This window comes from Felis catus, chromosome B3, assembly GCF_018350175.1.
Source record: "Felis catus isolate Fca126 chromosome B3, F.catus_Fca126_mat1.0, whole genome shotgun sequence".
Classification (NCBI taxonomy): Eukaryota; Metazoa; Chordata; class Mammalia; order Carnivora; family Felidae; genus Felis; species Felis catus.
The window spans coordinates 35,446,753-35,587,442 of record NC_058373.1 but is presented as its reverse complement, the minus strand read 5'-3'; the positions used below and the strand labels follow the sequence as shown (position 1 = coordinate 35,587,442).

The 140,690-nt window shown below is 54.9% G+C and overlaps 1 protein-coding gene and 3 long non-coding RNA genes across 14 annotated transcripts; 1 reads left to right on the top strand and 3 right to left on the bottom strand.

Annotated features, from left to right (window-relative positions):
- Positions 1–1,059: 1,059 nt before the first annotated feature.
- On the bottom strand, positions 1,060–2,691 carry LOC123386330. The gene is made up of 3 exons (XR_006600114.1): positions 1,724–2,691; positions 1,318–1,439; positions 1,060–1,203 (listed from the first exon to the last, which is right to left on the bottom strand). It is a non-coding gene; the product is annotated as an uncharacterized LOC123386330 (long non-coding RNA).
- Positions 2,692–21,641: 18,950 nt separating this feature from the next.
- On the top strand, positions 21,642–23,073 carry LOC109500599. 2 transcript variants are annotated; one of them, XR_006600113.1, is made up of 2 exons: positions 21,642–22,262; positions 22,387–23,073. It is a non-coding gene; the product is annotated as an uncharacterized LOC109500599 (long non-coding RNA). The 2 variants fall into 2 exon arrangements; XR_002743338.2 differs by having other exon boundaries at positions 22,329–23,073.
- Positions 23,074–52,994: 29,921 nt separating this feature from the next.
- On the bottom strand, positions 52,995–57,773 carry LOC109500598. Its single transcript, XR_006599033.1, has 2 exons — positions 56,308–57,773; positions 52,995–53,815 (listed from the first exon to the last, which is right to left on the bottom strand). It is a non-coding gene; the product is annotated as an uncharacterized LOC109500598 (long non-coding RNA).
- Positions 57,774–85,699: 27,926 nt separating this feature from the next.
- TLE3 (TLE family member 3, transcriptional corepressor) lies at positions 85,700–134,666 on the bottom strand. Of its 10 annotated transcripts, none has more exons than XM_023255107.2 (20): positions 133,534–134,666; positions 132,847–132,947; positions 132,258–132,321; positions 131,310–131,354; positions 112,794–112,856; positions 110,899–111,003; positions 102,459–102,663; positions 100,864–100,880; positions 97,108–97,227; positions 96,187–96,237; positions 95,372–95,524; positions 94,857–94,998; positions 94,111–94,310; positions 93,322–93,398; positions 92,469–92,718; positions 91,911–92,158; positions 90,969–91,116; positions 89,818–89,968; positions 88,876–88,952; positions 85,700–87,771 (listed from the first exon to the last, which is right to left on the bottom strand). In XM_023255107.2, the coding sequence occupies exons 1-20, from the start codon at positions 133,555–133,557 to the stop codon at positions 87,664–87,666; spliced, it is 2,349 nt and encodes a 782-aa protein (XP_023110875.1). In that variant the 5' UTR covers positions 133,558–134,666; the 3' UTR covers positions 85,700–87,663. The 10 variants fall into 10 exon arrangements, with proteins under 10 accessions (XP_023110875.1, XP_023110877.1, XP_044915030.1 ...); XM_023255109.2 differs by having other exon boundaries at positions 94,126–94,310; XM_045059095.1 differs by having other exon boundaries at positions 94,866–94,998; positions 133,534–134,665.
- Between the last annotated feature and the right edge of the window lie 6,024 nt (positions 134,667–140,690).

Here is a 140,690-nt window from a genome sequence, read left to right as displayed (position 1 = left end):
GTGGATTAAAAAGGCAAGTTGCAGGGGCGCCTGGGTGGCTCAGTCGGTTAAGCGTCCGACTTCGGCTCAGGTCATGATCTCACGGTTGGTGGGTTCGAGCCCCGCGTCGGGCTCTGTGCTGACAGCTCAGAGCCTGGAGCCTGCTTCGGATTCTGTGTCTCCCTCTTTCTCTGTCCCTCCCCTGCTTGCACTGTCTCTCTCTCTCTCTCTCTCTCTCTCTGTCAAAATTAAATAAAACATAAAACTGAAAGAGTACACGCCAACTGATAAGAGGGGTGGCTTCTGGAGAGCTCTAGGTCCTAAGGGTTCCAGTGAGAACTACTGTTTTTTTCACTCACTTCTGGCCGGACTGCAGCTGTGAATTTCCCAGCCCCCTTCTGACCGTGACGTCTTAGGATCCTAAGCGCGGGATGTTTGATTTTACGCTGTTACCCCGTACCACCCATCCTTCCTGAGAGACTCCCGAGACATCTTGGTGAACCAAACTGATCTCCGCCCACCCCCCCAGCCTCCCCCTCCCCAGGCTAATGCTCCAGGCCATTCCTTTTCCACCCCCCCTGTTAAATGCCACCTTCCCTTTCCCCATCCCCCTCTCTGTTGATCAGGAGCCTGGAAAGTATGCGTTGGGCTAATACCCGTGATGGGTAATGACTGATGTCCCGGCTGATGCCCCACGCCACGCGTCCTCAGGATAGCCGGGCGTGGGTAGACCTGGGTGCGTATGGTGACTATTCCAGGAAATAGAGACCGCCCTGAAGACATCAGGGTAAGTGAAACAAGTCAGACACGAAAGGCCACAAGTTGTATGGTGCCACTTACATGAGGTGCCTGGATTAGTCTAAGACAGACACAGAAGGGAGAACAGTGGTTGCCAGAAATGGGAGGAGGAGGGAGTGGGGTATGACGGGTCAGTGGTAGGGTTTCAGTCTGGGAAGGTGAAAGTGTTCTCCAGATGGATCCAAAATAATGTGAGCTATTTTTTTTTAATGTTTATTCATTTTTGAGGTGGTGGGGGGAGAGTTTGTGAGCAGGGGAGGGGCAGAGAGGGAGGGAGAGAGAACCCCAAGTAGGCTCTAAACTCATCGCAGAGCCTGACTCGGGTCTCGAACGCACGAGCTGTGAGATCGTGACCTGAATCGAAATCGGCAACTCGACCAGCTGAGCCACCCAGGCGCGAGTTATTTAATACCACCGAACTGTGCCCTAAAAAATGGTTAAAATGGTAAGTCTTGTGTATATTTTACCACAATTAAAAAAAAATCAGTCTAAAGGAAAAAGGACAGAAGGGGAAGGAAGAAGGGAAGGAGGGCTGCACACCTGTGACACACGGGGCTCTGGTGGTTGAGGGGCTTCCCGTGCCCTCTGGAAAATACTCGAAACGCTTCCCCTTCTGTCGTGGAACGCTTGGTGCTGTAAACTTGCTTCCAAGCCACATGGACCTACAAAGAAGTGATGACTCACGGGGCTTTGAATTTCTATTAGGTGGAAATGTTACCTTTCAAACCCAGATATGAAGCCACCAATTCTTGCTGAAGAACAGAAAAGAGAAAAAGAAGACGGTGGGGTCACAGAGCCCCAGGACAGAGAACACTTCGAGGGACATTTCAAGGGGGCCGGGGGTCAGGTCAACGAGGGCCGAATAAATAGGAGCCGTGGGTTTAGAGATCGGGAGGCCAGAAGTGACCTTTCCAGGAAGGGCATCCCGTGTGGCAGGGGCACAAACCTGCTTACGATGGGTTACAATCGTCCCTGGTGGCGCACACCCACACACCGCGTACACGCGCCCCGAAGACCGTGGGATGATCCGCATGGCACCCTGTTCACTGAACAAAGCGGTTACAGAATTACATACATAGTACGATTTTAATTGCGTTAAAATCGAAACAACAACAAAAGACTAGAGGAAACCTATCCAAACAGGACCCATTGTGTTTGGGGCCTCCTTTGTCCTATTTTTCTATTTATACATCTGATTTCATGAACACGTGTTACTTTTACAATAGCCGATGAAAAACCCACACCTCCGTGGAGCCGCGTCACAGTGGTGGGGACCAGACCATAAAGAAATAAACAGCATGTCGGCTGAGGTGACCTGGAAGAAAAATAAAGCAGGGTGAGGGGGCCAGGGGGTGCCAGGCCGAGGGGATTATTTAGTAGAGGGTGCTCAGGGAAGTGGCAGAGAGCAGGGACCTGAAGAAATTGAGGGGCAAGCCTTGTAGATGCGTGGGCAAAAGCGGAAATGTGGCAACGCTGGGGATAATTTGTGCACGAGGATATTCAATGCGACATTAGTTACAACAGTGAGAAATTAGGAACAACTTAAATGCCGAGTAAGAGGGCAAAACGTGGCACATCCAAGTCACGGGTTGCCATGCTGCGCTTTGAGAACGTCAACTGCGACCGACAGACGCCACGCCCACTTCCCACGTTAGTAGGACCGATGTGACGATGACGTCAGGGGGCAGGGCCAGTGACCTGGGAGAGGGGCAGGTCCCACATAGCAGGAAAGCGGTTTCACTACACAATCTCATTATCTGTGTTGAAGGAACAATCCTCCTTCTAGAAACCCATCCTAGGATGATGGTGACGATGATTTTTAAGTAAGCTCTACACCCAATGTGAGGCTCGACTCCCGACCCCAAGATCGAGAGTTGTACGCTCTTCCGACTGAGCCAGTTGGGAGTCCCGGTCCTGGGATAATTTTTATTTTATTTTATTTTATTTTATTTTATTTTATTTTATTTTTTAATGTTTTTATTTATTTTTGAGACAGAGAGAGAGCATGAGCAAGGGAGGGGCAGAGAGAGAGGGAGACACAGAATCTGAAGCAGGCTCTAGGCTCTGAGCTGTCAGCACAGAGCCTGACGTGGGGCTCGAACTCACAAACTGTGAGATCATGACCTGAGTCAAAGTCAGACAGCAACCGACTGAGCCACCCAGATGCCCCCCTAATTTTTAAATCGTCAAAGCAAGCCACGCTGTTACTTACGACAACGAAAAACTAGAAACGGTCCAAGCATCCAACATTGAGTTAATGGTTAGGTAAAATACAGTACATCCAGATGAAGTTTGATGAGGCCATTAAAAGTATGTTTTGAACAGTTTTTTTAATACTGTAGGAAAAATGCTTGTGATAATAATGTTAGCAAAAAAAAAAAAAAAAAGGAAGTCAATACTCAAATTGTATACAGCACAATGTCATGTAGGAAAAGAAAAAATATCCTGGGGCGCCTGGGTGGCTCAGTCGGTTGAGCGTCTGACTTTAGCTCAGGTCACGATCTCGCGGTCCTCGAGTTCGAGCCCCGCGTCGGGCTCTGGGCTGATGGCTCAGAGCCTGGAGCCTGCTTCCGATTCTGTGTTTCCCTCTCTCTCTGCCCCTCCCCCGTTCATGCTGTGTCTCTCTCTGTCTGAAAAATAAATGAACGTTAAAAAAAATTAAAAAAAAAATATTCTTCCGTAAATATGAAATAAAGAAATAAAGGTGTTCAAAATGTCATTCATGGCTGCCTCTAGGTGAGAATATGGTTGTTGTTAACTGGTTTTTTTTTTTCAACTTCTTTCCTCTTTCTTGAACTTTAAAAGTTTGCTACAAAGAGCACGTATTATTTTGATAGCTATAAAAATCATAAAACTTTAAAACCTTAAAAATCACTTTCTGGAGAGAAGCCAGAATAAACACACGTGGAAAAGTGGGGATAATAATTGCAGGATATTTTTTTTTTCCATAAAATGGGCTCTCAAGGAAATTTCTTTTCGTAATTGAATAGTGTAAGGGGGGCTTGGTCCTCAGGGTGAAATTATGATTTATTTATTTATTTTTAGCTGTTGTTTTCTGTTTGTGTTTTTAGCGATGGGAGAGATTGGACCTGACTGAGGAAAGCACCAGCAGAAATAAAGCAGCGAAAATTCAGGACCCGGGCACTGTGGGCAAACAGGAGGGCAGGTTAATGAGGCCTAGTAGGCCCTTTTCAACTCAGAGTTAAAAAAAAAAAAAAAATTTATGTTTATTTATTTTTTGAGAGAGAGAGAGAGAAAGAGACAGAGCATGAGCAGGGGAGGGGCAGAGAGAGAGGGAGACACAGAATCCGAAGCAGGCTGCAGGTTCCGAGCTGTCAGCACAGAGCCCGACGCGGGGCTAGAACTCACGGACTGTGACATCATGACCCGAGCCGAAGCTGGATGCCCAACCGACTGAGCCACCCAGGCGCCCCCCCCCCCCGTTTTTAAATGTTATTTATTTTTTTAAATGTCAACTCACGGTTAAAATGTCTCAGCTGATAGAGCGGTGTCACCCTGGACGCTGAGAGGAGGGACGCACCCCCAGGTGGGGGGAATGTCCTGACAGACATAGATGGGGGCTGTTTCTACCCCATCACTGAATCAAAACAGCTCTGAGTCAGCGGGAAAGTCAGTAGGGCATTCGGCTCACCCCAGCGACCCTGTCTGTGTGTCTGTCACCCAGCCACCAGGTCCGTGCGTCTATCTCAGGGCACTGGGCTGCACTGACCTGAGGATTGTCCCCCCCACCCCACCTCACTCCTCCTAGTTAGAAATGTGACTCTCAGGACGGATGGTACCCTTGGCACGGTGGGGTGAGAAGGTAGCGGGAAGGGGGTGGGGAGGTTTGGGCAAGGCAGGTCACAGAAGGCACCCCATCGCCACAACCCTTTGGCCCAGGAGACCCTAAAAACCGACTGGTGAATGGATAACGAAGCGTCCAAGCCAAGGGACGCTCCTCACTGGGTTTAAAGGACCAAATTCCTGGTATGAGCAACTTAGAGGAACCTCGAAGACATTATGTATAGGGACAGACACCGTTCTCCACAGGTGACGTCCTGCATGACTCCATTTCTGTAACATTCCCAAAGAGACAAAGTTATGGGGAAGGAGAAGAGGTTGGGGCGGGGGTGAGGGGTGGGTGACCGTATGAAGACTCTTTTCGTGGGGGGACAGAACTGACCGATAGCGGTCACGAGACTCAGGCCAGCGGTTGCCAGGAGCCAGGATCAGCAGGAGGGAATCTGGGGGCAGTGACAGAAATATTTTGTATTTCGACTGCAGTGGCGGTTACGTGGCTTAGGCATGTGCCAAAGTTCCTGGAGGTAGACACCAGAGAATTCATTGGACTGAACGCAGGTTAAAAGGCAAATAAATAAAGATGTAAAACTTCAATTAAAAAAAAAAAAATCTTTAACGGGGCCGGAGGTGCACACTTGTACTCCCAAGATGGAGATCTTAGCCGTTCCTTGGAAAATACACCTTGAAGAAGAAAGCCGAGCAAATGGAGTAAAGTCAATAATCAGACTCAAAACAGAAGGAACCCTTTGTCTTTCACGGTGTTAGAGCAATACCGAATGACCAAAGACTTATCACAGGGGCACTTTTTGAAATTTCAAAGATTAAAATATGCCTTAGGAGCATATTTCAGAAGAGCATATTTCCAGAAGGAAATGGAAAAATGGAACCTTTTTTTTTTTTTTTTAAGAATCTTGAGGGGAGAAAGTGAAACCCAGAATTCTCTACCCAACCGATTTGTTTTTCATCTGAGAGGTCAAGATACAGACACTTCCAGATATGGAAGCCTCAGAAAATCTATCACCCACATGTCTCTCCCAGAAAAAAAATATTTCGAGGCATGCTTGGTCATCTTGGAGACGAACCAAAATGGAGAATTCAGGAAAAAGAAATGTAATAGTACAAAAGGATTAGGGACACACATTAAAATCAATTCAAATATAATTAAGCAACTTAGTGCAAAAGGAAGAAACAATTCTTCACAGAGGATATATATATATATGTATTTATATATATTTATGTATTTATATATATTTATATATTTATATTTATTTATATATATTATTTATATATATTTATACTTATTATTAATATATTTATATATTTATATATTATTTATATATTTATACATATTATTAATATATATTTATATATTTATATTTATTTATATATTATTTATATATTTATACATATTATCAATATATATTTATATATTTATATTTATTTATATATATTATTTATATATATTTATACATATTATTAATATATATATTTATTTATATATTATTTATATATTTATACATATTATCAATATATATTTATATATTTATATTTATTTATATATATTATTTATATATTTATAAATATTATTAATATATATATTTATTTATATATTTATACATATTAATATATATTTATATACTTATATTTATTTATATATATTATTTATATATTTATAAATATTATTAATATATATTTATATTTATTTATATATTATTTATATATTTATACATATTAATATATATATTATTTATATATATAATATTTTTCTAAATATATAAATATAAAGATTTATAATATTAATATTTATAATATACAAATATTTATGAATATATATTTATATATAAATATATATTTCTAAATATATATATTTTTAAATAACTGAAAAAAATGATCATTAAGCGCTGATGAAATTAACACGACTAAAAGGTAGATGTAGATGTAAAACTTCTAGGTACAGTACAAGCCACTGCACTTGACAGCCTGTTAGGAGAACAGTTCTGCATGATTTACTAGGGTTGACATCAGGAACATGGGAGTCACTTCATATGGAGGGTGGGCATTTCAATGTCAAATTTTTAAAAAGTCTACTTAATGTTTGCTAACAATTATTCAATGGCTTTAAACATACTCTTAATTAATTAATTTATTTATTTATTTTTATTTTATTTTTGGGACAGAGAGAGACAGAGCATGAACGGGGGAGGGGTAGAGAGAGAGGGAGACACAGAATCGGAAACAGGCTCCAGGCTCTGAGCCATCAGCCCAGAGCCTGACGCGGGGCTCGAACTCACGGACCGAGAGATCGTGACCTGGCTGAAGTTGGACGCTTAACCGACTGCGCCACCCAGGCACCCCAACATACTCTTAATTTAAAATCTCTGAGGAGATTAAGAATAGAAAGACATTGGGTGGCCTGGGCAGGTTAGTCAGTTAGGGGTCCCACTTCAGCTCGGGTCATGATCTTGTGGTTCATGAGTTCAAGCCCTGCATCAGGCTCTGTGCTGACAGCTCAGAGTCTGGAGCCTGCCTCAGATTCTGTGTCTCCCTCTCTCTCTGCCCCTCCCCTGCCAGCACTCTGTGTCTCTCTCTCTCTCTCTCAAAAATAAATAAACATTAAAATATATATATATAAAGAATAGAAAGACATTTTTCTAACATGGTAAAGAATATCTCAGGGGCACCTGGGTGGCTCGGCTGAGTGTCCAACTTTGGCTCAGGTCATGATCTCATGGTTCATGAGTTCAAGCCCCACATCAGGCTCATTGCTGTCAATAGAGAGCCCACCTCAGATCCTCTGTCCCCCTCTCTGTCTGCATCTCCCCAGCTCCTGCTCTTTCTCTAAAAGGTGAAATAAACATTAAAAAAAACAACAACAGAATCTCTCTCTCTCTCAAACCGACAGCCAAACTATTCAGATCGGCTCTGAGATATGACGTGGATGATGTTTAAGGATCCAATGCTAAGTGAAATAAGCCAGTTCCCAAGAGACAACACTGCCTGACTCCACTTCTCTGAGCTACCCTGAGTCGTCACGTTCGTACAGACAGAAATCAGAAGGGTGGTTGCCAGGGTTACTGTAGGGTATTTTTTTTTAAATTTTTTTTTAAAGTTTTTAAATTTATTTTGATAGAAAGTGCAAGTGGGGGAGAGGCAGAGAGAGAGAGAGAGAGAGAGAATATCCCAAGTAGGCTCCGCACTGTCAGTGCAAGCCTGACATGGGGGCTTGGATTCACGAATGGATGCATAGCCAACTGAGCCACCGGGGCGACCCATGAGAGTTACTGTTTACTAGTTGTGGAATATTTTATAAGATAAACAGAGTTTATCTGGAAATGGATGCTGGTGATGATTGTACCACATGATGAATGTATTTAATGCTACTGAAGTATACACTTGAAAGTAGTTAAGACGGGGGTGGAGGGGGTGGGGGGGCACCTGGGTGGCTCAGTCCGTTAAGCATCCGACTTGATCTCGGCTCAGGTCATGATCTCGGGGATCGTAGGAACGCATCAGGCTCTGCACTGACAGCGTGGAACCTGCTTGGGAGTCTCTCTCTCTCTCTCTCTCTCTCTCTCTCTCTCTCTCTCGCTCTCTCTGCCCCTCCCCCCATTTATACGCTCCCTCAAAAAAAAAAACTCTAAAAAAAAAGGAGTTAAGATGGTCGATTTTATGCTATAGGTATTTTAACACAATAAAAATACCTAAAGACTGGAAGGGAGTAAACAAAAATAATAATGGGTCGCAAGCGACTATGAGTATAATTAATTTCCTTTATCGAACTATTCATGATAATATGTGTCTTTTATGATTTAAAACCAAGTGGAAAACCCAGCCCCCCAAAATCAGCTCTAAGAGTAGTAATCACAACTACCTCCGAATTGGCTCCTGCTAGGAGCCGGTTACTGGACAGGTGCCACAGAGGTGGCACAGAGGTGTCATCTAATGTTCCAGCCACTCCACAGAGGCGGTGCATTTGACACGTGACAAACTGGGTCTTTCGAGGACCATGTGAAGACATTCGTAAATCTTTTCAAAAAGACAAACGTAAGGGGAAGATGTATTTAGCTCCTAGGAGGGCATGTAATTGAGCTTTTATTCTGTGCCCATGTGTTCTGGGTGGGGCAGGCCTTCCAGGTGAAGAGAGCGACATCACAGAGGCAGAGCAGGGGTGCGGGAGGGGGCCTCACAGAGCAGCTGAGACCTGGGTCAGCCTGGGAGGAAGGGTAAGCCAGGGGTGCCGTGGAGGCGGGTTGGGGGGGGGGGTCCCCGCAGCAAAGCAGCGGTACCTCCCACGTCCACACACGTGAAAGCAGAAGTCCCCGGACGGTCCCTCTGCAAAGACTTGTGACACTAGGGACCCTCCTTCACGGACAGTACTCTGCAGACGTTTAAGAGAACACAGCCACAAATGTCGACTTAAGTCGAACCATGGGAAATTGCCACTGTCCTTTACAAGGCCGTCACCCGTCAGCAAGTTCATCTGGTTAAGCGAACGTACAGTGTGGTCTTCCCTTCTTGTCGTGAAGAAGGAGAAAGCAAGGGCGCCTGTTCCCGTGCCGGGGTGGGGAGGGATCGGGTGGGCCCGAGAGGCGGGCGCTTATATTTTCGCTTCAACGAGACACTTCTATATGGCTGGCTCAAATTCATCACAATTAGCATGGTGATTGCTGTTTTTCTTAATAAAGGAAAATTAATTAAGTATGGAGGTTGACTTAAGGGTACGTTAGCCCTCCCGGCTGACCTGGTGCTGATCTAGGCTCTGTACGCAATGTACGTCCTCAGTCACTTATTTCTTCTTTTGTGAAATTGAGGGGTTGGAGTGGTTCAGCGAGCGCCCCGAACCTGGACGCACATGAAAATCTCCTAGGGGCCTTCGCGAAACGAAACAAAACCAACAAAGAAGTCAGTAGGCCTGGGAAGCTGCACGTTGACCAGTCCCTCCCCAGATGGCTCACATGATCAGTCACAGATCTGGGGACCCCGGACCCGAAGAATGCATGGTTTTGTTTCTAGCGGTGACATCGCTTTATTCCGCTCGCTTGGTGTTTCCGTCTTCCCCTCTTCAACGGAATCCGGCCCCAACCCGGTAAGACCTCCAACTTCGTATCGCAACACTATCTTAAAGAACCCTCTGGCACCCAACCCCTTCAGCAAAGGACCAGAGCCAGATCAGGAGAAAAAGACTGTTTTTGCTGTCCAAATGCTTCGCATGGATGCAGCATTTGGTTTTCCTTGGATTATTATTTTTTCCATGAATATAAACCGTTTTGCATGTTGGAATGCTTCTGCAAACAGAGCAGTTTGTCTTTGTGTTTGCTCATTTAAAAACAAATATTTGCCTGTCAAGCAAATACTGTCTCTTAGGATGTGCTATTAATAGGATAATTAGGCAGCCGGTAATGAAAAGGATTGCTGGTAATTATGGCAAGATTTGTTTTGGCATTTGAAGGCAGCGATGGAGGCTGGAGTGCTAAAATCTACCTTAGAGTTAATTAGTACAATTAGAACACACCTGAAAAAATAGCCCGGCTAATGAACACTTCACTCTGCTTTTAAAGTGACAGCACCCGGTGGCTCCCCGGGCTGCTTGGGCACCCCCTGCCCCGGCGTCTCTGGTGGGACGGAGGCCGGCGGACATGACCGAGACCTTGAGTTTGCCTGGCCTCAGTTTTCGAAAGAGCTCATTGTCTCTGGTCTCCTTGTCGACCCCGCCCGTCCCCGTCCCACGTTCCGTCTGAAAGCCAGCTCACCTGTCATCTACTCCTTTGACTTTCATGACAACCCGTTGGTTAGGTTAGGTTGAGCTTGCTTGGTCTGGTTTTGCCGTTTTCAGAGAAGGACACTGAGGACCAGCGATGCCCGGGGGTTGCCCAAAGCCGTAGCTGAGGTCAGCGGTTAGAGGTGAGGTCAGAGGTCACAACCTGAGCCTCAGAGGAATGGGAGAAGGCTTCGGAGAAAAGCGGCTGTCTGATTCCTGCAGCGTCCCCCGCGTGTCACCACACGCTGAACTTGGCCGAGTCACCATTGGAAGCCTGTGCTTCAGGACCCTCCAGCCCGCGACACTGGTGAACCTCCCTGCTAGCAAGTTACTGGTGTGAAATAACATCATTCAGCTTAGGAAATAGTCTCGGACATATCCTTTCCCCTCTTCCCTGGGGGTCTTCTGCCTGTGACAGAAGTTCCCTCCGCCAGCAGGCAGGCGTGTGCGCGTGGCGGCGGTGGCCAGTGGCGGTGTGGCCGCCTGGGCGCCGGCGGGCCGTGCATGGGAATTTGAGTAGACACACAGACACACGCACACGCACATGCACACACAGACACACACACACGCACACGCACACGCCCACACACACCTGGGGTGTGCTCGAGCAGCCGAGAGGGAGCAAAAAAGGCTGTCAGTCAATCTAAGGAGGGCTTTGCCCTTTACGGCAAATGATTCAGCCTCTTGAAAGGCTTAGTCTCCTCCAAATAAACGGGAACGAAGTCAGTATCCGCGTGGAGGTCTGTCATCGAGGGTACAGCGAGGCAAAGGACACAGCCCACCCGGCCCATCACCATCACCATAATTATCACCACTGTCGATGGGCTGTAAAATGGGGCGCCTGGGTGGCTCAGTGGGTGAAGCGGCCAACTTCGGCTCAGTTCATGATCTCACAGTCTGTGGGTTCGAGCCCGGCATCGGGTTCTGTGCGGACAGCTCAGAGCCTGCTTCAGATCCTGTGTCTCCTTCTCTCTCTCTGCCCCTCCCCACTCACGCTCTCTCTCTCTCTCTCTCTCAAAAATGAATAAACACTAAAAAAAATTTTTTTTTTTAAATGGGCTTTCTCGCGGACCCTATATGTGAATGGTCCAACCCGTGAGTTGTCTCGTTCAGGCCTTTGGGGCCGTTTGGTGGGACAGCAAGGAGAGGAGGATAGAAACTCCAAGAACACCACACCTTTCCCGGATTCATCAACTCTGTTCCCTACGCAGGCCAAATCCTAAACCCCAGCATCCTGCCAGAACAGGATAGAGGCTCAGGCCTGGCATCTGGGGCTGTCTCAGTCTGCACTTCACCTTCTACAACCTTTGCCCTCAGTGGCAAACAATAGCAGGCAGCGATTACACCCGGCTTTCAAACGCAGCACTTAATATTCACAGAAACCCCTCGAGGCAGATCTCATCTTTTTAAGAAGGAGGAAATCGGGGCTCGGAGAGGTTAGGCAACATGTTCTAGGCCACAGAGCCTGTCAAGTCAACATTGACCTTGAACCGACTGGCCCCATGCCGGGCTCTTTCCACCTCACACGGAGTGGTGCCTCGCCCATCGTCCAAAGTCTCCTGTCGAGGACCTGAGGATTTGGGGCTGCTATGGGCACGTTCCTGGCCTCTCAACCACCCCGTGGCCATTAGCGTTCGAAACCACAGGAATGGGACGGGCATTTTGTAAACGGAGCTCAAAGAAGAAAACCCCTCCCGTAAACACTGAAATCGATGTCCCTTGCAGGAGCTGGATTTGCACTGATTAATTAGAAAATTGCATTTATATAACCCTTTAATCTGTATTTATGTGTTGCTCAGGGTGCGGTGAGCTGGGTGCGGAATTACATCCAGATTAGCTTTGATCCGTAAGCAGCCTGGATTGGAGCTTTCTATGCTACAAGGGGAGGATCAAAAGGATTTGGGACTGGGACCCCCAGCTGAGGGCTCTAGCCCCCTCTCCTACCTTCGACCCAATGAGTCTGGGGCCTTCCAGAGCTGCTCAGTAAAGCTTGCGTGGCCTCCTTGGTCAGGCCAAGCAGTGAGATTACCCGATGAGCTAATTTCAAGCCGAGCTGGCCCTTGGTTTCCTAAATAAAATTGCTTTTATTTCGTCTCAACACGTGTTCAGCAAGCTTAGAGATCCATCAACCTTCGGAGCTTAATACAAGCTTTGCCAAAAGCAGCCCGTGTCCTCCCCAGAGCGGGGGAAGGGAAGCAGCAGGGGACAGCCCTAAACTCCCGCGTGTTAGAAAGACCTTTAGTAGATGAAGGGTATTGACGTAGGGAATCTTAATAATTTGTGATGTTTTGAGGGAGTTATTAAAGTATTTCGGCTTTGGTTGTCATGTTTTTTTTTTTGTTTCTTTTTCTTCTTAAAGTTGGATCCACAGATGGGCCTGGCTCGGGGGAGATGTGGCTGTGAGGGTCATGGGAGGCTGGGGGACTGTGGCTGTTGGTGTAGAACTCACCGATGTCCCGTCTAGGCTGCCAACCGGGGCGGGTGAAGGGAGTCACGTTGGGCTCCATGGTGTCGTGGGGAGGGACACAACACGGCTGGAGTTGGATTCCAGGGCCAGGAGCCTCCCACTGTCCCCACTGCTGCCGGGAAGTTCAATGCCCTTCCTCTAGTGTGGCCAAAAGTTGTCGACCTTGGCCAGTCTGCTGTCCTACCCGGGCCTGCCCTTCATCAGTTACAAACGGAGGGAATAGACCAAATGACTGATGAGCCTTATTCTAGCTCAACTATTTTGATTTCCCAAGCATCTCCGTGGATCTCAGAGCCAATCAGAGCAGCAAGTCCTGAAACTCTCTAATACTCCAGAGCGTTGTGGTTTCAACGTGCACAGGTTCTGCAGTCAGTCTGGCGGGGAGAGACGCATTCTGGTTCTACCACTTTTGAGCCCTACAGCCTCGAGCAAGCTCCTTAACCTTTCTTTGCTTTGTTTTCTTCCCCGCAACATTGCAGGGGTGATCCCAAGCACCTTCATCACAGAGCTGAAGCGAGAAGTAGATGAACAAATACGTGTGAAGCTGCCGGAACAGTACCTGGGCCCAGCGGGCCCTCGATAATGGTGGTCACGATCGTGATAATGGTGGTCGTGATCGTGATAATGGTGGTCGTGACCGTCATCACCCTCCCTGTTGCAAACCACAGCACCCTCCTCCCCACCACCCCCGCCCCCACCCACCTGCACTCATATAAGCCTGAGAACACACCCTCCGGACAGCTCCTGGGTTGCTCTTGAACTTGACTGTGCTGCATGGGGCCATGTTTCTTGCAGGACCTGCCAGGCTCTCACCAAGTAGCTGTCGAATGAATAGGCAAGCCACCTTGGCCCGTGAGCAGCACAGGCCTTCTTCCTTCACTCCCTGTCGTCGGATCCTTCTCGAAGATGAAAAGACTAAAGCTTCTCTGCACAGCCAGCATTCTGGATCACACTCGCACTCTCTCACGCCTTGGGTAGTTTACCAAGAAAGTGCACATTTCTGCTTCCCCAGGGACCCAATGGCACCTCCAAATTGGAGAACCACCCGGACTGTCATGGAGGCAGAGAGGGTTTTCTGGGTGGATGTGAGTGGGGCCGCGCTGTGGGAATATGTATATATATTGGGAAATGGGGCAGCTCTATCTCCTTCTTGACGATGAGCGAAACTCATTCGTGTATTAAAGGCCCTGAGAAGTCCTACAGCACGAAGACAAAATTGTTCAGCTTCACCGTATGCAGGGATTTCCAAGAGTTTCTGCCAAGAGTCCTCTTTCCGTGTGATTCCCCTCACTGGCCTCCCACAGGATTCGATGGCAGCTTCTGATCCTTCCTGGTTCCAGCAGACTGTGCTTCCTCCCCCAGGAAACGATCGATAAACATGCAAGATGCAGCCGTCCCAAGAAGTGGTTCAGTGTCCTCATTTCTTGGCCCAAGGGAGAAAGCGGGAAGAGGAAACCAGAACCATGTGGCCAGCCTCGCGCACTGTCGTAAAAGGAGCCCCGGGACCCCTGACCCAGGGCAGCAGGGAGAGGGGTGAGACGGAGTTCATGAAGAGCCAGGAAGCCCAGCATGAGTTGCCCACCATAAATAGATAAATCAGGGGGCCACCCCGCCAAGCAGGTTGTATTACGTTATTTGAGCAAGGCTGCTAGACATCTGGACGTTTCTGTTCGCCCCCAGCCCTCCTGTCGCCATAAATTTAAGCTAATCCTGTGGGGCCCCGGATCACAAGAATAATCCTCACATCTGTGTGGGCTTTTCAGCTTTTGAAAGCTCGTTCACAGAATTATCTCATTAGTTTCCCTCAGGGCCTGTGGGAGGGACTCGGGGATGATCATCTCATTTGGCAGAGAAGAGGCTGAAGCCCAGAGAAGGAAAGTGACTTTCTCAAGGTCACACAGCAAGGCAGGGGAAAAGTAAGACTATTGTGCAGGTCTCCTGATTCCCAGCCCAGATCTCCCATGACCACAGTGCGGCCTTACAAAGAACACCCGGAGACATGGACGTCTCCCCCATGCTTGCCACAGTCATGTGGTCAGTCCCCCTGCCACCACATGAGAATGGAATGTAGGTAGGAAGCCACGGCTTAAAGATCGTGGGCTTCAGAGTCAGACACCCAAGTTCAAACCCTGGCCCCGGCTTCTTGGTCATCAAACCTCAAACAGTGTGGTCGAGTTCTCTGGGTCCATTTCTCACCCCCAAAGTGAGGAAGAAAACCCGGCAGTGGAAGCTATCTGTTCAACTACTCTCTATCACTCTCTTCTTCTGATAATGACCCCCCCCCCAACTTTTGCGACCCATCTCTCCCCCAACTCCAACCATGCGGCTCTAGAAGAAGTTTCCCATCACAGCATTCCCTCCTGCCTGGCTACAGGAGTAGACATCCAACCCAGACCAAGCCAACAGAGGCCACCCCTGAGATGATTCTCAAAGTGAAATAAAGGAAGACCCCCTTCTTCCCTGGGGGTAAAGATGAGAAGATGTGACCCCAGCCTCCTGGAGAGAGCTGGCCTGTGGGCCTGAAGCTGGTGTGCAGAGGAGAGCAGAGCAGAGATGGGGAGAGAGCCCTGCGAATATCCAAGGCCCGGATGCTCCTGCCCTTCCCCTGGGTCACGTGAGCCTGTGAATCACCTGGAAGTGCCTCCATCTAGCCCCTAGGACCCCGACTGTCCCGAATGTGTGAAAACCAGGAATGAGGGGCCCTACCAGCACAAATGCCAGGAAAACAGGCAGTGATCTAGGAGACCCCCGAACAGCACTCCATATAATGAACAAAGGACCTGAGTCCCCTCAGTTTTCTGAGACTCCTAGGAATTCAGAGCTTAAAGGAATTTAAAGACCGGAGTCCTGATCTCTCATTTTGACATCAGGGTGAGAGGAAATTCACCGCATGTGCCTGGATGTTGAATTCCCACCGAGTGAGAAAGTCATAGGGCACAAGGCATCCAGAATTCAGGACCCCCGGCCTGCTGCTCTTTGGGCTGCAACCCTTGCTTGCACACTGAGAGACTAAGAGGGGAAAAAGAGAGTGGATGCACCTGGATTCTTTGCTTTTCTCAGAAGTGGTTATGAGGCTCAAGCCAGATTAGACAATATGTGGCTAGGGAAGGATTTATCAAAGTCTCAGCACTGTCTAAAAAAGCAAGAGATTACTACGATGAAATTACAGACTCAAGATTCCCTGGACACAGCCTGACGCCTCCCAGGGAATTAATGGTAAGCCAGACTGTGTATGAAGGGTGAGGGAGGCAATTAGAACTGAGCCCAAATCATCTCCCAGTGAGTCTTGGCCAGGTAGCCGTTAACTCAGTCTCCTGCCTCCCCTGCCTTCGACCCCCTCAGCCACCCAGTTACCTGAACTTCGGGAGTCTTGTCGACCTATCAACAGTCCGGGTTTGTCTGTGATTGAGAGTTTCCCTGAATTAATAGCTGCCTGACAAGACTCACGAGCACCTGCCTCATTGCCATGGTTTTTTTTTTTATACTTTGGTCTCCCCCTGTACCCTGAGCCACTGTCTCTCACAGGAGGGGCCATCATTTGCACAGCTAGCCTCAAATACACCCACATCCTGTGCCTCTGTCCGTGGTCCTGAAATATTTTTTTGGTGCACTTAGGACCAGGCTATTTCTCCTAAGCCTGGGACGCTTGCTGGTTCATCCAGGTATTCACTCAATATCTTCATCAGTTAGCTTTGACTGTCCAAGAAGCCATCCCCAAACATAAAGCATCGAAATTTAAAAAAAAAACCAACATTTTTTTCTCACAAATCTGTGGGTTACTTAGACCATCTTGGTTCGGGCCATCTTGGTGATCTGTGGTCAGCCAGCGGTTTGGCTGAAGTTGGATGAGCAAGGATGATCTCGCTCATATGTCTGATTGACAAGCTGTTGGCTGGGGCATCTCGGTTACCTCCTGTGCAGTCTCTCCAGCATGTTAGCCCAAGCTTATTTGTATGGTGAACTCGGTGCTCCAAGCCCACAAGAGAAGACAGGATCCAATGCTCAAGTTGTTTACATGTCTCTGCCACATTGCTAATGTTCTATTGTCCAGGGCCAATCACCTAGACAAGGTCTGAGTCACTGTGGGAGAAGAGTCCCCAGAGGGAACACATGAAGTCCAATGACTGTGGCTGGTTTTCAAAACCAATCTGCACTCCTTGCACCCTCAAAACACCACGAGGCCACAAGCAACGGGCTGACCTTCTGGCGAAGCCACCGAGAGACAAGTTTGTCCCAGAGCTGTTTTAAGCTGAGAATCACTTGGCCTCTGCTGAAATCACTTTCATAATTGTATCACGAACAATTAAAAGTCTCTTTTGAGCCTTCCCTGTAACATTCAAGGCCACACCTCCAGTTCTTGTTGCATCAGAAAAGAACTATTTTTTCACTTCTAAATGAACAAAAACATCTTCTGAATTGCAAGCCTTTTTAACAATACCCAGCAATAATTTCTTTCAGTTGTGCACGGCTAGGCAGTAATCTTAGGAATCTTGGATGAATGCGGAGGAAATTTGAAGTAAGGTAGAATCCTCTGGTCCCCAACTCCCCAGAAGGGAGGAGGCTTTAGAGAGCACCTGCTAGGGGACAGAGCCTTACATAAATTCTCATCTGGTCCTCCCAACAGTCCCTCCTTGAGAGTGCCCATGGAGAAAAACAACACTGATGTTGGAGAGATTCGGTGTCTGGGCCAAAGTCACAGAGGTGGCAAGTTGCACGGTGAGATTTCAAAACCAGAAGTTCTGACCTCAACATGCATTCTTTGCGACACAGTCATTAATGACCTCAGGGCTGCAGCGTTTAGAGTCACGGTCTAGGGGCACAGGCTCTTTGATCCCAGCTCTGCCTCCAGCTCCGATGTGACACTGAGACAGACACTCACCTGTCCCCTTTGAGCCGCTGTTGTCTCATGTGCAATATGAACATGGAAATACCTGTGCCTCCTAATCCGGGCTCAGGCAGGGCAAATTAAAATAGCCTTGGGCTGCTTCCCTATACCTTGAAGAGCAAGTCTTCTAGAGTGATCCTGGCAGCACCTTTCAAATGTTAAATGTGTGCCCTCGATCTCGCATTTCTACTTCAAAGAATCTGTGTTAAAGAGCTATGTCTATGTGTGATTTGGGGTGTATGCACAAAGATGTTTATTTCGACACTGTTTACAATAGCAAAAAAAAAAAAAAAAAGCCCAGAAATGATGTAAATGCCAAAACGAATTACATTTATCCATTTTGTGAAAAAACTGTTGGTCATTTTACTTACTTATTTGTTTATTTATTGATTGAAGATCTAATTGGCTTTGTTAAGTGATTCATGAATCAGGCAACATCCATCTAGCAAGTAGAGATGCTTCCTATTCATCTTTTTTAAAGGCAGAGAAAGACTTATGGATGAGGATATGTGTCCAAGATATATTATTTTATTTTATTTTTAAAAAAAATTTTTTTTCAACGTTTATTTATTTTTGGGACAGAGAGAGACAAAGCATGAACGGGGGAGGGGCAGAGAGAGAGGGAGACACAGAATCGGAAACAGGCTCCAGGCTCTGAGCCATCAGCCCAGAGCTTGACGCGGGGCTCGAACTCACGGACCGCGAGATCGTGACCTGGGTGAAGTCGGACGCTTAACCGACTGCACCACCCAGGCGCCCCCAAGATATATTATTTTAAAGAGTATAGTAGATCTATAACCAGAAAAACCACTAAAACATTCTTTAAATGAAAAGAATACATTTTAGCTTGGTAAATAAATTTATATATGCTTGTTTAGGTTCAACAAGAGAGAAGGAAGACTGAAAGAAACCCAACAGATGGTTAACAACTTCTGCCTCTGGCAATGTATTAGTTTTTTGGGTTGCTGACTTGGTTTTCCTTTCCATAGTTCTATATTGTTGAAACATGTGCACCACAAATATTTATTATATTTTTAATGTAAAGAAAAAGCATGGGATGCCTGGATGGCTCAGTTGATTGACTGACTCTTGATTTTGGCTCAGGCTATGATCCCGGGGTCATGGGATTGAGCCCTGAGTCAGGCTCCGAGTGCCCCTCTACCCCACTAGTTCTCTCTCTCTCTCTCTCTCTCTCTCAATAAAAAGAAAAGAGAGAGAGAGAGAGAGAGAGAGAGAGAAAGGAAGGAAGGAAAGAAAAGAAAGAAGGAAGGAAGGAAGAAAGGAAAGAAAGGAAGGAAGAAAGAAAGAGGAAGGAAGGAAGGAAGGAAGGAAGAAAAGAAAAGAAAAGAAAAGAAAAGAAAAGAAAAGAAAGGGAAGGAAGAAAGAAGGAAAGAAAGAGGGAGGGAGGAAGGAAGGCAAGGGAAGAAAGAAAAGAAAGAAAGAAAGAAAGAAAGAAAGAAAGAAAGAAAAGAAAGAAAAAAGGGAGAAGGAAGGAAGGAAGGAAGAAAGAAAGAAAGAAAGAAAGAAAGAAAGAAAGAAAAGAAAGAAGGAAAGAAAGAAGAAAGGAAGGAAGGAAGAAAGAGGAAGGAAGGAAGAAAGAAAGAAAAGAAAAGAAAGGGAAGGAAGGAAGGAAGAAAGAGGGAGGGAGGAAGGAAGGAAAGGGAAGAAAGAAAGAAAGAAAGAAAGAAAGAAAGAAAGAAAGAAAGAAGAAAGAAAGAAAGGAAAGAAAGAAAGAAAGAAAGAAAAAGAAAGAAAAGAAAGAAAAAGAAAGAAAGAAAGAAAGAAAGAGAGAAAGAAGGAAGAAAGAAAGAAAGGAAAGAAAGAAAGAAAGAAAGAAAGAAAGAAAGAAAGAAAGAAAAGAAAGAAAAAGAAAGAAAGAAAGAAAGAAAGAAAGAAAGAAAGAGAACAAGCACAAATCCAGGGCTGGAAGAAATTTTGAAGAGGACCCTGACCCACAGAGAGAAGCTTGCCATGGTCACCTAGCCAACCATTGGTAGAGTCAGGCCGAGCCCCTGGCCTCTCGATGCCCAGCCCAGGCTGGTTTCACTCATCAGAACAAGACCTTCAGAAAGCATGTAAGCCACATAAACCTGTCATACAAGGGGAAAATCCTGGTCAGAGTGCAGTGAATGGCATCCAGCCTTGGCTCAGCCACCTACCTACTGGGCAAAGTCACTTAACTTCTCTGAGCCCTATTTTCAGCATTTGTAATATGAGACTGATTATGTCCACCTCCCAGGGCTGTTCTAAGCCTCAAATAAGACAGGCAGCAGGTCCTGGCAGCAAAAGCATGAACTTGAACCCTAAACAGATCTGTGTTCAATTATTCAGTCCCCTTCTCTGAACACTGGAACTCGCAAAACCCACCTTACTGGGTTGTTGGCAAGCTAAAGTGACAAAATTCATGTCAACCACTTGGCACGGTCTAGGGACTCAATACGGAAGCCATCATCATGATGGAAAAGCTCTGTGAGGACTGATGGGCTTGGCAAGGCTCGCGCCAAGCATCGAGGTCTTGTGATTCCTGGGTTGCCTTCCCTCCTGCCTCCCTCGTCCCATCTTCCCTCCTCCTTGAGGCAGGATGCAAGTTCTCTGGTGCCCCAGGGCTCCGGCTCAGTGGGGAGCCACCCTCTGACACAGCGGCTCCCTTGGCCAAGGGCAGAAGGCAGCTCTACATTTATGGGCCTTGCCGAGGCACAGCATCACTCCTGGGGAGAGAAGGGCACGCTTGGAGTCTGGAACCAGACAGGGACAGATTCAAATCCTGAATCGGCCCCTTCCAGGTTTTAGGACCTTCGGACTGCATTCTGCAAGCAATAGGGAGCCACGGCAAGCTGTTAAGAGAGTGGCCCGATTTGAGAGAAAAGTGGCTTCTTTTCTCCATACGTGAACGCTTGTCTCTGTTCCCAGACGCAGGAATGAAGAAGACATAACCCTTCCCTGTGCCTTTTAGGACGGAGGGAATCTAGGTCGTGTCTTCCGTAGCCAGTGCAGGACGGGCTAAGGGGGAGCAAGGGACGGGACATTTAGCGGCAGAATATTGCAGCATCCGAGGGTAGCTTGGGTTGGGGGACTGGCCAGGGGCTTGGGGCGAGGGAGAGGCCTTCCCAACCCCCTCACTGGGCTTGGGGAAACCCCCCCCCCAGGGGCCCGGGTCAGGCCTCTGCTCAGCACCACGCCTCTGGCAATTCTCCCTCATCCCCCCTGGTCCCTGACTTGGCTCTCCTCCCTCGGACTCACTTGACGTACAACACGGATTGCACCGAACTATATGCCAGTCTGGCCCGGAATTGCTGCCGGGTGCCCCCACCCGGTGACCTGCCAGCAACTGGGTAGAGAAGGAGGACGCCGGGGCTCTGTGACTGACTCCGGGCGTGGGAGGGGCACGACTCTGCATTCAGCTGGAGCCTGTTTTGCATCCTAAGCACAAGGGTGGTCCTCCCCGGCCACGACAGAGCCACCACGAACTGCCCCCTTCACCCCTCTCCTAGGAGGTGTCCGTGGCCTCAGCCCCATGTGTGTCCCCGAGGAGCAGCCTCACGCCCCTCCCCCTCCACCCCCCCCCCCCCCGGTCTACCGCTCGAGCTTCTGACTCGCCACCGGGAAAACACGACATGAACACGAGAAGCCACAGTGAGTCAGTGGATGTGTGGTTCTGACGGCGAGGTGGCGAAGAGTCAGAGAAGGGAAAACCCCGAACGGTCCAGCTTGCAGGAGCCGTGGGGCTCTGTCTCTCGCCAAGAGCCTGGCCCCGGGGCCACAGGCCAGGGGCCGGCCTGATTTTGACTTCCCACGTTGGGTCTTTATTTTTTTTTAATTTTTTTTTTAACGTTTATTTATTTTTGAGACAGAGAGAGACAGAGCATGAACGGGGGAGGGGCAGAGAGAGAGGGAGACACAGAATCGGAAGCAGGCTCCAGGCTCTGAGCCATCAGCCCAGAGCCCGACGCGGGGCTCGAACTCACGGACCGCGAGATCGTGACCTGAGCTGAAGTCGGACGCTTAACCGACTGAGCCACCCAGGCGCCCCCCCCCCACTTTGGGTCTTTAAATGAAGGCACGAAGGGCACGGCCGTGAGGAGAGGCACAGCGGTAGGCCCGCCGAGGCTCTAGGCTGAGACAACAGAAGCTCTCGGCGCATCAAGCAAAGGTAAAGGACACGTGTATTCAGGAGGAAAAAAAAAGAAATAGCGATTCTCTGGCACTTTCTTCTTCTAGCAAGCCTTCGCTTCTAAGTCGGGATGTGGGTCTCTGCATTTTACTTCCAGCGTCTGCAAGAGGCTTTGGTGCTTTGTTTCTGTTGGCGTGCTACCTGCCCCCCCCCCCTTCCTGCCCGGAAGGTAAGGGCTGGGAAGCTGCAGGGACCCTTTGTAGTCAAAGTGGGGGTCCGGGCCAGCCGCACCGGCGTCTCCTGGGAGCTCGTTAGCAAAGCAGTCTCAGACCCCACCCCCGACCCACGGCATTAGACTCGGCCTTTTTCGTTCGTTCCGCAGGTGTTTCCGGTACACGTTGGATAAGTCACACCCCGAGGCGGGTGTGCTCCGGCCACCAGCAGGCACCAACACTGATCGCAGGTAACGCGGGGTTGGGGGGGGTGGTCACTTACGATTTTTATAGCTAACTGGAATGTCCATTTATAGCGAATGATGCATGGCTTACCGAAATGGCCGAGTGACATCCACTGCTGTGTCTCAACAGTGAGTCGACTTCAGGGAAACGTCCAGTGTACGTGGATAGTAAGGCGTGCTCCGATACGATGATGCCTCCCAGGAGGGAATGAGGTGACTGTTCCCAGGAGGGCCGATCCGGCCCGGCCCTCAAGGCGGGTGGTGGCGAGGACACAGCCGCACACAGAGAGAGGGGACTTTGCCAAGGTCACGCAGGGGAACTGTGGCGGAGGCAAGACTGGAGCCCAAGGCTGTAGCCACAGGTCACTGGGGTGCCCCTTCCCCCTTTAAGCCAACTGCCCAGCGGCAGACCCGAGCCCAAAGCGGGAGCTCTGGCCACAGTGGCCTCGGGAACTGGGGCATTTGCAGGTGACATTAGGCAAATCAGCGGCGTAAATGGCTGTTACTGAAAATGAAGGTATCATGTGGCCTGGGGAGGCCAAGGGTGAGTCATTTCAAGATGAGCTGTCTCCCTCCACCCAGGGACCACGGGGCACCCAGTTCTTCCCTCATGAATAAACACTTTAAGCTGTTCTGCGTAGGCTGAGAAGCCCAATGTGTTCTCAGTGTCGTCTGGTGAAGTTTTGCAAGTAGGAAACCCGAGCAAGTGGGGAAGGAGTTGGTCACTGATCTTCAGCCTGGCTTGCGGAAGTCGGCTCAGATTTCTGGGATAAGGACATTCAGCTGTGTCACCAAATAAAAACAAAACAAAACAAAACACCCCTGCAGAATATTTTAAGGTTTTCTCAGCCCTTTCTGAACGACTTGCGATTCAGGATCGTCGGTAACTGTCCGATTTTGCACCTTTCCTACGGTACGGAATAAAGGGGCAAAATTTGCCATCAGGTCTCCTGTCCCCTCTCCTTGTTCCCAGCTCCTTATCCTGACATGCAGTCCTGTCATCAGTATGGCCTTAATCTAGCTTTCTGTCCCACACCGCGTTTTAGCCCAAATATACCATGAATCACACGTGGCCCAACCACAGCCGCCTTCTGCAATTTCCCCCACCCTGCATTCTGCAAAAGCCCGGCCCCTCTGTCTAGAACTTCCTCTCGCCTCATTGAAATCCTTCTTCTGCGAGTTGCAGTTTTCAAGCGCCCTTTCCTCCAGGAAGCCTCTTTGGATTGTCCCCAAGCCCTATTGGGAACTCTCGCAGCCCTCTGTCGCGACCTTGTTACGGCGTTTAGAACAAGCCTCGAATCTCCAGGGTTGTGGTTGAGTTTCCCTTACCTCTGCGTTCCCGGCTTCCTTGCCTGACTCCCAGAGATCCTTCCTGAAGTAAAGGACCCGGACAAGTCCTAGGTTTGATTCCCAGCTCACTGGCAGGACTAGTTAGGGTATGACACCGGGCCGGTTACCTAACCTGATGACTCAGCTGTAAAATGGGAAAATGAATCACTTCTTCGCAGGGAAAGCATAAAAATTAGATGAGGTGGCAGGTACAGAGTGTGTAACTTACAGCTTGGCACCTGCTGGTGGCAAGTAAGTCATAGCTAACATTAGTACCGTGGGTAATAATAAAACTTAATGCTATTTGGAGCGAAAGGCAGATTCTGGGCCCCCGGCACGTCCTGCCCACTTCCCACTGGCCCTCCTGCCTGGCTGTGCCTCCCTCACATTCCGGCCCCCAGACCTGCTCCAAACCCTCCCCCTCTCCTTCACCCATGTCTTCAGTAAAGACCACAGGCACCTAAGGGGTCTGCAGTCTTAGCTGCGCTAGGAGACAATGATCCGGTCCCCCCACCCCCACCCCCCCTGTGAAGGAACCAAGGCCCCAAGGCTGCAGCTCTCAGACCCGGAAGGTTCTGCGGTTTCCAGAGTGTCGTTTCCTCCCCCAGACCTGGCACAGATTTGGACGCCGAAACGCCGCTGAACTTCTCCTTCTCTGTTTTCGCAAAACAGTGGCCCTCTCTGAGTCTGCATCGTCCCTGACGAATGTACTCATACGAGAGAAGTATAACTTCCGGGGCTCTCCTCTCTGAGCTGGGAGGAGACCACGGGGCAAGAAAACATTCCCCGGACACACGGAGGGACAGAACATGGAGCAGGCCGGCCAAGCCTGCCCGGGAGCAGCCGGGGAGAAGCGAGAGGACAGCTCAGGGGACGGCCACAGGAGTAAAATAGGAAGTAGGATTTTACAAGGGCTTGCGACGAACGCTGAGAGCGCCCCTATGAGGGAGGCTCTCTTTTCATCCTTACATCACTGTGGGGATCAAGGCAACAGACACTGGCTCCATTTTTTCTTAAGTTATTTATTTGGAGAGAGAGAGAGAGAGAGAGAGTATGTGCATGAGCAGGGGAGAGGCAGGGAGAGGGCGAGAGAGATCCCCAAGCAGGGCTCGATCCCACGAACCACGGGATCACGACCTGAGCCGAAATCAAGAGTCAGACGCTTAACTGACTGAGCCACCCAGGTGCCCCGACACCGGCTCCATCAAAAAAAAATTTTTTTAGGGGCGCCTGGGTGGCGCAGTCGGTTAAGCGTCCGACTTCAGCCAGGTCACGATCTCGCGGTCCGTGGGTTCGAGCCCCGTGTCGGGCTCTGGGCTGATGGCTCGGAGCCTGGAGCCTGTTTCCGATTCTGTGTCTCCCTCTCTCTCTGCCCCTCCCCCGTTCATGCTCTGTCTCTCTCTGTCTCAAAAATAAATAAACGTTAAAAAAAAATTAAAAAAAAATTTTTTTAATGTTTCTTTATTTTGAGAGGTGGGGAGGGGCGGAGAGAGAGGGAGAGAGAGAACCCCAAGCAGGCTCAACGCTCAGCGCGGAGCCCAAAGCGGGGCTTGTGAGATCAAGACCCGTGCCGAAATCAAGAGCCAGACGCCCAACCGAATGAGCCACCCGGGTGCCCCTGTTTCCATTTTAAACATCACACAGCTCCATTTGGTCTAAAAGAAAAAAAAAAACCTACTCAGATGCTCACTTGAAGGAGGGACAGAGGTGTGGGGCTTGGAGGACAGGGATGTCTGCCCAAGCCCAGCTTGCAATGGTCACTCCTTTGAGTTAAAGCACTGAGTGAGAATTCAAGGAGTTAAGAGGAAGAGGGAGAACGCGCTGTTCTAGCTCCTTCCCGGGACGGGCCATGGTCAGATACATGGCCCGCCCTTCCCTAGCAGATCTCCGGGGCCACCGGGTTAAGTCCAGCTGAGAAAAGGCAGGATCTGGCTCAGAGGTGTGGACACCACACAAGAAAAACCCGTAGAATACGCCCGAAGTCACATGCTATCATTTTCAAGTCTGAGACTCGCTGGCCCGGGGAAAAGCCCAGACTGCCTACCGGAGGATGAGAGAGCCACCAGCGGGGCCCGATCTCCCCCGTCACCAAGGATGAGGCCATCCTCGATCGGCCAGCAGCCAGCCGACCCCCCACACACGAGAACCCAGCCAAGAACAGCGGGGTCTCCCTGTGGCTGACCCCATACCTGAACGTAGTTATTGCGTGCCTCCGAGGTTTTCTGGTTGTTTCTAGCACAGCATTACTGGGGCAATAGACAACCGATGCGGCGTATTCGTTCTCATCTGATACTTGGCCGAGAAGAACTAAGTGCCGTCCCCTGACAGCTCCCCCACCCCAAGTGTGGATCTCTAAGAAAGCTTAGGTGGAAAGTCCTTGGAAGAAACAAGCGATTTGTTGGCTTCTCGCTTCTGAACCGAGGCTAAAACGTTTTGTCTTCGTTCAGAGACAGCACGTGACCGAAATCGTCAATTACTGCACTCGTTAAACATTCTTTTCTTTTTCTTTTTATTTTAACGCTTATTTATTACTGAGAAACAGGGAGAGACAGAGCATGAGCACGGCAGGGGCAGAGAGAAGGGGAGACAGAATCTGAAGCAGCCTCCAGCTCCGAGCTGTCCGCGTAGAGCCTGACGCAGGGCTCGAACTCGTCAACTGCGAGATCATGACCCGAGCCGAAGTGGGACGCTCAACCGACCGAGCCACCCAGGCGCCCCTAAACATTCTTAAAACAAACCAGTTGGACATCCTGAGCCTCTCTGCCTCCTCTCAGAAACCTCACGAAAATGACAGACAGGGGTGTAACAGGATAAACACCAAAAAGGGGGTTGGGGAGGATGATAGAGAAGACAGCAAATCGGGTTTCGAGACGATTTTAGAAGGTAAGAGACACGGGGCGCCTGGGTGGCGCAGTCGGTTAAGCGTCCGACTTCAGCCAGGTCACGATCTCGAGGTCCGGGAGTTCGAGCCCCGCGTCGGGCTCTGGGCTGATGGCTCCGAGCCTGGAGCCTGTTTCCGATTCTGTGTCTCCCTCTCTCTCTGCCCCTCCCCCGTTCATGCTCTGTCTCTCTCTGTCCCAAAAATAAATAAACGTTGAAAAAAAAAATTTAAAAAAAAAAAAGAAGGTAAGAGACAGATACACCCCTGATAAAGAGCTCCAGAAAGTAGGTCTCCTTGGGAAAAATAAAATAAAACTGAACTTCTGTCTGACGTTTTACCCATATTTGGAGGAGTTTTGCAATTCTCTTGGAGAATTCAGAGGTAAATTCGTAATAGGGATATAGAATACCGAACGAACAGCCAAGAAGGAGAAATTATTACCTGCAGAAAAAGATAAAGCAAAAGAAATGAAATGTATTCGTAATTCACGACGTCCGCGGGGCAGCTGTGAGCAATATTCAAATTGTCGTAACAGTGTAAACACTGAGTATGGATACATCACCAACATTTGTGACAGAGCTATACGTGGAGGGTAGAGGGGGGAGAAATTGTGAGTGTGCGTGTGTAAGAAAGCTAAATGCTATCCCGCGAAGCCAGGAGATGATGTTTACAACGGGGAGAGAAATCAGAAAATAGGTGTATAATCACGGTATTCAAAAATATGAAAACTGTGGAGAACACGATCGTCTCAAGAATGCAGGACTGGGGTCGGGGTGAAGTAGGACAGGGGACTGCTTTCTTCGGCCAGCAGCCTCGTCAGCCTTTTGAACGCTAGACATGGGTATGGTAAATTCAGTGTTAGAAAATCACTTGAGGGCCACTTGGAGTAGAATTACAGAACGTACTAAATATTCAGCGATCACACATTTTTAGTCACCTACCAAAACATAAAGCTGGTGCATCCCCGGCCTCCCCAGCACCCTGCCTGGCTGCTGAGGAAAACAGGTCTACTAACTGTCCATGACCTTGCAAAACACGTAGGCACAGAACGTCAAAGGGGCGTGGAGGGAGAAAGCGTGGCAGATGAGACGATGCTAACTCTGGGGGTCTTCTTTTGCTCCACTGCTCCTTTAGCAACAGAGGACTGGAAATCTTTCTAGCTGTGTCCTTAACCTGTGTCGTACGGGCGTCACGGCTGGCTGTCATGACTGTATCAGCATCGGCAGGCCAACCAGCTCTTTGTCTCAAAGAACCATTCAAAAGTGGAGCGCGAGTGTGCGCCGGGTACCGAGGCACCCAGGCTGGGCCTCCAAGCTCAGGGGATATTTAGCAAGAAGCCCAGGAAAAGATAGGTGGGCACCCTGCTTGGTGACAGGCTGGACTCACGGACCCCAGGGGCGCCCTCCCTGTGGACGGGAGGGACGCCACACAGCACACAGAGCAGCCCCAACCTCTACCATCCCCGGAAGCCTCGGCAAGACCCCCGGGGTGAGGCAGCAGCTGCTGACCATCGGCCCTGACCCGGAACCGTGGTGGGTCAGGTTCAACATCCCAAAGCAGTCTTCGGGTTCCGTTTCAAAATCAGACATCGTCCGATCGATCCCTGCTGGGGAGCTATCAGGCCGGCTGCTTCCTGAGGTCAGCCAAGAGGAGGGAAGAAATTCATTGGCTGGGTCTGATTGTGGCTAACTGAAATCAAAGACAGAGGGGGCACTTTCTTCCAGGGAGAGAAACTGTTCGCTGGGGACGGCTGCCGAGGGCAGGCAGAAGGTAACGGGAAGGAGGCGGAGACGTGGAAATCCTCAAAGCTATCCTTCCGCACCGCACAGATGGGGAAACCAAGGCACAGAGGGCGGAAATGATTTGCCCAAGGTCACTTCGTAGTTGAGGGAAGGCTCTGACGTATAGTGACAACACCTAGCATTTATGGAGTGCTTATGGTCATACAAAGACTTTAATATATATATACTTATATAATATATAATATACATTTATATGATATATAATATATATTTATATGATATATAATATATAATATATATTTATATGATATATATTTATATGCTATATAATATATATTATATGCTATATAATATATATTTATATGCTATATAATATATATTTATATGCTATATAATATATATTTATATGCTATATAATATATATTGTATGCCATATAATATATATTATATGGTATATAATATATAATATATATTTATTTATATTTATTTATATTATATATATTTATATATATATTTATAGATTATATATATATATACACACATGTATATATATATATTCCCCCAAAACTGTGAGGTAAGGATCCTTGTACATTATGCGAGGGTCTCCATTTTACAGATGAAGAAACTGAGGCTCAGAGGCTTAATTAACTAGTGCAATATCCTAAACACCTAGACTGCGGGGCAACTGAGACTCCAACACCGTCTGCTTATTGCAATCCAATTCCTAAGGCGCGGATCTTGGCGCTGGACTTCACTACCTCTTGGAACTAGAATCAAGCGTCCCTTGTTTCAAGCCACAGCCTAGCCTGTTGCCTCGCAAGGCACATTTGTGCGTGTTCGTGCCAGTGCCCTCCCTCTGGGGGCCTATCGGTTTCTCCCTTCACCTCCGTCTCTCTGTCTCTGTCTGTGTTTCCCTAACTCCACGAGTGTCTGTTTCCATCACTGCCTCTCCCTGTGTCTCTTTCTCACTGTTTCTCTGTGTGCCCGACACTGTCCAGCTTTGTTCTGTGTATGCGTATCTCTGGGTGGTTGTGTGTATCTGCCTGTCTCTATCTCCCTCCGAATAACTGAGAAACAGAATTCTGCTGTGGATGGATGGGTGGAAGAATGGACAGATGGACAGATGGACAGATGGACGGATGGACGGAAGGAAGGGCGGGGGGCTCCCTCCGTCCCACAGACAGCAGACGTGGCAACGAGCAAGCACATCCCATCCCGGCCCAGGCATCCCGGGCGGCCAAGTCTCACTGGGCCATTGATCTGTCTCACCCTCTAATGCCCTCCCTCCCCAAGGCCTGGGCATCCCATTTCCGTCTTAACCCGAAGCTGCTTCCCCAGGGCTTGGTGGCTTCCATCCAGTTTTATTGTTGATACAGATCTTTATCTGCCTTGGGCTTATAACTGACATTTAAATTACTCTGCAAACAATGAATCAATATTTATGGATTCTTGGACCGGCGCATTTGCCAACCCTGGCGTCCTGCGTTTCTCCCAGGCCAAAAGGGGACGTGAGTCAAGGTCAAGGCTTTATCTCATTAGAAATGGGGGAACTGGGTCTGCCTCTAAGCAAAGGTCTCGAATTAGAGTAGAGCTGGGTGCTCCGAGACTATCTAACTAGACCAAGGCAGCTCCCCGTGGGAAATTCAATTCACTTCACAAACAGTGGGCATTTCCCGTGTGTGCAGAGCACCGCATTAAGCCTGCATGAGAGACAAGGACAATGAAATCAAGCCCCCACCCTTTAGGGGTCCCTACACCGGGAGGGGAACAGAGGCACACACAGGTAACGACAAACAGATCGCATCAAGGGTTGCAAGAGAGGTCCAAACCCAGTCCGTGGGGAGACAAAGAAAGGAAACCGTTATTCTAGTAAGTAGGGCTTCTTGGAGGGCTCCCTGGAGGAGGCAGGGCATTCCAGGAGAGGAAAACAGCCGGGGTCAGGCAGACCCAGAGGTACAGAACAGGTTTCAGGGCTTCTGGAAGAGCTCTGTGGGAAAGTGCCATGGGAAGGTAAACTGAGGCCCGACCCTGAAGAACTCTGGACGAGAAACTGAGGCTTGAGGCTTCCCTCCTGCGGGCCAGAACCATGCGGGGGGTGGGGGGGGTCTTTGAGACGGGGAGGCACCCCAAAAGGCCTGCGTTCTTTCTCTGGAAGCCCCTGAGGCACTCTATGGTGAGCCCCACCAGCCCTGAGCCTCTCTCCCCAGGATGGCTGGGCAGAGTGTTTCTCCGTCTGTAAGCATGCAGCCCTCACCCACCTTGAGGAAAACAGCGAACATGAGACGGATGCTTCTGGGCCCTCTTTGGCGCCCTGAGTTATGGGCCTGGCCTTAATCGCAGAGGCCAGACCGTTTATCACCCTGGTGAATTTAAGCTCTGGTTCCGGGAAAAAGGACAAGCAATCTCTTGTCCCTGCAGCAGCACAGACATACGTTCCCAGGCAACGATTTATTTGCCCAGCTGCCCTTGCCGGCTGTCCTGCAGAGACCCTCAAAGCTGAAATTTCCCCTGTGGCATCTATCCCAGCGCAGGGCATGGTCTGGGTGTCTCCGGGGACGGGGGCTGCTGAGCTCCGGGAGTCTGGGGAGGTGGCCGTGGGATCTGAAGGAGCCGCGAGGCACTTGTCGGGGTCAGCAGGGCTGCTCTCCGTTAGGCCCAGCGGGCACCGTTCCCCAGGCCCGAGAAGCACTGGGAGATCCGTGAGAATGTTGAGAATCCATTTATTTATTTACTTATATGTTTATTGATTTTTGAGAGACAGAGCGTGAGCAGGGGAGGGACAGAGAGAGGGAGAGAGGGAGACACAGAATCCGAAGCAGGCTCCAGGCTCCGAGCTGTCAGCACGGAGCCCGACGCGGGGCTCGAACCCACGAAGTGCGAGATCGTGACCTGGGCCGAAGTCGGACGCCCAACCGACTGAGCCACCCAAGCGCCCAATAGGTTTTTTAAATGAAGAAATGGGGCCCAGGAGGGCAAAAGGCCCGCGGCCCACGGAAGTCCTAATATGACCCCGCTGCCCACACCTAGGCACCTAGTTTCAATTTTCTCTCAGTGGGAATGGAAAGAGCCGGGCTGAGCTGGCCTCAGATCCCACATCACTCAGTGGCTCTACTCCCCCGTCTGTGCCTCGCTTTCCTCCTCTGTGAAATGGGCTGATGATCCGTACCTCACAGGTGGGCTGAGAAGGCTAGAGATGGGTACAGGATCTAGCGGGGAAACACCCGTGCCCGCAATTCGTGCCTACTTGCTCAAGTTCGGTTTATGTCTCATCCTCCCTGGGAAGTTGTCCTGACCACGCTAAGCCTCCGTGTGGCCTCCTCCTGCATGTCTGGGGCTGTTGGTGGCCAGGAGGCCCCAGGAACCTCAGCGAGGCTGGATCCGGGCCACAGTCAGCAGGTGCTAGGTCTGGGGAGGCTGTCCATGTCAACAGCAGCTGTCACTGCCTTGAAAGCAGGAACCACATCTTACACAGTCCGTTTCTGCAGCGTTAGGCACAGAGCCGTACCCAGGAGGCATTCTGTGGCCATTAGTTGGTTGGGGATCTCTAAAATTGAGGGTTGAGGGTCCTTGTAGTTCTCTCTCACGCTTTAAACTCCTCATGGCCGCACCCCTGGGCTTGTCCGACTTGCTAAACCTGCCTTGCCCCAGTCTCCCTCCTCCTCCTGGCTCTGGCCACATGCAAACCTCAGGACCCTTGCACCTGCTGTCTGCTCCTCTGGAAATGCCCTTCGGCCCACAGTCTGCAAGGCACCCCGTTCTTCAGGTGTCACTTAGGCCTTACTGCCACAGAGACGCCTCCCCAGAGTGGATCTTTCCATTATTTCTTTTAGCTCTGAACCTGACCGATTTCTTCATGGTCCTCAACACAAGTTTATCGCCCCTCTGTCTCAACACACGTAAGTTCCTTGGCCAACGTAAATCATTACCGTTTTACAGAATCCCTAACACAGGGACAGACTCTGAAAAATATTTGTCAAATGAATAAATTACTGAATGAATAAATCCACTATCTTACTAAGAATATCTCGTTCGTCTATTCTGAGCAGGCGCTGAGAGACCATCAGAGATCGGTGCCCAACCCACCCCGTGTCTTAGCCGGATGCCTCCCGCAGCCAGGGCGGTGACCCTGTCAGTGGTGCCCCAGGGCAGAGCTTCCCTTTGGGAGGGGACTCAAAGGACCCCGACCCCTCCCACTAGGGGGACACAAGATATTTTGAGGGTCTACCGTGGGCCCTCCGCGCACGGAAGACAACACTGGGATTTTCACCAAACGCCTGCCGATTATCATATGCTTGTTTGAAGGAATTTGATTTCACCCATTCAGCCACCAAATATTTATTTAGTAAGCTCCTCCAAGGGGGCAGACGCTGTGCTCAGGTGGAATGTTCAATGATGAACAAAACCAGCCACTGTCTGTTGGTGGCGAGTTAAAGAATATGGACAGCAGGTAAATCGGAAAAAAAAAAAAGTGGGGGGAGCAAGGCCCATCCAGAATATAAGATCTAGAAGGATTCTTGGATGTACAAGTACGTTGCTCGGAATGACGTGAGGGCCTATGACCTTTCTCTGAGTTACTGCTGCGCCCCCAGACCCGACCACCGGAGGACTGAAGGGCAGGGGTGGGAGAGGGGAGGCGCCCAGGCAGGGGTTAGGGGCCGGTGGGAGGAGCCGCGTGCCCCACGGAAGGAGGACGGCTCTCTGCGCAGGGGTTACAACCTCAGAAGGGAGGGTCCTCCCACCTGGCCAAGTGCCCTCTGGCCCTGGGTGCTTGATATCCCCGCCCCAGCACCCCTGACCTCGGGCCCGCGTCGACCGGGCAGAGCACTGCGACAGGTGCCTTGCGGCCTTGTCTGGGCCCCTCGGCCACCCGCACCTCCCGCCCCGACGGACTGCAGGCTGGTGTGTGTGTGTGTGTGTGTGAACGCGCGTGAGCGTGGGTGCAGGTGCATACGTCCACGTGCGAACGTGTGTGAGTAGAAGCGTGAGTGCGTGCGAATACACGCGGGTGGCTGTGTCTGCGCGCGACCGTGTGCGGATGCGTGTGCGCGTGGGCCGGCCGAGTGTGAGTGCGCGCAGCTGGGCCCCTCCCGCCCTCTCCCTCCTCTCTGGAAGGAAGCTGCAGGGAAGGGGCCAGATGGTCTCCTCTGACCTGCTATTTATCATCCCGGCAAAAGCTTATTCAGTTTAATGCTCTTCGGCAATTCATTTAAGGGCTCTGTTTGTTTCTGCTGATGAGGACTGTTAATTTGCACAGCGGTCTCATTAGGCCTAAACCACCAATTAATTCCTTTTGTTCTCATTAAATGGCTGATTCCTAAACATTTCTCGGACAACAATGGGCCTCCCGAGCAGAGCCGCCACCGCGGGGGGTGGCCCGGAGCAGGTACTGACGGACGGGGGCTCTCCTGGTCCCCGTCCCTGGCACAGCCAGGGAGCTCTGTAAACCTTTGGGGCCTGCCAGCCACGGCCAGGCCCTGGACCGCAGCCTGGGAGGGTCAGGTGCCCAGCGGGGACCGTCCCCTGGCTCCCCGGGAGCCCCTTGAGTAGGCTAGTAGGAGTTGGACAGGTCCCCCCGGGGAGCCATGACCGCCTGGCAGGGGCTCTGAGCCAAGACCTTTTGTCTGCTGGAGACGCCCGGCTTATGCCCTGGAGTCTGGGGGCACAGAAGCAGGTGGGGTAGGAGGGTGGTCCTGAGGCAGCGCGGAGCCATCCGCCAGAGACCCCGCGGGCTGAGCAAGCTCACCCCCCACCCGCTCCGGGGGCCCGTTCCCCCCTCGGAGCAGAGGGCATTGCCCCACCAGCAGGATGTTTATTTCCAAACCACAGAGCCATTTTTTTGTTCAAGTGCAGGCTCGCGCAGGTGCCCAATGTATACGGTGGGTAAAAGCGGGGGTGCTCTCGTCGGAGCCCTCCCCTTTGCAAGGCTCCCCCCCTCCGCCCCCCCATCCTCTCCCTGCCAAAGACGGGCGCTCAGAGCTTCTCCCTGAATACCCTGAAGGGTTGCTAGTGTGGAAGCTTCTGGACCAGCCGCCGTTCCCTGTGAGTCCAAGGGCTGCGTTTTTAACGGGCTTCCACCGCCTGGTCCCCCCTCGGTTTCTGCTCAGCGGTTGCCCACGCCGCCCTGCTAAGAGGAAGGCAGATAATAGGAAGTGGGAGTGAATGACATCATGCACGGCCAGAGCCGTGGAAAATTCCAGGGAGGTACAGCTGGATCTGCACCGGAGTCGGAATCCGCACCCCACCGCTTCCCAGCTATCGCTCGACCTCCAGGTTTGCTCATCTGTAAAATGGGGGCAACAGAAGTACCTCCCTCCGAGCGACGGGTGGCGGATTGAGGATGAAATCAGTCCATAGCCAAGGGCTTGGCAGACTTCCTGGGATGTCGTCATTGGTCTAATAGATGTTAGAGAACAGATACTCCCAACTCCTGTTAACTGGACGCTGACCTGCCTCGCTTTCTTTTCCAGCCTTACACCACCCTCACCCACCCCCGACACACACACACACACACACACACACACACACACCTCCTCCCGCCCTCGGATCCGGATCCCCATCCCCTGGGCTTCTCCATGTCAGCTCGTGGGGCCTGAACCGCCCTCCCCCCCACATGCAGTTACCAGACTTAGCAGATACAAAGATGAGATAGTGAGAGTTGAACTTCAGATACACAGCGGAGGGATGTGCCAAACACAAGAATGGTTACGTTAAGCCTAAAATTATTTGTTACTTACTTAGCCAAGATTAAAATTCAACGGGGCAGCTCTATGTTTAGTCTGGCGGCCCTACCCCCAACCCATGTCCAGTGAACTACTACTCATCCACCCTCAAATCGGGCATCGCCTCCTCCGGGAAGACTTCCCTGATGGTCTGTTAGTGCAGCTCTCCCTTGCTCATGCTCTGTCGGTTTTGGTTCCTTGTGCCGGGATGACCCCTACCCGGCTCGGATCACCGCTTTGTACGGGGCTTTGTAATGGGTAACCCACATGCCCATCCCTCCCACTGGGTGTTGAGCCCCTTGGGGTGGTGAGGAAGGTGGTAAGTGCACCCTTGTCCGAACCTGTTCACCGCTGTCGCCCGTATTCGGCGTGCTCTGTACGTGGACAGGGCACTTCTTCCTGTCCCCACCACAAGTCCAGGGGTGGCAACCAGGGCCCGGCAGAGATTACTAGTTGCCAGCCAACATGTTCATTCTCATTCTTCCTTAGCAGCAAAGCTCTGTCTGGGGCAGCCGTGCGCCCGCCCAGCTTAAAGACATTTCCCAGACTCCCTTGCAGCTAGGCAAGGCCCTGTGATTAAGTGACGGCCAAAATGAGTGTGGTGGGGGAATTCCAGGAGGGCTGGGGGGAGTGGGGAGGTGGCTCTGTCCTTCCCCTCCCCTCCTTCCTGCTGCTTGGAATGCAGATGTGCTGACTGGAGCTCCAGCAGCCATCTTGGGCTATGAAGTAAACTTAGGGTGGAACAAAAAGATAAAAGGCGCCTGGCCTGGATTCCTTTATGGAGTCCCCATTCCAGCCCTTTACGGTACACCATCAAGGCCTGTGAAATTTTGCCCCCCTTGTAAGCTGACGAGGTAGCCCGTCCCAGTTTCATGGATGCCAGCAGAAGACACTAGACTCCCAGGCCAGATAAAAGGGACCGTATCACCCACGACACAGCGGGCAGGGCGAGCTGCGTGTCCAGGCCTGTTTGCGTTAGGTCCGCTCGTCCCCGAGTCCCAGGGGGCCCCGTGGAGCCGTCCACGTAGACGCTGCAGATGCAGTGGGTTTGTGTCCCAGCTGCGGAACCTCAAGCTTTAAAACGGGGCTGCCGGTGGACCGGCCCAACCTTTGGCTCGTTGTCTTTACTACCCCGGAGAGCAAAGAGATCTCCCCTTTGACACGCAGAAGAGTGCCGTGTCTGTCTTCCAAGCCCATTCGCTATAAAACCCGCTTGCAAACGTGGTCTGGAACCAAAGCCGCCCGCGGCCCTGCGTGTAGGAGCTCAAAGCCGCAGGAGGCCTGCGGGACAGGGTCCCGCCTATGCCTGCAAAGGTCTCTTGGGTGAGCGATGACTCCCGTGCGTTGAAGCCACCACTGGTCAGCTGCTCGGTGTAGCCGGAGCAGATTTTAAACGATGCAACGAGAAAGCTTGTTCTGTGTTCCTCGAATCTAAGTGTGCGTCCTCCGCCCAAGGGAGCCCTCAGAGGAAAAGCCCCAGCGCCCAAGCCTTGGCCTCGAAACCAGAGCGCCTGTCTTGAACAAGTCGACGACGACAAAAAAGACGGCGTTCCTTACGTAAAGATTAATTTCTCCCTTCGCATTTAATCATCAAAGACCTAGAACCACCACGGCGGATCTCAGAGCGGCAGCCTAGACAGGACTGTGGTCCAGCGACGTTTCTGTCAGTGTGGATAAACTGCCCCCCGGGTGAATCCGCGCCTGGCGGGGAGAAATGGTAGAAACTTGGCCTGAGCCGCCAGAGCCCTTCCCAGGCGCCGCTGGATGTGAGACGGGGACGGAAAGGAGGGGTGGGAGTTATGACAGTCAGGACGCTCAGTCTTGTGTCGGGAAAACCAGTTCGGGAGAGGAACGCTGACACGGGATGGAAGAACACGAGGGTTGCGTCGTTGGTGACCGTGGTCAGAGGTCTGGGAGCCAGTGCCCTCGGGTGCTCTCCCAAGGTCAGTCCCGTAAGTCCGCGAAGCCCCTCTGCGGCCAGACTGGTTTGGAGTGGGTTACTGCCAGGAAGGACGACCTTCCCGGTGGGGTCTGGGGACTTCAGACGTCGGGGGCAGGGGGGGGGAAGGCGAAGATGCACACAACCAGCCCACCTGTGTGGGTGATCTGTGCACGACTCCGTGGAGATCACAGCAGTAGAGATTGTGCCTCGGGCCACTCGGTCGAGAGGGGACCAGAAGGCTCCCGGCCCGTCTCCACGCCACCGTGTAGACTGTACCCGGGGAGTGAACCGGGAAGGGAGGCCCCGGCTGACCCCTGTCACCCGCTGGCGGGGAGCCCCATCAAAGCCCGCCCCAGGAAAGCAGGTGCTGCCGGCTGTCTCCGCACGATCCGAGTTCATTTCCATATGTTCGTTTCGTCTTCTCTGCAGGATAATCGTTCTTCTGGGGCGCAGGGCGTGGGAGGGCAGGAGCCGCGCACTCCTGTTTATTAACTCGCTAAACGCCCGCTTTTAATGAAAACCCACACCACACGCTGGCTCGCACAGGGATAATATTCAGCACGACTGTTTGCCTGCCTTCTGCCATCAATGCCAGTCTGATTTAAACCTGCTTTTCTTGCTCGTCTGGGGATGCCCGTTCTGGAAGCATCTAGCAATAACCTAGTTCCTACAGCTCCCAATCCTTTTTTTTTTCTTTCTTCCTTCCTTCCTTCTTTCCTTTTCTTTCTTTCTTTCTTTCTTTCTTTCTTTCTTTCTTTCTTCCTTTCTTCCTTTCTTCCTTTCTTCCTTTCTTCCCTTCCTTTCTTCCTTCCTCTTCTTCCTTCCTTCCTTCCTTCCTTCCTTCCTTCCTTCCTTTCCTTCCTTCCTTCCTTCCTTCCTTCCTTCCTTCCTTCCTCCTCTTCTTTCTTTCTTTCTTTCTTTCTTTCTTTCTTTCTTTCTTTCCTTCAGTTTGGGAGCCCCTCCTCGGCGTAAGAGGACACATAGGATGGTCCCTTTGTATCCTTTACTCTTCAACCAGCGCCATCCCAACAGTGTGTCTGCTTTATCATCATCCAGCCATTATCGTGGCCTCTCTGGGCCGGGCTCAGTGCTAAATCCTTCACGTACATCACCTCCTCTCATCTGACCCCATCCTCCCAATAAACCTGAGAGAGGTACGATCAGCCCTTTCCAGAGGGGAAAGTGGAGGTTCGGGCAGGGACGCAGAGTGCCCGGCTCAAGGTGGCGCAGCTGGCGTCCCTGCCTCACCGTTAATGCCACCCGCGCCTCCCAGCGGTTTGCCATCCACCTACTTTCCATTATTCAGCTGCTCCCCCCGCTGACTGCGGCTCGTGGGGCAGGAGCATGGCTGTTCTGTATCGCAAGATCCAGCCTTACACGAGGACCCTGCCAGTGGCCACTCCCTTCCAAGGATTCGATCCACAGGAAGACGGATTCTGTTCCGGCCCCACATCTGAGCTTCGGCTGCTCCCATGGGCGGAGATGTGTCCATCGGTCCTCCGGGCTGAGGCATACGGTCCCGAAACACCCCCCTCTCGATCGTACGTACGCTCCGTGTCTCAGCTATCTCTTGCTGCCAGACAAACAGTCCCAAAGCTTGGTGGAGCCAAACCGCCCCCGTTCTGTGGGTCAGCGAATTTGGGCTGGGCTTTTCTGGGGGTGCTTCTGCCGCTTTCGCCTGGGGTCACTCACCCAGCTGTACTCCCCCGGCGGCTGTCTGGGGCAGTATGATTTAAGATGACCTTGACCTGGGGGCCGGCTCTCATCGGTGCCTGGGGCTCCAAACCAGTGACGGCGGAAGCTGCAGGACCTCCGGGCGCCTAGGCTCAGAAACCCCACAATATCTCTTCCATTGGGTTGGAAATTTGGTTGGTCAGAGCAAGCCACGGTGCTGGAGAAACAGACGCCACTCCTCGGTGGTGTGAAAGGGCCTACCCACCGAGATGGGAGGACTGTGTGGCCATTGGTCTTTGCAGCCGGCCACCTGAGAAGATCTAGGGCCCCTAAAGGAGGTTTTCTCAGCCTCGGTACTCCCGACGCGTCGGGGAAGGTAATTCGGAGGATTCTTTGCTCTGGGGGCCGTCCTGTGCATCGTGCAGAATTCAGCAGCATCTCTGGCCTTGCCCACTAGATGCCAAGAGCACCCCCTCCACCCGGCAGCCAGCAGTGAGAACCAAAAATGCCTTCAGGCATTGCCTGATGTCTCCTTGGGGGCGATGTCCCTGTTCGAGGACTGCCACTCTACGCCAAAGGTGCCACAGAAGTAATGCCCTTAGCCCCTCTCAGCGGGCCCCCTTGGGTCCTGTGATGTGCGCTCCTCGGAGCTGACCAGTCAGGAGAGATGGGGCTTAATGGTGGGAAGCCCCGAGGTGCAATGTGGAAACGCACCCCCTTTCTTTGTCAGTGCCGCTTGGCCGGGGCGCTCACACCCTGGTCAGGGCCGGCAGGACACCGTCTCGGTCCCACCGGCCTGTGGCAGGGGAGGGAGCCCTGTGCAGGGGGTGTGCCTCTGGCTGTGTTCTTGGCCCCCCCCCCCGCGTGCTCCTCAAGAGCTGTGGCCTTTCACCGGACGCCCCCTGCCCCACCAGCTCGTTTGGCAAGGCCCGGGGAGTCCAGCTGCATGGACTGGCCGTCACCGTGACCGAGCTCCTGTTGGCCCTCTCCCCAGCTGGGCTGGGCCCATCCTAAGTAGGCTGAGCACTGGAACCAGAGACCTGCTGCCAGCCTAGCCGTGAGCGACACCGGTGCCTGAGGTCCCCGCAAGCTGATCACCCGGCAAATGCGGCCAACTCCGCCTTCAAAGGGTCCGCTCGCCCCCCTCCGCCTGGTACCGGCCAGTGCATGCCTCGCCTACGCGGTCCTCCCTCTGGGCCCCCTGTTCCACCTTTGCTTCTGCCGTCTGGGCTCCACTCAGCAGCTGCGTGGTCTTGCTAAAGCACAAGCGTGATCGTGGCACGTTCCCATTCAAACCTTTCGTGGTTCTTGTGTTCCCAAAGGCAAAACCCAGGTGTTCACAGTGCACGGTCTATAAGGCCTTGGAGGATCTGACCCCTGTTGCTCCTTGACCTTAACTCTTACGTCCTCCCCCTTGCTCACTCTTCTCTGGCCATATTTTTCCTCGCCGTTCTTCAGACACGCTCCTGCCCCAGGCCCTTTGCACCTGCTCCCTTGTCTACAATTCTCTTCTTCTACATATCCACAGGCTCCCTCTTCATAGCGTTAGGTCTTTTCTCAAAGTCAGCCTTTCAAAGGAGCTTTCTCTGATCATTCTTTCTCTTTTTTTTTTTTAATTTTTTTTTCAATGTTTTTTATTTATTTTTGGGACAGAGAGAGACAGAGCATGAACGGGGGAGGGGCAGAGAGAGAGGGAGACACAGAATCGGAAACAGGCTCCAGGCTCCGAGCCATCAGCCCAGAGCCTGACGCGGGGCTCGAACTCACGGACTGCGAGATCGTGACCTGGCTGAAGTCGGACGCTTAACCGACTGCGCCAACCAGGCGCCCCTGATCATTCTTTCAAAAGAGTCAGTGACACCCCATCACTCACATTTCCTTCCTCTGCCCTATTCTCCATAGCACTTACCACCGTCTCGCATGTGATCTGTCCTTTATCTGGTTGTTGTCTGTCTCCCACATTAGAACGGAGCTCCACAGGGGCGGGGATTTTGTTTCTTTACTCACTGCTGTAACCCCAGTGCCTAGAACAGTGCTGAGTGCACAGAAGGGGCTCAAAATGAATTTGCTAAGTGATTGATTGAATGATTAAATGTATAAATAAATCCCCGTAGGACAGGAAGCCTGCAGGATCTGGAACCAGCCTGAGTTTTTCAAGCCCCCTGTGCATGCTGTTTGGGTGACCTAGAGGACCCCCTTTCAGCCTCAGCTATCTTGCCCCAGCCCCAGCCAGGTAGGTTCTTCCAGAATCCAGCTTCCTTCTCCTTCCCTGCCTCCCCATGTCTCCCAGCCTCACCCCTGCCCTCTGCTAGGAGCCCAGCAGAGAAGGCTGTGAGGCTGTGTGGCTGGGAGATCTGTTCAGTTCTACCTGCCCTGAGACAGCCGGCCCCACTGGGGTTCCGTCTTGGCCAAAGGGGAGGCTGGTCCTGACCCCAACGCCCCGAGCGACATGTTACACGTGCAAACACACGCACGTGCACACACATCCAGCATCCGTCCCTCCTCCCTCTCTGGGGTCTCCGGCTCCTTCTGTGGCATGAGCAGCTGCTCAGGGCACCAGCCGCCGGATCCTGGGCGCAAGGATGCAGCACAGGACGCCTCCCTCTCTCAGCCCTTTCTGGAGCGTGACTCTCCCCCATTTTCTAGGCCAGGAAACACCCAGAAGGAGTCTTTTGCTTTTTGACCTTAAGCTCCTCTGCCCTATTTGCAAATGTCCACACAGGCATTTATTTGCTTTTATAATTAAAAAGAAAACCAGTTAAATATTACAGATAAAACAAACGACGGTGGGGTAAAAGAGGCAGCCTGGTTTTTTTAAGTGGAAGAAGAAGAGACAGACAGACAGACAGACAGAGAAAGGAAAGAAGGGAGGGAAGGGGGGGGCCAGTCTCTTGAGAGAGAAGGGTGCCCCGCCTTGAACACTGACCCCACGTGAATACCAGAAAAGGGTTCCTTCTGCTGAAGCCTCTCTGGTGGCCCGAACTGATGTCACAGACCCCAGAATACGTATTAAGGTCACGTGTTCTCCAAGCTCCCTCCACGCCACCAGACCCCCAAAGGCGAACCCCCCAATCTCCACTCAGCTACCCCTTCTCCGTCCTCCTGGATAGGGAGGCTTCTTGTAGGGGAGAAGGGGGGGAGGGGTTCCCTTAATGCATCAGCAAAACCCCTGAAGGGGGAGGGCCAGGCAAGAGGCGAAAAGAAGGCTGGGGGGAGAGGGAGGCTCGGGGACTCCAGGGACAGCTAGGGCTGAAGCCAGGGCAGTGGGCGAGAGAGAAGACGGGGTTTAATAAGTGTTGCTGCGGACTCTGTATTTGAATCTCTTTTAACGTCCTTCGAGATACTTGAGTAAAGAGTGGCTTTCTTTTTTTTAATTACTGAGAATTGTTGAACTTCTCCTCCTAAAGGTCACACTCACCGAGGCTCCTAAGGACCACCCAGGTATTTAAATAGCACCTTCCGCTTGACAGAGGCTTGGCATGCATCCTCTCACAGCCACAACAAACCTGGGAAGCTGGCAATGTCCTCACAATTTTCAGGTCCAGAAACTCAGCCTCAGAGCAGGGCACCCAGAATCTGAAAGAGTGAGGGAAGGAGAGGTGACGCCGGGCTGCGACCCCCGGTCCTGTGTGCCTCCCGTGACCCGCACCGCCTCCCTCTCCCCAGCAGCGGTCCTTGGTTGTGGGCACAGCTGAGAGTCGGCAGAAAGGCACTTTCCCTGGTGTCTCTCCCCAGAGATTCAGATCCAGTAGGTCCGGGGCAGGGCCCCGGGCAACAGGATTTTTATCAGGCGCAAATCTGCTGTTGGGTTCGAGCAAAAAGAACAAAGTTGGAGGCATCGTGCTTCCTGATTCACAATTATACTCTGAAGTTCTGGTAGTCAAAGCAATGTGGTACCTGCATATACACATAGAGCTCAGGGGAACTGAATAGAGAGCCCAGAAGTAAGATGACACGTATGCGATCAAGTTTTCAGCAAAGGCACCAAGAATACTCAACGGAGAAAGAATAGTCTCTCTGGTAAATGGCGTTGGGCACCCTGGATAGCCATATGCAAAAGAATGAAGTTGGTCCTTTATTTTACATCCTGCACAAAAATCAAATCAGCGTAGATTAAAGGCTTAAACATCAGATCCGAAAGCATAACATTTCTAGAAGGAAACACAGGGAAAAGCTCCCGACGCTGGTCCTGCTGATGATTTTTTGGATTGGACACCAACAGCACAGGCCAAAGCAAAAATAAACGAGCGAGGCTACATCCGATTGAGAAGGTTGCAAAGGGCAACGCGACCTACTTATCGGGAGAGAATATTTGTGAACTGTATATCTGGAAGGGGTGAATATCCACAAATATAAGGAACTCATACAATACCATAGCAAAAAAAACAAAAACAAAAACAAAAACAAAAATAAAAAGTTCAACTTGCAAATGGGCAAAGGATCTGAGTAGCCATGTTTCCAGAGAAGACATCCAGATGCCCTACACGTACATGGAAAGATGCTCAACATCACTCATAGTCAGGAATAAGCAAATCAAAACCCGCAATGAGGTGTCACCTCACACCTGTCAGACTAGCCATTATTAAAGTCAAAAGAAAAGCGTTGGCCACAATGTGGAGACAAAGGAATCCTGCGCTCCGGTGGGGGGCGTGCAAATTGATGCAACCCCCAAAATAGTATGGGGGTCCCTCAAACTACCAAAAAGAGAATTGTCATATGACCCAGCAATGCCGTTCCGGGGTATACATCCAGGGGAAACAAAATCCCTGTCGACAAGAGGGATCTGCACCCCCTGAATTCACTACAGCATTATTCAGTCGCCAAGAGATGGAAACGGTCTAAGTGTCCATCGACAGATGACTGGATAAAGACCAATGGGCTATCATTCAGCCTGACCCAAGAAGGAAATCTAGCCATTTGCCACAACACGGACGGATCTGGGGGGACGTCCTGCTAAGTGAAAGAAACCAGACACCAGAAAGACAAAGGTCAAGTGACCTCACTTCCATTTGGAATCTTTAAAAAAAAAGAACAAGAGAGAAGGAAAAGGAAAATTGAGCTCATCCGAAGGCAGAAGAGAAAGTCAATAATAGCGTAGACTCGAAATTTGCTAGGAGAGTAGATCTCAAGAGTTTTCAACACACAGATGATAACCGTGTGAGGTGAGGGCTACGTCAATTAGCTTGATTGTGGCAACAAGTTCACAACGGGCGCATATATCAAAACGGCACATCGTACACCCCAAATACATATCATTGTTATTTGTCAATCATACGGCAGTCAAGGTCGGGGGCGGGGCGGGGGCGGGGATTGAATGTTGGTTGGCCCCTAGACCAAACTTTAAGAAATACTGAGACAGGTGGTGAAGGTCATGCGACTCTATAGCAGGCTGGGTCGCTCCCCTGAGCAGGGGGGTGGCTTTACCCCGGGAAGGGGCAGTAAGGACCCCTCCAGAGGCAGGCAGCTGTGATCTGAGGATCTGTGCCCACCACACTGCCCATCCGTGGAGCTCAGGGTAATGGGTGGCTCCCAGGACACTTGGACCATCTGAACAAGGGGCCTGGATCTGTGGTCCGAGGGAAGATACAGACCTCTGGGGTCTCAGTCATGCTGGGAACAAGCAGCGACTGCCTTATGGGCCTGGGGACCGGCCCCTCCTTCCCCTAAAGGAACAGCCAAGTTCTAGTGGACGTAGTGTCTGTGCTTGTGTCTCTAGAGGCCATTAGCAACCATCAGAGGGTCTGTGCATGGTCCCACCGTCCAGTTTTACAGTCATGGTTTCCTCTCGGCTCTTGCCAAGCGTGTAATAAAATTCCTCTTGCCAATCCCCTCTGCTGCATCTTCCAAGCACTTGCCACAAATGTGTGTAACTCGCGCGCTCAGTCGCTGTGTTGAAAGTACGGGTTTGCTCACTCACAGTTTATTCCCACCTCCTCCCCCGAGGGGTGCTCCTGGAGAGCTAGGGTCCCACGCCGATTGAGGTCCTGCCGGTCGACGGACTCACCTGAAACTCGAATTCGGAACTGAGCCAAGAGGGGAGAGAGACGAGCCTGAGGCTTCCATCTTGTCGTAGAGGCCCCCGTGTTCTAGAACACGCAGCCGGGGTGGCGGCTGCCATGGGAGCCAAATGGGCCTGGCTCTTGGGAGACACTCCTGAGAGCTCAGCCCAGTGCCCGTTTCTGCAGACCTCCTGGAAGTCCTGAAGGCCACCCTGGAATGGAGTTTGAAACAGTGCTTGATTTCATCTCCCTCCCAGGGCGTCCTTCGGGGCCCCAGTCACCTCCCAACAAAGCAAACCCAGCCAGGGTGCCGATTCGTTCTATTGATTTGCAATTGCAGGAATCAATTAAGAAAAAATATTACCACCCTTGCTGATCCCTGCCATCAAATCATCGCTCCGCTTGCAAGGTTCTGAGTGCTCCGGCCCTTCCCTGGGCTTCAGAACTACGCTGTCTCCCTCTGCAGCCATTGGACTCCGAGACCTCCGAGGCTGGAGGGAGGAGACAGGGCCGGGGGAGGCGCGGGGGTCCTCTCTGGAGTACCCCACTGGGTCCCGGGGAGTGATGGTTCAAGCCCAACTCACTAGCTCATCCTCTCGCCTGCCAAGACAAGGTCTCAGCCCTCGATGAAGTCCCCAAGTGTTTCTGGGCATCCTCAGCGAGCCCGTCACATGTGCCATGAGCAAGGCATACAACCACCCGCCACGCACACATCAGATCCACTCGGGGCCCCTGACGTAAGGTGTTCTCCCCGTGGGCAGGGCCAGGGGGCAAATAGCACACACAGCCCGGAAGTGTGGCAAGAGATGGGAGCTAAGGACTCCGGGGTGACCCCCTTCGAATGGAGGTGGGACCCAGCAGATGAACGCTCCAGCCCTCTGCGTCCAGGGCAGAATATTCTGAGAGCCTCCCTGACGGTGCTCGGACCCCTCACTGAGTCCCTCCATAACCCTGCCCTGCACACGGCTCCCTCCTGTCTCCTCCCACTCTTGATTCTGGGGTCACCTCGCAAGTAAGCCACCTGCACTCAACTCTGGGTGCCGGGCTCTGCTCCCTAGGGCACCAGAACTAAGACCACCACCCTGGCCCTGGGCCCTGGAGCAGTGCCATCAGACTGCATATTCAGAGAGAGGAGGTCTGCTCCGACAGAGGGCTCCCAACACAGAATAGCTGGGGCACCCGGGGCGCTCAGACTTTAGCCCAGGGGGCCCCAGACTTGAGTCCACGGAAACTGGGCTAAGAGAAAACATTTGGAATACCTACTTCCTTCCAAAAGCGAAGCCTTGGCCGTTGGCTGGGTCAGGCTCCTATGTCCTCAGGGTGAGGCTCTTCCAGGAGGCCCGACCCACCTATAAACGCATTTCTCATTTGCCCATCACCGGCAGGGCTGGACTGTAATGGTTGACACAAGTGAGGTTTAAATTGGGCTCCTTGAAAGGATGCCACCAAAGCTTAGACCTGGTCAGACCTTTCCCGCGTTCAAAGAAGTTCTGCCCGCGGAGGGGCCACGGGGATACTTTTGGCTGCACGTAACAGAAGTCCCCGCGCAGACTGACTAGAGCAGCAATGACAATGCGAGCAGGTCGGGGCAGGGCGGGGCTGAGCAGCCCCGGGTTTGGTTAACTGGGCTACTCCGTGATGCCATCCGGGACGAGGTCCCCGCGGTTCTCCTCTCCGCCGTCCCCGGGGGGTGGTCTCTGGTCCCCAGGCACGTCCCTTCGCGCTTTCAAGAGGACCGCCACAGCTCCGGGCTCGAAGCGGCATCGTGTGCATGGCTCAGAGGCCCCAGCGCATTCTCGGGGCGTCCAGAGAGGCAGGAAGCAAGAAGTTCCGTCTTCGTGTGGCTTCCTATGAGCTAGGGATGGCTCTTCCAGAAGCTGGCCTCTCGTGGCCTCCCCTTACCCACCGTTGGCAGGTGGGCTTGGAGAAAGTACTCTTTACTCCCCGGCCTGGAGGGGGACCACGCTGCCCTGTACGATTCGATGCCCCAGTTTGGGCTCTGCCAGGAAAGAAGGAAAGAAAGGACAGGTGACAGATAGGCAAACAGCGGGATCAGCCTCCGTCCTCAAAGTGCCCAGGGAGGCAGGATGGGTGGCCTGCTGAGCCAAAAGTTGCTCAGAGAAGCCAGGGGCAGCCCAGGGGCAGCTCCTATCTCTGACTGGATCTCCTGCTGTCTCTCTCTCTCCCTCCTGACGGCATCCAGCCCTTCTGTTGATATAAAGGGGGGGGGGCTGGGCAGGAAGCATGGACCCCCAGGGACAAGGACCCTCAAGGACTCCACCACCCAGGGACAGGACTCCCACAGCAGGGGTGGTTATACAAGATACGAGCATGCCCCAGACATCGCTGGCAGGCAGGAGACGATTTCTGAGGAATCCAGGAAATGACTCCTGTTTTAACCGAACTCCTCGTGCCCACCTCGCCTCCCCCGCCATCCGCGACCCGGGCATCCATGGCCCTCTCACCTTGGCTCCTTGCCCTGCCTGCCTTCCCTGGGACTCCTTGTCTGCTCTGGCTGCAGTGAACAGGGCAGGGCAAACTGTCCCCCGGTACCTTAACATCCTACCAAGCGGTCATTAACAGAGTCACCATCAATTTCTCCAGAACGATTGCAGCTGCACAGGGAGCTTAATGGAATCACACGGTCATTTTTCATTGGGGGGGGAAAAAAAAGGATGGGAGGGGGATGGGAAGTAAAAGGAAAGGGAGAACGCTCTCTACCAGCACAGGGCTGCTCCGGGCACCCTCTCCCGTGGCCGTGGCCACCAGCCGGGGATGGCGGCACACGGGACGCTAGCTGGTTCATCACCCGGCAGAACAGAGACCGAAGCTTATTAGACAAATGAAGCACGATGGGCATTTCATTTCAACAGCGGCATCGGGAGGAAGGGGGAGGCAGGGAGGGTCCTGCAGCAACCACCGGGTGAGACTCTGGACTCTGGGCGAGGGCAGGGGCCCGGGGCCTCCCGCGCTGAGAAGGGGGAGGCAGGGAGGCATACACAGCAGGAACTGCGGGCTCAGCCCGCGGCCCTTTGAATGATACCTGTGCTACCTCGGATGTGTCCCGAGGATCTAAAGCAGACTGAGGACAGCACACGCCATCCCCCAGACGACCCCCCTCGAGGAGCTATTTTCCTCCCAGGAGGGAGCCCTGCCTTGCTGGGGTGCCCTTCCCTTCGGGAGACAGGCAGCTGGGGCCGCGGCCCCTCTCTGGGGCCAGCCGGGGTCCCCTACCTGCCGTCTGGTGGAAAGATCTGCAGAGAGGAGCCCTCAGTGGTGGCTGAGAAGGCCTGTCCTGGGCACCGGGGGCTCCTCGTAGACGGCTGGAGGAACCCGCTTCCCAAGGGCTCAGGAGAGGCTGGCAGGAAGTCCCCCCCCCGCCCCGGGGAGCAAAGCTGGTCAGTTCCAGCTGTCCTTGAGACCCAGAAGGGGGCCCAACCCGCTGCCAAGTTCAGTGGCTGCCTGAGGTAGAGTTATTCCCCTCATCGCGCAGGTGATGAGACCAAGGCTAGACAAGTCACGGCACTTGCTCGGGGTCCCTCCGTAAGTGAGGTTGGGCAGAGCCCCAAATGCGCCCAAGTCGGCCCAACTCGACGTTGAGGGCAAGATGGCAGGCCACCCTAGCAGGCTCCCAGGGGGGCGGTGCTCACTGGGCTCATGTTGCCTTCCGGTCTCCTTTGGGAGCTGCTTGTCCCTCCGAGAGGCGACTGCCAGGTTTTCCACTCCGCGCACTCGTTCAATCGCCAGGCGGTGACTAGCTGAGCCCTGAGGGCCTGGCTGTGAGCACTTAGAGCTGAGGCAGGCCCTCGGGGGGCTCCAGCTCCCGGCAGCCTAGGAGGGGACCAGCCGCGCCCCCGAGGGGACCGGCAATCAGAGGCCAGGACCGGAGTGTCAGCTCTGCCGCTTACCAACCACGGCATCCAGGACGCCTCCCCAAGCCTCAGTTTCTCTATCCGTACAATGGGAATAAAACACATCCCCTGTTTAGGATTACTGCAAGAATGAAAAAAGAGCTGAGGTCCACGATCGCCTAGTCAAGTTCCTTGTGTTTTAGGATTCAGAAGAATTCGGGGGGATCTTCGAAACAGAAGAAGCCGAAAAGCCCATTTATTTTGTTATCTAGCTCTCCAGCACGATCTGGGACAGGGCCCTGGAATCAAACGCATTAAGATTTCTGCCGGAAAACTAATGCATATTCACCGTCCATAGGGTAAATAAAGACTAAAAATAGTAGCCAAATGAATTTTAATTTTTTTTTTAATTTTTTTTAACGTTTATTTATTTTTGGGACAGAGAGAGACAGAGCATGAACGGGGGAGGGGCAGAGAGAGAGGGAGACACAGAATCGGAAGCAGGCTCCAGGCTCCGAGCCATCAACCCAGAGCCCGACACGGGGCTCGAACTCACGGACCGCGAGATGGTGACCTGAGCCGAAGTCGGACGCTTAACCGACTGAGCCACCCAGGCGCCCCTAAATGAATTTTTAAAAAGCTTTTGATGCTCAGAGTGTTTGGGGGGGGGGTGTCTCAGGATTGTGGGTAAAAGATGTAGATAGTAATGAAAGTTACCATTTACTCAGCGCTTCCTGATTTACATGCATTAGCTCCTGGAACCCTCACAGCCGCTCCGCGAGCACAGGGACCATCGTCATATCTGTTTTGAAGTCAACGCCGGGAGACCAGAGAGGCTGATTCATTTGCCCACAAGCACCCAGTTGCTAAACAGACCTAGGCAGCCAGGCTTCAACATCTGTGTCTCTGGGGAGGTTAGAAAAAAGCACGGTGGTGGGGCCGCTGGCCCAGTCTCAGCACCTTAACCGATCTTCGTGATGGGACAGGCAGGCACAGAGAGGAGAAGTGACATCCGGGGTGTCCTGCCACGTTCCCGGACTCCTGATCCAGTGTGCGTCCGACACCCACTCTCTCTCTCTGATCCCACCCCTCCGGCCTCCCCCACCGCCCTAGCCCCTGCCCCAAACGTGCTCCCCCACGTTGAGGAGTTAGGGAAACATTCACATCACTTGGCCGCCTTTCTGCCTCTTTTTCCCCCCTGTGTGACCTGACCCCCGCCCCCATCTCCCAAGACCCCCGTCACCCGCCTGCTCTTCCCTGAGGGAGCAAAGAGGCCTTCCGGGGGCAGTGGCCGCGAGGGAATGTCCCTGGGACCCAGCAGCGTAACTTCCACTTGACTCTAAGTATACAGACTGAGTTACGGGAGGCCCCAGAGCGCCGGACCTGGAGTAAGACAGGTCTGGATTTCAACTCCAGCTCCTCCTCCCCAAGCCTGGCAGTGATCTCAACCCCCTGAGGCCTAGACAGCATAGCGGGAATTCAGTTGGGGGTTGGGGTGCATTTGCAAGTTAAGGAGGTTAGCTGGAGCCCTTCTGACGAGCTTTTAGCCCCGGGAGACTTCTTGCCAGCCTCTCTCCGGAGCCCTTGGGAAGCAGGCTCCCCCGGCCACCCACGAGGACCCCCTGGTGCCCAGAACAGGCCTTCTCAGCCACTGAGGGCTCCTCTCTGCGGATCTTTCCACCAGACGGCGGGTAGAGGACCCCGGCTGGCCCCAGAGCAGGGCCGCGGCCCCAGCTGCCTGTGTCCCGAAGGGAAGGGCACCCCAGCAAGGCAGGGCTCCCTCCTGGGAGGAAATGGCTCCCCGAGAAGGTTTCCCTGGGGGACGGTATGTGTCACTCAGCACGCGCTGTCCCCTCTGGTTTAGTTCTTATCACCCGGGACACGCACTCACCGCACAGCAGCCCTGAGAGCTGTGACCCCACGGCCTCGTGGGCAAATCTCCAACTTCTGCTGCTCAGAAAGCCGTGAGGCTGGGCCTGGGGACCTCCCGGCACCCTCTCCGATGGGACTGGGGGAGGGGGGCTCAGGCTGCCAGTGGGGACCCCTGGTCCCGGCGTTCCATCTGGGGGGAGGGAAACGGTTCTCTCCGGCGGGACGACTTATGGCGCACAGTACAGTTGTGTGAGTCGGGAACCCGAGTGTGAATCCGGTTCCACCTCCTACGAGCCCCGCCTCATAAGCTCGCTCACCTCGCTGAACCTCTGTTTCCCGCTCTGTGAAATGGGGATGAGAATTTCTCTTGGGGCCAAGGGCTGTCGTTAAACAAGATCATCGAGGGGCGCCTGGGTGGCGCAGTCGGTTAAGCGGCCGACTTCAGCCAGGTCATGATCTCGCGGTCCGTGAGTTCGAGCCCCGCGTCAGGCTCTGGGCTGATGGCTCAGAGCCTGGAGCCTGTTTCCGATTCTGTGTCTCCCTCTCTCTCTGCCCCTCCCCTGTTCATGCTCTGTCTCTCTCTGTCCCAAAAATAAATAAAAACGTTGGAAAAAAAAAAAAAAAACACAAGATCATCGATTCTACAGCAGAGGTTTCCTGAGCCCCTGCTCTGTGTCAGTCGCGTCACTGAGTGCTTTGGGGGGAGCCCTGAGCGGACAGACTGGGGCTGGCCGCACAGAGCTTGTGGTACCGCGGGTGAGTGGACAGTCAGGGAGACTGTAAAAGAAAATCCGATTAAGAGGTTTTGGCTTAGCAAGCAATAGCTCTCAAGATCTACCTTTGGAGGTGGCTGTGCTTAGCTAACGTGAATTTGTGATAGCATTGCTATTCACCCGCGTTTCTTATTCACCGATGGGTTAATAAGAGACTTAAGTGAGATTTTATAAATAAGTAATATAGTCATATATAGATAAATATATTTTAATTTTTTTCTTAATTTATTTTTGAGAGCGCGTGCACGAGTGGGGGAGGAACAGAGGGAGAGGGAGAGAGGAAATCCCAAGCAGGCTCCAAGCTGTCAGCACAGAGCCTGATGCGGGGCTCGAACCCACGAACCGTGGGACCATGACCTGAGCCGAAGTTGGGCACTTCACCAACTGCGCCACCTCGGCGCTCCATAAATATATATGTATATTTATAGTTATATTTATATATGTATATTTATAATATGCATATATATGTATATTTATAATATGTATATATAAATATATGTATATTTATAATATGTATATATAAAAATATATTTATAATATGTATATATAAATGTACATGTATAAATATAGTTATATTTATATATGTATATTTATAATATGCATATATATGTATATTTATAATATGTATATATAAATACATGTGTATTTATAATATGTATATATATACATATACATGTATATTTATAATACGTATTATATGTATAATACGTATTATAAATATACATGTATATGTATATGTATACATATATGTATATATGTATACATATACATATACATACACATATAATACGTATTATATATTATATGTATAATACGTATTATAAATATACATGTATATTTATATGTATATATAAATATAAGTATAAATATATATTTACACATATATTTATATATTTACACATATAAATATATATTTAGATAAATATATAAATATAATATATTTACATAAATATTAAATATGAGTATTTATGTAAATGTATAATATATGTAATATTATAATAATATAATATATAAATTTATATTTATATATACGCATCATTTCAATCAACCCTCAGAAAGATCATAGGTACTAGGTATTTTCTCCATTTCTCGGGTAAGGTAACGTGACTTGCCCAAGATCACACAGCACCAAAAGGGTGAAATGGAGACTCCAGCCGAAGTCAGTGTGCCCGAGGGCCCGTGTTCTCATCTGAAAGGACACGGCCTCTTCTTAGCTCAGAGGCCATGCGTGGTGTGTGTTAAAGGGCTCTCTACAAATTACAATGCTCTGGACACATGTAAGGGGTCATTGCAGCTCTGTTTCCTGCTTTGCACCTGGTCCCTTGAACACCAGACCCTTGAGTCGAGGGTGGGAGCCAGGATAAGCCACATGGAGGTGTCAGAGGAGGAATTAGCCTCCCTTGACAAGTGGGGGACACACGACATGTCGAGGCGGCATCCTGGCTGATGCTTTCTGGGGGTTTCTGGGAGCTGCTCAGCCCCAGAAGGGAACCATCCCTGGAGAGCTCCGATGGTCCACCGCATCGCCTTTGGCTAGTCGTTGTCCCCGTCATTGGAGAGCTCGTCCCACCCCAGAGGATTCCCTAAACCCTGGATCGTCCCATCTGGGAGGAGACGTAAGCTGTAGTGACGGACACACCTGGCTCTGAATCCCCACGCAGCATTTCCCCGCTGTGTGACCCCCGGCACGTCATCTAACCTCTCGGAGCCTTGGTTTCCTTGTCCGTCGAGTGGGGGCAAGCTCCTGTCTGCAAGGTTGTTGTCAGGATTAAAATAATGAAGACAATGAAGGGTGGTGCCTGATATAGAGCCCACACTCGGTAGATGGTGGGAGATGAAAAAAAAAAAAAAAAAGTGGCTCGGGTGGGTGGGTGTCACCGGATAGAAACAGCACCTGTCATTGTCTGTCTGCTGTGCATACCCGAAAGGGGCAGGGATGACACTGAATCCGGCCAATTAGGAGATCTCCTATAAAAATTTAATTCTTCAATAAAGCAGCGCAAAATGAAACAGGTGAAGGATTTTTAAACTGTAAATTAATGATCTATGGTTATGGCCATCATAATAATAATAATAGCTGTCAATTACGGACTATGGAAGGCCGAGTCTGGGCCAGGAGCTCCACGCACGTGGGGGCCAGCTTGCACCTTCTGATTAGGGACCCTATGCGTTTGCAGGCCAGGGGACCGGGGTTCGGTGAGGTCAGTGGCTCGCCCGCCCTGCCACAGACGCTGGGGAAAATGTCAAAGGGATGCGCGAAGCCACAGTTTCTCACGCCTGTGTCCTCTCTCCACGGTCTGGGCACATTCAAATACTCCTTAGAATATAGAGCAAAACGACCCAAGAGCGAGCGCTATCCCTCATTCCGTCGACCTATCTGGTCTTGCCCCTCTGGACCTCTGTTTCCTCACCCCGGCTCTGCTCCCGAGCCGGGAAAGCCTGGAGGGCCGAGCACTCCCTCAGGCCCCTCCCTGCAGCCCCCGGAGGTCCGTGCGAGCCCCCCCATTTCTCTCTGTGTAGACAGAAACAGTTCAGTCTTCACATCTCTTCTCCTTCAGAGCTTTCCCGTCCTCAGAGAAGAGACCTGCCCTCAGGGAGCCCTGTGGAATCTTCTCCAGTCCCCTATCGTCCTCACGACTCCTCTTCAGGGTCAGAAACCGACCCGATGCTACAGTTTCGGGGGAACCTGGGCTAGCAGGTTCTGTCTCTGACGTGGTACAAATTGCTGTGTGGCCTCCGGAGAGTTACTCAACCTCTCTGTGCTTCTGCTTTCTCATCTGTAGAATGAGATTGATAATAATAGCGCCTGCCCTCTAGGACATTTGCGGGATTAACAAATGCCAAGTACGTAGAACAGTGCCTGGCACCTCGCAGGTGCTCGGCCACAACTATCTTCCGGGCCCTAACTGTTCACGGTCACCGGTAGCCGTAACGATTTCCTCCCAATAATAAAGATGAAGGGGCAGAGGTCCCCGTTGCAAAGCCAGGCACGGCACTCAGCTCTTTACCCACATCAGCTCTTATATGTGCCAGGCACGGGGAACGGCCCGCTGCAAATGCTCAATAAACGTCAGGGCCTCTGTGCACCCAAGGCACTTCCTCACTCACGGCACTTTTATGACTTATGACACTTTCCCCACCCCCCACCCCGCCCCAACCTTGTTTTAACCATAATTCGATTAGAAGCAAATGACACTTGGGCCGCCCGGGTGGCTCAGTCGGTTAAGCACCTGACTCCTGATGTCTGCTCAGGTCGTGTTCTCATGTTCATGAGATCGAGCCCCGAGTTGGGCTCCGCGCTGTCGGCACTGAGCCGGCTTGGGATTCTCTCACTCTCCGCCTCTCCTCTCTCTCTCTCTCTCTCTTTCTCAAAATAAATAAATAAACGTAAAAAAGGAAGCAAGTGACATTTTGACTGCCCACAACAATGTGTTTCTTTTTTTTTTTTTTTTAATTTTTTTTTTCAACATTTATTTATTTTGGGGACAGAGAGAGACAGAGCATGAACGGGGGAGGGGCAGAGAGAGAGGGAGACACAGAATCGGAATCAGGCTCCGGGCTCCGAGCCATCAGCCCAGAGCCCGACGCGGGGCTCGAACTCACGGACCGCGAGATCGTGACCTGAGCCGAAGTCGGACGCCCAACCGACGGCGCCACCCAGGCGCCCCAACAATGTGTTTGTTGAAGACAACAAAACTTGCTTTCCTCCTCCATATATTTCTAACCGGACAGGATCCTTCCACAAGTCACCCAGTGATCTCCCGGGCTGGCCTCTCTCTGTGGATCCCCATTCTCCTAAACCCTGCCGCTCACAGGTCCCGTGTCCAGCCAGCCCCCGGGTCCTGTTGATTTCCCTTCCAATGTCCCTCATTCCCAGGCCTGGTTCTCGGTTCCTGCCCAGGCTTCCGCTCCCTCCCGGACTGTGCGACAAGCCCCCTAAGCCTTCCGTCTCCCAACCAACCTCCCGTAAGCAGTCCCCTCTCCGGGGATCAGGTCCCTGTGCAGAAACCATGGGAGGCTTCTCTCCCTGCCCCCGTCACCCCCCCCCCCCAATCTGGGCCCTCCAAAGCATTCCTTCTGACACAATCTCGCCCTGGGCGGGTTTCCTTGCTTTCCCAGCCCAGCTGAGAACTCTTGGCGGTGGGCCTGCGTTCCAGGTGCCGTGTGAACCTTCCAGCTCCCCTGACATCTACCTCAGCTCTGTTTTTAGTTTGAGAAATATTTTTGGACCTGATTTGCCAGTCTGAGTAACACTAGGTGTGGTACAAAATGTCAGCAGCTAATTACTTTTAACCATTATTAATAGGTTGGCGCTAATTATCCCTTGCGCTAGGCAAGATTTTGCGAAAGACCGGCAGAGAGGGAGGAGTGAAGGGCTGTGCCCAGGCCACAGGGTGAGCAGGCTGTCGGGATGGTGCTGGGACCCCAGGAGCTGGGTACCAGCAGGGGGAACGAGGGGCAGCCTCTGGGCTGAGGGCTGAGACGGGGCCGGGGCGGTCAGGGTGGCGGGGGGGGGGGGGGGGGGGGGGTTCCGCCTCAGTAGGCGGAGCTGCTATCTGGTCTCTCTCCTCCCCCTCTCCCAGAATGCAATCTACCGAAACCTCTTATCGAAAGTATTCTGGAGGTGATAAAAGTGTCACCAAAGATTTGCTCATTTTCTAAACTGTCATTAAAAAAAATTTATGGGCAGGGGGAAATATAGGCAGGGGAGGAGGGCGGGTGGGCAGGGAGAGAGGGAGGATGATTTAAAATCAGTCCCTTCATAAATTAAAGACATTTGCTCACGAGAGGGGGCTCGGAGAGGGAAACGGCTAGAAGGTCGTCGCGTTCTCCACGCCAGGCCGCCGGTCTTCCCAGCCGGTCACACACTCTGTGGCCTTTTCACCCCCACCTACGCTTGTTGTCAACCCCTCCTAGCTCACCTGCACAGCCAAACCCTTCCTCCACCTTCTCCAACCCCTCCTCCCCCCCCACCCCTCCCCTCCCCCGCCCCCCGCCGGCTCCCGCAGCCCCACTGTCCGCACTTGAGCTAGAACTCAAACGTCCATGGAAGGTGAGGGGGCTGGGGCTCGACCCACTGGACCGTAAGGTGCCTGAAGACAGGAGGCCTGCCTCTAACCGTCGCTCGATTCTGAACCCTCATGGTGTCTCCTTGGGGTGGGGCGGGGTGGTGATACAGCACCCAAGAAGGGGAACATAACGCCCGAGAAGGTCAAGCCCTCATTATACACACTGGGAGCCCGAGGCTCCGAGAGGGGAGACGACTCACCCAAGGCCACGCAGGGGAGCCACCAGAACTCACGTCTCCCGCTTCCAGCTCAGGGGTCCGGCAGACCGTTCAGGAGCTCCGACTCAGGTGATGGCCCCCCCTGCACTGGCTAGCCGCGTGATCGTGAACAAGTCGCTGAGCCCCACCCCGTGCACCAGGCACCTGAGTCCTTGTAGGTGACAAGCTGTGACAACGTCAGTGCTTTGCCCAGGGATGTCACTTATCACCGTCACTGTCGTTGTCAGCATCTTGATGGGAGGGGGCGGGGGCTGTGCAGGTCAAAGCTGCCTTTTGCGTGGGCCCCCATCACCTGCTCGGCAAGTACCCCAGCGTCCACTGCGTGCCCGACCCCGTGCGAGGAGGGGGAAGGGGGAGATACAGAGGAAAAGAAGGGTAGCTCCAGTCCCTGAGATGCTTCAGCCCGGGAAGGGAGGCCACTGCCTCGAATGCGGAGCCCCCTGGGGCTGTTCACAGATGTCCCACCCCTTCCCTCGCTCCTCTGGGCGGGCGGGAGCCCTGGAAGTTAAGTGGCCACGTGTCTTGCTTTGGCCAAGCCGGACCAGCCCAGAAGGAGGCCGCCGGTGGGGGAGGGGAGGGGGAGGAAGGAAGAGGGTGTTCCTGGCAGGGGTGAGAGGGAGGGTGTGGCGTGCTCAGCAGGTGCTGACCCACTGAGAAAGGGAAGTGAGAGAGCAGGTTGGGGGCCAGGTTGCAGGCTGGGCCCTTGGGGAGGGGTTCTCAGGTCTGTGCCTAAGCCGGTTCTCACTGCGGGTCCGTCCCCGCTGACGCAGGTGCTCAGCGCTCGTCCCAAGTGAGGTTCAGGAAGAGGGGCTGGGACAGTGGCCGCCTGTGGCAAGAGGGGGGGGTCCAGGTCTCAGTGCGTTGCAGATCGGCTCAGGGAGCTTGGCGAGCTGCCTGCCTCGGCCTCCGCCCCCTCTGTCCGCTTCCACGGTGGGTCACGTGTCATCAGTGGCAGGCTCTCCAGACTGAGGACCACGTGCCAGCATTCACAGGAGCGAGTCTGGCAAAAGCAGCAAGCACCACGCGCATCGAAGTAGCACAATCCAGAACCTCCTGGAACGCCTCCCTGTTCGTGTGCGGGAAGCCCCCGGGTGGGGGCAGGGAGAAGAGGACCTAAATCCAGATGGAGAGGTGGGGACAGAGAATTTACGTGCCTGGCATTTAGAAGACAACTGCTGTGTCACTGAACGTGGCCCGGCATGGCAGGCAAAAGAAGTCCGGAGAAATTCTTGCGGGACCGTGGGCTCCGTGAGCTCCTTGGAGGAGGACCGGCCTGGGATGGGCTATGAAGGCAAGGCATGCAGAGGTGGAGGGGAGAAAGGCAGGCCCAGGTGTCAGGAGGGGCGGGGAACACCGGGCCATGGCCTCTGCAGGCCTGAGCTGGCCCTGCGGTGGGGAGGGTCCTCCAGCTTCTAAGGGGCCAAGGATGTGGGGGAGGTCGCTGTAGTCCTCCCAGCTCCACCAGTCCCCACCAGCCCCCTCAAGCCCCCTCCAGCCCCCTCCAGGCCCCTCCAGTCCCCTCCAGCCTTCTCCAGGCCTTCCACTCCCCACCAGCCCCCACCAGGCCCTTCCAGCCCCCTCCAGCCCCCTCCAGCCCTCTCCAGGCCCTCCAGCACCCTCCAGCCCCCTCCAGCCCTCTCCAGCCCCCACCAGCCCTCTCCAGCCCCCTCCAGCCCCCTCCAGCCCCCTCCAGCCCTCTCCAGGCCCCTCCAGCCCCCTCCAGCCCCCTCCAGGCCCCTCCAGCCCCCTCCAGCCCCCTCCAGCCCCCTCCAGGCCCCTCCAGCCCCCTCCAGCCCCCTCCAGGCCCCTCCAACCCCCTCCAGCCCCCTCCAGCCCCCTCCAGGCCCCTCCAACCCCCTCCAGCCCCCTCCAGCCCCCTCCAGCCCCCTCCAGGCCCCTCCAACCCCCTCCAGCCCCCTCCAGCCCCCTCCAGCCCCCTCCAGGCCCTCCAGCCAGGGTTCACAGCCTCTGCAGGGGAAAGTCATTTCTGAAGACTGCATCTGCGGAAAACGGAGCAGACGGCCTGGCAGGCTCTGCCTTTCATCTAGAAAGCAGGCCAACCTCCACGTGTAGGGAAAGGAGGGCAGGCCAAGAGGCCGAGCTGCGAGGCCAAGGTGGGCCAGCTCCACAGGGGGAATTCTGCCGAGTCCCACACACCCCGCCTCAGGGTTCGCTCAGACTCACCCCTGCCCTCACCTCTGACACCCTCTTCTTAAGCCTCACCGCCTCTCTAGGCCTGCGGCTTTTTGTTTTGCTTTCGGTTGCTTTTTCTTCTCTGTTCCCCTCTGTCTCTGTCTCTCTGTCTCCCCCCACCCCTTCTCTGCCTTGCTCTGTTTTGCTTTCTCCCTCTCTCTCCATCTCCCTCCCTCTTCTCCGGCTCTCTCTCAGGTCCCCTTGTCCTGCTCTATGTATCTCTGTCCGGGTCCAGCCTGCCCTCCGTCCCAGTGCTCTACCTGACAAATGACAGAATTCCAGGGCAGGGAGGCCGTTGAGGGGTCAGGCAGGCCTCCCACAGACTTCGGCCTGCGGGGAGCTGGCTCCTCCTGCTTTAACCTGGGGGTGATCTGACTTTGGCTTCTTTGACCTCCTCTGCCTTTGATCTTTATCCTTCTTTGAAACCCTGGGTTGTTGGAAACCTAATGACTTTAGATGTTCTCATCCTTCCCGGACAGCCAAGGCGGCCCTGGGCCAAGGGTTCTGGCTGGGTGATCCCCGGAAGTCACAAGGGCAAAGAACCCCCAAAAGCTTGGATTGCAGCCCACACCGTCACCAGGCTAAGTGGGCATCTCCTCCTGAGTCCTGCAATCAGGCACACAGGAAGGCCAAGTGGGACAAGGGGACAGGGCGGGACAAGGGGACAGCGTGGGTCCAGGAGACAGCTCTGCCATTGCTGCCTGAGTGCCTACGGGCTGGTTATAACTCGGAGTTTCTGTTTTCTCGTCCGGAACTTTCATATTCTCCTCTCTTGGGGATAATAGTTTTTGAGAATTTTGTGCCCTAATCTCTTCTAAATGCCCAGGGGATTACTTGGTGCGCAGCAAATGCTCAGAAATGTTCAGCTTCCTCTACCTGCCTCTTCCCACACCTCCGTTTCATTAACCGCCAGGCTCACGGGGGCCACAGGACACCCCCAGAGGACACAGCACAGCGACAGAAGCCCACTCGTTACCCTGTCAGATAGATGAGCCAAAGGTGGCCCAGAGACCTTCACTGACACACAGCTGTCGTCCCCACCCCCTGCCCCCCGCATGATGACCACAGGACGGCACTCACAGCTGTGTTCACGGCTCTCAAGTCTCCAGGTTTCATTCGCGGAGCCATCAGACCGGGGCAGGACAAGCATGATATAAATAACAAATCCCACCCCCTCCCCCCCAGTAATAATAATGCAATCAACTCCTTTAACCGCCTTAGAGTCAGCAAAGTCTTTTCCCAGACAAAGGTTTGCTTCTCACGAACCCTGTCCCGGAGGGCAGGAGGTCACAGGTGAGAGGCCGGGCCTGCTCAGGTGACCTAGCAGGTCAGGGCCAGAGCTGGGGCTAACCCTGGTCTTCCGATGCCCGGACAGCCGCTGTGTATACAGCAGGGCCTGCCGGGTACGGCTTTTGCAACCTGGGAATCTGCATATCAGTAAGCTCTGGGGAATTCTGGCCACAGGCAGCCTGAGAAACATCCCTCCCCAGCATCTGCACGGAAGGAGGTGAGTTTTGCTCACCTCTCCCCCGAAACGGCTGCGGGGGAGGGGGGGCTTGGTTCATGGTCACTCGCCGTGCCCCTCACTCGGGGCAATTTAGGGGCGAGGGTTTTTCTCGCAAAGCTGGAGGGAGACAGCTAGGCCTGGAAATGTGGGTGCTGTATCTAATCCTGGGGTGCCCCCCCGAAATTCACTCTGTTGGGGTTCCTCCCTGGGTGAGGAAATGAATTGAGGGTCACGGGTTCTCAACCCTGGATGCACCTTGGAGTCACCTGGGAGGCTCTAGAAAAACACGATGCCCACGGCTGGGCCACGGAGACAGGGAAGCGATGCTTCTGGGCTGTGGCCTGGCCATCTGATGTGTTCTAAAGCTCCCCAGAGGACTCTAGTCTGAGAACTGCCGAACCAGGCCAGTTGGGGTCAGTTCTGCGATGTCCGAGTCTGTGACCCAGTGGTGTAGACGCCAGATACACCCCCCAAATGCATGTGTGAGTCTGTGTGTGTGTGTGTGTGTGTGTGCACACGCGCGTGTATGGAGAAAGACCAGGAGGGCTTATAAGAAGGGATATACTTGCCCTCCCTTCGCCAGTAGGACCCAGAGAGAGTACATGTCTTGTTCGGCTCGCAAGGCCACAAAGGCCTCCACAGACCGCACTTTTAACCCAAGACCCGAGGGAACTAGAGCCCGTTCGTCTCTCCGGGTTTTCTGGCTGAAGCAAAACTTTTCGCTTTGCTTCTTGACCTGCCGCGAGATGCTGGGTCCAACCCGAATCGGCCTGTTTTGCCGGCGCGAGAAGGCCCTCCTCCAGTCCGGGTGCTCTCTTAGCGGGAGGGCTCCAGCACCAGGAGGGGCCACACACAACCCCCCCCCCCCACCTTGCAAGTGACCCCGCGACGGGTTGGGGGTCAAGGATTCGATCTAGAGCTTGCCTCATGGTTACCTGGAGAGGGACCCCGAGGAGCTGAAAAGGCTGGGCTGGGACCTGGGGGTCTGCCTCTTACCGGCTGCGTGATTCGGACCACAACCAAGCCCTGGTTTCCTCGTCTGCAACTGTGCCCTACACAGGGGCTGGAGGCAAATTCCAGATGCTGGTGACAGTCCTCTGCAAACTAGGGATGGTGTCTCCACGCAGGCCCGAGGTCATTCCTGGCATGATCTCAGGAATGCCCAAACCTCCCTGTCCCCAGATATCTTCCCCGCTTGCTTACCAAATGTCTGCTGCCCCCACCATTAGATCTAGCCTTCTGGGTTACTCAGGAGACTCTCGCTGACTTACAGCCACGGTTACCGCCAGGAGGGGACGCCGTGACGCTGATGCACCCGCAGGCCCCCTCCACACCGCTGTGACCTGCAGTCCGCTTAGCGGCGGGTGGTGGCACAAGCCACGAGGGAGTTGGCTCCCGCTGGGGCAGGGATCTAGAAACCTCCGGAACAAAGGCCAAGGGAGGCGGCAGGTGGTTGCCCTGAGGTTTTGTGGGCGACAGGAGTTTCTGGTTTGAGTGCCCCGGGGGGCCTGGGAGTGACCCATGGGGAAAGGGGTCTTGGGGGCCAGCAGGGACCCAGTGTGTTCCTGGCCCAGCTTGACCGACTACAGCCCTGCCCAACGGACAGGACCCAAGCCCTGGAGCCTGACAGATCAGAGCTCCGGTGAACATTTGTGTGGCACGTTTCTTATCCTCTCTGAACATCACGCTGCCATTTGTAAAATGGGGGTCAAGGGGGCGCCTGGGTGGCTCAGTCATTACGCGTCCGACGTCGGCTCAGGTCATGATCTCACGGTTCGTGGGTTCGAGCCCCGCGTCGGGCTCTGTGCTGACCGCTCGGAGCCTGGAGCCTGCTTCGGATTCTGTGTCTCCCTCTCTCTCTGCTCCCCCGCTCCCCCCCCCAAAACTAAACATTTAAAATAAAATAAAATAAAATAAAATAAAATAAAATAAAATAAAATGGATATAAAGAACCATTCTCTTTTGGGTCATTTAACGATTAAAATCATATACGTAGAAGCAGATCAGCTGTTATTATTTATAGTTGGGTTGAGGCCTTCGCGTGGGCAGACTATCTACGTTTCTCCCCCCACGTTTAGGTGTTCACTCTCCCCCTTGTCTTACTACCCCCCTCCCGACTGGAGTGAAACACAGGAAAGGACCCGGGATCAGAGTCTGGGGCCTACATTCTAACTTTGCCTTTGCATTTACCGCCCAAAGGCCCTGGGACAAGCCCCCTCACCACTCACAGCCTCACCTATAATGGTAGGCAGTGGGGGTGGGGGTGGGGCGGGTAATAATCACTAATCCGTGGAGCTACCGTGAGAATGTCATTAACAGTATGCCAACGATGGCTCCCGTGTGTCCAGCACTTACCGGTGCCAGCCATTGCCAAGGGCTTCACGGGCATTATTTCCAGGGATCCCCCTCTACAACCTTATAATTCTCCCTACTTCTGGCGCTGAGCACGCTGAGGCTCAGAGAGGTTAAGCGACACGCCCAAAGGTCACTCAGCTTGCAAGCATGGAGGCTCTCGTTGGAACCCAGGCGGCCACCCCCTTCCCTACTTGACCGGGCGCTGGGAGAAGCCCTAAGGCACCCCTCGTCCAATCCCCAGTTTGCTGCAGAGCCATCGCCCCTTCACCTTTAGCTGTGTCAAAACTTCCCGGGTGAGTCCCTGCACCCGGCAGGTCTCCACCAGCCACAGGGCAGCCCCAGCCCCCTGCTGCAAGCTCTTGGCGGCAAAAGCTTTGTTCTCTGTGTTCTTTGCTGTTGTCGTTGTTTATTTATCTTGAGGGAGAGAGAAAGAGCACGGGGAGGGGCAGAGAGAGGGAGAGATTGGATCCCAAGCAGGCTCCGGGCTGTCAGCGCAGAGCCCGACGCGGGGCTGGAACCCACGAACCGTGAGGTCGTGACCTGAGTCGAAATCAAGAGTCGGATGCCTAACCGCCCAGGCGCCCCTGCACCTTGGGTGCCCGGTGGGCGTTAGGGCCTTTGATGCTGGAACGGGGCGGGGTGGCTGGGTTCCCGAGATTTTCTGCTTTTCTAAAAGCATCCAGAGATGACCCTCGACACTTTGTGGTCTAGAGACCTGGCTCTGTATCCTGCCACGACTACGTTCCTGCGGTGGTCACGCCGGGGGCAGGGACGGCCTGGGACAGCCCCACATTCAGGCAGATTTGTGTTCAGATACTGACAGGCCCAGCCCAAGGGATGCAATGTGATTGGTCTAAATCAGTCACGGTAACCCCTTCCTCCTCGGCCAGTGATTGGCCAGACAGTGGCCAAATGACCCGGCTCCGACCCACACGAGGGGAGGGGGCAATTTCCCTCCTCGACTAAAGAGACATGCGACAGAAGAGCCCTTTGAGGGTCCCTCCCTCTCTCCTCCACCTTCCTTCCTGCTGCTGATGCTCGTGGGTGAAACTACGACGCCTGGAACCATGGCAACTGTTTTGTGTCCGTGAGACAACATCCGCTGAGGATAGCAGAGCAGGAGGGTAGAGAGATTCTGGGCCGTCACTGATGCCGTTGCACCCCTGGAACCAAATATCTCACCAAGCAACACGTGTATGTGTTAGTAATGCTATTAGCTGGCATTTTGTTACGTGCAGCTGGGATCATTAAAACTGATAAAACGGGTGGTAATAATAATAACAGGATGGACTTTATGAAGCAGACGTTCCGACCTCTGTTTTACACGTAAGGAAGCCGAGGTTTAGAAAGGATACGGAGGGGCGCCTGGGTGGCTCAGTCGGTTAAGCGTCCGACTTCGGCTCAGGTCACGATCTCGCGAGGTTCGTGGATTTGAGCCTCACGTCGGGGCTCTGCGCCGACAGTGTGGAGCCTGCCTGGATTTTGTCTCTCTCTCCCTCTCTCTATGCTCCTCCCTAACTCGTGCTTTCTCTCTCTCAATCTAAATATGTAAAGTTAAAAACAAAAAAAATAGAAAGGGTACTGAATCTTTACGCCGCATACACCCACCCCTAGGAAGCCGAAGGAACAAAATTTACACCCGGGTCCACCCGACTCCCACATCTGTGCACCAAATCATCACACAGCCCTGCCCCCAGGGAGAGCTGGGTTCTACTGGAAGGACATCAGAGGAAAACAAAAAATTATTTCGACGCCTGTCTTAGCTGTGTCTCTAAATTACCCCACTTCCAAATGTTCAGGGAGCACCCGTGTTGAAATGTGTCCTGTCAGACGGATGATGTGTTTTGGAACTGAAAAGACAACAGGATCGGGCCTGTGCGGGATGGAACCAGTCCTGCCTTTCACAGTCGTGTGCTGCCGTTAAGGAGCCAGGATGGTCCCCCCCGGAGGCAGCGCAGAACGGCACTGGGAAAGAACCCACCTTCTGCTCCCTCTGCTCTCGGTCCTTCAAGGCCAGTTCAAGTGTCCCTTCTTCCAGGAAGCCGGCTCTGATCGTCCCGAGCAACCCTGGGCCCCCAAACTATAGGCTTTCCCACTTGCTATCAGGGACGCTTTTCGTAGCTACTTACGTGCATATGTGCCCCTCCATCCAACTGAGTGTGAGCGCCTGGAGGGCCAGACTGTGTCTTAGACGTACGTGCCCTCCACACACACACACACACACACACACACCCAGTCCCCGGTGCCCAGCACTGCTCTGGGGACCAAGTAGGAGCTGAGGAAACGCTTGCTAGTTCGACACGACATCATTCAGCTGACCACACGCTATGTAAGAGGGGCTCGCCCTTGTTGGGTTCTTCCCCGACCGCCATGCACGCACACACGCAGCGCTCAAGACAAAAGTCCTCGTCCACCAAAGGGGGTTTCTTCCACCTAAACACGGGGTAGTCGTCATGAGACTAGCGGAGACGCAGAGAAGTCAGGTGAGCCACAGGAAGAACCCAGAACGTCGGTCACGCCAGGAGGAGTGGGGACTCGAGCTAGCCTGGAGGTACAGGCACGGGCGAGTGGGGACGCCCCCACCTGAACAAAGGCACAGAGGGGGCCCCAAGAGTGAGGGCGTAAGGGACAGTAGGGGCTGGCTGCAGACAGCCACCGGGCACCATAGAAATGGCAGCTTTCTTCCCGCGCTCCAGCAGCCGGGGGACCCCGCCTCCACCCAGGCCTAAGGAATGTTCTGGAAGCTAGCGATGCCCTTTCCCTCTGGCCTTGCTCTTCCCTGGAACTTAACTGGCTCGCGCGCCAAGAGCTCCCAACGGGGCTCAGAATTCGGCCCAGGAAGCCAAGGAATCGACGGCTTCTGGGGGGCTGCCCGTAAGCACCTCCTCTCCGCGGGCATTTTCGTCACATCGAATTTGGCAGCTCGAAGCACTTTTGACTTCACATGATTCGTTAGAGCTTGTGTGTGCGCGCTGTTTTTCTTCTTCCCGCCCGCCTGTCTCCCCCAGGGGGACTGGGTGTTGTTTTGACTTTTATGTGCTACAATAAAAACTTTCATTGTAGCAAAATGTTTGCTCGTCAAAATTAGCTTGGTTAATTCCAAAGAATTGTTTCATCTTGGCTCCACAGGCACCGGGGATCTTTTTTACAAGCCGAATTGGCCACCCGCCAGCTATCTCCGGGACAATTCCTCTGTAGCGCTCGTCCCCCTGGAATTTACCTTTAAAGCGGCAAAGACCTGCCTTCGCGTTCCAGCCGCTCCTCCTCTGAACGCGTGGCTGGGTTCGCAGAGCGGAGCCGGGACTGTGGGCTTGGTGGTGTGGGGTTTAGAATCGCAGACATGAAAGAAAGGCCCACGCGGAGGCCGACGACACTCAGGGGCACAATCCAGGCGGGCGAGGGCACACGCGGGCACACCCGCCCACAGAGGCACACGCCTGCCCGCGCGCATGCGCACCGACACGCACGAAAGGCAAGCGCGCGCCCAGACACGCGAGACCCGGGCCTGCACCCGGAGATGCCGCCCTGCCGGGCACGCATCGGCACCTGCTCCCAGACGTGCGGACACGCCAGGGGCGGACACCGCGGTCAGGCACGCTGAGCCAGGGGCACGCAGGAAGGTGGGAGGGCAGAGGCGCACAAGAGACCCCACGCGGCCCGGTCCCGATGGGGCAGCCCTGCCCGCGCACCTGCTGGCGTCAGTGGGCTGGTCCGGCCGCCGAGACCCCCCCCCCCCGCCCCCCGCATCAGCCAGGGAGGTGGTCACTGCTACCTCCACACCATGTCCGTTATCCTGGGGGCCAGGTTCAAATGCCCTCCTTGCCCGGGGCAAGACCCACCCCTCCGCCCTGCTGCTCTTAAACCCTGACTCCGGCCGTGCAACCCTCCCATGCTGGCCTCTCCTCCCCGAGCTGAGATCTGTTAGCCAAGGGGGCGGGGGAAGCCCACGTATGCTGGTAAGGCCAGCGGACCATCATTAGGTGGGAGTTGCTGGAATGATCGGGGAGACCCAGGAGGCAGTGAGAGGGGCCAGCGTGCAGCCTGAGCCAGCGTGGGGGAGGGGAGCGGGGGAGGGGGGTTGCCAGGGAAGGAGGTTGTGCAGGGCGCCGTGCAGATGAACTGTTTTGCTTTGGCCCTGGGACGGATCCTCGGAGCCGGCTTCAGACCATCTGGGCTATTCAGTGACGGACACACTGCCCCTCCTCCCCCCACCCCCCCTTTCCAAGCAGCCCCTTCCCCCTTTATCCTCTGTCTACACTGAGTGGGTTCACAGCCAGACTGTTCTGGGAAAGAGCCAACGTTAATGGTCTCTGAACATCCACCGTGTGCCTGGCATTTCAAACCCGTTAACCCAAGGACGCGAGGTCAATATCCTTATCCCCACTTTGCAGATAGTAAAGGCAACGATCATAGCACTCAGTGTGGGCCCAAGAATAGTTGTTCTGTCTCTCCTGCGTCTGATGGATGGACACGAGGACCGGAAAGGCTCAGAAACCAGGCCACCCAGCTGGTACCGAGGGAGCATGGCTTTAAGCTCAAGCTCGGCTCTAGTGTGTGGGCATTTAGGAACCACCGCCCTGGAAACGAGGTGGCACGATCAGGGCATCGGACGGGTGGCAGGGTGGCGCGGCAGACCCTTTGGGCTGCGGGGCGGCCCGGGCTGAGAGCCTGACCTAGGGATCCTCCAACAGTGAGCAGAGGAGGGACAGGTAGAGTGCCGTGTGGTTGGTAAGCCGGCTGATCTGTCTACACAGCTGAGTCACCCAGGGCACCCAGATGGGGCCAGCTCCCGCTGCAGAGAGAATCCCTGATAATGTTGCTCTTTGGTTCTCCGGGCCGGACTGTGTGCCCCCAGCCCCGTCCCCAAACTCTCCTCAGCAAATTCTCTCCTTGGAGAAAAGGCACAGCCAACATCTTAGGGGGGAATTGGCCTTCGAGCCGGGAATTCATCTGGTACGGTTTCATCAGCTGCCCACCCCGTCCCAGGCCCCGGGGACGCAGCACGGACCCGGGCAGAGTTCCTGTCCTCCAGTGCCCTCAGGGGAGTCAGAAAACACTGACCTAACAGCGGCATCCGGCAACGACAAAGGGAAGGAGGAAGAAACACAAAGCCCGTGGGGTGACGGGAGGCGGGCGGAGGGCGGCCCTCATGCAGGGAGGGCTGGAAGGGACCCCGGGCGCAGGGAAAGGAGGGCCGTGCACGGTGAGCCCAGCAGTTGTCTGGGAAGGACCAGTCCAGGCCCAGCCATGGGGGCGAACGGAAGCGTGGCGCGGGGACAGGCTCGGTGGCTTTAGGAAGTGATTGTGGCAGAGTTGAGTGAGCAACGAGGCCGGGTCCCCTGCATTTCGGCCTTCGTCTGTAAGCACCCCGGGCCACTGGGCAGGAGGCTGACAGCGGCCCGCAGAGAAACAGGTCGCTCTTCAGCGGCTGGTGCTTTTCACCCTAGAGTTTCCATGGCCAGAACTTTCGGTCCCCTGGCTTAGAAACTAAGCTCCCCTTCTCCACCCCCATTAGGGAAGGGGCTTGCAGAAGCTGCCAGAAAACTCTTCCTACGGGGTCCGGCCCCAGAGCAAGACCCGGGATGGAGTCCTGTGGCTTCCCCTGCCCCGCTGTGTGGCCTTGAGTGTATCGCTTGCCCTCTCTGGGCCCCAGATTCCTCCCGGGTCACATGGAGAGATGTCCCGCCACAGAGCCACGAGGGTCAAATAGGCAACAGAAGCAAGAGCGCATCGTAAGCTTCTGAGAACTGTGCACGGCTGCGGGCTTTTACTTAAAATTGTTTCTCGCGTGTTAGGGGATGGCATGCGGGGAAAGGAGAAAGTTTCTCTGGAAGGGGCTGGTGCCTCCCTGCCTGCCCCTTCCTCCCCATCCTCCCCAAGCTCTGGCCAGGCCTCTCTCGGGCTCCTTCGTCCGGAACCCCAAGCTTGGAGGCCCAGCCCGCTGGCTCCTTTCCTCACCCAAGATTTCTTTCTGCTCAGGCGCGTGCATCTCGTTCATTCTCTCTGGGTCGGAAGCACAGCCGAAGAGCCAACCCCTGGTGCTTTCCGAGCAGCACCCGGAAGGGACCCCGGGAGCCTCACCTCCTTTGGTCAGTCTCCCCCTCTGCGTTTATTAGTTACTTTTTAAAAAGCCAAATGGGGGCGCCTGGGTGGCTCAGTCGGTTAAGTGTCCGACTTTGGCTCAGGTCATGATCTCACAGTCTGTGAGTTCGAGCCCTGCGTCGGGCTCTGTGCTGACAGCTCGGGGCCTGGAGCCCGCTTCCGATTCTGTGTCTCCCTCTCTCTCTGCCCCTCCCCTGCTCATGCTCGGTCTCTCTTTGTCTCAAAAATAAATAATAACATTAAAAAAAATTTTTTTAAGCTGAATGATTTTTTTTTAACTGATGTTGCTAATTCACCTCATTTTTCAAATCCTAAGTGGGGGGGGGGGCGTATCTACAGGTAAATGAATAAATTGCGAGAAAACCGGGCAGGAAGTGGCTGGTGGAATAACTGATCGTCAAGGAATTCTAAGGACCTAAAACGGATGACTCTCTCCAATAAGACAAAAAAGACGGCTAGGAAGTCGGGGTGCGGGGACAGTCACATCTGGGGACCCAGGGTTGGGCCCGCAGAGCAGGCCTTTGCTCCAGAAGGGGGCTGGAGGCCCTGAGGGCCCCCACTTATCCCTGGCCTCCTCCTGCCCCCACCTGGGCCCACCTGACCTTGGCTGGCGCCTCTCACTTCATCCTGGGTCCCCCAGCCTTTCCTGGAGGCACTGACCGCTGAGAGATGAATTGGAGGTCATGTCCATGGGCCTCGCCCACAAAGCGAGCACAAGCCAGCCAAGTCCGCGGACTGCTGAGGCCTCATTTCCCCATCCCCGCCCTGCCCGTGTCCCGCACTGGGCACTGGGGACACAAGATGGTAACATGCCCTTGCCTCTGAGAAGGTCACTATTGTGTGCTCCCTGAAAACTGGTCGTCTAGGTGCTGGTGGCTGCTAAGAGAATGGGACTCTGTCGTGGGGGAAGGAGCTCTTGTGGCTCCTGGGCACATGGAAGCTCTCGTGCCCAGCCCCTGAAGGACTCAGGGCTCTTTACTCACCGCCAGAAGGTCCTTTTAGGGCCCTTGGACACCAGGACTCAGATAAGCAGCCGTCTCCATGTTTTCTCCTCTTGAGCATTTAATACGTGTAGACAGTCCGCTAAGTGCCTCATATATATGAACTCATTGAAAAAAATTTTTTTACATTATTTTTATTTTTGAGAGGCAGAGAGAGACAGAGCACAAGGCGGGGAGGGGCAGAGAGAGAAGGAGACACAGAACCCGAAGCGGGCTCCAGGCTCCGAGCCGTCAGCGCGGAGCCCGACGCGGGGCCCGAACTCACGAACCGCGAGATCATGACCTGAGCCGAAGTCGGACGCTCAACCGACTGAGCCACCCAGGCGCCCCTATATGAACTCATTTAATCCTCCCCATAACCCTGTGAGGTGAGTGTTATTGTTTATTCGATGGGTGAGGAAGGTGAAGAACAGAGAGGTTAAGCAACTCGTCCAAGGTCACATGGCTCACAGCTGAGGGAACCAGACTGGACACACGTCCAGAGACGGCATTCAACCACCATAATAATGGCTTCCCTAACGGGTGTGATGGATGTCACCACAGGTCACCACAAAATAAGTGTTGGCCTTAGAAATCTTCCTTACGGGCCCATTGTCTGAGCTTACATTTGCGAAATGAAGCTGCTAAGGTAATAATAAGAAACATTCCTTGATTAACCAGTAGAAACCAGGAACTGTTCCGGGTGCTTTCCATATGGTAACGACTGGCCCCTCACAAAAACTCTATGAGATGGATACTCTTACGACAAAGGAAGAAACTGAGGCACAGAGAGGCTCAGCATGTTACCCAAGGTCTCCCAGGCGATCGCCGGGAAAGTTACTGTCTGAACCCAGGCCGTCGGGCCATTGAGTCCGCGTTCGTAACCACTCGACTCTGCTGCCCAGAGTGTGGCCGTGTCCGAGCCTCCGGGGGCCCCGTGGCTCTGGGGACCACATGGCCTTCCTAATGACAGGGAGAAGAAGTCCACCCCTTCAGCTCAAAGGCCTTGCCGGTGAGGTCCAAATGGGCAAGTCCAGCATTGAGCCGTGGGCATAAAGAGGGAGGCTGCCAGCCTGCAGGGAACAGTGTGGCCGTGGCTGTGCACACACTTGTTTGCACGTGTGTGTGGCTGTATTTGCAGATGTGATGCTCAGCTGGCACTAGGAGCCCTAACGTGGGTCAAGGATCTGGGCCTGTACTGTTTCTGGAAGGTAAGGGCCGGGTGCGTCTGGCCCATCCCCTGGTGCCTAATCGCAGCGCACCTCGCTGTGTGGCCCTGGGCAAGTTACTTAACCTCTCTGGGCTGGAGTCGTAGAAGGATCTGACGAGACAGTGAAAGAAGCTCGTATGCAATCCGGCATCCCTCGGGCCCACAGAGCGTCCAGGCACTCAAAGACTGGCACCTGGGGTCCTCCTGGCTCACCAGCCACCAGGGGAGATGGGACTTGTGATCCTAGAAACTAGAACCATCATCAAAAGAGAAGGTCAAAGGCACCGGAAAACCCGAAACCTGGGGAAGGTTGTTTACCGAGAACCCCTCACGAAAGTAATCCTTGTTTTCTGAGAAGCTGTTCCCCAAAGGGCACTTGAAATACCTTCCCAAGAAACCCTCCAAGAACAATCACCGGGACTTGGCTTTGAGGGCTGTCTCAGACAAGGGGACCCACAAACCTCGCCCCATCGAGATCTGGAGATGTGAATGTGGGTGTCCAGGCCAAGGACGGGGCCAACTCCTCCCAGAGAGCTCAGCTTCAACACGCAGGCTTCAAGGCACTGAACCTTCTCTTTGTGAACGGATTCTAACACGTGGGGGTAGAAAAGTACCCTCCTTCGTCACCGAAGGAAACAGCCCAGAAGCCTGGTGCTTAACATATACTAAATCTCAACAGATGTCAGCTATAAGAATAATAGTAACTATTATTTATGTGTTTTATACTTCTTTTTTTAAAGATTTTTAAAAAGGCTATTTATTTATTTTGAGAGTGGGGGGGGGTGGGGCAGAGAGAGTGGGAGAGAGAGAGAATCTCAAGCAGGCTCCGCGCTGTTGGGACAGAGCCCAACGTGGGGGCTCGAACTCACAGACTGAGAGATGGTGACCTGAGCCGAAACCGAGAGTCGGACTCTTAACTGACTGAGCCACCAGGGGCCCCTATTATAAGTATTACTGATTTATAAATATATAAATACAAGTAATACTTATTTATAATACTATTACCGTGCAATAAAAATGATGCTCCCCAGAAGAATGGAAAAAACAATCGGGTGCCGCCCAAGCTGCTCATTTTGAACGTGAGAACAGGGCCTCAGAGAATGAGAAAGAATTAAGGGGCGCCTGGGTGGCGCAGTCGGCTAAGCGTCCGACTTCAGCCAGGTCACGATCTCGCGGTCCGTGGGTTCAGGCCCCGCGTCGGGCTCTGGGCTGATGGCTCAGAGCCTGGAGCCTGTTTCCGATTCTGTGTCTCCCTCTCTCTCTGCCCCTCCCCCGTTCATGCTCTGTCTCTCTCTGTCCCCAAAATAAATAAACGTTGAAGAATTAAAATTCCGGGGCCAGCCTGACGTTTCTCTGGGGCATGAGGGGGCCTGCGGAAAGCGTAGGACAGAGGGGTGTTGAAAATCGGTTTTATCTGGGTCCCTAGCAGGGGGCCGACAGACTCAGGACTGGGGTTGGAAGCAGGGTGGCCCACGTACTGGCCGCTTGAGCTTGGGAGGTCCTGTAAGCTCTGGGAGCCTCAGTTGTCCCCTCTGGACAATGGGGTGACCGACGCCACTCCTGTAGAGGTGAGGGGAAGCTTCGGCCATGCCCTTAGCACAGACTCCCAGGCACAGTGACGGCTGCCGGGTGGCAGGTGCCGCGATTCGCCTGGTGCCTATTGGCCAGACTATTGGCCACAATGTAAGCGGGCGTGGGAGGGGGGTGGTTATCGCCGAGGGGCAGGATTTCTGCCACTCGGATCTCGGTTCTTTTCCCTTTCTTTTTGCTTATCTGCCTTTCCCACAGACACCACAATGCTCCTGAACTCATTGTCCTTTGAAAATGGTGATAAAGCGAGAAGCACCGGGGCCGCCCCGGGAGCCGCACGCCCTCCCCCACCCCCACCCAGGAGCCCCGGGCGCGGCGGGGGGCGACGTCCCCTCCCCGGCGGCGAGGACCCCCCACCCCCGCAGGGCGGGCCCAGCTCGCTCCGCTCACGCCGGGCTCAGACAATGCGAACACACAATCATTCATTATAACTCAATTACAGTGATTAAAGCTGGTGGCATGCAGAGGCAGGAGGGAGTGTTGCCAACAAAATTTACACTCCGTGTCATCAGCGAGAGATAACAGCAGCTGACGCGGCCGCTCGCCTCCCCTGCCATCTGCTCAGCGCGTGGCCGCCCAGGGCCGAGGGCCGCGCGCGAATGGCGGTGGCGCGCCACTGAGCGGCCACGACCCACGATGCCCGGATGCCAGGCGGCACTGGGGGTGGGGCGTGGGGGAGGGGGTCGCCTGGGCCCTCCCTGCCATCGGAAACCCCACCTCTATCCGGGAGGGGCAGGGGGGAGGCAACGGTGCCCGCGGTTCTGGGGTCGTGTGGGTTGTGCCCCCGTGTTCCGGATGAGAAACTGAGGCACGGATGCGGGAGGGATCCCACACAGTGAGTAAGCCTGGCAGATGGCAGGGGCCAGGCGGAGCGCTGAGACCCTGGGGGGCCCAGAGTGAGTCGAGGATGGGGCAAGGCAGGGGACGCTCAGCCCCAGCGCAGAGCTGCTGGGGGGATGCGAGGGGCAGGAGCCGGTCACTGATCAGCAGATCCAGACAAGGTCAGCCCTGGGTGAGGTGACCGAGAGGGACAAGAAGGAAGAGGGAGACACAAGCCCATGGCTGCGGTCCGTGCCACCGTGAGGCAGAGGGGTGGCGAGGACAGAGCCTTTCAAGCGACATTGGTGGCACCAGCCATCCCAGAACACCACGCCCCCAGCCTTGTCGGCCTGACGAACCAGGACACCTGTGCGCCGGACCGGCACGCGGGTCACGTGCGTCGGTCCCAGATGCGGGAGAGTCTCCCTTCTGAGCCTCCGTTGACTGGCGGAGGGGGGAGGAAAACCAGGAGGGTGTGGAGGTAGGTCTCTCTTCCCCTGGTTATTCCTCACGCTCTCATCCAACGTGTTTTTCTGGCGGTGCCCACCGCTGAGGCCACAGTCACCCTGGTAGCGTCCCTGCTTGCTGCCTGCCATTCCCTCCCTGACGCCCTGTCCAGGGCTGCAATTAGAGCTCATCTCCTGAGGCTCCAATCCCACTGGAAGTGTCCTTGCTAAAGTGCCAGTGGCTCCCTGGCTTCCCCAGGACACTTCTTGACCCCTCGGGGGCTCTCCCTCGGGCCTCATCTGTCACATGCACCCCAGGGCCTTTGCGCCTGCCAGTCCACAGATGTACCGCCCCTCTTCCTTTGGCCTTCCTCATCCCTCTTGTCCTTCAGAGCCCAGCTGAAACATCCCCTCCTCCACGAAGCCATCCTGACCTCGAGGCCAGGCGGACACCCCTCCTCTGGGCTCCCATACCCCCACGCGGTTGCCCTTGGAGCCCTGGCCATGGAATATCGGGGTCCTCTGGGGACAGGCCCATGCCCTACCTTCAACTCTGGCAGCCACTTGGGGGCAAGAGTTGGGCCCTCTTCCTCTCTGAAATCTTGCCACATGTGGATCGTGGATGCATGGCCCAGGTGTGAGCTACTAAAATGACCTGCTTCATGAGGACGGGCTCAGGAGAGCACAGAGCCCAGCCACAGGTGGGCCAGAGATCAGTGTCCTCAAAGTGGACAGCAAGGGAGGGAAGATGAGGAGACACGAGCTGTACCCCCAGCCAAGGCCTTTCCTATATCCCTTGGAGGTCCCTCCCCGAGTCCAGGCCTGACAAGCCCCCTACCCATTCCCAGGCTCCGGCTCCCAGCCCGGTCAGATGTGGCAGGGCCGATGGCCCAGGGTCGTCCTTGGAGATGCTGACCACTGAGGCCAAGGACAGGGAGGGTGAGGCTGCTGCCTTCCGTCTCCTGCACATCAGGTACCAGGACACCTCCAGGGTGGGGGTGGGGGGTCTAGCCAACCCCGGAACACGTGGTGACACAGTACAAGGGGGTGCTCTGCCCTCGAAGCACGGTCCTTAGAATTCCCCCGTGAAGAACCGAAAGGGGAAGTTGAGGCCCGGGGTGGGGGTGGGGGGGAGTCTGGCCCGGTGGGGCCTCTACTCGAGGCCCAACCCTGGGTTTTAGTTTCAATCCTGACTCAGGGCTGTGGGAGGTTATTCATTCGTTCATTCAGCGAACAGAGCCAAGGTTGGCGGCGGTCCTGCCTCCACTGACTTCTATCACAAGTCGCTCGTGCCGGCCAGGTCTCAGTTTCCCCATTTGCATTGGGCGTGTTACATTAGCTCTGGATTCCCAAAGATGGGGTGGGGAGGATTTTGTAAGTAAGACAAGGAGTCATTAAAAATCATTGACTCACAGCAGGAAAGCTGTTCTGTTTCCTGTTTTCCATCAAATACGCTGATCAGACCCGGAAGCGAGTGTCACGTGGGTGCTGAGGGGCCCTCACACCTCTCAAATACTCCCTTGTGTAACAAAGAGGGAGTAAGGAGGACGGGAGACACAGCCAGCAAGATTTGTTCTTGTTGCATGTACTCATATGGAGATTTTTAATTTTTTTTTTTAACATTTATTTACTTTTGAAAGAGACAGAGACAGAGCATGAGCGGGGGAGGGGCAGAGAGAGAGGGAGACACAGAATCCGAAGCAGGCTCCAGGCTCTGAGCCATCACCACGGAGCCCGACGCGGGGCTCGAACTCACGGACCGCGAGATCATGACCTGAGCCGAAGCCGGACGCTTAACCGACTGAGCCACCCAGGCGCCCCCAGAGTTCCCTTTTAAAATACTTACTTTAGGCTTAAAACGGGAATTTATTTAAACAGAAACTACGAATTAACTCAACAGGCAGGTGGGTTTTTAAATTTTTTTTTTTTTTTTTCAACGTTTTTTATTTATTTTTGGGACAGAGAGAGACAGAGCATGAACGGGGGAGGGGCAGAGAGAGAGGGAGACACAGAATCGGAAACAGGCTCCAGGCTCTGAGCCATCAGCCCAGAGCCCGACGCGGGGCTCGAACTCACGGACCGCGAGATCGTGACCTGGCTGAAGTCGGACGCTTAACCGACTGCGCCACCCAGGCGCCCCAGGCAGGTGGGTTTTAATAAACCAAGGCAAATAGCCCTAGGTGATGACTTACAAAGAACTGAATTCCTTTGATCCTTGGGTTCAGGGACCACTGCTTTTGGAGGGTAGTGCTGTTCGCTGTTTGTGTTAGGGGACAGGACTCAGACCTGACAGCCAAGTGACTCCTGGAACTGGGCCAGCAGGCCCAGGGGAGGGTGTCCCACCCTGATGAAAAGGTGACGACAGTGAGTCAACTGGTAGAGGCTTAAGTAACGTGTGGACGCTTGGGGCTTCCCAGGGACTAGGGAGTAGGTCTCCAAACAAGCCTGAATGCAAATGACTGTCATTGACAAGCTGATGTATGTCCTGGGCGCGCAGCAGTCGACAGCAGTTTCCAAACAGAGGGGCAGCCTCTCTGTGTTCTGAAAAGTGACTCAGGCCCTGGGGCTCGACTCCTCCCTTCCTCTCTCACTGTCCCTGCCTATTGTCCTGCACACCCTTCAGGGGAGACACCAGGGGTTCTCCAAGAAGCAGCCTCCAGCCCCAGCATAAAGGATTTGCAAAATCTTCAGTCATCCAGGCGCAAACTAGCTCAGCACTACAGACTTCGGCTCAGGTCATGATCTCGCGGTTCCTGGGTTCAAGCCCTGCATTCGGGCTCTGTGCTGACAGCTCAGAGCCTGGAGCCTGCTTCCGATTCTGTGTCTCCCTCCCTCTCTCTGCTCCTCCCCATTCATGCTCTGTCTCTCAAAAATTAAATAAGTATTAAAAAAAATTTTTTAAACTAAAATGCCTTTCCTTTTCTCAATCTACAACTGCGATGCATCCTTAAACACCCAGGACAAACAAGATTTCTGCAAAGCCTTCATGCATACCTCTCTTTCTTTCTTTTTTTTAATGCTTACTTATTTTTGAGAGAGAGGAGAGAGGAGAGAGAGAGAGAGCGCGCGCGCACAGGAGCTGGGGAGGGCCAGAGACAGGGGAACAGAGAGGATCCGCAGCAGGCTCGCAACTGCCAACACAGAGCCCGATGGGGGCTCGAACTCATGAACCGTGAGATCATGACCTGAGCCGAAGTCAGATGCTTAACGCACCGAGACAAACAGGCGCTTCAGATACCTCTCTTTCTGCCGCTTGTAAAAGTTACCGGATCCTCCCTTTTCACAACCCCCACAGCACTCTCTCCAGCACACTATTTATTAATAACATTGTTTTATAGCTGTTCTACTAATTTGAGTTTGTTTTCCCTACTTGAGTGCATTGCTTGAGGGCATGGACCATTTATCTCTATATCCCTCGTCCCTAGCCTTCAACACTGGGTCTGAGTTGTCTGTTTCTATTGAATTAATGGATGGGTGAATAGCCTTGGCTCAAATTTCAGAGCTAGTTTTCAGATTCCATTCACTCTACTCTTCTCTTTAAGGATAGTTTTCATCGAAAGCATCACTTGGGCATTCAGTAGCTATTCATTAAGCACCTAACATGGGACAGTTATTCCGTCAGGAGCCAGGAGCACGGAATGAATCAAACTTGATCTCTGCCCTCAGGAAGTTCACAGTCAGGTTGGAGAATGAAGCAAACAGCAAATGGTAACAACAAGAGAAGGTTTGGAACTTCATTGTCACTTAGAGATAAACCATTCCGAATTTAATCAACTTTGTGAGAAAATTCAGATAGAAGATCAATGGGGTTAAGTAAAAACCTGGCACCCTGAATTTGAATTAGAAATACTGGAGAGCGCCTGGATGGCTCAGTCGGTTAAGCATCCGACTCTTGGTATCAGCTCAGGTCATGATCTCATGGGTTTTGAGATCAAGCCCCATGGTGAGCTCTGCACAGACAGTGGGGAGCCTACTTGGGATTCTCTCTCTCCCTTTCTCTCTGCCCCCTCCCCCATATGCTCATGCGTGTGCGCGCTCTCTCTCCCTCAAAATAAATAAAGTTAAAAAAAAGTATCGGTAGATTTCATGATGTAGTTCATCTTTAACAAATACACACACACACACACACACACACACACACAAACATCTTTGTTCTGCTACTGAAGGGATCTAAAAACAATGAATGACCAATCCATTAGCACCAAGCACCCCTAGCCCACAGATTATGGTCTCTAAATACCACTTCCCACTAAAAGGAACTCCTTGGAGAAATGGCTGACTCCAGATCTAGGACAGAAAATGTACAAGATGAGTCAGGAACATGATCTTATGTCAGAAAGCAACGAAGTTATCAAAACCTACCAAAGTCATGTCAAAAAGACTTAGGAGGCATCTTGAAGAGGTTTTCTAAAACAGGATCATTTAAGAAACAGTAAGGCTAACTCCACGTGACTGAAGCGTATCAAACATGTTTAAATCTACAAGTTCATGGTGATATTTTTTTAAAAATGTCAGCTGTTGAGGACACTAGTTTAGTACTTTAAAAGCTGGCAGATAAAGCAAATGAATCAAACATTTTTCCTGCATTTAAACTCTATTTCAGGGTAATCACCTGGTTGATGAGGGGCAGTTTCTCCTCCTACTAGCATTCAAGCAAATAGACGAAGGAGTGACGGAATTAACATATCACCATTTTGTAGCCCCTAGTGAATTCATGAATCTGAACAATGATCATCAGTGGCTGCTAACATATAAAACGGGAAACATCTAGATAGGATGTGCTTCCTAATGAAGTATTCTTGAACCCCCCAAAATCAAGCCATGGGTTAATCAAGCTCCAAGATCTAACAATTTAGCAATCAGCAAAATTCAGACTGTGAGAAGCTCTAAGGACAAATAATTTTGTTTCTAAATAAATGTGTGTGTGTGTGTGTGTGTGTGTGTGTGTGTGTGTGAGAGAGAGAGAGAGAGAGAGAGAGAGAGAGACAGAGAGAGAGAATGAGACATAAAAGAGAAACCTAAAAGACCTATCAATAACAGTTGCTTTGAATGGACCTTACTTGGATTCTAATTCAAATAAACAATTTTTTTTTAAAAATTATGAAACACTTGAAGAAATCTGAGTGCAGACTAGGTATTTGATGACATTGGAAATTATTGTTCATGTTTTTGGTGGGTTAGCAGAATCGGTTATATTTTTAAAATAGATCTTAGCCGGTGGAGATACTGAAATTGTTACTAATTAAATGATGAGATCTCTGGGATTTGCTGCATTAACACCCCACGGGTGGCGGTGGCCGGGTAGAAACGGGCACTGAAAGGTGAAACAGGGTAAGCCCTGAGTTGGTGAATGCTGAAGCTTGCCAATGAGCACATGGAGATTCGCCGTACTGTTCTCTCTAGTTGGTATCTGTTTGGCATATCTCATAATGAAAAGCCAAACTAATTTAACTCCTGTTGTCTCTGCATGAGATAGTTGCCCTTGCGCCCCTACAAAATCATTAGAATCACAAACATCCAGGCTGGAGAGGGGCCAAGGATTGCTTATCCCGCCTCCGAGCATCGGTCCATAGATGAGAAGACCGAGGTCTGGAGAGGCCCAGTGACGTGGCTAAGATGACGTGGTGAACTTGGGACTTTGCTCCCACGCCACCGGGCATGGGTACCCCGACCTGGGCCCCGGCCCCCACCGCCCCCAATGCAAGGTGGTTTCCTTTTTTTTTTTTTTTTTAATTTTTTAAAAATGTTTTTATTTATTTTTGAAGGAGAAAGAGAGACAGAGCATGAGCGGGGGAGGAGCAGAGAGAGAGGGAGACACAGAATTCAAAGCAGGCTCCAGGCTCTGAGCCATCAGCACAGAGCCCGATGCAGGGCTCGAACCCACAAACTGTGAGATCTGAGCCGAAGCCCGGACGCTTAACCGACTGAGCCACCCAGGCGCCCCGCCACGCAGATTTTTAAAATGGGAACATTTTAACATTTTCTTCAGATTTCTTTAAAGGTAATAAAACGCGATAGGTGTAACTGAACTCCCACCTGACCCCCCATTTCCCTTCCGTCCCGCCCCACAGGTAACCACTGTGCTGGCAGGCCCGGTGTGTACTTTCCACTCATGCTTTTAAAAATGCCTGGATTTGGGGCGCCTGGGTGGCGCAGTCGGTTAAGCGTCCGACTTCAGCTAGGTCACGATCTCGCGGTCCGTGAGTTCGAGCCCCGCGTCGGGCTCTGGGCTGATGGCTCGGAGCCTGGAGCCTGTAGCCTGTTTCCGATTCTGTGTCTCCCTCTCTCTCTGCCCCTCCCCCGTTCATGCTCTGTCTCTCTCTGTCCCCAAAATAAATAAACGTTGAAAAAAAAAAAACATTTTAAAAATGCCTGGGTTTATCTACTCAAATTTAGAATTTTATATTGATAGTTGCCATGAGTAGTATCATGTCATATATTTCCTCCTGCGACTTGCTCTTTTCACACGACTTTGTGTTTCTGAGATCTAGCCAAGTTGATACGTAAAGATCTAGCTCATGTATTTTAATGCCCACATACAATTTCATCATAGGAAAATGCATAGATTTTTTTTTCTTTATGCATCCCCCCCCCAATAAAGGACAGGTTCTTTTCAGCTATTCCTGCTACTTCAAATAACGGGGCAATGAAAATTTCCATGTACATTTCTTTATGTACTTGCGTAAGAGTTTCCCTAGGGTATATACCTGGAAGTCGAATCACCAGGTCGTAGGGGCGAGTTGTTCCCATTTGACTATCGCCAAAGGCTCGGCAAAGTGGGTGAGCCGACGGTGCCCCCACAAGCGGTGTTTGACATTGCCAGTCATTCCTCATGAGTGTTATCAGACTCAGAGACTTGCTGATCCCTGGGGGATGAATTCCTCTGTGTCACTTTGCTTTGCGTCGGTTGACAGCTAGAGTAGTTTTCCCGGCCATTCATTTTGTTTCTTTCCCGCAAGTTGCCTGTTGCTGTGTTTAAAGCTTTAATGTGATCAAGTTGATATTTATGTATTTAGAGACGGAGCATATGAGGGGAGAGAGAGAGAGAGAGGGAGAGAATCTCAAGCAGCCTCCATGCTGTCAATGTAGAGCCCAATGTGGGGCTCGAACCCATGAACCATGAAACCACAACCCGAGCCAGAGTCAAGAGTCGGACGCTCAACAGACCGAGCCACCCGGGCGCCCCTTGTTGACCTTTTTCTTCATCATAGCCTTTACTTTCTGCGTCCTGTTCAATCATCCTTTCCCTCCTCGCCCTCCTCCCCTCTACTATTTTATCCTACAAGTTTAAAGACTTTAACCCCCCTAGAATTTAGTTTTGGGTAGTGTGTGAGGTAGACAGCCATCTTCCCTCCATGAAGAAAGCCCATTCCTAGCACTGCCTGCTGAGTCCTCTTCTCCACTGATACATAATGCCACATGGGTCATAGTTGGATCATTATTTATAGGAGGGTCTGTGTAGGGACTTTATTCTGCTCCATTGGTCTGTCTATTCACGCACCGACTGCTGGACTGTAGCTTTTACTTAAGTCTTGATATCTGGAGGGCAAGGTCTCCTTTCTTATTCCTTTCCAAATTTATACTTGTTACTTTTGGTCCTTAACCCTTCAGATAAATTTTAGTGTTGGTGTCTCAAACCATATAGAACATACCCTAATTGGATTTTGCTTAATACTGTATTACAGGTTTCTGGGAAAGACAGCATTTGAAATACAATTGGATTTTCTCACCAATGAATGTGGTATAACTTATGATCCATGTAGGTCTTTTTCAAAAACATTTCCTTCAATGAAACTTTATATTTTTCTCCATAAAGGTCTTGTGTGGCTTCACTCAGATCTATTTGTGGGTAGTCTTTGTTGCTATGGTAAATGCATTTTTTTTCTTCATATTACATTTTCCCGATTGGTCGCTGCTAATGAATAGGAATGCTATTGATTAATGAATGTCGATCTCGGATCCAGCCACTTGACTGAACTCTCGTATTTGCTTTGTTTGTACATTTTCTAACGTATATAGCCATGTTATCTGCAAATAATTACAACTTTGCTTTTTCTCACTGCAATCATTGTACCTTGTTGATTTTTTATTTTGTCTTATTGCATTGGCCAGAGCCTCCAGAACTACGTTGAAAAGCAGCAATAGTAATGATTATTCTTGGGGGTTTTGTTGGCTGATTTTATTTTTTTATTTTATTTTTTTTTAATTTTTTTTTCAACGTTTATTTATTTTGGGGACAGAGAGAGACAGAGCATGAACAGGGGAGGGGCAGAGAGAGAGGGAGACACAGAATCGGAAACAGGCTCCAGGCTCTGAGCCGTCAGCCCAGAGCCCGACGCGGGGCTCGAACTCACGGACCGCGAGATCGTGACCTGGCTGAAGTCGGACGCTTAACCGACTGCGCCACCCAGGCGCCCCTGTTGGCTGATTTTAAACCAGTACTCCTAAACCTTTAAAGTTTTTAAATTTATGACATTAAAGTATTTCCCTTCCTTCCTTCTTTCCTTAAGCTTATAAAATGGTTTTAGTTTCATCTTGTCCAAGACGTCTCTGTGTCCACATGGTTAAAGGGAATCGAACCCTTGCACAGGACCGCTATAATACCAAGGAGAGACAAAGTCCTGGCCCCATCTGACTTTCTTCTGGCCTCTGCAGTCCAGGAGGTCCCAGGAGCCCACTTCTGAGCCATCACCCTGCCGTGTCTCATCTGCCTGGGAGAGAGCTGAGTCAGGGTCAGGGTGAGCACACTGTAGATTTTTCTGGGCACTGACTGAGGTGCCCTAATGGACGTGAGGAAGGCCTGAGCTGGGCGGGGGTGGAGTTGGGAGGGGGCTTCTTTTCCTTTCCTTTCTCTCCTGGGCTCTTCCCTTTGAGATCACGTATCTCCTCCTCTGCCCGTGGGATCCATTCCTTCCCACCTCTGGCTGAGAAAGTTCTGGGAAGACAAGCACTGTCTTATTGGTTTGAGCTTTGCACTCCGGCACTTAGAACTATGCCTGGCATATTAGATTTGCACTCCGTAAATGTTGGTTGGATGGATGGCTTGACAGATGGGTGGATTGGTGAGTTCTAAGTTCTCAAGGCAGGAGGCTGGTTTCCATGACTTTTCTTGGCCATCTCTTTCCATGAGCAATTTTTTCACCAGTACTGTTGAAGGGGCAGGAGCCCTCATCCTCTGGATTCGAAACGTCGTTCAGTCCTGCCCTCCTCGACAGTATGCTAGTGATTTAAGGGGGAGGGAGATGTGATTTGTAATCCAGTTCAGGCTGTGCGACTTACTTGCCCTTTCTGGGCCTTAATGGTCCCATTTAATCAAGGGCTCAGTATAGATACCTCTTCAAATACAAAGGGTCCAATTTTAGTGTAATGTTTAAAAACGCTTCATGGGTACTGGAACAGAGCACATTTTATATTAGCATAAGAAAAATAAAGCGGTGCATAACTGTGCAAGTTTTCAAAGGGTTCATCAGGTTTGTTTGCTATACTTCACGTTAAAAATAATGTTCCTTTTCAAGTACCGTGTTCTTGAAAAAAAAAAAATACGCTTTGTCGTCATGAAACATTTGATGACCAGTTTCTGATATTTAACATTCTTGCTAAGGATCTTTCCAGCTGCAGTATCCAGAGGTCCGTATCTCTGGGCCTTCTCATGGACGCTCAAATTCAGAGACTCACTGCCCATGCTGGGGTTGAGCACCTTGGGGGTGGGGAACCGGGATGGGCAGTGGCTCAGAGGGACACCAGAAGGGCTGGCCTGGTCAGCTGTGGCTTGGAATGGCCTGGGCCCACGGACTAAAATCATGAAAGTGGCCTTCTGACAACCATACTCTGCCCGCTTTTAAATACGGCTCTCCTTGGGGCGCCTGGGGGGGCTTAGTCGGTTAAGCGTCCAACTTCGGCTCAGGTCACGATCTCGTGGTTCGTGAGTTCGAGCCCCGCGTCGGCCTCTGTGCTGACAGCTAAGAGCCTGCAACCTGCTTCGGATTCCGTGTCTCCCTCTCTCTCTGCCCCTCCCCTACTCACACTCTCTCTCTCAAAAATAACTAAACATTAAAAAAAAAAAAAATTAAATGCAACTCCCTTGCTTCAAGCAACAGCAGAGCTTAAACAACTCCAGAAGTCAGTTCACGTCTTGGCTTCAGTTCTGAGCATCTAGATGCCCAGCTCACAGAGAACTAGGGTCCCCTCCAGCAGGTTAAGAGCTCACCATTTACTCACCGGGGCTGCCCTGGGCCCCTGAAGCCCTGAGTGCTGCCCTCCAGGGAAGCCGGTCAAACCGGACAGGTGTGGTGAGGTGTGGCCAACGCTAAGACTGCACGGGCCTGTGTCTTTGCAGGAACAGTTCCGGTGACTTGGCAAAGGCCAGGAAATTGGCATGGAGACCTTCTGCCGCCCTGTTGGAGAGGGGGGCAGGGGCAACCTGGGGGTATTGAGGAAGGGAGGCTGATTATTTGCTGCAAGCAGGCCCCTCTGCACAGACTAGAATCTGAGCACCTCACAAAGGTGTCAGCAGCAGAGGGGCCCTCAAAATGCAGCTTCAGGGCCCCCTGGGCGGCTCAGTCGGTCAAGCGGACTCTGGCTCAGGTCATGATCTCACGGTCCGTGAGTTCGAGCCCACAGAGCGTCGGGCTCTATGCCAACCGCCTGGAGTCTGCTTCCGACCCCGTGTCTCCCTCTCTCTGCGCCCCTCCCCCACTTGCACTCAGTCTCTTTCTCAAAAATAAAATAAAAAAAAAAAATGCAGATTCAGCCGTTGCTGGCCTGAGATGCTGGGTTTCCAACAAGCTGGGTGGAAGGCAGAGGGGAGCGGCCGGTGAGGCGGCACGCAGTGGGACAGTCGTCAGGGCAAAGCTTGGAGAGCTGGCAGAAGGGACAGCGGCGGTGACACAGGCAGGAAACAAGGCGCCAGCGGCTGGTGCCCAGGGACGTGTCGCCAGCAGGGCTCACACAAACGAGGGGCTGTGCTGTCCCCCGACCTCAACTGTGAGCGTCCGTGGCTGAGACTAAATCTTGGCCGGCTCTCCATCTCCTTGACTGTGCCCAGGACGTCTGGGTAGGGCAGTCTTTCAGTCTTGTTCCCCTTTCCAGAAACGGTAGTAACCACCTCTGCCGGGGCAAGACGGGAGGCGAGGATTCTCCGACAGGCGTGTCTCATGGGGCCTGCAGTCCCCAGGCGGGTCCGGGGCACACGCAGAATGTTCTGGCCAGATAGCCCTTGGCTTCAATGCACAGACCTGGACGAACAAGGTGGGTGAGCTTTTACTAAAGTCCATGCAGCTCCGATGAACATTCCTCCAACCTGCTGGAAGCTTCTCCTCTAGAAGCCCGAGGGCATCCCTCTCCAGCTGGCCCACTCCTGTGCCTGCGGTCCGGCTGTCCTTCCTAGGCTAATAAAGACTGTGCTGTATTCTAATTGTAAACTCCGTTTAAAAACCGTTAAGTTATTCTTCCTTTTTTTGTGTGCAGTGACAGCGGGCCGTTGTGATTTATTTGGTACAACAGTGATGGGACGATTGTGACCAAGTACGGGGTTGAAACCACGCTAGTCCCCAGCTTGAGGAGGAAATCCCAGAGCCCAAGAAGCACCCTCGCCCAGCCCCGCCTCCCTGGGGGCACTGGCCTGCATTTCCTACCCCGGCCCTTCTGCAAACCCTTCCTCTCAAGCCTTCAAACGCCTCTGTGAACCAGACTTCAAGTTCACCGCCCGTAACATCTAACTTGAAGCTTAAGGAGGTCGGTGGAGGCTTTCAGCGTCCAGATGGTCCTGGAACCTTGCGCGTGAAGTTCGCGTTGCATTTTTTTGCCCCAAACTTTTGCACTCACCGCTAAGACTTTGGTACAGATCTGTAGTCCTCCCCTAAGGAACTCCGTCCCGCCCCTGTGGGCAGAGGAAATCCCAGCTCCCACCCACCACTCCCTGGTGCTGAGACCCGGGAGGTATGGAGCACACGCCCTTTCACTGTCCTGCAAGATGGGACTTTCAGGGGTTGGGGACAGCATGTGAAGTGCTCAAAGATGAGAAGAGCCTATGTTCAGGGAGGACGAAGGGCATCACCCAGAACCCAGGGCATGAGGAGGGACAGTGGCCCCCAGTGGCTCTTCCTGGGGAGGACGGACAAACGGGTGGGTAGGGGGTGGGGGGAGGAGGCAATTAAAACACAACAGTCAAGCCAACCTTTAAATAGCAACTTTTAAAAATATAAAAACAGCTCATTACAATGACTTTTCATTTTCTTTTTTTTTTTCTTCAGGAAATCAGCTGTTTCTACCCTCGCCCTCCCTTGCGGCTGGAGCCTTCACAAGACGGCAGATGAACCAGAGAAAGAGAGAGAAATTCTGTAGACGGCCCCTCCCCCACCCTCAGAAAGGTACAGGGGGGGCCTCACCAGTCTCCGTGGCCCCTGGGCCCCCCCCCCCCCCGTCAGGGGAGCTGCTCGCCCAGAGCAAGATCACTGAAGACCAGAAGTTTCCACTGGAGCCCCTCCTTCCTTCTCACCAGACAGAATCACACATTATAAAATAATCCATAAAAATGCAATATCAAAATTATCTTCCATATGCTACATCCATGGAGAGCCCACCAGCAGGGCTCACATCGGCCTTTACCTTTTCCTTAAGAGACGACGACGAAAAAAAAAAAAAAAACGACCAAGGGAGGGAGGAAAAAAACCAAAACAAAACAAACCGACAAACCCAAATCCTAATACCTCAGAACATTCTGGTACCAACATGTGGTACCTGCAGGAGACCACTTGCTACCTGTCATCTGTTGGGGCTCAAAAGAGAGAGAGACTGCAACCGCGAGAAGTCGCCACAGTGTCGGGATCAGGGTCCCCACCCGAGCCCTGGTCCCCCAGCCCTGCTGTGCTGCCCAGGGTGGGGCTGGGGGAGACGATCCCTTCGGACTCCCAACCCTGCAGGTGGATTACACTTTGCCCCTCTAGGGAGAGAGGAAGGGGTCAGAGGCAGGAAAAGGGGGAGAAGGCGTTTTATAAAGGACGTCAATTCTAATTCTTTTTATTCAAATAAAAAAAAAAAAAAAAAGCACCCACATCAGTCGCTATTTTTCTCTGGTAGCTCCCTGAGCTGAGTTGCCATATGCTTTCCGCTTTTTGTCCTTTTTAGGTCGTGTCCGAAGATCAAGGACCAGGGATGGGGCTCCTTTTGAACCTCCATTTCTCCTCACCGTAACCAAGTGTGCACCAAAGAGAGCGAGGCAAGAGGGAAAGACAGAGCAAGAGTCGGACCCCTGAGAGAGAGGGAGGCGAGCGCAGGAGGCCACAGAGAATCAGACCTTTGTCGGCCCAGGCTGCCACCAAGCGCGCGCGCGGCCCGGCCACCGCCGGTGGGTCCTGCCGGCCTCGGGCAGCTCCCAAGTCCACGGGGAGGCGCGCTCGGCCCGGGGGGGTGGGGGGGGGGGGGCCCTTTCCGGTCAGTCTGGTCACCGGCTGTGGCTCCCTTCCTCTACCCCCTCCACTCCCTCTCCGTTTGGCTCCCCCTCCCGGCCTCCCCTTCCCAAATGGGGATGTCCCTTTAAAAAAAAAAAAAAAAAAAAAAAGCCACCACCACGAGTGGGTTACAAATACAGCAGGCGAAGTACACGGCTAGCGTTTTCGGTGGGAAGGGGCCCCCTCCCCCACTGACCAGTCCAAGATAGAGGAGTCTGTTATTTACATTTTTCACAAAGGTTGTGCGCTGCACAATCGGGAACAGGAGAGTCCCTCCCTCCCCCAGCATAAACACGTGGTCCGCTCCAGTGTCCCCGACCCAGGGCAGGGGGACCGAGCAAAAGAAAGGGAAAGGAAAGATGGAGATTCACGAGGGTGTCCGCGGGGCTGCGGTGGGGGGGGGTGGGGCGCTGGGGCCCCGAGCCTCCAAATCAATCTATTTGTAGCGTCTGCCAGGGTCGCGGAGGGGGAGGAGGAGGGACATCCATCGGAGTCCGTGAGACACGGGAGCCCGTGCCCAGGAGTCCAGACCGTGGCGGGCGCGCCCTCTCGGCCTGCCGGAGCGCAGCCCTGAACCGCTCGGCTGCCCGCCGCCAGCCTCCGCCAGCCTCGGGGCCCCTCGCGGGGTCGCCCTGTCACCGCCGAGTCCGTTTCTCCCAGAGTCTGACAGCCCTGTTAGAGTCCTTGTTTAGTAGATGACCTCATAAACCGTGGCCTTCTTGTCACCAGAGCCCGTTACAATATATTTGTCATCCGCCGAAATGTCACAACTCAAGACAGACGAGGATTCCTTGGACTGGAGGAGGAAGGTAAGGACAGGCGGGAGGGAGGGAAAAAAAAAGGCAGAAATTCACTTTCTTGGTACTCAGCACGACCGCAGGGCTATCTGCGCGGCACCCCCTCTCCACGGCCCTGGAGCTCCAACCTCGGCGCACCCCGCGGGGACAGATACCCCTCCCCCCCTGCCGCCCCCCCAGAAAAAGCTCATTAACAGGGCCCAGCACGATCTCGAAGTGGAACGGCTCGAAAGAGAATGCTGGAGCGTGAGCTTCTCCTCTTAGGTTACAGACGGGAAGGAGCACTTCTGAGCAGGGTGTGAGCATTCTGAGAAGTGCTCAGAAGGAGCACTTCAGAGCGGGCCAGAGCCTCAGCCTGCTGAGCTGGGGAGGGGGTCCACACCCAACCTGAAGCGTCCAGCGTGACGGGGGAGACTCTGAACGTTATGCCGGACACCAGACCTTCCCCAGCACGGGTCCTGGAGGCGGCTTGACAGCTGGGAGCACGGGAGCACATTGTATGTGTGTGCTGTGTGTGTGTGTATGAGAGTGCGCATGCTGTGCGTGTGAAAGTGTGAGTGAGATGTGTGCTACGTATGAGTGTGCGTGTGTGCGCTGTGTGTGGGGGCAACAGTGTGTATAATTCAGAGGGCAGTGCGTTGGAACCCAGATCTTCAGAAACCAGGAAAAGTCCCTTCCCCCGCTCGTGTCTTTGCAGACCCTTCTTCCTGCAGCACCTCTCTCCTTACACCGAGGTGTCGACATAAAGGACAAAGTCACCTGAACGCCGGCTAACGCTGCTCTGGAAAGAGCTGTCCAGTTTGCTCCATTGCCCGGTGCACATCCTGTGACCGCCCAGCGCAAAGGCCAGAGCCAAGAGCATGACGGGACTCCCCCTGGCTCTAGAGATCCTACGAGAACCCCTGCCTAAAAGCCCTCGCCCTGCAGGGTATGTCCCGCTGCCGTGTCCAAGGCCTTGCCTCCGGGGAACCCATCCGGGACCGCCATCCGGTGGGGGCTGGAAGGGGCCGGGGCAAGTCCTGCGTTGCCTCCCACCAGCCCCATCCCCGTGGGTGGGCCCCAACTCTGGGCAGAATTCCGGGCGCTCGGATGGCGGGCAGTACCTGGAATATGCTGGCTCCGTACGGGGTCCTCCAGGCGTTGAGGAGGTTGTCCTTCCCAGTGCTCACAAACCACTTGCCTACGGGAAGGAGGCAAAGGGGGCGTCAGCTTGTGGCTTGCTGCCCCGGATGGAAGGCAGGACCCACCCCAGACAAGGCTGGCTGCCATGGGAACGCGGCGTGAGCGGCCAACCAGTGTGTGGTTAGACCCTCGGCCGGTGGGGGGCATTCGGTCAGCGAGACCCGTCACCGGCTCACACCACCCACAGAACACCTTTCTCCGCGGTCAAGGGCGGGCGGGGGGAGCAGCTGGATGGGCAAAGGTAGGATTTGCAGTTAACTCCAGACATCACACTTCCCCCAAAAGATTCTTTTTAAAGCCAGTAGTCGGCTGACCCTTCTCATTTTTACTACGGGAAGGCGGCAGGAAGTACCAGAAATGGCGAGGCCCTGAGGTCTGGAGACCCAGCTGAAGCCAGTGGGCAGCGGGCACTCTTCCTCTGCAGGCCGCCCTGCCAGGGCCCTGCCCGTGCTAATGCCAAAGCCACGCAGGGGCCCCAGAGAAAGACCCACTGGGATTCAGAGAGGATGAGCGGTGTCCAAGGCAGCAAAGCTAGTCGGGCGCGGGGGAAGCAGATGTCCCAGTCCGGGGCCATCGGCCATCGCAGCCCGCGGTCTCGGCCGCCTGGAGGAAAGGCTCACGAGGCTGTGAGCATTGTTCCTCTGGCCCAGGCCTGCAGGGACTGGCTCTGGCCGGGCGCCATGAGAGCTTGGCACCCTGTGGCAGTATCTGCATCCCTGGGATAAGGATGGGGCGGCGGGGGGAGGGACAGTGGTCGCGATCAGGAGGTCCGATTCCAGGACGTGGCTCGCTCCAGGGCTCTGACTTTCTATAAGCTTTAGGGGCCCTCCTCTGCGCCGGGCTCCCGGCTCCCCGAGGCTCACCGCAGTAGGCGAACTTGAGGGAGAGCACGCAGCTCTCGTGCAGGTGCAGCTGGTACTTGTCGGGCTTGGTGTGGTGCAGCACCTCTACGTTGCTACTCTCCATGCCCACGGCCAGCCACTCCCCGGTGGGGCAGTAGCCCAGTGAGAAGATCTGCAGGGGGGAAGAGGCCAGACTAGGTTCAGCTCCTCTGCCCTCGGGGCACCAGGGGGCTCCCCAGAGGCCTGCTCGGGGACCCTGAGGGCAGGAGCCCAGCACTCCTGCTCCCACCGCCTCCCCACTTGCGATTTATTTGCGAGGCGGAGCCCCTCTCCCTCGGCCCTGGAGTCCCTTTATAGGCGAGCAAGTTGAGGCTCAGAGAGGCTGCAAAGTGGTACAGCCAGCATTCCGGCTCCGAATTTCACTTTCAAAGTGACTCTGTCTCTGGGATTCCTGCCTTGCCTTGAGAAAAAAAGTGAATACACAGGGGCGCCTGGGTGGCTCAGTCGGTTTGGGCGTCTGACTCTTGATTTCGGCTCAGGTCATGATCCCAGGGTCATAGGATCGAGCCCCACGTGGGGCTCCACGCCCAGCTTGGGATTCTCTCTCCCCCTCCCTCTCCCTGCCCCTCCCCTGCTCGTGCGCTCGCTCTCTCTCTCTCAAAAAAAAAAAAATAAACAAGCATCAACAAGTAAAATTTAAAAATTGAAATAAAACACTAAAATATTAAATATATATGGTTGAAATATCAAAATAAGTAATACAAATGACAATGGGAACTTAGGATACCTGGCATTTATAGAGAATTTTCTAGGAGCCAGGCTGTGGCTAGGCTTTCAGAAGAGGGACCACTTTCGCTGCCCACATCAGACCTATGAGGTTGCTACTGCTGTGCTCATCCCTTAAGGGACAAGACCAAGGCCAAGGTGCTCAACAAAGTGCTCAAGTGAGAACCAGATCTGAGCAGCTGGGTCAAGGACGTCCAACTCCGAGGCTCTGTCGATTCTATTTTATTGCTGCTTCCTCCAGGAAGCCTTCCAAGGCGGCTCAGGTTGGTCTCAGGTCCATTTGCAACGGTTGCCTGTGAGGGCTCCCTTGTCCCCTGACCCAACCGTTAGGAGCCCGGGAGGGAAGGGAGCGCGCTGTCCTGGGCGAGGGGGAGGAGAGCACACACCTGGGAGGTGAAGTCATGCTGTTGCAGCTGGCGGCCCTCCCGGAGGTCCCAGGAGCGCACAGTGTTGTCCAGGCCTCCGGTCCACAGCTTGGTGCCATCGTGGGAGATGTCTATGCAGCTGGCCCCGTCTGTGTGGCCCTGGAACTGCCTATGAAAGCCAAGCGGGGAGAAGGGGAGAGCCACTGAGTGCCAAGCGGGCAGTTATCCAGGAGGCGGGCCGGCTCTGTCTGTGCAGAAGGGGAAACTGAGGCCCAGAAGGGGGTCCACCATGCACGCATGGTCCTTCGCTGGGCCGCCGGGCTGGGCTTCCGCCTACCCAAGAGTCTCCCCTACAGGTGGGTCCTGGAGACAGGTGCATAATGGCGGGGGGAGGGGGGGGGCAGGGGGAGAGGCTCCTGCTTCGTTCTTTATCCACATCCTCCTCCCCCTGCCTGAGCTACGGGACTGAGGCCATCAACAAGCTGCAAGCTATGAGGACCAACAGACACAGCCAGCCCTGCACTGCACTCTTATCTCTGAGGACGGGTTTCACCATGCCCGTTTCACACAGGGGAAACTGAGGCACGGGGTTGAGTGGCTTGCACAAGGTCATAGCGGGGGCAGGATTCACACCCGGCAGCGGCTCCCGAGGCCCCATAAGAACCACCAAGTGACACTGCTCCGATCTTCTGGTCCTGGGGCCTCCTCCTTCCTCAGTTCTCGCCCTCTGCTCACCTCTGCCGCTCTGAATCCCCCGTTCCCTGACCTGCTCCAGCTCCCCGCTCCCCGGAGCCTTCCGTGGGGGGTGGGGGGGGATCCTCTATCCTCTGGCACGAGGCTGCCCCCTCACCCGCCCTGCCGTGGCCACCCCGCGGAGCCTCACGGCACCTCCGACGAGCCCGGTTACGACCGGCGCAAAGCTTCCCGAGGACGAGGCTCCCCTGGTCCGTCCCGCGGCCTCACCTGACCAGGGTCTGGTTGTGCAGGTCCCACACGGCAATGTTCCCGTCGCTGCAGCAGGAGAAGCAGACTTTGGCATCGGGGCTGATGGCCAGGGCGTAGCAGGCGGGAGCCGAGGAGGTCAGCTCGGCCTTGATGCGGGGTGTGGGGGAGGCCAGGTCCCAGATGGTGAGCGTGCTGGCCTCCCCGCCCACGATGAGCGTGCGCCCGTCGGGAAGCAGCTTACAGGAGCGGATGTAGTTGTCCCTGTTCTGGGCAGAGAAGGGACAGCGTCGAGCTCCGTCCGCCTCCCCTCGCCAGGGACCAGAGGGGTCCCGTTCAGCGACGCTGAGCGCCCTTCGCCACCCCTGCTCACGTCCTGCCCTCACTCGTTCACCACCCTTTCATCTTTCAGGCACCTCCTCACGAACCCCAGGAAGTCCGGGATCATTGGCACGTCGGGACATTAAAACCGGGGCTCGGGGACGTCAGCCAGCTCGCTCGGAGGCCCGGCCAGTAGAGGGCCGCGCCAGGCTGCCCCTCCGCCCACTGGCGGAGAGGCCTACGGCCCAGGGTCCTCACCAGGCAGTCCAGCTGGGAGATGGGGCTCTTGCTGCCCGGCTGGCTGATGTCCCAGATCTTCACGCAGCCCTTGCCGCCTGTGTAGACGTGCCGCGTGGGGTTGCTGATGGTCACGGCGCACACCACCTCCCCGTGGCTCAGCGTGTTGATCTGCCGGGCGTGCCGTGGGATGCCGGGGCCCGCCAGGGCGTCGTGGGGGAAGGGCACAGGCTGCATCTGCCCATCGGCGCTCACGTGGAACGAGTAGGCTCTGAAAGGGAGACGCGGCCCTTCCGTCAACCCCCCCCCCCCCCACCCTCTCCCTGTTCCCACGAGTCCTGCCCGGGCCGGACGGCACCAGCCCGCAAACGCTCCCCAGCTCTCAGGGAACCCAGTAACACCCCCCAACCTCCTTGGTTTGGCTCTACCAGGGTAGGGGATTTACTCAGTATCCCAACCTTGGCTTCCGCTCCTGGTCACATACCCTCGGCTCCAAGCCAGGTTACCAGCACCCCAGCCCCCCACCCCGGCCCTCCCTGTGCCTCAGAATGCCCTCTCCTACCATTTACCAGCTTGGATGTTACCTCCTCCTTTAGAAGCCCCGGGGTAACGGGGGGGGTGGGGGACAAAGGTCTGCCCCCCCTGCTGATGCAGCTCCCCTCATTTGGTTATTGAGGCCCCCTGGGCTCATGGGCTCCCCATGCAGCGGGAGCCCCAGCGCTGAGCAGGAGCTGTCTCCCGGGCTGCAACCTGGTCTATGAGTGCCTCTAGAGGGGAGACCCTTCCCAAGGGGACGTCTGCCAGGGCAGGGGATAGGGGCGGGGGACGGCGTGCTTTCCCCAAGAAGCATGCGACACACATAGCCAGAGCGTACGGTTTTCCACCAGGAATGGAGGCCAGGCTTGAGGGCAGGCCCGTGGCCCGCATGGGAGGGTGAGGGTCAAAGCCAACCTGAAAGGCAAGACGAGGCCAGCTCTTAGTGAGGGGCGCCGCCACCCATCCCCCTGGCCTCTTCCTTCATCACTTCCGACGTCCTGCCCACATAGCACCGCCCCTTCCCAACCCGGAAGCCAGCCACGCAGAGCCCGCTCTTTCAGAGGAAACACGGGCCCAGCGGGCCCAAGTGTCTTGTCCAGGACAGTGGCAGGGACAGGGTGACAGTCCAGGCCCACCAACCCTGAGCCAGTGTTCTGGACCCCCCCCTCCCCCCCGCTCTCCCGGCTCCACGAGGCACAGTCCCACTCCATTCCCTCCCCTGGCGTCCGACGGGCCCGTCATGAGGACAGGAGGCCATCCCAGAGATGCACTGTCCCCTGAAAAAGCACCCCTCTTTGCTGACCCCAATCTGAACCCATCCTCGGTAAAGCAAACAGCCTCATTTACCAAACCCATGCCACGCGGAAGCCACTGGCCTCCTTTGGGGAGTCCCATCCCCCCAGGGCCCAGAAAAAGAGGTAATCGCCCCACTTCCCAGATGGAAAAAGACGGCCCTCGGAGGCTGAGCCGCACAAGGTCACGTGATGACTAATGGGCAAAAGGAGGTGGGAACCACGTCTGCTGACCCCAAAGCGTATGTTCCTTCCGCTTTCTAAGAAACAACCCCACCGGCTCCCCACTCCTGGCCCACTTCCACCCCCCAAAAGGAGCCAAAAGGTCTACGTACAGCTCCAAAGCTCACCATTGGCGATCGGCCATAGGCGGCGGCGGCGGCGGCCGCGGCCGCACTCATCTGGGGTGGGATGTTGTGGAGGCCGGCGTAGGCGCTGGGGCTGGTGAGCGAGCCGTTCATCTCGTGGTGGCTCATCATGGCAAAGGGCGCCGCGTAGGAGCTGGTGATGGAGATTGGAGTGCGCAGGGCTGAGGCTGCAAGGAGGAGGAAGTCAGCTGGGGGAGACCCTCAGGGGGAGGGGTCCCCCGCTCCGGGACAAAGCTCAGGCCACCAGGCCGCCTTGCTTCCTGCATTTCCTGCATTGGAAAGCTGCCGGCTCCAGGCAATCCTCGGGGACTGAACCCCCCCCCCAACTGGGATCCTGGTCTTCACGGCCCAAGAAGGTTCAAGCTGAGAGATGCGCTCACCTCTTTCTATAAGGCAGGACTCAAGAGACCCAGAGAAGGAAGTTTGTTGAGTCTCACAGAACTAATGACAGAGGTGGGGACGGGCCACAGGTAACCCGACCTGTCAGAAGCTCCTCCCACGTGCCGAGTCCAACAGGGGCCCTCCCAGTAAGCCCTGCCGTCGGTGTGGACGCACCCGGCATCCGTGTCCTCCTCTGACCTGACCGCGAAGTCCCCCTGGAGGCCCGGGGAGAGCCCCAACTCCCAACACGCTCCCTGGTGCTCTGGCTCCAGCCCCGCCCCGGGGCACACCCCTCCCCTCAAACCCGGTCGACCCAGCCTCATCGTGCCTACCCATTATACCTATCGGGTCCATGCCTGGAGGTTTGCCCGGCATCGACCGGAGCCCTGGGGTGGTGCTGGTGCCTGGAGTCGGGGCATCGTTCCTCGGAGTAGGCGTGTTGGACTTGAGCCCAGGGGTAGAGGATTTGTCATTCTGAATAGGGAAGACACGAAGATTCCTTTCTCCCCAGAGCCGGGCCCTTGGAGCTGGCCACGACACCCAGCTGCCCAACAGCCCCTCGATTCTTGCCCCACCTTGTGCGGCAGGGACTTGGGGTGACTGACTGCTCCCATTGTATAGATGCGGCAACCAAGTCTCAGAAACATTAACTGGCAGCCCGAGGCCCAGCCGGTAAGTGGTAAAGCCAGGACTGGCACCGGGGCCAAACCCCAATCCATGGTCTTCGTACTCCACCCCTCTGCCCTCCGGTGATCACCGCTCCGGCCTCTTTTCCAGAGCCGTTTGCCCCCACCCCCACCTGCCCCAGCCCCCTGCTTCTGGGGTGCCAGTGGCAGGCCCCACATACATGACCAAGGTCTTTGGTCTTGGAGGAAGGTGTGCTGCTGGACGAGGCCACTGAGGCGGGGCTGGTGGGGGCATCCTTCTTCAGGCCTCGGGCCTTGTCCAGCCCATTCTCAGGAGGGGAGTGTGCCGGGCTGACCCGCGGCGTCGCTGGGTCCTAAAAGCACAACCACAGAGATGCGTGGAAATCAACAAGCAGCCGGGAGTCCTCCCTGCTCTGGGAATGGGAAGGGAGTGCGCCAGCTGTTGGGGAGAGGAGCTTGGCTGGAAGAGACTGGGGGCCTCAAAGTGGGGGCGACTCGTTCTGAACGACCTGGTCTCACCCCTTCATCTCACAGATGGGGAGACAGGGGCCGGCGCGGGGGTGGGGGGTGGTGACCGGCCCAAGATCAAACACAAGTTCAGGACTCATATTTGGGCGGTGGGGTCTCCTGGCCTCGGGTAGGTCGCTCCAGTCCTCGTCCCCTGCCAAAACTGATCCCGAGGGGCTCACGACCCCTTACTCTCGAGATCCCAGGGGTGGTGGGGATAACAGATCTGACCTCGAGGACCTGGCCCTCCCCTGGGATCCTTGGGGCACACCTGCACTGTCCAACCGAGGTTCCCATCCTAAGGAACCCCAGCCACCCGGCAGCAAAGCCCTGTCCTCCTCCTCCTGACCAGCCTGGTGCCCCAGCCCCGGAGGCCTCGGTGCCCTGCTCGGGGCATGTCAGTAATGTCTGCGCAGCAGCTGAGACACAGCAGCTCCTAGGCAGGAAAAGGGCAACCTCAAACCACCCCAAGCCGACCGAGCATGCTGCCACCTGGGCCTGTGCTCACCTCATTGGAAACATCCACCACCAGATCATCGCTCTTGTCCCCGTCACTGTCCTGCAAGCAAGAGACAAGCCAGTAAGGAGGCCACCCCCGCCACACCCCAGCTGGGGCGTGAACCACCGCCGGTTTCCAGCATCCGGGATCTGAACCTGGGCCAAACCCCAAAGCCCAGGCTCTTGCTCCCAGCCCAGCCCCCCAGCCCTGCTCCGGGTCACTCTGCTCCGTGCCCACTGGCAGCCTGACCGATACCTGCCGATACCTGTTATGGTATTTCTGAGCCCCCCTCCAACTTGTCTCTCTGGAGCCACACAGGTCCTTGCAGCCGGCTTCATACCCACCATCACGGACAAGGAAGTATGCTAGGCTCATTGTATCATTTCTGCTGCTGTGTGTGTGTGTATGTGGGGGGGGGGGGTGGTGACCAGCCTCTCGCCCGGAAATGTGGGCGACATATCCAAAGCCACAAGCAGCAAGGTGACCAAGTGGAGCCCAGCACCGCACAGCCCCCTTCCGTCGGTCCCAGCTCTCATCCTGCACAGCTTGGCCCGGAGCAGACACCATGACCACGCCGCTCGGTCAAAGTGTGGGGGTGCCAGGCAAGGCTCCCCGGAGCAGACCGAGGATTCTGGGAAGGCCGTGATGGCAGCATGGGGTCGCTGGCCCGGCTGTGGGAGGCGCCTCTGCTCTCTTCATCCATTCCCTCCTGGCTGTGGTGGCCCATGTGCACAGCGTGTGTGTGTGTGTGTGTGTGTGTGTGTGTGTGTGTGTGTATGGTCTCCACCCCCCCCCCACACACACACACCAGACAACCCAGCCTGTCCCCACCTGTGCCTCTGAGTCACCCACAAGTCAGGCCTGTGTGTTCTCCCACAACCCCAGCTCCCAGCACAGACCCAGTGGTGCCCACTAGGCCCTTTGACGTACGTATCGGCTCAGACTATCCTTCTCCTCTGCTTTCCGCTTCTTGGATTCCATGCTGTAGTCTGCAGAGCCCCGGTGCTTCTCACTGGCCCGGAGGCTTTCCGAGGGCGACACCGAGTTATTCTGGGAACGAGGAGGTTCAGCGTGAACGTTTCGTGCACACCAAGACACTAGCTAAGTGCAGGTGGTTCAAGAGGGCAATGTCCTGCACCAATGGCCAGGCCCTCGAGGTCAGCCCTGTTCCATCGGGGCCTTGCCAGGGAAGCCTTCCCAGCTCTCCAGACTGGGTCCCCCCCGGGAGAGGCCCGGGGAGCACAATTCCCTTTTGGAGCCGTGACGCTGCTAGTAAGTAAACAGGCTCGCACGGAGCTGTCTGCGTTCCGGCCTTCGAGACTGTGCCTTCCATGAGGGCCGGATCACACCTCTCTCCGTCCACACCCATCCTGGGCCGGCCACGTACATTTGCTCAAAGAAGGGATAAGCCAAGGCTGCACTGAGTCTTGAAAGACGGGTCTCAGCCGACACACAGGGGCTGCGTGCAACACGTCATCAGCTGAACCCCACTGGAATGGGGGGACTGACCCGGAAGGAGAACGTTGGGCTGCCGACAGGCCTTCTAAGGGTACGTGGGCAACCTGGCATTTTGTGTGAACACCGTACTCCTCCACTGCAGGGCCTCCAGCAACTTCTGAGAAAGAGCAGTGTTTTAAAGAAACAAAAATCCCAACATCGGGAAGCCTTTCCCTCTGAAAGGTGGGAAAAGGTAGGAGAGCAGGGGCCCCAAGGGGTCGGGAAACGTGCCCGAGGTCCCCCACTGGAGGCAACATAAAGGAAACCGAGGTTTCTCAAGCTTGGAAGGGCCTGATCAGTTCTCCCTTCAAACTCCAAGGTGAGAAAGCACAGCGATAGCTTGAAATTCCAGGCCTGGGAAGAGGGCCGATCGGCAAAGCGGGAACAGCACAGGCAGACGGGCCTGGGAACGGAGCTGTCCTAGGGGCGGGAGGGCGTCCCGCAGAGGAAGGGATCCCTCAGGCGGGCGGGCGGGCTCGGGATGCTGCCTGTGGCCACGAGCGGAACTGGTTCTGTGGCTATCAGCACCAGGCTGGGAAGCAGGGAGGGAGGAGCTAACCAGCAGGGGGGTACCGGCCAGCAAACCTGTGCCCTTGCCCTCCGGGGGGCCGGGACAGATTATGTCCCTCGAGGGGGCTGCCGAGTTCACTCCTTTCCAAGAGACCCTCCTTCACTCACCACTCACCCACGCTTTTCTGAGCACCCACCCTGGCTCAGGCCTGGGGCTTGGAGGAAGGGGCAAGACTCAGTCCAGCTACAGGCCGGCCCATCCACGGCCCCACGCATCACAGACGCGCAGGCCACACAGGGCCACGCAGGGCCACAGAGGGACCCCCGCTCGGCAGGGAAGGGTATCCCAAGGCGGAGGCCGGGGTGAGCCTCTACCTCACGTCTCCCCACTTTTCTGGAGGCCAGTGCCGGCGTTTGGGTTGGGGGGGGTGGTGGCGGAGGGGGGGCCGGGGGCGCGGGGCACGGCGTGGGGACCAGCCACAGAACTTAATTTCCTTTTCCTAAGCCGGTTTCTGGGCAGCCCTTCCCTGCCAAGTTTCTGCCTGAAGCAAATTAAAATGGCAGAGTTATCAAGCCTTGGAAGAAAAAAATGGAGGTTATAATGGGACTGCAGCTCAGCCTTCCCCACAGCCGTGCAGGAGCGGCGGCGAGGCGCACCCGGCCGCAATTCAATTAGCCGCTGCGAGCGCCGGCAGGAAAATCACCGCCATTTCATTTCATTTCCTCCGACGGCGGCCACCCCGTGCTAAGCAGAATCGCTTCCAGCCCCTCTCCTCTCTCGGGCGGGCGGGGAGCGGAGCCGAGGGGGGCGTGCGGCGGCTCGTGTTTCTCCTTGCGACCCAGTACGTGGCTCGGAGAACAGCGAGCTCTTTCTTCTCATGCAGTCAGGCTGAAAACCCTCGCTGCTACCGGAGAGAGTCATGTCAGGCATTTAGCGGCATCGATCCAGCCCGCCTCTGGCTGGCAGGCGGCCAAAAAACTAAGTATTTTTTATTGCTTCGGCGAGGCAAGGAAATATGAATGAAGCTACCTCTAATTGGACTCCAGACTAAGCCCTCTGGGACGGCTTCCAGCCCGTCCAGCCGGCCCCCTCCCACCCGGCCGCGGCCCTGTCCTTCCTGCGGGGGCCTCATCTGTTGACAACCTGGTCCGCGAGGGGCCGCACACTTCCTCGGACGCCGCGGCCACAGGCGCACGGCCCTACGGCCTCGCCCGCCCTGAGCCGGGCGCCCGGGCCCCGGGCCGGATGGCGTCTCGATTCGTTCCCACCGGACTCTCCCGGGGCCGGAGCGTGCCCCCTCTGCTCGGAGTGTGCCGTGCATGCGTGTGGGTGCTGCAGGGTGAAGAGCTCAGCTCTTGGGGGTCCCCCCCGGGGAGCTTCTTTGGGCAGAAAGCTTTCACAGACGGGGGCACAAAGCCAAACGCAAACAGCAATGGGGAGGAGGACAGAGGGCGTCGGGCTTCAAACCCTCGGTTCACGCCGCGGCAGGTGCCTTGTTAACCGGGTCACCTCCTCGATGCCACATTCTGTGCCGAGGGGGCTTCCTAACCAAGCTGAGAGGCTGGCTGGGCGGGAAGATGCCCGTGTCACAGGTACAGACACTGGCGCCCGGAGAGGCCAAGAGAGCTCCCCGGTGTTGCGTGAAGCCAGGACCAGCCCCGAGCCCTGAGGGGTCCAGTCCTATCTAGACAGACCACCTCTGCAAAAATGGCCACCTTTTGGAGGATCAACGCTAAAGCAATCGAGACGGACTTTCAGCTTTAGTTGTTCCTTTCTGAGGTAGCCAGCCGTCACTGGGCCCAAATGTGGACCCAGAGCACACGGGCCAGTCGCGGGGGGCCGAGAGCACCGTGGCTAATTGGATGGTTTATAAAGTCAGCCGGGAGGAGGGCCGGGAGGGAAGGGGGTCGGAATGGAGGGGCTGCCCGAGGAAGCTGCCGTCTAGATGGTTAGTTAACTGCCTGACCTTCCAAGTCCTACTTAACACGAGGTAATAACCAAAGCCATCCTAACAGATTAGATGGCCCCAGATACAAGGACAGCGATGAGGAATAAAATAGCTTTGCTAATCGCTGCAGGATTTTTTTTATCCAGACTCCACTGCGCTTATTCAGAAGGCTTATTCACTTGAAACAGAACCTCTGAGCCTCAGTGTGATCAGAAAGATTTACAGCAAATCTCAGAGCTGGCAGACACGCAGACAGCCTGGCCCTGATGCCTGCTCGCTAGCACTTTCTTAAACCGAGTTAAAGCCCCGAACAAGGAGAAACCTCAGGCGTTCGGAGGAAGCAAGGAGAATACAGGATCAGGTGGGGGGGGGGGGGGACAGCCAACCTGGGAGGAGGGAAGCAGCCCAGCCCAGGACGCAGGACCCCCCCCCCCCCCGCCCAGGGGTTGCCTGTGGGGGGCCCAGTAACTCCACGGGCTGGCCAGCTGACCTCTCTGGTTAATCACCTCTCATAAAAAAGAGAGTTAGAGCTCACTGAAAACTATTCATCTGCCAAATGATGGACAGGAAGGCTGGAGAGATGACAGCTTCCCCAACCGAAGGTCACTCTCAACAGGTGCAACTCCTGTTTCGTAACAACAACCCCTACCAGGATCCCACGTGGTCCCCTCCTCCTCCCGCATTACCTCCCCCCCGCCCCCAGCCCAGATGCCAGCGTGCTGACACTTACTGCGCTGGATTCTCTTTCTTCAGGGACGGAAGAGCCAGGCGGGAGGAGGGTCAGGCCCCCCAAGACAAAAAGACAAAAAAAAGGGAGAAGGGTCAGTCTCCTGCAGTGGTTTTTAAGCTTTGCTAGTTCCCAGGTTTTAAAATGGGCCGCAGGCCTGGCTCTCTGAGTCACCGTGGGTCAGCCAAGGCAGGGCCATGAGGTGACATCTCTCGCTTTGAAAATTAACCGCCCCGATTCCAATGCTCCCCACTGGCCACCGGTCCCGGGTGGGGCGGGGGCTGTGGCCCTGCTCTCCCTGATGTGCCAAGGAGGGCACCGAGATTCCTGCTCAGCGGTTTTTAAAGTCACAAGGTTTGGAAGAGGATCCTGCTATGCAGGCGACCCAGCGGATCTGGGCGTTGAGACCATCATTGTTTAAAATAAACAAGCAAGTAAATAAAGGAATTGTGGGAGCGGTTTTTGTTGTGTTTCAACTAACACGGTTCTCTCTGTGTCTTTGCACAGCCAGGCACTAGCTCCCCGATTCTCTCCTCTGCTGTGAGGAGACCCGCCTCCTCTCCCAGGTGGGGCATCCTTCTGCAGGGACACACAACCGTGCCTCCGTCCGCTTCCCACAATCTGTTACCACCCTGGCGCCTTGGCCCGGGCCGGACGGGGTGGCGCCCGGGGAGGGCTGGGAAGGCACTGGCCATACGCCCTGGTAAACAGCTAAGAGCAAATCAGACCATGTGTATACCTTCGACTTACACGATTTTGTACGTCAATTGCGTCTCAATAAAACCGGGAAAAAAACATCCAAGGGCAGAGCGCACGAGGCGGCGGTTTTTGAAAAGGGTCTGCCAGGGAGCCACGACTTTTCCTTTCCCGACAAACTAAGCCCTCCTGAATGAAGCCCGGGCTGGGTGCAGCTGCTGGGGTCCTCACGGTAAGGGCCGGTGAAGGGGGGGGGGGGGCGGGTTCTCGTTCCAAGTCCTTCCGGTCATCTCCCTCAGTAGTGTGACAGCTACCTCCGCTTAAAGACGGTCTACTAGGGTGCCACTGTGCACCTTGCCCAAGGCACGTGCGCTGGTGAGACATACACGCTAAGTTAAAAGCCGGGGAACCCGGCCCCTGTTCTCTAAGGGCTACCGATCTCGGTGAGGACGTAACATTCTCCAGGGGGAGGATACAAGAGGACAGCGACCAAAGGTCTCCTTCTTGGGACCCCAGCTCTCCAACTCTCCTGGGAACTGGCAAAAGGCCCCCAGCCCAGACTGGAAGGCACACTTTTGAAGGAATGGGACTGGGGCTGACCCTTGAAGGATGGGCAGCTTCTAGCTAGGATAACGGGAGGGTGCACAGGCCTCCCAGGGCAGAGCGCACCGGGACCACGTCAGGCATTGAGGTGGGGGGGGGGGGGGAGGGCCATGCGGGGCGGGGCTCTGGTTGCCACAGACCAGGAATTCAACAGATGGCACCAAAGCTTTTGCTAACTCCTGACCCCAGGGTGACGACGTTTGCCGTGTCCACGCACAGTAGGGCCCGTGGGAACCCCCCCTCCCCCAGCCCCCAGCCCCCAGCCCAGCCCCGCCCCCTGCCCCAGCTCTGGGCCGCACCTCTGTGGTCCAGCTCATGGTGATTCTTCTCGTCCTTCACCGTCAGGTGGGCCTGGCCACCCAGGGCCCCGAGCGCCAGCAGCCCGGAGCTGCTCCCTGTCACCGGGGGGATCCCTGGAGGCTGGAGGCCTGACGGGTGGGGTGGCAGCTGGACCGGGGGGCCGTGCGTGGCGTGGGAGAGGTGCTGGGCCTGGAGCTGCTGTTGCTGTAATGAAGCGGGTGGTGAGCACGGGGGAGCGTGGACGGCGGGGGAGTGCCCTCCAAAACCTTTACCCCCAGCTCGGTCCACACACGCTGTCCGGATGAAGGCAGTCTGTTAATGGACCCGCAACCGAGGCACCAAGATTGGGGTCTTCAAACTCCCCGCCCATCCCTCCCCCCTCAATCCCCCAGTTTCAGGACAGAATTTCCCACAGTCCATTTGCGAGCCCGGGATCGATAAAAAGCGCGCATTTAAAGACCAAGCAGCCCTCGGGGCTCCCTCTCTGTTGAGAAGGATCCATTTTCAAGCTGGTGGTCGTGTTTGCTCACGCCTGCACGCCTTCAACATGAGCAGCCGGTGGCTCCCACCCCGAGCCCGTATCCCGGGAAGCCTCTCTCGTTTCTGAGGAGCTCGAGGCTGGCTTACTGAGCCAGGGCAGGCCACAGCAGAAAATCCCCGAGATCAAGAGGAGGGAGCTTGGGGCCAGTGGAATGACAGCTAATGGCCCGGGGACGTCAGGGTGGAGAACGGTTAACAAGGACTTGGACTTGGGGCTTTGGGACGTGACAGACCAGGTTTCAAATCCCAGCTATCATTTGCCAGGGGGCTTACAAGGGGCTCCCCGCTGTTCTCAAATCTACACCTGCTCATCGTCAACAGCAGTGATAACAATGCCCAGCCAAGGGTTCTGCTCCCTGAAACCCCAGATGTCCCCTGCCCGGACTAGCCTCAGGGTGTTCTCTTTCCAGTCTGCATCCTACACCCAAGGGACCGGTGTGGGTAGCCTAGTTCCCTCCCCAGCAGCCACTACAAAATGCCCTTTATCTTATCATTCCAAACTTTGCGCCGAGAACCACAGGAACCGTGGGGCGGGCTACACCACGGCCAAATATTTCTGGAGAGTGGCTGGGGCCTTGGATATGCGGATACCCACCTATGCACACCTCTTCTCAACTAAGCACAAGAGAAGGGAACCAACGTTTACTGAACGCCTGGCACTTTCCAAATCTCATCTCTGACCCTTCCAACCAGGTGGCAAAGGAAGGGTCAGGCCCATTTTACAGAAGGCAAACTGATACTTGGCGGGCTGGACTGGGCAGCCAGTGGCTTGCCAACTCCAGCCAATAGAGTGCCATCTGGACTCCACTCTGTCAACCGCCCGTCTTATCCAAAGACTGTTCCTAGGGAGACCCTCAAGGCAAGAAGGGCCAGTGGGGGCGACAAAGAGCAAATACCTGACCAGCTCGCCTATCAGTATGAACTTGGCTTTTGGGCCACAGCTGGCAGTCAACAGAACACAGGGGGAAGGTCTATGGTTCTGGTTGGAGGCCTCAAGAGGCAGTAAACGTGAGCAACCGGGGCTTAAGGGCCCTGCTCTTCCCCAACGAAGCTGCAAACGGCAAACCGGGCTCACCCCAAAGTCAATGCAACCAGAGCCACCGCCACGCTGGTGGCCCCCGAGGGTTTGTTTCTCAGCTCTGCGTGAAAGGCTGGGATCCACTGGTGGTCACATCAGCTGGATCATCTACTGGTACGTGGCTTATGGAAGCTGCTGGTGGGCAGTGGTCCCCAGTGCAGCCTAACCCCAGATGCCCCGCGATGCCAGAGCAGAAACAAAAGCCCAGGGGTCCCCATGCGGAGACCCAACCCGGCCCAGCCCGGTGGCTCGGGCTCTTTTAAAACACGGGAGCTCACAGCTGATCTCCCCTGTCTTTCATTTTTTTTTTTTTTTCAACGTTTATTTATTTTTGGGACAGAGAGAGACAGAGCATGAACGGGGGAGGGGCAGAGAGAGAGGGAGACACAGAATCGGAAACAGGCTCCAGGCTCCGAGCCATCAGCCCAGAGCCTGACGCGGGGCTTGAACTCACAGACCGCGAGATCGTGACCTGGCTGAAGTTGGACGCCCAACCGACTGCGCCACCCAGGCGCCCCCTGTCTTTCATTTTTAAAGACATTATCATCGTTAGGCCTTATTACGAGGAAAAAAATGATACATGGTCAGAAAATATTAAAAATGAGTACGGATTTACAAGTTTTTCTTAAAAGATTACCCTTCAATCCCACTCTCTAGAAGATTCCACTCTGAGTTGCCTCAGACTTTCCTTAGTGCAGATCTACAAATTGTGACTCTATTCCTAAATAAATAGGCTCTCGCGAACCTCACTACTAGACAACTGGATTTTTAATTTAAGACTGTTAGGCACAAGTCAACACATCCCTTCCAATGGCTACCCACCGTTCCCCGGTGTGGGCCAACGATCCAACTGTATCTACACGCCCAGTTTTAAGAGGAGTCTGCGCCAGCAGCCCTGTGGTTTTAGACCAGTTGCTGGCAGGCCCGTTAATTCTGCCAGCGTTAACTATTTAGTAAAATCCCAGAAAGCAAGGCGTGAGGTATTTAATCCACTTTTTACAGTGCCTGGCCAGTAAGATCGCCGGAGGGAGCGGAGAGGAGAGAAAACGGCTTCAGAGAAGGAGCTTGCATGGGTACAAGGCTGGCTCCTGCCATGAGCAATTCGGTTTCTGGAGAAAGCGCTTACGAAGGATCTGTGCTCGGGAGAAGAGGTCGTTGAAGAGCTCCAAACACCCTGATTCGTACCTTACCAGGTAAGCTCGGCCCTCTTACCGAACCGTCTAGGCTGCCCGGCCGGTTCAAATACCACCTCCTCTGGAAGTTTCCCCCGGCCTCCTGGTCAGGACGTATGTCTCCCTTCTGAGTTGTAACAGCTCAGACACCAGGGCCAGCGTGGACGTCCTGAAGGGTAGAAGCTGGACGTCCACCTTATCAGCCATGAGACCTTGGATGAGTCAGTGGACCTCTCTGGGCCTCTGTTCGTGGTCTCATCGTGCAAGGACCCCATGCATTACACTATGTGTCAAGGCAAAGTAGGTCCTCGAGAAACGTTAGCAAGAACTACGAATGGATCACAAATACAACCATTTCGTTCGTCTTTATGTGATGCCTGGCAGCTTGGGAGCTCCAGGAAGGCAGGGACCTCGTGTTATCCGTCCCCGCACCGCTGAAGGTGCCCGGCAGGTTGGCTCGGTGCACAGTTGCTGGGTAAATAAGTGATAATGTTGAGTAGACATGCAGAGGAAGTCAACCGAGTGGCTCTGTCCGAACGTGACCACCTCCCAGATCCGCGCCTCCTCTCCAAGGCCCACTGAGAGGCAGCTGGAACAGTTTGTGGGGACAAGGAGCACCAGTGGGGTGCCCTGCTTCCTGGAAGCGTAACCCAGTGAGCCAGCGTCAGAAACAAAGGCTATGGTGGCTGCCTAGCGATCTGCCATAGCACGTCAGGCGTCAGTGTCTTCTCTGCAACAGAGGAAAGAAGATTTCCAAAATACTTCTCATCTTCGAGTACAAAAGCACTCCCTGCACAGCCAGAAAGTCGCGCCAGGTCTCCTCTGCATGGTTTGAAGGCACGGTCAGGAGTGGTCCAGAAGGTTCCGGGAAGCAGGGACTTCAGGAGCCGACCTCCAAGGCTTCTCTCGCGGGGCGAGGGCAGATGTCAGCGCTTGCTGGGCGTAGCATCTGCTAATGGCAGTCTCGGTTGCAACAGAGAGCGAAACGAAATTCTCTCCCCAACACGGCAGGGGAAGCTGGCTGGCGGTGAGCCACCTGCCTCGCCGTCCCGTGTCGCAGCCCCAGACCCTCTGCAGGCGGGACGGCAGGCAACACTTCTGTCCCCTGTGGCATGTCCCTGACTTCAGAGGACGATGTGCTGAAATACAGTGCCCCGTGAGTGAAAGGGTGGCGGCTGGGGAGAGAAGGGAATCAAGTCCACCGTCCAAGCAGGGACTGCGCTCACCGCTTTGCTGCAGCCTGTCTCCAGTGTCTACCATTCCTTCCCAGGCCGAGACTTCTCCATCTGGGATGTGAAAGGACGTTAGCAATCCCCCCTCCACCCCCAGCCCCGAAGAGGGACTCAGCGTCTGGAACCAAGCCCACTCAGGGGTGCTCGTTCACGCCAGAACACGAGCCCGTCACAGAACGCGTCCCGCGGGCTGTAAGCAAATCCCTTGTTCCACACGTGTGTCACGTGCCCGCGCCCTGGGCTCAGAAGGTATGGCCACTTACAGGACAGGCTGACAGGGAAGCTCGTCCTTGTAGAGGATATGTAATTGGATTATGCACATCACGCTTTAATGCCTCTGCTGGCTGATTTAATGCTTCGCTTCTCAGGTTCACGGTTTGGGTTGAACTTAGTGAAGTTGTCTAAGCACCTGCTGAGCCAAGGCCCACGGAGGACGCCCACCAGAGGAAGCACAGAGGCCGAACTGCATTCAGTGAACGCTTGGCACCCTCCCAGCATTGCTGGGAGAGCAGCCCTGGGCCTTCCCCCTTCCTTCTAATCGCACACGGCCGGTGGGCCCCAGGGCTCCACGCCGAATTGAGCTTCCGTGCTCCGTGATAGCTTTCAGAGCCCCCCAACGACCCTTGTTATCCTATTTCAGAGATGGGGAGGCAAGCAGAGCCAGGACTCCGAGCCAGCGTGCCCTCTCCCCACCGCGCCGCCGGGCCGAAAGAAGCTAATGTATTCTAAAGCATGATCTCTGCACCTTCTTCCTCGTGGAAAATTCAGTCAACTGAATCCTACACATCTACATCCTGGAGTGAATGCAAAAAACCTCAGGTATGGCTTCCAAATGCCATGTCGTTTGTGACAGGCTACAATCTCCCTCTTCGTCCTCCCCACCGCCCACCCAGCCCCCCCAGCCCCCCCCCCGCCCCGCCCCGCCCCGGTGAAAACAATAAAAAAAGTCATCGCTTTATCACATGCCTCCCACGAATACATTTCCAAAGGAATGTCGACCACGCTGTCAGCGTGCAGATGAACCCCCTCCGCTCGTCAGGTTCCATTACCATGGGCCAGCGCAGAAGGTAAAAACGAAACAGAACCACCAACAAAAAAAGGAGTCTGGGAACGATTGCTAGGTCAGCTCACAGGGTCTTTAATCTGCCTAGGGATGCCTTCTGCAGGATACTGCTCAAGGGACAAAATCCGCTCCCCACCCCCCCCACCCCCCCCCCCCCGCCCCATGCTTAGGAATCTTGACCCTTTCAGCAATTTGGATCCAAGAAAAAAAGGGCCTGTAACAGAATGGGGTCTACGATAACTGGGTCCTGCCAGGCCCCGGCTGGCACAGAGACATCTTCCGGCCCGTCTTCCCTCGAGGGTATCTGAGTTCCCTGGAGAGGGGAGTGTGCTGAGCCAGCAAGCCTGGGCTCCCTCCTCCGCCCCTCTGTCCCCTTCTCCCTTTACAGCAGCCCGATGTTGGATCCGAGTCTCTCTCGCCAGGAGACCTAGAAATACTCTACTCCGTGCAATAAATCTGCCACGACGGACACCCACCCACGCCAGACACATTGAACTGTCAAGCCAAGACACGGACTCAGAATCCTTCAACTCCATGCCCAAGAGAGCCTCTCACACCGCACTGAAGCAGGCACCTCACAGCACACTTACCTAGCCCGCCTCCGTCTTTTCACAAATGGAGAAACTGAGGCCCGGAGGAACCTTGCCCAAAGCCCCCCTAATTCCCAGACCAGGGGGCCGGGCTACTTCTCCCTCCAGATGGGCAAATCGGACGGCCCCACGGGGGTAGAGCCACCAGTTGCCCTTCACTGCTGGGCCCAGGACCCCTGGCGGCCCCTGCGCCCCCGCCCTCCCCCTCTACCTCGCCTTCCCCAGTGTGCTCGGCTACCAGCCCGCTCTGCCCTCTCCTCCCTGGCGAGACGAGCCGCCCCTTCGCCGGAGTGCAGTCAAGCCCGGCTCCCCAGTGCGAGCATGCCGCGGCCGTCCTCAGCCGTCCATAATTCCTGCCTTGTGACGCTCTGTCAGGCGCAGCGATTAGACGGCCGCCTGCTTAATGACAGGGCGACGGCTGCATTCACTGAGAGCCGGAGAAGCAATTACCTTGAAAATGGGGGTCACAGGCCCCACTCGTTGGCTTTAATTGAATTCCAATATCTGCCTCGAGCTGCCTTGACCTAACTTGTAGCTTCCTAAATACTACTTAAAGGAAGTGGAGCTAATCCAAGCAGCGTTTCTTCCCCAATTTCGCTCTTTTCTTAGAATTTAGGAAAAAAAAAAAAAAAGTTATTTTCATAAGAGGATTTTCGATGCCAAAGAGGGAGGCGGAAGCGGGGGAGGGGACCGACCGTGGCCCCGGTGCGGGCCGGGAAGGCTCGGCCTGGAGAGGGGACAGGACGCGAGGGGCTGGAAGAGGAGAAATTTCGGAGGGCAGAGCTCCCGGTGCACTTCCCGCCCCCGAGTCCCCCTTCTACCACTATCAGCCACCGAGCCGTGAACGGGTCACTGAGATGGAGGCCCCAGGCCCCAGATGGGCTGAGCGGGGGGCGGGGTGACACTCCCGGACACTATGTGACCATCCATGAATCACTTCCCCTCTCTGTAAACCAAGGCCATTGGTTACGCCGGTGGTTCCCCACCGGAGGCCATCCCACCGCCCCCAGGGACATCCGGCAATGTCTGGAGACAGTTTTGGGGGTCACAACTGTGTGTGGGGGCTGCTATGGGCATCCAGTGGGTTTGAAGCCAGGCGTACTGCTCAACGCCTACAGTGCCCAGGACAGGCCCCCCAACAAAGTGTCTGGCCCCAAACTTCACAGGTGTCAGGGCTGAAAAACCCCCTGCCGGCTGATCTCAGAGAAGACAGCCACTTTACGGTGCTAGGATTTCACCCTCAGGAGCACTGCCTCCCAGCTCCACGGCTGAAGGCACTGACCACTTCCCCACAGTCCCTCTTCCGGACCCTGCTCTGCCCCTCCCTGGCACTGCCAGGGTTTAGACCACGCTCAGGCCTCTGCCGGTGCCCTCCCGCAACAGCACTGCGTGACTGCCCCCGGGACTGACCCCAGGACACAACCGACACAGGTCCCAGAGGCGGGACGGGAGTGTCGGGAGCTACCAGCATGCTTCTGCCCCTGTGACCCCAGCCTCCCAGCGCTTTCTGGCCCAGGGAGATGGGCTGGTCCACTCCCTCCTTTAACGGATGCAGAAACTGAGGCCTGGGCAGAGGCAGGACCTGCCGAGGTCACACAGGGAAGAACTATGGCTAGAACGCAGGTCTCAGGGTTTCTGCCCCAGGCTGAAAACCCAGGAGTTCTCGTTTATTCCACCAGGCGGACCACCCTGGGGCCTTCGGGTCGAGTCCACCTTGAAATAACGGCCTCACGTAAGAACAAAAGAGAAATGAGGACCGAGCAGGGTCCCAGAACGTCAGGGCCAATGGGACCTCAGCCCTTTGGGCCACGGCTTCCCAAGCCTGACTACCTTTCAGAATGAGCTAAAAAAAAACTTCAGAAACACAGATTCCCAGTCCCACCCCCCAGACCTACGGAACAGAACTGCAGGGAGAGTGCCTTGAAATCTACATTGTTCAGAAGCTGCCCTTGGGGACCATGAGCCAGCTGTCCTTGGATGGGAAGCACTGATCTCCTCCACCCCCTTCATTTTAGGGACCAGAGGTGGACAGGTACGCCTGAGGCTAAGAGCCTTGCCCAAAGTCCCGGGAAAAGAGCTGTTTTTCCTGAGCTGCTTATCTTAAATGTCCTCAGCCTCACTCAAAGCAGCAGAAAGATGCTTCGTGAATCCAAGATGCGAGTCGGGGGCGCAAAAGGGGAGGGATCTGGCTTCCTCCCTCCACTGAGGGGTCCCACCAGAAGCAGACCTCCCAAATCATTCTTGGATGCTTTCCCTGCTCCCGGGGAGACAGGACTTCCAGAACACCCCCCGCTAGAATTCCGAAGGGTGCGTGACCAACGCCCCGCCAGGCGGCTCAGTGCCCGGCACGACAAAGCCCAAACCCAAATTCCACAGCATGTTTCACATCAACAGTACAGCAGAGACGGTTCTGATCCCAGGTGGCCAAAGAAGGGCAGACCTTTGCCAGGGAGGGGACACAGGGCGGACAGCCCCCCCCCCCCGCCAGGGAGGCTTGAGGAGGAGGCTGGGTGTGAGGGCGACCTCGGAGCCCCACCCCCTGGGGAGGCTGGGGGCTGATGAATTTAGAGGTGGAGGCATGTGGGGCACTCCCTCAACGTGGGGAGTAGGGGGCCACTGGGGAGCTGATGGGGAGAGAGCCCCCAAACAGGGCCAAGCCCATGGGAAGCCGGAGCCCTGGGGCCGCCATTCTTTGAGGCCAGCTAAGGTCAGGGTCCATCTCTGGTTTACGGTTAAATGAGAGGAATTAAAGGGCTATACACACGGTGAGAGGCAGATTGGGGAGTCCACGTACCCCGATGATGGCGTTTAGCTCCGTCATGGTGACCTGCTTGGCACGCTCCACGGCCTGTGCCACCTGCTGCTGGTGCTGCGGGGAACAGGGGGTGCGTGAGATGCGGCTGCCTTCCCGACACAAAGGGCACAGGGAGGGCCGCTCGGGACAGGCGGGGACGTGCCCCCCGCCCCTTCACAAAGCAGAAGAGGCCCACTAAACAGGCGGGGCAGGGCATTTTCGCCTTCTTTCACCCCTTTCCAGCGAGCGTGCATTACTCGTGCAAACGTCCCATGAACTGTTTCAAGTTAAAATAGGGATGAGCCCAAAGACGGCCATCGGTCAACCGCCTTCCTCTACCACACATACAAAAAAACTCCCTTCCACGCCTCGGAACAGGAGCTAGACAGGAGATGATATTCCTCGATGATTAGTTTTCTCAGTGCGGGTAACGGCTGAGTCGTGTAGGAGAACCTTCCCACTCGTAGGCGGCGCAGCTAGGGCACTGAGAGGTTGTCGGGGTCTGTGCAACTTGTGTTCAAGGAGCTCAGAAACACGTATGTGAGGGGCGCCTGGGTGGCTCAGTCGGTTGGGCGTCCGACTTCAGCTCAGGTCATGATCTCGCGGTTCGCGAGTTCGAGCTCCGCGTCGGGCTCTGTGCTGACAGCTCGGAGCCTGGAGCCTGCTGCGGATTCTGGGTCTCCCTTTCTCTGCTCCTCCCCCACTCACGCTCTCTCTCTCTCTCTCTCAAAAAGAAATAAAGCTTTAAAAAAATTAAAAAAAAAAAAAAAAAAAAGAGCCTTAGAGAATCCCGAACAAAAAATACTTAAAAAAAAAAAGAAAAAAGTATGTGACTCTATGTACGCTCAATCCCTCTCCAAGTAGAGGGAGGAACAAAAACGTGTCTAGAGAGAAAGGGAACGTGAGAGCGGTGTGCGGGCTCACCGGCTGTGACCCAACACCCCACTCTGGTGCGGGATGCTGAAAACAGGCAACCTACGGGACATCTCTGTGCCTTCCACACGTACAGGTCGCCGTGAACCTAAAGCCGCTCTATAAAATCGGGCCTAGTTTAAAAAAGGTTTTCTTGGTACGTTCGTTCCCTTCCACCTTGGGGTAGTACCTGCTTCCTACGCAGCTGTCTACCTCACTGGGCTGCAACCTCTGAGGACGTCACCCTATCCTGTTTTCACGTAGATTCAATCGTTCACCAGTGGCTACTCTGATTCAGAGACCTAGGAGTCCGGGGGGGAGCGGAGGTGGTCCCAGCCCCTCGGGGGGGAAAAACAGAAGGCAGGGCCTGCCCCAGCTGGAGGGAGCTCTGCTGGACGGAAACAGGCCCCTCTCAGGCAGCTCTCCTGTCTGCCCTGCACCAAGGGGTCTCCTTGGAGACACTGCCCTCATGTCACCCACGAGCCCCGTCCAGGCCTCAGGGGGTGGTCCCTTGCAAAGTGTGCTTGGCGGGTAATAGACTGGTCATGCCTCTAGGGAGGACACTCTGTCCTAGGGGCTGGGGTCCCCCTTGGGAACTCATTCCCTTTAGAGGATCTGCCCCTTAGCACTATCTGGCCAGGCTTCTTGCTTCTAGATGTTTCCAGGAGTGGGAGGTGGGGCACAGAGAAGCGGTGTCTGGGAATGTCTGTTTGGATCGGGGGGTGGGGGAGGGTGATGCTAGCCCCATCACAGGCCAGGACCCTCCTCTTTGGTCTCAGGCAGCAGCAAAGAACCCGTTCCACTACAAGAAAGAGCAAATGCTCCCCTTCATGTGCTGGAGAAGTTTCCATAAAGCCCCAGGTTGCCAACTACAGCCAGTATGAACGGACAGGGGCAGGGGTCCCTGGACTGCCCTGGAAACACGAGGAGGACACAGTTAAAGGAGGTCTTACCTCTTGTGACAGAAAAGGCATGATCTGTGCTAAAATCGTGTTCAATCTCTTCGCGATCTCTGTCTGCAAAAGAAGAGAGACCGCGTGAAGCCCAGGCGGGTCGATCAAGTCGCTGAAATGTCACACAGGGGGGAAGCGCAAACTCCCCCTCCGCCGCTCCCCGAAACCACAGACCCTCCATGCTTTCTCCTCGCCCCCCCACCCACCCCACCAAGCTGGCCTCCCACCAGGAGGCCTTGGTAAAAGTCCACAGCACACAACATAAAGAAACTTCTTCCAACTGCCCCCTCCCCCCCCCCCCCCCCCCCCCACCCAAGGCCAGGCTGCCTACATTTTGCAGAGCTCGGATTTCCTATCAGAGGTGGTCTATGTGTTTGGGTCAGAACGCAGTCTGCCTGCTCTGGATAGAAGCCCTAATTAAAGCAGAACGAAACAAGGGCCTCCCCCTCCCCCACCGCACTAAAACCTAGAGCAAGACGGGTTCTCTGGCTCTCAGAGCGGGAGGTGACAGGGAGCCCCCAGGGCCACATGTGCCAAAGGGATATGTGGATAAGGGGACCCGCTTCACCCCTCCTCTGCTTTTCACTTTGCAGCTCCCCAACCAGAACGATCCCTCCCCCCCACCCCCACCCCTAGTTGTGCTGCCCGGCCCGAAATCCCACCATTAAGGCTTCACTTTTTAGGGTAAGGCACCGCCTTCTCGAAGAACTGCTCAGGAGGTAACTGGTTGGGACCCTGATCCTGCACATGGGCCACTCGTAGGAAGGCTTGACCAGTTCTCTGCTCCACCGCCAACATTCCAGAAAAGCTCCCATTTAGATGAACATCAACCGCTTCTGCCGCCCTGCCCTATGTCAGCCCCGGATGAAGAGTGGTTAACAAAAAAAAACAAAACCCAAAACTTGTGTCACATGGTTAACGGTGACCAGGCAGGAAGGCCGAGCGAGGCCCACTGATAAGACGCACACGTCTCGCGATCGCTTTTCTCCGCTCGCAACGAATCCTGAGGCCGCCAGGACTGAGGGCCCAGGGCGGGCTGCAAAGTTCTCATCAGCACACTGCAAACCATGACAACAGCCTTTAAAAATCTGTGATCATCTGCATGTCAAACGATTCTCCTTGTGCACTTAAAATAAAAACAACGCTGTCTGAAGGCTTGCAAACAGACCCCTGTTCCGGGAGCTCGCACCCCCACCACTAATGAGGATGTCTCTGATTGGCGAATCGGAGACAGGCCACACCCCCGGGAGACCTGAGGGGGGTGTGTGGCCCTACATCCTGGGGCGCCGGCCACAGACACAGACAGCCTGTCTTCTACACCAGGGATTGCTACACTCTGCCGATCACTCACTCTGATCCTCAGGAACCGGGGCCAGGGTTTCCCACTGTGGGCATTTGGGCGCAACGGTTCTTTGCTGCAGAGGACCGTCTCCGGTGTGTGAGACCCACTGAATGTCAATAGTGGTCCCCGCTTCCAAACTGCAGGGTAGAGAGGCAGTATCCAGTATTCCCCTGGCTGAGACCTATGGGCCTCACCGCTGCATCTGCACATTTGAGTATACACTCCAGAGAAGGTCACTGGACGTCAGACTTTCTCGGCCCCCGTGCCATTGACATTTGACATGTGTTCCGTGCACTGCAGGGGTTTTAGCAGCCACCCTGGGCTTCACCCGCTAAATGTCTGTCATTTATAACGTAAGGAATCTGGGAAGATTGCTAAGTAATTGCTGTATAAATAAATTATTAACCTAAGGAAGTGGGAAGAGTTCTACCCCAAACCAGGACCCTTTCTCATTTCTGTTCCTTTTTTCCTCGGTTGATCGTGGGGAAGGGGAAGGAAACAGGAATCAGGGCTGTATGGGGCGGGAGCTCTAGAACAATCAGTCTGCATCTCAGTCCAAACCTGCATAGACCAACATGGTCACTCAACTGTCACACGCTGATGTGACAAATCAGAATAGAAGGATATATTAAAAACATAAAAGAAACAGAAATAAACTAAACAGGGCGCCCGGGTGACTCAGTTGGTTGAGCGTCCAACTTCGGCTCAGGTCATGATCTCACGGCTTGTGAGTTCAAGCCTCGTGTCAGGATCTGTGCCGACAGTTAAGAGCCTGGAGCCTCCTTCAGATTCTGTGTCCCTCTCTCACTCTGACCCTTGCTCACTCACACTCTGTCTCTCTCTCAAGAATAAAATAAAACATTAAAAAAAATTTTTTATGTTTTATTTTATTCTTGAGAGAGAGAAAGAGTGCCAGTGGGGGAGGTGTAGAGAGAGAAGGGGGGAGACACAGAATCCAAAGCAGGCTCCAGGCTCTCAGCTGTCAGCACAGAGCCCGATGTGCGCCTCGAACTCACAGACGGTGAGATCACGGCCTGAGCCAAAGTCAAACGCTTACCCAACTGAGCCACCCAGGTGCCCCAAAATATTTTGGGGGGGAAAAAGAAAGAAACTAAACAAACCAGGCTCAATGCTTAGGAATCTCATTGGTCCAAAGCCTCTTACCTCAAATGACTAGCACAGCAGTGCCTGGCACGTAGTAAGTGCTCAATGAACACTCAGCCAGAAGAATCTCAAATAGCCTCCCTGCATTTATTTTTCAAGGCTTCCCATTGCAAGGTCCCCGTGGCCGCAGATCAACACGGGCAGGAAGGGCCCGGTGGATGAAATGTTGGCATACAGCTGGGAGGGGAGGTGGGTAAGCCCTCCGCCAACAGGATGAGGCAGTGCGGTCGAGCCAGACCAACTGCAAGCCTTCTCGGTGGGTCTCTGGCCGCTGCCCCCACCCCTGAGCCAGGAAGGCAGGCGGCGGGCAGGCTCTGAACCCCCACAGTTACTGTGGTCTGTGTGTAGCTACAGCTCTCGGGGGTGGGTGGTTATAAAAGGTTTCCCATCTGCCTACTTCCTCTAGCAAATAGGCCAAGTGTCAGGGTCTTGCGAGTTCAAGGCAAAAAATGAAAAGTAGCTGTCCTTCCCCTTCCCAATACCCTTTAGCAAACATGCGGCCACAGCCTCCCCACAGGTGGGCTCTTCCTTCCTGCAGGGCTCGGTCCGGAGCCCAGCATCCTCTGGTTTTGAGGAAAAGGGACCTGCTGAGAGTTCACATAGCTGTGCCCGGTTCAAGGTTTGGCATCCGGGCCACCAGGTGACCACGGCTCAGAACAAGTTCCCAGTCTCACCCTTCCACCCTACTGGAAGCAGTTCGTGCCTCCTTCACCCACGTCCCAACACCGCAGGTATCCACCAGGGGCCATCAGAACAACTCCACACAGACAAGGAACCTTCTGGAGGCCTGGGGCATCGGCATTCAGGCCCCGTCCTGCGCCCGAACCCAATGAAGCTCTGGCAGCGCGAGATAGGATTACGCAGGGCAGAGAGGGGAGGGGTGGCCGTATACTTGGAGAGCATTTATAGTAAAACAGGGCTTCCCCGTGGCTGGGTCTGGGGTGGGAGGAGGGCACGTTCCTTCCAGCCCCCCTGGTCTCCACCAACAGCAGAAGCGGGACTGAGCCCCACCCATCTCTACGCTGGCCGCCCAACCCCGGGAGTGGGCTCACCACGCTGGTGAGTTCACTCAAAGACTGTTTTCAACATTTTTTTTTTTTTGAGGGCGGGGATCGCAGGGGGGAAGCTCCTGGAAATAAAAGCTGGCCGGCCAGAGCCACTCGTAACAACAAGAGTAACAGCTAACACCCACCACCCCAGCTGTTCCCAAGCACGTTCCCTGAGTGAGCTGGCAGTAACCCTGTAGGGAAGGCACTTAGAATCACAGTCTCCATGTTTCAGATGGGGAAACTGACGCTCGCTCGGCAGTGAAGCAACTTCACTAAACGCCTTCCTACCAAGAAGCCAAATTGTGACATTTTGAGAGAGCCTGGAGAGGTCTCTTTGAAAGAAAAACTACCGTCGGGGTTAATAATTGACAGCATTTCCGATTCGAACAGCTGTTAAAACAGCATTTGGTCCAATTCAAACAAGCCCTAAACATCAGTTCCAAGAAAGGGGAGGGGGAAAAAAAAGGAAAAATCCAGACATGTGGCTTCAACAATTGGGACAGGTCACAAATCACCAACTGGAACTAGATCACACGTCGGAAAAGTCCTCTCGGCGATCCAGGGAATTGTTATCAATAAGACAGCCGTGGTCCGCGCGAGGCTGGCCCCGGTCCTTCCCTCCGCGCGGGTCCCGCAAAGTCACTGCCTTCTTTGAGCCAGATCCTCAGATACAAACCCGAGAGCAGGTAGGTGCCGGCGGCAGGAAGACGGCCGCCTTTGGAAAAAGGTGTTTGGGGAGGCTGGTGCGGCCTTTGAACATTGCTTTTCAAGTGTGGTTCAAAGCAGGCAGCTTTGCTGGTGGAAAAACACTGCTCCTCAGAAGGCACTAATCTACCAGACACAGACAGAAGCAGTTCAGAGACAGGTGCACAGAGACCCCGCGAGATGAGGATTCTGCGCTCCCGACTGGGCGCGGGGAGTAACGTCTGCCCCGCGTCTCCGTTGAGACTGTTAGGCTAATAGACGACGGAAAACAAGATAGTGGGGGGCAAGGGTAATTTCCCAAGGAGCAAGCCGCTCAGCGTGCCTTAGTGGCTCCCGTCTGCGCGATGATCATCTCCTCATTAAAAGCAGGACCTCCGAACATCTTGCTGTAAACCGAGGGTACCTGAGCATTCTAGAAGGCTGCGCGTCGAACCGCGCTCCTGTATGCACGGCCCTGCTGCTTAACCAGCCTCGGGCCCCAGCCCCCCACGGCACGCTGAACGAGGGGGGCCCCCACCTGCTCTTGCTCCCCGCCCCACCGCCTTCCTGCTCCTGGCCTGCAGCATCCAGCCAGCGTTTGGCCCTTTCGTCCACCTGACCCTCTCCCTGCCATTTATTTTCAAACCGCCTGGTCGTCTGTACCCGTGGGCTTTCAGGTGCTTCATTTTCATCTCAGCCAAATGGGAAACGGGGAGAAGGAGAAATCTGCCACTTTACTTTTTTGTTTTGATTTTTTTTTTTTTTAGCATTTGTTTATTGTTGAGAGACAGAGAGAGACGGAGCGCGAGCAGGGGAGGGGCAGAGAGAGAGGGAGACACAGAATCTGAAACAAGTTCCAGGTTCTGAGCGCTCAGCGCAGAGCCCGACGGGGGGCTCGAACTCACGAACCGCGAGATCATGACCTGAGCCGAAGTCGGATGCTTAACCGACGGAGCCACCCAGGCGCCCCGAAATCTGCCACTTTAAAGAACATGTTATGGGGGCGCCATAACATGGTGGCTCGGTCGGTTAAGCGTCCGACTTCGGCTCAGGTCATGATCTCCCGGGTTGTGCGTTCAAGCCCCACAACTCTGTGCTGGCTGCTTGGAGCCTGGAGCCTGCTTCGGGTTCTACGTCTCCCCCTCTCTCTCTGCTCCTCCCTGCTTGCTCTCTCTCTCTTAAAAATAAATAAACATTAAAAAGGGTAAAATAAAGAGCACGTTGTGACCCAAAGCCACGCAGCGCTGGTTCTACCCACCCCACCCCCCACCCCCCAGCTCTTCTGCCTCCATCTATCTGGCCGTGTGGCTTTGGGCAAATCACTTCTCTCCCCCAGGTTTCAATTTGGTTGTCTACACAACAGTGGCCAAGTGGTACCTTGTGAGATCTAGGCGAAGTCACTTAGTTTTAGCCTGCTAACCATTCCCGAGTTGCTCTGTGACATAGCCACCTCCGGCCACTTGGAGGCGTGGCTGGGCTTTGGGGGGGGGGGGCTGGACTGCCGCTGGCTGACTCAGTCCCCAGGAGCAGTCTTCACAGCACAAACCACTCAAGAGCAGTGACATCCCATCTGTCAGTGTCAAGCAGCTACTGTCCGAAGGGCTCATCCTGGTGGCCGGGCCACAGATTTCTCCTCTAGAAACGTGTGTGTTTGGGGTGGGGACCCGGTCCACCCTGGGGTTCTTGAATTTTAGCCGGGTTTGACCTGGTTCTCGGACTCAAGGCCCCGGGGTGTTCAAAGTGAATCTGCTTCATCTTGAATTAAAATCAGAGGGGCACAAGGGGAAGTTGGGGGCTGTGTAGAAGAGGGAGGGTGCAGCAGCCGGGCACCACAACCACGAAGCAACCAAATGCTGGAAGGTTCTGGAACAATGCGCTGGAGTAATTTTAACTCAAAATATCCCATTGCTTTTCCCAGGCAATTCTAAATTGATAGGCCCTCAATTATTGGACTGTACCAAGAAATTCCTTGCCAGGCAGTTTCTGCTCAGATCGAGCTTGGAGAGAACTCAGATAAAGCAAGTGGGTGTTTTATCACCAGCGGGAAGGATGTCCAGGCACGAAGCGGGGTGAGACCTCCAGCAAAAGCCGGCGTGGGGAGCCCTGGCCCCACAGGCTCTAGGGGAAAACGGCACCACCACCCCCCCCCTTTAAGAAGGGGGGCAAATAAATGATCCACTTAGCAGCTGAGGGAGATAATGACCCCTGCTTCTGGAGGGGTTGGCAGGGTTTACATCACAGATCACTCAATGATAGGTGAGCCTCCTTAAAGGCCCTTTTAGCACTGACATATTGATCAAATTATATATAACTACAATGCCATTAAATATTTATGCCTTCCGAGGAAGCCTGCTGAATTCTTTATGCCGGGAGGGCTTGGTACAAGAAAAGGCCCAGCCTGGTGTGACCCTGACGATCTGTCCCCCGAGGGAGGGAACAGGACGCTGGCTGGGGCCGGCTTATGCCAGACACTGTGTGTGCTAGTCCCCGTGTCCTTCACACAGAGAAGGACGGCAGCGAAGATCCAGTACCCTCGCCTTCACCCAGCTAAGCCCCACGGCAGGGAAGAGTCTGGGGTGCCCGGGGTTGTGACAGGACCCTCCCTGTGCTCCCCGAGAAGGAATCCCGCCTTCCTTTTCTCTGCCTGCTAGAAATCTCCGGCATTTCCTTCGGGAGTCTAGGGAGTGAGTGGATCAGGAACAGTGAGCTGAGTGAGGAAGGGGAAAGAGTGTGTGTGGGGACTGGGGGAGAGGACGCACCTAGGCTACTGGCCCTGGAAAGAGTTGGCAAGGCGAAGGCTAAGGACTTGCACTCCAGCCCCAGGCCTGTCCTGCACTCGGGCTTCGGCTTCCATTGCATGAAGGCGGCAGATTTGGGCCCGGTATAAGAACCAGAGCTCTCAAAAATGAATCAGGCGCTGCGTGTGGGTGAGCGCCCCGTCCTCAGGAGCATTCAACGGCGACTCAACAGGGACACAGGGTTAGACGCCACTCCACGGGAGTAGCCTGGGCCTAGGTGACAGCCAAGTCCCTCCCCCGGCTCTAAGACTCTATGACTTTCATTTCTCAGACTCTCAATCTCCATCCACCGGGCTTCCCGTTAACAAGATCCAATAATCTTTAAATATTTGTTCACTTTAATTTCTTGGTTCCCAAACACATTAAACTCTCCTTGCCTCCCACCCCCACTCCAGGGGATGGCCCTCAAAGAGCTTGCTTGTGTAGACAGAACAGGGAAAGCCTTTTCAGATTAGACCTTCCCCCAACACTGCCCATTCATCCCAGGCGCCACTACCCACCCCCCCCCCCATCCCTTGGGCCCTCCATCCCCTCCCTCCCCTCAGATAACCCTCTGCCTCCCTCCCCCACCTTCCCAGACTCCATTGGCCAACTCCCGCCAGGAGGAAAAATTCTCAATTCAGCCCTGTGGGGTTGCCATGGCAACCCCCAGCCACCTAATCCCCCTTAGAACATTATGCAAATCTCCCCTTGCCCCTCAACAGGCTGTAAAAGTCACATTACCCTTGCAGAGGCAGCTCGTTAAATTTTGGGGGTCTCCCCGTAAGGTCAGCGCTACAAATGAAACACTGGCTAGGACTTTTTAAGGACAGAGGCTGGCTGGCAAATCTGGGTGGCAGGAAAGGAAAGTGAGGTGTGGGGGGTGGCGGGGGGGACAGGCTGACTGTGGGCAGACACAGAGCCCCATTCTATCCACCCACCACTGAGTTCACCACCAACAAGCTGGTGCCTTCTTAGATTAAAGGGGTCAGAGGGTCCTCTCTCCCTAGACAAGGATGGCAAGAGGGGCGGCATTTCATAGGCCATAAAAATCACGATCGGTTATTTACCAACTTGTTTATGGATCAGTTCCCTCTCAAACAGACCTCCTCCCAAATCACCACCATGTTCAACATCTCATTGTACAGATAAGGAAAATGAGGCCCAGAGAGGGCAAAGAGCCGCCCTGGGTCACAAAGCGAGACGGTGGCGACCGACTCTCCCTGCTCTGCAATCGAGAATCCTTCCCCCTACACCAAGGGTTCACAACCAGGGGCACTGTGCTCCCCTGGGGGGGGGGGGGCCTTTGGCAATGTCTGGGGACAGGACAGTGTCACAACTGGAGAGGCGCTACTGACAGCTAGTGGGTAGGGGCCAGGGAGGCTGCTGATCTTGGGAAACACAGGACAGCCTCACCCCAAAGAATTATCCAGCCTCAAATGTCAAGAATGCCCAGACCGAGCCACCCTGATCTACACGTGGCTGCACACGTTTCACTGGATTCTTCAGAGGCGTTGTCTGGGGCCTTCCCAGCCCCGGAATCAAAGTCTGGAAGTACATACGGGTGGGTCTTGGGGGGGGCCATGCAGGGAGACCACGCCTCAATACGGCCTGTGGGACGAGTCATTGGTTCCTGATTGAAAACAGACCTTAGTTTCTCGTTCTGAACCTGCCTCTGGTCCACCTGAGACCACGAGCCAGTCACTTAACCTCCCCAGACGGCAGTGTTCCAGTCCGTGCTCCTGTCAGGGAGTGCTCGGAACACCTACGCTGCTATGCTGTGGGGCGGGGCCTGTGGGGCCAAGAAGCAGCAAATGGGAAGGGGCCCTGGAATGTTCCACCGCATCCACAACCCCACGACTCTTGTCCTCGCTCTTTGAGGCCTTGGCAACGCCGGGGACTCTGTCCCATTGGGAGAATACATTGCTGAGGCCTTCCTATGTGCAAGAGACTATACCGAGCAATCAAGAGGCATCATCTTATGTGATCTTTGTAACGCTCCCTGTGACCGCACGGTCCGCCAGATGAAGCCACGAGCCACGGGGGGCTAGTGAATGTTAATGAAAACTCAACGTAAAACTCAGATTCCCACAGCAGCCACATTTCAAGGGCTCCATAAACACGTGCGGCTGCTGGCTACCATACTGGACGGTGAGCTAGGTCTTTCCGCCGTTGCAGAAAGTTCTACCGGACGGCACTGCTCTAGCAGGTAGGTGTTATTATTCTCCCCCGCATCAACTGAAGTTCACGGGACGTCTACCTAGTCAGCCCCAGGTCGCACAGCCAGTTAAGTCCCGACACGGGACTCAAACCCAAGGTTCTCTGGCCTCCAAGCCTGTCCCTCGGCCACCAGGACTTACCCCTCCCAGCTCCTGATGCTCTGCACCTGACCGGCCAGGATGCCCCTCTGAAAACCAGTGGCTTGTGACGGAGCAACTCTGAGCCCTCTGGCACGGAGGGGCCAGTAAAAAGTCTCATCAGGGACCTGCCCCGCTCCCCACCGGTGGGGCTGGGCAGGGGGGCAGTGAGGGAGAGCCGCGTGGAGGCCCCTTGAGAAGGGAGGTCAGACCCAGGTGGGAGAATAGAGAAGAGAGAATTATCTAGACCGCACCCCCACCCGCCCCCTTTATAAGTTCCTACAGGCTGGATAACCGCACGCATGTATCGGGGGACACGGAGGCCAGCATCGAGCCGACGGTGAGAGGACTCTGGCAGGGGCGGGGCTGCTCTCTGGGGGCGCTGCTGCTTCTCTCCCCACTCCAGGCTGGCTTCTCGAAGATTCCTTGTTCCTCTGGGATGAAGTGCGAGGGCCTCAGGACTCCAACTGCCAACCTCAACCCCTGCAGAGCCTTCCCCCCCCCACCCCCCACCCCCAGGATGTCTGCCCTGAGGCAAAGCCAGGTAAGATCGCAAGATGACAGCCCTCTCCTGGGGTGGGGGAGCTCAGAGGAAGGGGCCCCTTCCAGGAAAAGCAATGGGGAAGGGTGGAAGGAGAAGGGAGAGCTCTCCTGGACCCATCAGTCCTGGCCGACTCACGGCCTCCACCTACTGGATCTCAGGCTTCCTCTGTTTCCACGGGGGCCACTGAGCCTCTCAGTCTAGATCGTCTGGGATCACCTGTGGCTTCTCCACCGCCCCCTGCGTCTGCCCTACCTCTTCCTGGGCAGGAAGTCTGATAGTTCCTGTCCCCCACCCTGGCCTCACCCACTAGTCATCCCCCCCCCCCCCCCACCAGACTGCTCCACTTTTCCCAGCACCGATCGCCACTGATTCACAAAGCACGCCCCCGACAGGACAACCGGTTTTCAGACTCCGGGCTCTCCCCAGACGCGTATCTGGGGACCGAGTAGCAGGCCCCCTCCTCCAACCTTCGGGTCACAGGCTGGCTGGGTGGTGGTGGAGGAGTCTAGAACCAAAGCCTTCTCGACCAGTTTAGGAAGAGTCCCCCTCCCATGCCCCCAAGGTGCTCTTGGCATTCCCAGTGCTACAGGACTGGGAGAAGGATTCCTGCTCCTTGGAGTCTCCCGTATGAAGGAACAGGTAGCATTCCTGGGCACACTAAGAAGGAACTTCCCCTGTTGGGCTAGTCTAGTTTTCAATCGGAATCACAACGGCCACCACAACCGCAACAAACAGCTGAAAAGCTGCGCACCAAAGTCCTGGCATCTGGAACATTCCATGCCCAAAGAGACAGCCGAACTTGCCAATCTACCCCCAAGCCACCGACCCTCGCGCTTCCTTCTCATAATCCCAATTCAGCCTGGTTTCCCTTCTCTGCCCCCTTCCTACCCACCCTCCCCCCCCCGTATCTCTGCTCCATCATCTCCCCTCCCAGCTCTCTCTTTCCTCACCACCTCCTTTCTTCCCTTTTCACGTTTCAACTGTCCACCGTACAAGGTGAAAAACAAACAAAACAAAAAACTTGAGCTAGATTAAAGACGCTTTAAGATAAAAAAAAAAAAAAAACTCAGGACGCTTCTCCGTTCCTTCCTCCAATCACAACTTTGCAGCCAAAAGACGTCTCTCTCAGAAGCTGGAGAAAACCTGTATCCTTCCCAGAAAGTCCATAATGTTCTCAGGGTCAGGGACAACCCCCAACTGGAAGGTTACCCTCTGTGAGTCTCCCCTCCCCCCAAACGTGGCCCAGCACCACGCAGGGCTCAGGGGGCCTCAGTGAATACAAAATGGTCCCCTATCCCTTGGGGAACTCCTGGCATCATCCTTCCACACACACACACAGCCAGCCCCTGCCCCTGCCGCCCCGTCCAGTTTATGAACACAGCCCTCTAGTGCCCTGGATGTATACAGGTCATTTTCACACCCCGCACTCTGAGGCTTCTGTCCTGCCGTTTGTTTGTCCGACGCCCAAATGCCTGTCATTTTAGGTTCCTAAGACGAAAATGTCTTCGCTGCTTTGTAAACAATCAAGTGCTCCGGAAACACCAGAAGTCGATGTTATCATAATTATGATATGTGGAAGAACAAAATTTTCAAAGTCTGTCCTCCATAAAGGTCTTCTCCTGAGGTTACTTAGTGGTGGTGGCGGCAGCTGCCCCAGGCCCCCAGACCCCGGTCTGTGTCCCTCACTCGGTGGGTGGAAAGGAAGAGGCCCCCTTTCGACACAAAAGCCAAGTCCGTCCCCGCTCCCAGCCCTGGTCGCTCCCAAGCTCTCTTTTCACCCTTCAAAGGATGCCATTGGTGAAGGGGAGCTTTGGTGACAGCGGGGACAGGGGAACCTCTTCCCGAAGGGTTGTGTTGCTTCTTCAGAGTCGGCTGGGGTGAAGGGGAGGGAGGTGTTTGTTCTCAGGCAAATCTCCAGGGCTGAGTTAAAGGGTCTCCTGGCTCATAAGCCCCTAAACCCCGCATGAACCTCCACTTGACAATAAGACCCTCCCCTCCCCACCCTCATGCTTTCCAGAGGCCCCCCCCGCACAGTGAACAGCCTCCGGAACCTGAGCTGAAAGGGCCTTCAAGGTCCCAGGTCCAGGATCTGCCTCTCCAGTAAGTGGAGCCCTCCCCCTCAGTCCCCACAAAGGTGGCCTTAGCCTAAACATTCAGTGACAGCTGGGCCCCACCCTCAGGCTGACCACAAACAAAAGAACTCCACAACAACACCGGGTGAGAACAGCCCTCCCATCCATTCCTCCAGAAACTCCAGAAAGGCCAAGTCCTAAGAAGCTCCCCCCCCCCCGCCCCCGCCCCCGCCGGGGCGGTGGGGGGGGGAGGGGGTGCTCCTGTCTGCAGTGGATGCGGGCTTGCATCAACCAGCCCACCCTACCGTCCTTTCTTAGGCTCAGGCAGGAAATCCCCCCCTGCCCTAAGTTTCTCCCCGGCCCCCACCGGAGGGGGAACACTTTACCGTGTTAAGGCGAGAGCCAGAAAAGAAAAAGCCGGGAGAGAAAAGCAAGAGAGTGAGAGAGAGCGAGAAAGCAAGCATCTTGGCCCGGGAGTCGCAGAGAGCATTTGTTGAAAACAAGATATTGTCCCTTTAAGCATATAAAAACAAGGCCCTTGAGCACGCAGTTCTCACTCTGGTACACAATTATGGGTGCTTTCAGCTGTCTAGCACTACTTCAAGTGCTCTCTTAAACCAGACTGTCAATGGCATGTTGAAAGCTATTTTGCTGGCTGCTATCATTAATAGCAAAGTGGAGAGAGCTGGCTGATGAGAATTAAATATGGGGGAGGGGCGGGTCAGAACCAGTCATTACAGAATTACCAACACGAGCAAGGAGGCAATGCCACTTTGGGGAAGAAAGTTCAAACTGGCATGTGGGGGTAGAGAAGCAGGCACCGGAGGCCCTCCCGCTCCCTCCGCCAGCGCGGGGCGTCCCCATCCCCCCCCGCCCCCCCCACCGCCGCCCGGGGGCCCGGATGGCCGCGGGCCAGCCCCCGCAGAGCCATATGGGGACAGAGGGAGCCACGGAGTCGGGAGTGTGAGAGCAGAGAGGCCTTGGAGATCACTTTGCTGCAAAATGTCACCACCTCGCCTGGCTCCCCAAGTGGAGCCCCGCCCCCCCCCACCATTCCAGCTTGTGGATGGTGCTTCCGACTGCCTTTCCAAGAGAGGTTGCCACCCAGATTGAGGAGCAGCGCCCTCCCCCTCCTCCCCCCAGGCTGGCTTTCTGCTGGCTTCTGCCTCATAAACCCCTGCCCTCCCTCTAAGTCTCGGCTCAGGTAACAGCCCTTCGGTGTAGTCTTCTGTGCCCCCCCCATCCCCCTTCCCCTCCCCCTTTCCGGGGAAGCATAAGCTGTTCTGTCCTGGGTACTCCTCCTGTGACACTGGGGCCGTATTAGCACTTACCTCACTGCACTGCCATGACTTATTTAGATGCCAACTCCCCAGCGGAGGGAATGGTGTCTGATTCGGCTGTGTAACCAGCCCCGGCCCACACCCAGCACATCCCAGGCCCCTAATAACCGTTTTGGAACGGCTCCAACCCCCTCATTTTACTGATGAAGAAACTGGATGCCGAGAGCCGTAGGAGGAAGCCTGCAGAGCTGGTAGCCAACCCACAATTAAAACCCTCACTTCCTACTCCCAGAGCTCAGGGAACCAGAATCCCACCCTCTGATGACCCCAGTAATTCTGAGTAAAGGTAAACACCAGCGTGTTTGCTGAGCACCTGTTACGTGCCAAGCGCCCGTAAGAGACCCCAGCAGAAGGGGCTTCCTCCGTGGCCACCAAAAAAGGAGATGACGAAGGGTGAGAAAGGGCGCCATGCAGGCCAGATCGCAGGCGGGAAACCCCACGGAGGTTTGGCCTTGACTACCTTTTGGTCCCAAGCGTCCCAGGATTTTTGTGCAAACGGATAGGGATAGGAAAGCCGCTTCCCACGCAGGAGGAAAAAGGGAGCTCACTCCTACAGAGGAACAGAAACCGAGGGCCTCTGACACAGACCAGACCCTCTCTATACTAAGTGGAGGAGGAGGAACCCAAGGAGAAAAAGAGCTCCGTGCCCTCGGGGGGCCCCTGGTCCAGAAGAGCTCGTGGAAAGAAGGAAGAGTCAGGCTCAGTTTCCTCGGATGAGCCGAGGCCATCCCGATGACCAAGCATATGAGAAGCAAAAGAGCACACGAATCTCACTCCATATACCAACAGCAGCAGTGAAGAACGGGGGTCCAGAGAAGGCTAGGGTGGAAGGCAGTCTGGGGCGGGAGCTCCTCGCAGGTGCACAGGACAGGGGGCAGGGGGCTTTGAGCTCGGCAGACCCCCAAAGCTGACCATGGCAGGCCCTCGGCGCAGTGAGAGGAGCTAAGTGACTGGAGAAAGACTCTCCTCAGCAAGAGTGACCAGCCGGGAAAGGTGAGGTGGAAACCAGGGCCTAGGAGGAGTGCTTGGATGCCAGCAACACCCCCCCCCCACCCCCCCCACCCCCGCTACTCCGGAACTCTTCTTAGCTCAACCCAGACGCACCCCACAAACAGGCACTCCTGGGCAGGGTCTTTGTAACCTCGCCACCTGCTGGCTCCCTCTGGCCACCCGGCCTTCAACACTGATGGTCCCCAAACTTCAACTCGTACCTGGACATCTTCCAGCCAAGCCCCTAATTACTTAGGTGATGAGAGGGGAGGGTACAAATGGAGATCTCCCATCTCCTTCTTCAGCCCCGCGTTCCCGGCCGGCCACGGCCGGCCGTGGCTTTCTGTATCCTTGGGTAAAAAGGCCACAGGCCTTACCACTTTACCTCACCCATGAACCTGACCTCTGGGGTCGCTAGTTCCGCACTGGGTTTATTATTACGCACATCAAATCATTAGATGTGCAAATAGCTGGCAATTCAGAAGAGGACGGTGGGCAAAAAGCACCCAGCTGATATGGTTATACAACCCGAAATGGGGTACTTTGTACTTTGGTATAGCCAGGTTCACAGGTGTTGCCTTAGCCTCTTGACATAATGCAGAAAGCGGCAATGACAATTAAAGCCACAGAGTGCTATCGGTTAGTAAACAAATACACCTCACCTCTGGAGTCTTGCTAAACAGAGACCTGGGCTCGGGACAAAAGGTTGCATTAGCAGCCCCAGCACTAATGCGGGACCGGGTGACTGGGCATCTCAGCTCCCCTCCCTGGCCTCAGTTTCCTCATCTGCAACCTGGAATGGTCTGCATAAGAAGCCAGAGGGCTCCCCCCCCCCCCCCCGTTCCAGGATGCCAAGAGAAACTTGGAGGAAGGGTTGCTCCTCTGGGTTTATAGAAAAAGGGTGACCGTAAAAAGGGTTGGCATAGCGCTGCCCCAAAGTCCAAATGTCTCAAGTTCTCTTTTGAAACCTCAGTGCTCACCGGGGGAGGGTGAAGACGGCCTGACCCAGCTTCTCGTGCCTCAAACCCCACAGCCAACAGGTGCTCTGGGGCGCTCCTTTCGAAGCTGGCTTTGTTGGCACTGGAGAGCCTCGGCAGGGACAGGACAGGAATCAGTGAGCTGGCCAGCCATCATCGCCTCCCTGAATCACCCTTGACATTCTGCCTGGAAGCAGGGGCTTAGAGGAGGTGGGTGACCCCTTGAAAGCTCAGACCAGGCCCGTGATTCTGTAATCTTTGCTTTGCCATAATTAGGGAGGTAGGCAGAGGCGTAGGAGGAGAAACCATTTATTACTTCTGTGGGATTTGACAGCTTGAAAGAAGAACGAGAAGGATACAGGGAAACAGCCAGCAGGAGCCAGCCACAGTGAGCTTAACCTCTCGGTAAAATAAAAAACGGGCCGGACGCACCTCGTCAGCTGCCCCCTGTCAATACCCAGGGCCTATCGGGCAGACCCCGAGGTTCCCAACTAACAGGCATTTCCCCAGAGACAGCAAAGACCCTTTTTAAAAAAAAAAAAAAAAAAAAAGCGGTGGCGGTGGTGGTGGCGGTGAAGGGGGGGCGGGGTGCATGTGAGCGAGCAGGCGGAGGACCCCCACGCTTTCCAAAGTGCCAGCTCTGGAGATCACCTATTACATAAAGGTACAGACAGTCCCCACCCCCCACCCCTGAGCTTAAAGACGAAGAATCCAGCCTGTTTGTTCCAGGCAGATGTAATCACACGTACAGTCAAGTCTAGAGGGCAGGACACTGCATGAATAATTCAAGCGCTCCAGTCACTTGATGGTGTGTGCAGATAAAACACCAGTCAACCGCTAAACAGGTCAGCTGATAAACTTGTTTGCTCAGGCCTAACCACCATCCGCCAAATGCACCCGAGACCCACACTACAATTAGTGGCTGGGTTTTCTTCTGCAGAACCCCGGCAAGCCTAGGGAGTGGCCAGCCCCATTAGGTCAGGGTGGCAGGTTAGTTTCTTCACCTCCCTGCCTCTTTGTTCCTCCACAGCCTCCGGGCGATTTCACCCAACTCCAGAGATTGCCATAAACCCAGCGAAGGCACCACTCATTCGTGCTGGGAGAGCAAAGGGGAGCTGGCTGTAGGGCAGAGGTGACTGGCAGGCAGGGTGAAGCACCCATTTCGAGAATCCAGAGGCCTGGACTGGAGTCCCAGCCCTGCGCTACGGGCCTCCCTGAAGCCTCAGTTTCCCCGCCTGTACACAGGGTGCAAACGCTCCGTCTGCCTGCCTCTCGCAGCTGAGAGGATTCAATGGGACCGTGTTGCCAAACCTCAGGCATTCTCCCCCTGAGAACCCTGTCTGGGGAATAGCCAGAAGCCCCAGATGCACACAGCTGTTCTTTGTGCAAACCCCACCACCACATGCGTTAAGGCGGTTAACTCTTCCTGAGTTCAGAGTCTCCCCAGGACTCCGGGAACACCTTTGCTCCACCAGCCAAGGTGGACTCGTGCCAAAGAACCAACCACTCACAGACACGGGGAACACCACCCATGCAGACCTCAACATGCAACGACGTATTACGCCTTAATTATGAAGCTCTTAGAATAACTGCTGCTATAAATTTTAAACCTGGGTGCAATTACCCTCTTTAAACACACCCAAGATACTAAGCACCGAGGGAAAAGAAAAAAAAAAAGAAAAAAGAGGAGGTGGAGAAAGGGAGAAGGTGGCACCTTGCCTAACACCTCAAGGGTCCCTGAACACCCGACGTCCACTCCATGCGTTCAGTCCCACCTAAAGTTGGGCAGCACCTGCCTCCAGTCCATTCTGCCGAAGAGAAACATCTCAATATACAAAGCCGTGGCTGCTTGTGATTTCTGTGGGTTAAGAAGTGAAAACTTGGTAGCCTTCCTATGCTAATCCCTCAGGAAGCCACAAACTGGCTTCCCACATCGCCCAGTAAACTCAGGCCCCTTTCCGGCTGCCCTTCACCCAACACTGGGGCTCCTCCAGGACAGAAAGGAAACCACAGATTCAAAAGGCTTTATAGGAAGCCACCGGAGCAGGCCGCAAGGGACAGGCATTTCAGGGTCACCTGCCCTTCTCACCTGCCCCAGACCCTGCCCCCTTCAAGAGCAGATTTTAAACCCCCGTCAACGACTGTTCATTTAGGGCAGCAAATCCATTCAAGTCACGGTCACCAAAGGCTAGAGTGAGTCAACAGTCTTCTGAGATTTCAAGAACACCAATTGTTAAAAAGAACAACCGGCCTGCGCCATTTATTCGTGCCAAGTCACTTCTAATCGCTGGCCAAGCCAAATTACAGACAGCCTCTCCTTGGAACACAAATACACAAACAGGCCTCTCCCACAGCCCAGCCTAGCACCCGGGACTAGTTACTGATATGCACTGAGATAAAGGCTGTTTGTATTTGCTCGGTTTGAGGTATACTGTTATTAGGAGAGTGACAATACGAGGTAGTTTACATACCCATTAAACAACACCACACTAGCTAAACTGGTTTGACTTCAGGATTTCAAAGCTGAGCTCAACTACCAGCCACCTCCGAGGTCCTGGCGAGGCAGCCCTGGGCAAGTTAGTTCACCTCTCTGCTTCAGCTTCCTTCTCTATAAAATGGGGACCCGGGCTGCCTTCAAACGAAGATTGAGAGGAGAAAGCTGCCTCGCAAACGTAAGACATGAGGGCTATATTTCATCCTGGCTTCGTATTTTTAAGCAGTTAGTGGCTTGTTCCCTTAAATTTTGACAGCTCAGCCTGGCTTTAAAGACTCTTGAAATTTAATCTTATCAAGGCAGAACATCAAATTGTTACGCGCAGGCACACACGCGCGCGCGCACACACACAACACACACACACACACACACCCCTCCTGCATTTCCCCTTGAGAATTTCATATTAAAACACTTAAAAGCAGCCAGCTAGCCCCCTCTGGGTTTCAGGAGTTTGTAAAGCAGATCCTGAAGGCACAACGTTTCCTCCGCTCCTTTATACCAAGATCCAAGACCAGGGCTAATTTCACAAGCTCAGGTGCCAAAAACTCATGCCCAAGAAATCAGCAACGCCTCAGACCCTGCATTTCAGAGACCGGATCCACGTGCTCTTCAAGGAGAAGGAGGGGGAACAGAAGACGAGGCTCCTTTTCAAAGGGCAGGGGCCATAAGAAACCCATTTATTAGGTTTTTAACCGCTAGGTAGATTTCGAGAAGAAAAGCACTTACCTGCTTGTGCATTTCGATGTTCAAGCCATAGGACATCTCATAGTACTAAAAGCAAAAAGAATTGCCATTAACAGGCAACCCCCAGTCATCTGTTCACTTTCCAAAATCAGCTTCGGGGCCAGGTTTCCCTTCCACAAGCACCTCGTGGGCCATATATCCTGTTTATACAAGGTTCGGGTTCAACAGGGAATCGTGTGTACGCTGGGCCCCTCTTGTCCTCTGAGAGTTATTTAGCAATGTGTCAAAGGCCTCTTATGTGGAAAGCAGTGCAGGGAGGGCGCTTAAGTGCCTCCCATGTCCTCTCAACAAACAGAAGATGGAAACTCAGGGCAACAGCCACTGGGAGAGGGAAGAGAGTCTACCCTATTGCGCCAAGGCTGACGAGGCTGGGGTATCCCTGCTGAGGGAGGGGAGTGGAGGCAGAGAGCTTTGAAAGGCTCCTCCACTCTCACAAAACCCTGGGGAACGAAGTGGGGGGGGGCGCGTGCAGGGGATAGGCGGAGAGGGCTCCTGTCCCACTCTGGCTAGATCCCAGGGCTGCAAGGCAGCAAAGTTTCCCAACACTCCCCGGAGGTCCCTAACAGAGATGTTATCCCACCCAGACGTGAGCTGATCCAGTCCTATCTTACTAGCCAAGACAGGGGCCACCAGTCCCTCTGGGAAACCTTCAGGCCACAAACTAAAGGGGCAGGAAGGTAGCGCAAAAGCGCCCCGCCTGGATTTGGGTTTCCCTTTCGGCCCCTCCTCTCACCCACCCTCCTCCAAGTGGCCCGGGCTAAGGGGGCGGGGGGGGGGGGGGGGGCAGTGGCGGGTCGGGGGCACACTCGGATAACCCCGGCTCCCAGGGCTGCCCGGCGGCTGGCCGCGGCGGGCCGGGGACTCGGCTGCAGGGTCCCCCAGACCCCCGCCCCGGGCCCGCCCTGGCCCCGGCCCGCGGCCGCCTCTCACCATCACGTAATGGCGCTGCATCTCGGTCTTCTCGTTCGCCAGCTTGTCGTACTCCACTTTGAGGCTGCGAGGGCAGGAGGAGCCGGCTCAGGCCCGGGGCCCGCACTCTCCTCCGAGGCCCCAACGTCAGAGCCTCTGAGAACCGCTTTGCCACTTCCTGAACGCCCCCCCCCCTCCGCCCCTTGGGGGACCCCGGTCACCCCGCAGCCCCGGGGCGGAGGGGGTTCGGGTCCTCGCCGCGGGGGAGGGAGAGACACAACTTGAAACTTCCGCGGCCGAGCGCGTGGACTGCTCAGGGCCGCGGGGGCCGGGGCGGGGGGAGGGAGGGGGGTGGAGAACCCGGCTCGCGACCCCCGGAGCGGGCCCGCCGCGACCCCGACCCTCACCCCGCCGGCGGCCCAGGGTGCCGGGAGGCTGCGGGCAGCCAAGGGTTAAGGCGCCGCGCTCGGAAAGGGGAAACAAAAGGCGGAGGCCCCGGCTGCCCCGCCGCCCCGGGTCGGGAGCCCCCTCCGTCCCCGCGGGGGGTGGCAGGAGCCGCGGCGGGGACGCCCCTTCCCGCCGGCCCCGGGGAGGCCCCCACCGGCCTTACCTGTGATATTGAGCTTGCAGGAACTGGAATTCGTCTTTGATCCTGTCACAAGACTCAGCCACCGTGAATTTAAATCCCGGCTGCCCGGGTTGATGGGGAGCCTGGAGCCCGCGAGGACGAGACAGGGGAGGGGGCGGGGGCGTCAGACTGGGCTCCGGGCGGCCCCAGCCCCTCCGCGGCTTCCCCCGGCTCCCCCCGCCCAACCCGGGAGGCCACCCTCACAGCCCAGAGCCTTCCCAGCAAGTTTCTCAGCCGCCCGACGGGGTGGGGTGGGGGGGGCGCCCCAATCCTTCCCCATTGGCGGCGGGGCTCATCCCTTGCACGAAGGGGCTCCCTTCCCAAGTAAGACCGGCACTGGAACATAGCCGGGTGAGTTGGGAGATTGGGGAGAGGGAGCGGGGGAGGAGGGGGGCAGCGTGAAAACAAACAGTTCCGCTGGAACACAGGCAACCCCCCCAACGCCACTCGGGCGGAATTAACCTCCTCTCTCCACGGCGCCCCCCCATCCCCATCCCCTTTGTGTGAGCGCGCGCGCGCGCACTCACACACACACACACACACACACGCGCACACACACACACGCACACACCATAAAGGTAGCAACAAGCAAAATGGAGGTGCCAGATAAACTGCCTCGTTTACCCTGCCATGATAGATGCTTAAATAAACCGAGTTGCAATTACTCACCGGATGTCTGCCTTGCGGATACATGGCAGGGAGGGGTCGTGATTCCGAGAGCGTGGAAGCGCCGAGAGCTCGGGCCGGGGAGGTGCGGGGGAGGGGGGAGCCAAACCCGAGCGGGGGGCGGCCGGGAAACCGAGTGCTCGCCCCCGGCCCCCCCAGCCCGCTCTCGCAGCGAAATCCCAGAGTCGGGCGCCCGCCCCAAGTGGAGACAAAGAGCTGCGGAGCAGGCGGCAAAGTCGTCGGCGGGCGCCGAGGCCGGGCGGCGGACGCGGGCTTTGTGCGCCTAGGGCTCGGCGGTCTGCGGCCGGCCGCCTTCCCCCCGCTGCGTGGAGCGCGTCAGGGCCGGGGACAGCGCGGACATCGTCGTCTCCCCGGTGGCTCCGGCGCGGGGTCCCGAGGCCGGGGTCTCCTCCTGGGGCGACTGCGGACCCCCTCCGGATCACTCGGCGAGTCGCGCCGTGAGGGGGGCGCGCCGAGGCAGCCCCAGCATCCGGGGCGCGCGGGTCCGATCCCAGAGGCGGCGCTCGGGGAGAAGAGGAAGGAGGCTAGCACCCAGGTGGCGGCCGGGGGCCGCAGGAGCGCCGGAGGGTGAGGGCGGGAGCCCGGCGCGGGCGCTTAGACGCCCCCCCTCGGAGAGGAGAGCCTGCTGTTCCGTCTGCTACTGCCGCCGCCGCCGCCGCCGCCGCTGCAAGCCCTTCCCAGGGCCGAGGAGGAAACTCCAGGCTCAGTAGGTGCAAATCAGCTGCCCTGGCATCCTAACTCCAGCGGGCACAGGAAGCCTCCGCAAAGGGGTCCTCGCTGCTCCCAGCTTGAGCGCCGCGTCCCCAGCGAGGAGCGCTCGGCGCCGCCACCGCCGCCTCGGAGCGCACAGGCAGGAGAGAGCGCAGCCCGAGACCGGGGAGCTCTGCGGCTTCCTTCCTTCCCCTCGGCCTGGCTCTTCTCTCCGCGCCCGAAAAACCCCCCAACACACACACCCCAAACACACACACACACACACGCGCGCACACACACACACGCACACACACCCAAAAAAGTGCCCGGGACCTGCGGATACCACACACAGACAGGCGAGGGGGACGAGCACGAGGTCTGAACTGCCGCGAGAGCAGTTCCAAATAGGGACTGAAAAGTAACAAAATAATGTGGCAGCTTCGCCCGGTGCTGGCCAATGGGAGTGCGGGGCCCCCACGTGGGGCTACCGGACTCGGCCTGCGACTGGGCGCCGCCGGGCGCGACGTCACAATGCCCTCTTGTGTCTAAAACTATGCATGAAAAGTAGCAATCAGGCCCTACCCGCTGGTGACTTTCGCATGGGAGTGAAAAACAGCGCTCCTCAGATCAGGAATTAACCGAAAGACATATAATAAATAGATATATATTATAGTGCTGGGCTGCTAGACTTTTTTTCTCCCGCCTCTCTTTTTTTTTTTCCCACGATCTACTAGCAAATAATTATTTGGCGGGAGGGGGAAACAGGGGAACCCGAGGAATAACAACAAAAGAAAAAAAGACAAGCCGTACGGTCCTCGAAACCTGTGGCTGGTAGTAATGTATCAGTTTATTCTGCAGTGGCGGCGAACGATTCCTCCCTGGAATCTCATTAGGTCTGCAAAGCAGCCCAATTAGATACTATAAAACAAACAGAATCACTTTGTCACTTTAATGTTTTCACTTCGCAGGATTTAGGACTGAGAAAATGGTGGGTCCCAAAGTTGCCTCCCACCTTAAAAAATTTGCTGGGAACTGAGGGTCTCCCTCTCTTTACCCCTTCTCTTGCCCTCCCTCCCCGTTCCACTGGCCCCCAGCTTTTTTTTTTTCTTCTTTGTTCATTCGTCCTTCTTTTCAGAAAGCCAAATAAACAGCGTCTTTGATGTGCGGCGGCTGCCGGCTAGAAGTCTGAGGAACTCTGGCTTGGCGGGCAGCGCAGATGGAAGGGCCGGCTGCCGGCGGACAAACGGCCCAGTTCCCGAGGTTCCTCACCGCGCGCTGGGGCCAGGGGAGCGGAGGAGGGGATGGGGAGGCGGCCCTGCCCTGCCGCGGCCGGGGAGCTCCCCCGTTCCGACCCGGTTTGCCCGGCCTGCTCGAGGCAGTGTTGCGGCGTCGGCGGAAGCCTGCGGAGGGGCTCGCGTGCGGGCCCGTGGGTGTCTCGGCAGGCAGCCTCGACGCCTCGGGAGGCGCAGACGCTCGCCTGCCCCCGCGCGCTCCTCGCGCACCCCCAACCGCCGCGCCTCCGGGACTCCCCGCGCGGTCGCACAGGCCACTCGACTCCGGGGCCAGTCCGCCCGCAAACGGATAGCCTCGATCTGCTGCTCGGGGTTACGTCAGGGCAGACGGGCGGTGGGGGAGCGGCCGCGGCCCGGACCCCCGCGGGCCCCGCCGGGTGGACCGGCCCAACGGGCGCCCGCGGGTCCCTCCCCGGCATCTCCGCGAAAGCGCACGCACCCCGGGGCCGGTGGCGGGCGCGCGCGAGGCGGCCGCGCGCCCCCGGATCTATATTTTCCCCTCATTAGGATCTGGAGTTCGCTCTTTGCATCTTAATGAGGAGCTGAGAGCGAGCGGGCGCTCGGAGGCCGGTGCGCAGGGAGTTACACGTGAGCGCCCGCCTCGGAGTTGAACCTCCCCGCGCCCGCTCCGGCCGCCAGCCCTGAACCGCGCTCCTCTCTTCATTTATTTATTTTCCTAAATAAAAACATAAATCGTGTGCGGCGCGCACCGAAGAGGGGGGTAGAGAGAAGCCCGGGTCGACAGATGCGAGCATCTGGCCGCAGCATTCATTAGACACAAAATGGCTCCTCTTTGGAGCTTCCTTTTCCCCTCCCCCTTCTCTGCCCTCCCCCTTACGTCACGGGTGGGCGCACCCGCTTCCAACCCGCCCCGCCCCTTTCTCGCTCCTGCCCCCCACGTGGGAACCGCCGGCCACGCCCCCTAGCAAGGCCCGGGAAACCAATCAGAGGCCGCCGAGGAGGCCCTCCGCCACTGATTGGTGAAACGGCCGGGAGCTGTCAGTCCGCGGCCAGAGCTGTCAGTCAAAACCACGAGGGGTGGGGGAGCGCTGACAAATGCCGAGGCTTCTGAGCCTCCCGCTTGCAAATAGTGCTTGGAATGGCTGCTTAATTAGCTTTGAATGGCTTTTCCTTCCAGCTCAAACAATCTGTCACTACCATGTGGTATAAAGGAGCCATGCATAAAAAAGTAAGCAGAGGCTAAATATCAATTTGATTTTGTGTATCAAAGGAATATTTTATTTTTCTCCCTAGTAATGAAACGTATCAATTTAAATAATAAAAGGTAAAACACACACACACACACACACACACACACACACACCCCGAAAAGGGGGGAAAAAAAAGAAAAAAAGGAAAAAGAAAGAAAAAAAAAAAAAAACCCAAACTCCACGGTTCTCTGACTCCTGCGCACGCCTGAAACAGGTAATTTCTACGGCCCACGTTTAGAAAGAAAACTTAAGATTCCCTCCACCCCCACCCCGCCCCCAAACTGCGTCTTGTTTTGTTGTTGTCGTCCAGAAGTCTAGGAGTGATGGGGGAGGGGTGGCCTGTAAAAGGGAAGGTGGGGGCGGGGGGGGGCAAACTTTAAAGGAGCTCTTTGAAGCTGCTAATCAAAGTGAAGGGGGTTTTAAGACCCCGTAAACTGGGGATCCCACAGCAGGTCTCGATTTGGGAGCCGAGAGGAGGGGTGGGGGAGTAGCGGGTGTGCGTCTCGCCCGGATTTATTAAACACAATGCCTTCAAGATGCGCCTTGTCCGGCCTCCCTTTCCCGACCTCATTCCGGGCTGGCTCCAACGGCGCCCGCCCGCAGTCGACCTACCAGCCTGGGCCCCCAGGTCAGGTCTATGCAGATTGCGACCGAAGAGCACTGCAGCTCCGTCCCCGTCCTAGGCATCGCTCTTCGCTCTTGCCCCGCCGTCCGCGATCCCGGGGACCCCACGAGCCTGGACGCTCCCACCAGGCCGACTCCCGTGGGGTTCACCAGTGAGCCCCAGCGCCCGCGCGGGGCCGGGCACGCTGGAGAAGCGCGCGGCTGCATTGATGGACTGGGTTTTGCAGAGCGCCGCCTCCTCTGCAGGGCCCAGCTGGAGGGCCAGCCAAGCAGTCTAGAATGATTAGGGCGCTGGAGCGCTTACTATGCACGAGGCAGAACACTGCTACCCAAGCGAGAAATCTCTTCTTCACCTCACGCCCTAGGGAAGCGGCCTGGCCGGTAGTCCCCATTTTATAGAGTAAATAAAAAAAGAGAGGCTTCGAAAACTCGGTAATTTGCCCCAAACGGGGCAGAAGCGTCGACATTCGAATCCAGGACAGCCAGCTCAACAGCCAACCTCAGCTGCTCCTTTGCTTGCGGGAGCAGGATCCGCGCAAGCAGTTGCTGAAGGAGAGGCATTGATTCATTCCTTATTCATTCACTCTTTCATTCATTACCAGCTCTTTCTGCGGGTCAGGCTGTAAGGTCACTGGCCCAGCTCGCCCGCCTCCGGCTCCTACTCGCTGCGCACCCAGCGTCACGCCCAGCTCTCGGAGCCCAGAACTGGGAGAGGGGCGGGAGGTAACTAACCAGGCCAGCACCCCTTTAAGGAAACCCCCGCTCGACCCCCACCCGCGTGACCCCCCCAAATTAGAAAAAAAAAAACACAAGGAGAAAAATACATTTCTTTGATGCTCAAGAAAGAGAAAAGAAAATAAAAAACACGTATACAACACCACGTCCAAAGCTCTTGACAATTATTTTTAAAGGAGGGGAGTGGAGAGAAAGAGTTCAAACGTCTCTGTCTCCAGTTCTAATTGGAAACGTTTCAACTGTTTATGTTACAAGAAGTGTCAGGGTCATTTGCTACCGAAGAGCTGACTTTTCATTGGCTGCTTAATTGAGTACCTCGGAGTCCACCCCACGTGGGAGAGGAATTCCTGGCACATTAAAAAAAAAAAAAAAAAAAAAAAAAAGTCACCCGGGTAAGATAGAAAGCCCGGCCTGGATTTGCAGAACCTAGCCTTCTCAACCCCTCATTTGGGGTGCAGGGTGGTTGGTGGGCAGCTGGATGCCAGCTCCAAGAGCCGCCGCTCTGGTTCTTTCAAAATGATTGTCAAATACTTCAGGGAGAGTTTTAATATATGTTTTCTCCCTTTCTCAGAAATTAAAGGGTCTGGCTCAGGTCCGCCACCAGGCTGCGGCCTCCCATTTGAGGAACTGCTCCCAGTGCCTTGGGTGGAGTTTTGAACCTCTCCCTGTCAATCCCTTCCCCTACAGCCTCCGTGGGCTTTGATTTTTTTTTTTTTTTTTTTTTTTTTTTTTTTGAGACCTTTCCTTGGGACTGCCCAAAGAGAAGAGAAATCTCCCTCACCCATCTCTTTGGTTGATTCTGTAAGGTCCCTCTGATTATTGGCTTGTGGCTGCACGGCTAAGGCAATTCTGCCCACCCCCCCATAGCCTCCCACCGCGCACCCCCAGGCCTCTTCCACAAGCAAGCACCTTGCCATAGAGCAAGAGGAAAGAGAATTTTTATTTATTTAACAAACTCTTACATAGTGCTTAGGCTGGGCCAGACACAATTCTAAGCACTTGACAAATATTAACACGCTAATCCTTTCACAATGAATGAAGTGGGTGCTCTCAGCCTTCCTCCTATTTTCCAGGGGGGGGGGGCAACTGACACACCGTAGTACCGTGACTTGTCCAAGGTCACTTCAGTGGCTGCCAGACTTGAGCCTGGGCAATGCACCACCACACCCTACTGGCGTGGCTTTCCTGGGAATGCGGATCAGGCTTCAGGACACAACACAGGAAACTAGAGGGCCCCAGGAAGTCCCAGAGGGAGGCCCTATGGAGCTCATCGGGGGAGCCATTTTATTTCAGGGAGCTCGAGGGGACTTCCCAGGCTCTCCCAACCCCTCTTCCGTCCGATTCTCTGGCCGGTCCTGGTTATGTGACCTTGGGGACTTGTTTAATCTTGCTAAGCCTCCATTTCCTCATCTGTAAAGTGGAGATAACCATCCTGTCTGCCTCAGAGGATTATTTTGAGGATCGATGGGGCTAATGCGTGCGATGTACTTAGTACCGAACCTGGCACATTAAGTGATCGATAACAGTTAGCCATGGTGGCCGTGATGGTGATGTAGGACCTTTGAGTGGTTCCACTCATTTCTGGGAGGCTGCAGAGACAGGAAGGGCTAACATCCCAGCCCTTTGGGGGGAGTAAGCCAGGCAGTAACCACGCCCAGGTGGCAACACCCAGCTCCCTTCCCCTGAGCTCCCCCAGTGCCCTCCTGAGGTCATCGGGTGGTTCCCTCCCTCTCTAGAAATCCCATTCTTTACCTTAGCCCTCTAGTGACTTTGGATCTCCCTATTACCCAAGGACCCCTGAAGTGTGTGTATGTGGAGGAAGGAGGAGGGGCAGTGGGGGGGGGGGGGAGGCACGGGATGGAGTGGGGGGGCGTGCAGTGCAGGGGGCTGGGGCAGGAGAGGGGGGGAATGCAGGCAGAGAGACCTGACTATAACAGCCAGGGAGTCTGAAGCATTTCTGAGAAGACAAACCACAGCAATGAAGTATATATATAACGCAGTCCGGTTCTGAGGGAGAACAGGAGTTGTGAAGAGGTTGCTTCTCAGAGGACTTCCTGGAAGGGTGGAACCTGACCTCAGTCCAGAAGGATGGACAGAAGTTCCAGTGGGTAGAGGGGGGGCCGGAGGAGCAAACAGTTCTAACAGAAACCCTCCCCTCCCCCTCAGCCTGCACCGGGGTGCTTTCTGCTTCCTTGGATCCTTTCTGTGTTTTGCCACCTGATGAGGTGGTTTTGGTCTCTAAACAAGGGAGCTAAGAACTTGCTTCCCTAATACCTCTGCTCTCACCCCCCCCACTTCTGTTTCAGGCTCCAGTGAAATCTGTCTCTGAAGGCTCCCCGTGTGGCAGCCCCAGCCAACGCAACGGGAGGCCTGAGGATGTGCAAGGTCTTGGGCAAGACCCTGAAACTCTCAGGGTCTCAGTTATCACATCTGTAAAATGGGAACAGTGGCACCCGATGGTGGCGAGAATTTACAGAAAGCCTACCCTATGCAAGACCCCTTTGGAGATACCAAAATCTAAGGGAAGCCCTTGCTTTGGGGACATAGACAAGCCCAGAGAGTCCCCACTTACTTTCAAGGCCGTGCG

Coding starts and splice junctions, on each gene's coding strand:
- TLE3 (XM_023255107.2), bottom strand. CDS start 133,557: ATGTATCCGCAAGGCAGACATCCG. Junction 94,311..94,856: donor GGACCCGATAGGTATAATGG/GTAGGCACGATG, acceptor TCCTCCTTGCAG/CCTCAGCCCTGCGCACTCCA. Junction 87,772..88,875: donor ACGGAGCCAGCATATTCCAG/GTACTGCCCGCC, acceptor TTCCTCCTCCAG/TCCAAGGAATCCTCGTCTGT.